This window comes from Beta vulgaris, chromosome 3 (genome assembly GCF_026745355.1).
Source record: "Beta vulgaris subsp. vulgaris cultivar EL10 chromosome 3, EL10.2, whole genome shotgun sequence".
Classification (NCBI taxonomy): domain Eukaryota; kingdom Viridiplantae; phylum Streptophyta; class Magnoliopsida; order Caryophyllales; family Amaranthaceae; genus Beta; species Beta vulgaris.
In genome coordinates, this window is record NC_079204.1 from 35,998,497 (window position 1) to 36,142,675 (window position 144,179).

Below are 144,179 nucleotides of genomic sequence, written 5' to 3' on the forward strand. Positions count from 1 at the left end.
ATTGGTTGTGACGTCTTATTTGAGATGTTGTATTGCAAGTCAATAGAGACTTAATATTGTTCGCAACAACTTGTTATATCTGCACTGTGTAATGGTTCAGTGAGTAAAAGATTATTGTGTGCGTCACTGAGATAGTTGTTATGTTATTTTCAGCGCAGAATGGTTCGGTCGGGAGGCACACCTGAAACCTCTCTGAATGTCGAGCAATCGATACGTGGCCTTGTGCAAATTACAGCCAACCTAGCCCAAGGTCATAACCGTGATGGGGATTTGTCTGAAAAGTTACCCGTAGGAACCCACCAATATCGAATGGGAAAGGGGGACCCGAGGAATTGGAGAATTGGGTTGGGGAGTTCGATAAGCTTTTCTTCACCCTATCCTGCCCAGATGACAAGACTGTGCCCTTAGCTAGCTATTACCTACAGGGAGATGTCCATTTCTAGAGGACCCAAGGTAAGGACAACCTCCTAAATCAACCTGGTTTTGGGTGGAAAACTTTCAAGAAGGCCTTAAGGGACAAGTATTACCCCCCATACCTCAAAAAGCAGAAATCCCAAGAGTTTATGATGTTAGAGCAAGGGAGCATGTCTATTGAGGAGTACTACCCAAATTTATTGAACTGATGAGATTTTCCCCTGAAATTTCCCCTACTAAGGAAGCTAAGGCCTCACGTTTCGAACTAGGATTTACCCTTGACCTACAAGGAAGACCAGGGGGGATATCTTCACCTCTTTAGACCATGTGTTTGGCAAAGCTGCTCATCTATATGCCATAAGAAAACGAGAGGAAGGGGGTAAGCAGGGTGATAAACGGGAGGAGAATCCAAACCATGAGGTTCAGAGGTTTGAAAAGAAACATCATGGGAACCAAAACCACCAAAACTCCCAAATAAACTTCGGTAAGGGACCCAATAACAACAACACTCATCCCAACAATAATAACTGCAACAATTACACCAACAACCGCAGACCTAAGCTTGTGTATAGGTGTAGAAAGTACCCAAACAATCATCTTGGGAGAGATTGTGAGGGTAATAAGGTGGAGTGTCGTGAATGCGGGAAATTGGGACATAGAGCATATGAATGTTACTCCAAGAATAAAGTTAACCCCAATGGCAAAAAGAAAGGGAATTACGGGGACAAGCTTCGGAATGGAAATGGAAATGGGAATGGGAATGGAAATGGTGGAAGTACATACAATGGGAACTCCAATTACTCCAAGCCTCCAACCAACACCAACAATCAAGCACCCAATGGGAACCATGTGACCAATAACCATGATAATAAGGGCAAGGGGAAGCTATATATGATGATGACTAGTTAAGAGGAGGCTCGTAGGGATGTTGTCACGAGTATTTTTTCTATCAACTCTACTCCTATTAAAGTATTGTTCGATTCTCGAGCATCATTTTCTTTTATTGCCCATACAATTGTTAGAACTCTAGCATTAGTCGAGTCCGAGTAAATTTCTATGCCTATAGTTATTCCGTTTAGGGAGACTGTTAATTGCTCTAAGAGATTCCTAAAAGTGTCGCTGAAAATAGGGGAGGGTTTCATTCCTTTTGATCTAATAGAGTTTAATTGATCAAAGCTAGATATCATTTTAGGGATGGATTGGCTTGGGAAGTACATTACTAAGATAGATTGTAATGCACAAAAGGTGGAACTGAGAGATCCTTCGGGAAAAAAGGTGTCATATAGAAGAGTACCTCGAGAACCTAGGATTAAAGTGATCAATGCCTTGCAACTTAAGAGCTATGTAGACGAAGGATGACCTTATTTATGTGTTCGGTGAGAAGGGTTGAGGATGATCCATTGAGACCTGAGGATCTGCCTATAGTCAGAGAGTTCCAGGATGTTTTTCCTGAAGAAATACCTAGTATGCCTCCAAGGAGAGATGTAGAGTTCACTGCCGACCTAGTACCTAGAACTGGACCTATCTCAAACGCCCCATACCGAATGGCTCCAACAGAAATGAACGAGTTGAAAAACCAATTGGAAGAACTACTCGAAAAGGGGTATATTAGACCTAGTATATATGTCACCATGGGGAGCTCCCGTCTTATTTGTGAAGAAGAAGGATGGTAGTTTGAGGTTGTGTATAGACTATCGCGAGTTGAACAATGTCACTGTGAAAAACAAATATCCATTACCTAGGATTGATGACTTGTTTGACCAACTTCAGGTTGCAGGGATGTTCTCCAAAATAAACTTAAGGTCAGGTTACCATCAATTGAGGATTGCTGATCAAGATATACCCAAGACTGGCTTCAGGACTAGATATGGACACTATGAGTTTACAATCATGCCTTTTGGGTTAACTAATGCACCTGCTGTTTTCATGGACCTCATGAATAGGATTTTTCGACCCCACCTCGATAAATTTATCGTTGTGTAAGACGATATATTGTTCTATTTTAGGATTAAGGAGGAACATGAGGGTCATCTAAGGGTTATTTTACAGGCACTTAGTGATACATATTGATTAAGATAACAAGAGCATTCAAAGGATTAAACAAGAACAAAGAAAGAGAACATAAAATGTTTGTATCAAACCGGTTCAATTAGATTGAACAACCACCACTTTCACTAACCCAATTACCACCAATCAAAGACTAAGCTATAACAATAAGCTTCTAGCTTGAGTCTACTTTGTGATTCAATCACTAAATCAACGTTTAAGTGAAAGAAATTAGCAAAGATTTGATAAAGGTCTAAACTGACCCGGTAGAACACTTAGCACACAGCTGAGTATTTTGAGCATAAAACTCTCAATTTTCATTCAAATGACTTAATTCCAAAAGGAGTACAAAGCTAACTTATATGGCTACAACATGTCCAAAAATCAGCTCATTTGGACGAATTTAGCTATGCCAACTAGGCTAATAAAATAGAAGAAACAAAAATTACAACCATTACAGCACACTTCTAATAATTAGCTTAGCTACCCTATTGGACGAGTAAAACAGAAGAACTACCAATTGGACATTAAAATAAATATCATAAAGTAAATATCCTCAAAAGCTCAAGCCAATTGGAGAAGGAATGATCATTGCCCAAAACAGAAGAAAATGATGTTGTTGAACGTGAGATGCTGGGCAGATTGCTTTCCTTGCAATGAAGTCTCTTCTTCTCATTTGCTATGGCTTCTTTAGCCCATGTGAACTTCATGTGGCCTTCTACTCTTCCCTAAGTCTTCAATTCAGCTTGAGGTGGCATCCAAAAGGCAGCAAAAACATCTCCTAAAGCTTGCTTAGAAACCGGATTACAAGGGGCTAAACTAGCTTAACTCTTAAACATGATTAGCTTAGCTTAAACATGTAATTAGGCTACTTAATCACTTACTAAACTTGATTACCAATACATAATGATGATTAAGGTGTCATTAGTATTAGTTAATCTTGCTTAAGTAGAGATTAACAAAAGATTAACCTAATTAAGATGCTTAAGTAGAGTTTTAGGACAAACCGAGCTAGTTAAGCTTGTTATCACCTTGATTAGGACAATTTAAGCCCTTAAAGACCTTAATAATCCTCAATATTAACCAAACCCAGAAATTAAACAAACTTATGATTAATTTCAAGATCAGGTCAAATGCATATGCTTCACTTAGGGACAACCAACTGTATGCAAAGTTTTCGAAGTGTGAATTTTGGTTGGAAAGAGTGTTATTTTTGGGTCATTTCGTCTCCAAGGAGGGTGTGTCAGTAGATCCTGCAAAGATCAAAGTCGTGAGTGAATGGCCTACTCCAAAGAATGTCACAGATATAAGGAGTTTCTTGGTTTATCCGGTTACTATATGAGGTTTGTGAAAGACTTTTTCAAAATAGCAAAACCCATGACCAACTTAATGAAGAAGGATTGTAGGTTTAACGTGTGAGATGAAGAGGGAAGTAGCTGAGTTTGTTTCCCAATGTCTAACGTGTGAGAAAGTCAAAAGTGAACACAAGAGACCTCAAGCAAAAATTTAACCTCTAGATATTCCAATGTGGAAGTGGGATTCAATATCCATGGACTTTGTTGTAGCCTTACCTAGGAGTCGTGGAGGCAATAATACCATATGGGTAATAGTGGACAAACTAACCAAGACCGCGAGGTTCATACCTATGAAAAACACGTGGAGTATGGAAGCCCAAGCCAAAGCTTATGTTAAAAATGTCATTCGATTGCATGGAGTATCCACGAGTATAATATCAGATAGAGATTCGCGATTCCTTTCAAATTTTTGGAAAAAGGTACAGGAAGCATTTTGTAGTGAGCTATTGATGAGTACAACCTTTCACCCAGCTACAGACGGTCAAACAGAAAGAACTATTCAGACCTTGGAAGACATGTTGCGAGCTTGTGCCTTAGAATACCAGGGATCATTGGAAGACCATTTGGACCTCATATAATTCTCATACAACAACAAGTATCAGGCTAGTATTAAAATGACCCAATTCGAAGCATTGTATGGGCGAAAGTCGTAGTCCCTTGTGTTGGAACGACATTAGTGAGACTGTGGTGTTAGGTCCTGAGATGATTCAGGAGACAATGGATCAGGGACGAGTCATTCAAGAAAAGATTAAGGCTGCACAGGACAGGTAAGAAATCCTATGCGGATCAGAAGCGAAGGGAAGAGAATTACAAAGTTGTGGAAAAGGTATTGCTTAAGGTGTCTCTAATGAAAGGAGTGATGCGATTTGGGAAAAAGGGGAAGCTAAGCCCTAAGTTCATAGGGCCATATGAGATTTTGGCAAGAGTAGGCAAAGTCGCTTATCCCCTGGAATTGCCCAACGAGTTAGAAAGGGTCCATAACGTGTTTCACGTATCCCAACTCCGGAGATACGTACCTGATGAGTTACATGTCCTAGAGCCTGAAAACGCCAAGTTAGATGAAACCTTGTCCTATGAGGAGAAACCTATCAAGATCCTAGACCGTAAGGTGCGTAGTACGAGGAATAAGGACGTCATAATTCTCAAGGTGTTGTGGAGAAATCAAAATACTGAGGAAGCCACCTGGAAAAGATGCGATGCATCTGAAATATCCTGAACTTTTTCAAGAGGTCGGTGAGTTACGAGGACGTAATTTTTCTTTTAAGGGGGGAAGAATGCGATAGAATTTCGCGCTTCCACCCTAAAGTTTGTTAAGTATGTTAATTATGTGTTTTTATTGCTTATATGACGTGCGAAAGTTGGAAAACGCTTGTGAAATATTAGGACTTAGAAGTGCAAAAGATCGTCGTTAAGACTGGCTACCTCAAAGTTTCAGGACGAAACTTCCTTTAAGGGGGGAAGCCTGTAATACTCCGTATTTTTGGAGTTATTCTTTATAAATAAGAAAATATAAAGAATAGAATCGAAAGGTATTTTAGTATTATGTACAAAAAATATTAATATAGTAATAATAAAGTTTAGGTACGCTTACAACTATAACGTAATTATATTATAGTTCAATTTATTTTAATTTCGGAATAACAAAATTACCAAGTCCTATTAGACTTAGGATGGCCGCACTATAAATAAGAAAGGAGAAAAAAATAGGAATAAAAAAATCATAAAAACCCTAATCCTTCTCTCTCTCCCTCTCAAATTTTCCTCTCTCAGTCGTTTCTTCTCCCTCTCTCAAATTCTCTCTCCTCTCTCTCCTTTCTGCCTCGTCAATCTCCTCGGAATCTCGTCGCTTTTGACAAGGTTGGGCGTGCGAAGGTTGTGCGAGAAAGCTGTGCAGCGAGTGCTCGGGTGTGCGTTCGATGTTCGAGCAGAAGTTCGCGTTTCCAGTGCGAGCGAGTGTGGTCATGGTTCGAGGGTTTGTGCGATTGATCTGTGCGACGAGGTTTGGGGGTGCGAAGCAGTGCCTGTGAACTAAGGAGTGTTTTGAGCGTGCTGTGCGACGATCGAGGTTGTGGCTCGAGTGTGGTACGAGAAGGCGAGGGCAAGACATTGAGTGGAGTGTGCGAGTGTGGTGTGCGCGTCGCGCGAGGGACGAGGCTCGTGGTGCGTGCGTGCGAGCAGTACGCGAGTGTGGTGGTGCGTGTTTAGTCGTCGCCGGAGTTCAGTTGCCAGTTTTTGATGCCGGCAAGACTAAATGGTATAAAAAAATATATGCATATAATATGATTTTATTTTGGTACCTAATATTGTATAACCTAATTTCTATTATATTAAGTTGTATTGTAAGTTAATTAATTTGTAATTCAAGTACATTATTAATTGATTAAATTTGTAAAATTGATTTAAGTTGTAAATCTGATTTAGGATTTTGTAAGTAAGTAAGGTGTAAAGTTAAGAAATCAGATTATTGGTTATATTTAGAATGTTATAATGGTCTTGTTATTCAAATTTGATTTTAATAGTATTGGACATAAGGATTTAAAATGGAGTTGGTAAAGGTACTATATTATAAAACTGACTAAAACCAGCTTTGCTTACAGTTTTTGGCTCTTAAAAGACGTCAAGTTCAATAGAGTTATGAAAGAAAAGAAAGTTAATAAACCACGAGAAAGTTTATATAAATATTCACGTGTTATATGTTAATAATATCAAGGACGTAGCACTGAAGTACTTCCTTACTCGTTTAAGTCCCAATTTCATAAGCGGAACATTTGATTAGGCAGCGAAAATTCTTCGTTACAAGATATGTACGCGTACCAGTTCAGTTGCAATTACTAGTATCATGTTAGGTTGTGATTTATTCTATCGGAACCTAGAATCATGATAGGGAACGATTGTGATTGCTAAGATTGTTTGGTAACATGATTGTGATTGGAAATTGATATGTAGCATTGTAATGTGTAATTCTATTTTATCATAAGCATGATTATTGGATTTGTATTCTTTGATCCAAGGAGTAACAAGGATGTTACAAGAAGTAAAGATTTAGGTATTGTATTTAAGAAGGAATGTTACATGATTATATGTTTAATGTAGTCAGAATGGACAATACAAAGAAAGGATTTTTGGCAATAAACTTGTGGTTGGACTCCCTACAAGTGATGAACAATGGGGAGAGTGTGGGACTTGTTCTACACTCCTATGCAGGCCTACTGTGACGACAGTAGTGTCCTTATAAATTTTGATAACTCAAGTAGGCGGAAGTTTCCGTATGAACTTGGGGGTATGCATACTAAGGTGATGGATGTGGGACGAAAGAAAACCGTATTTGCATTTCATCTAATAGACCAAGTTGTCTATTAAGGATTAAGTAGCCCGTATGATTCTAGTAAGATGACGGTTCCCGTTCGCTGCCAACTAAATAAAAAGTAAAGAATGTAATGCTATTGTAGTATCATGTCTAGGAATGATCCGTATTGCTTTATTTATGCTTAGTATGTACTCAATGCTTTACTATGTACTCAACATAGCTGATTGTGTGTCATTGTGTTGTTTGTTGACTTGTGATGAACCATTGATGCTACAATGGGAGCAGACCAGGTGTGCCGGTGCTGCCGCATGATGTTGAGCATGCGGGGGATAGTTCTTAGTCTTAAAAATTTGAAGCATTTTAATCAAGGGGTCGTTGATGATTCCCGAGTTGTAGTTACATCTTTATTTCCCTTGCAGTTCAGTTTTCGTGACAATGATTTAAATTAACATTTCTTTTCATAAGCCTTGCATTTCACTGCAGTGGTAACACTCCCAAAGTCGATGCGACGTAGTCGTAGACGTGTATGGATTTTGGGGTGTTACACTAAAAGACTCCTCTTAAAGCTTACAATTCGATTTTAGCTAAGGAAGTGAATCTCCACTCTCGACCTTAACTAAGTGTTTTAATTAACAAAATAAGTGAATCACTCTCAAATCTTGTAATTGAATTGACCACTTCTAGTTTTACCTCCCAAGTAATTTCGTGCAAGTAGAATAAAAACACCAGGTTTTTAGTCTTTAAACACAACAGTTTTTCTATGCTTGTTTTTGTGACTTCAAATTATGATTTTCATTGATGCTTAAGTTACATATATATAGACATGGACTAAGAGACATAATACAAAAGGAAATAAGTCTAATAACCTAAGGAGTTTAAACAAAGCAAGAAATTACAAAATATCTCCTAAATTAGCTGAAATCAGCATACTCTAGTTTCCTAGCTTTCTACTCCTATTGTATGCTTTAAAAAGGTTGCACGCCAATGGAAAGAAAACCTACACTTGAAGTAGCTTCCATTTATGTGTGAATCATCCTCAATGGAGTATGACATGCTGCTGCCCAAATCAGAAGAAAAGAGGGGTAGAAAAACGTTGCATAGCAGCCATCTTTTCTTTCCTCCATTCATGTTCTTTGCTTCTAGCTTATGAAAGGTTGTAATTGGACCCTTTGCTGCAGGCATCTTAGTAAGCGTCGATAAGCAATATGGTTCGCCTACTAGCTTCATTAGATCATCCATTACATCACAAAAGCACTAATGAAAATCGTAGCTTCATTCGAACACAAAAGTGACTGATTTTTCTTTCTTTGGTGCTAAGTAATTTCGGAGCATGTTTAGTGTGAGTTAAGCATGTTTAAGACGAATCTGACACTACTTAATATTAAGCACCTCAAGCACACACCTCACCAACACCCATAGGTAGCTGCTTGCTTTCCTACTTAGCTTCTCCTCCTTCGTTACTTAGCATGATTACATTAGCACTAATCTTTAAACCATGAATCTCTCTTTTGTTGTAATTAAGATTAGTACTTAGTAGTACCTCTTGATTTTGTATCTGATTTCGCATCATCCTCCCCTTTTTCAAAAGGAATTATCCTCAATTCTTGCACATCTTTATCTTCTAAGTATGAGGATAAGTCATCAACATTGAATGTTACTGCCACGCCATATTCTCCATGAAGGTCTATCTTGTATGTATTTTCTCCATAAAGTTCAGGAACCTTGAAAGGCCCATCAGCTCTAGGCATGAGTTTATGCTTTATTTTGCTTGGAAATCTCTCCTTCCTTAAGTGAATCCACACCAAATTTCCAAGAGCAAACACCCTTGGTTTTCGGCTTTTGTTTGCTTTCTTCTTTTACATCTCATTTGCTCTCTCTATGTTGGCGCGTATCTCCTTGTGAACTTTTACCATAGCTTCAGCTTGTTGCTTAGCATCTCCATGGACATAAGAGTCTTTAGGAAAAGAAATAATATCAATAGGTACATAAGGATTTACCCCATATACCACTTCGAATGTCGAGTGCTTTATCGCAAAAGTTGGAGTTTCATTGTATATATGCAAACTCCACATGGCATAGCTTGACGTCCCAATCCTTTCAAATATTGCTCACTAAGCCCCTTAATAAGGTCCATAGAGTTTGATTGGTCATTTCTGTTCGACCATCAGTTTGAGGGTGATGTGAAGCACTAAACAACAACTTAGTACCCATCATTCTCCGTAGGGATCTCCAAAAGCGACTCAAAAACTTACCATCTCGATCCGAGATGATAGTTCCTGGTACTCCATGTGAATGTACAATTTCCCTGAAATATAAGCATGAAACATTAATAACATCTTCTGTTATATGGCAAGGCACGAAGTGTGCCATTTTAGAGAATGAGCATCCTTGTTAGAATTGTAAACAAGAATTCATCCATATAGACAACCACGAACTTTCCCAAAAATGGCCTAAGTACTTCATTCATCAATCTCATGAACGTACTAGGGGTATTTGTTAGACCAAATGGCATAACCAACCACTCATAGAACCCATACTTCGTTTTGAAAGCCGTCTTCCACTCATCTCCTTCTCTCATGCATATTTGGTGATATCCACTCCTCAAATCAACTTTCAAAAACACTTTGGAACCACTCTCATCTAGCATGTCATCTAATCTAGGGATAGGAAATCTGTATTTTATGGTTATGTTATTCACAGCACGTCTATCAATACATATCCTCCATAATCCGTCTTTTTTTGGCACAAGTAGTGCCAGAACAGCACATGCACTCTTACTCTGTCTCACGCAGCCTTTCTCCATCAACTCACTGATTTGGATTTGTTAATTCTTCACTTTCTTTGGGATTACATCTATAGGAAGGCTTATTTGAATTGGTGCTCCGGGAATGACATGAGCAAAGCATAAAATAAACAAGATTAGAGTTGTTCTGGGCCAATTCTCTCCTAAAACCACTCAAAGCGCTCGATAAGGGTTTAGGCTATCGTGCACCCTCGAGGTGTAATGGGGAGGAGGAAGAAGGCGACGGTGCCGAAAAATGATTCTCTGATATTGGGATCTTCTAAGAATTCGAGTGGAGCAGCGACTTCGATGAAAGCGGTAGTAGTGAAAAGTCTAGCTAATGAAACAGTAACGGTGAATGAATAGGGTGGACAGGAGGCTAATGCGACGACAATTACTCCTACTTAGAGACATGTGGAAGTTACGACATAGAAATGGCAGAAATTTACTGGGGAAAATCGAATCACAGACAAAGGTATGGGCCTCATGTTTGTAGCTCCTACTTTAGTAGAGGAGAAACCCACTGCCAAACTTGATAAGAATGAAATTGATCGGATGAATTCCACCTGGAAAATGCTTTAATCATTTATGTTGTAGGATAAAACCCAACTATGACTGCTATTACAACCTATGTTAAGACTCAATGGGGGTTGTCCTCTGAATCAGTGGTGTATAAACATCTCTGAAATTGAGTCCTCCTCCTCTTTGACAGGAACTTCAACATTCTACTGAACCAGCTGTGGTTTTGATTCAGGGACAATCAGCTTCTCATTACTTGCAGGCACTTTTGAGCATAATCACACTCAAAAAACAAGTGTTTATGTGATTCCTTCCCAGAGCAAAATACACAGTTATCATCCACATAGATACCAGCTAGCTTCAATCTATCTGTTGTTCTCAGTCTTTCCAACATGATTAACCATGTAATGAATCTGTGTTTAGGCTCAACAAGCCTATTCCAAATATATCTATCCCAGTGAACCTTTTCATTCTCCCCAGCCAGCTTCTGATAGCATTTTTTAATAGAGAATTTTGCTATATGTTTCAAGTCATTCTCACTGTATATACTTTTAGATTCCTCCTTCATTTTGCAGATCTGTTTCCAATACCAACTACTACCTGAGTTGGGAGTGTAATCCCACCAATTGTCTGTCTTAATATACACCCCATTCACCCATTTTATCCACAGGGTATCTTGTTTGGCTGTAATAGCCCATACATACTTCATCATTGCAGCCTTATTCCATAACTTGATGTTTCTAGTCCCTAGACCACCTGCCTTCTTCTCCACACAAACTCTTTCCCAAGCAACATTCCCAGCTTTCATACTAAAATAAGCTCCATGCCACAAATATGCTCTACAAACCTGTTCTATCTTTTCAAGCACACTTCTATGCATAACATAAGTGGTGTATAAACATGAAAAAGGATTTTTTATGATTTAAATGAAATCTAAAGAAGAGAGAAACTTTGTTCTATATTCTAGTAGAATTGGGTGAGATTGCCTAATTCACCATTAAACCGGTGAGAATTCTTTGAGTAGAATTGGAAGTTTGATCAGTGTGCCAATATATGCTGATGAGTGTACAACAAAGACACTTAGAATTTCCTTTGCACGAATTTTGATTGAGATGGATGTAACTAAGGAAATTCTATATGAAGTTCCAATTGAAGATCCTAGTAGTAATACTTTAAACAAAATCATTTATGATTGGTTGCCAGCTTTTCGTAAGAGAAGTGTCAAACTTAAGGACATAATTGTGAGGCTAAAGCTAAACTGCTTGCTAAAGTGGTGAAAAAATGGGTACCCAAGATTAACCCTGTTTAAGAGGAGATACAAGGAGGTCAAAATACGAAAATGATGCTATTGAGGTTGAAGATACTCAGGAGGGTACTAGCACTGAGATTCACATTGTTGCTCCTACTTAGGGGTGTGCTCCGGTCCAGGACAGAACCGGAATCGGCTGGACCGGTGAACCGAAATCTGCCTTTTCCTTGGATCAGGACCGGACTGAAAAAAGTCTGGACTTGAATTTTCCGATCTGGTCCGGTCTTGGACCGGAATCTTTTTTTTCAAAAAAAAAATCTTTTTTATTTTATTTATATATATTTATAAATTAGATATATTAAAAATTAATGTTTTTAATAACAATAATCCTAAAGTAATATTTTTAAATTTCTAATTTTCTACCTTTTTTAAACTTTTTTTTTAACATATAAACTTTTGTTTACTAAAATAATATAAATTTTGGTCCAACCGGTTCGGACCAGGATTTTCCGGATTTGGACCAGGCTCCAAACCCAAAATCAGGATTTTTTGTGGATCGGGACCGCACGTGACCGGAATCTCTGGTGATTCCGGTCCAGACCGGTATGTGCACACTCCTACTCTAGTTGTTGATCCTTGTTCAATTTTAACTCATTTCATTCTCAATTGAAGGCGGGCCTGGGGGTGCTAGGGGACCAAACCCTTGTTTGTCCTAATGTGTTTGATGTCTTGGAATGTGCGGAGTTTTAATGACCCTATCAAAATAAAGGAGGTGAGGTTGTTTCTTCAGCAACAATCAGTAAGCTATTGTGCTCTTTTTGAAACTAGGGTGAGATTGCCTAATTGTGTCAAAATTCAGAACAAACTTGGTAAACAATGGTAGTAGGAAAGTAACTATGATTTCTCCCCTAGAGGGAGAATTTGGTTTGATTGGAAACTAGGAGAGATGTAAGGAACTATGGTGTTTAAATTTGAACAATGTATAGGGGTTCAAATTAGATTGTCAATAAAGCTTTCTTGCTAGTGGTGGTGTATGGACTACACACTATTGCTGATAGGAAGACACTATGGAGTGAGCTACAGGATGTAGCAGGAAACTCTACTGAGCCTATAATGTATATACGATATTTCAATGTTGTGTTAAATGTGCACGATAGAATCAATGGAGTTGACATTAGTGAGCAAGAAACCCATGATTTCTCCGAGTTCATGATGGTAACACACATGTTGGAAGCTCCAAATTGTGGTGTGTTTTACTCTTGGTCTAACAAAGGGTCTGGTCCTTTGTGAATATGCAACAGGATTAATAGAGCAATAATAAGTGAGAGTATATTGGATTTGTAACCTAGTCTGATGGTGATATATCATCCATGTGGTGTTTCAGACCACACACCTTTGGTTGTTAATTTCCAATGAGAGGTCCAGGAGAAGGGAAAGCCTTTTAAATTTCTAAATATTCTCATTGAGGATGCAAAGTTCCATGACATTGTTTCTGAAGCATGGGAATCTGTTACTAAATTCGTTCATATGAAGAGGGTGTATGGTGTAGATTACAAGCTGTAAAAAATGCTATGAAAGTGCTTAAGGCTAGCAGTTACTCAAATGCTCCCAGTAAATTGGAGAAATGTCGAGTCCAACTGTAGAACATTCAAAATAATGCAGTTGTTAACCGTGATACCCAAGTGCAACAGGAGGAGAAAAGTTTACTTGAAAGTCTTAGGCACTGGTATAAGGTTGAAGAGAGTATAATTTGCCAAAAGGCAAGGATTAACTGGCTGTCGAAAGGGAATGCTAATACCAAATTCTTTTTTACAACAATTAAAATCAGGAACGCTAGAAATAAAATTGCTCTTCTTCAGAATGCTCAAGGTTTGGTGCTTACCTCCCCCGAGGCAATTCAAGAAGAAATTGTAAGTTTTTATAAAAGCTTACTTGGCTCTTGTGCCATAAACTTGCCTGCTATTGATCTAGTTACAGTCAGATCTGGTGTTTCTCTTAATTGGGATGTTGGGGCTTCTCTTATTCAACCAATTTCTCATGGTGAAATTGATAGAGCTTTATTTGCAATTGATGATACAAAAGCCCCTGGCATTGATGGGTTAAATGCAGTATTGTTTGAGTATTTTGATGTGTATAGAGGTGTGTTTGAGTATTTTGAGAAAATTTGCAATTGATGTTGGGGCCTCTCTTATTCAACCATAAACTTGGCTCTTGTGCCATAAACTTGCCTGCTATTGATCAAGCATGATGTGTATAGAGGTGTGTTTGAGTATTTTGAGAAAATTTACTTACATAAACATGTCAATAATATTGTAATCACTCTGGTGCCCAAATTAGCCCAAACAATGCGTGCCAATGATTTTAGGCCTATTGCTTATTGTACTATCTCTTGTACAAGATAATCTTTAAGATTATCACTCACAGTGTGGATGCAGTATATTATCCATGAGGTGGTGAATGTTTCAGAAGCAGGGTTCATTCCTGATAACATACTCCTTGCAACTAAATTGATAGGAGGTTATGCTTGAAAGCATATTTCTCCAAGATGAGTTATTAAAGTTGATATCAAAAAAGCATATGATTCAGTTGAATGGCCATTTCTTGAGAGTATGCTTATGAATCTTGGGTTTCCTTATTTGTTTGTGGGGTGGATTATGGGGTGTGTTAGGAGTGTCTCCTACATACTATTGAATGGTGTGCCTTCTCCCCCTTTTGCTGTAAAAAAGGGTTAAGATAAGGATATCCCTTGTCTCCCTTCCTTTTTGCTCTTTGCGTGGAGTATCTAAGTAAGTGTTTGAAGGAGCCTAAGGATGATCCTGCCTTCAATTACCATCCTAAATGTGAGAGGATTCACCTTAATCACCTCATGTTTGGTGATGATTTGCTTCTCTTTGCTAGAGTAGACATTAGTTCAGTTGCTAAAGTTTTCTGAAGCTTCAGGTTTGGAAGCTAGTGTGGAGAAAAAGTAACATTTACATTGCTGGAATTTCTGAGACTGAGGCTCATATGATTGTTGAGACTGTTCGTCTTCGTATTGGATCCCTTTCTTTTAAATACCTTGGAGTGCCCTTGTCCTCTAAGAAGCTTAATTTTTCTCAATGTAAGATATTGGTTGAGAAAATCACTGAAAGAGCACAGAGTTGGATGACTAAGACTCTTAGCTATGCTGGAAGATTACAACTTGTTAGGAATATTTTGATTAGTATGTAAAATTATTAGGCTCACATATTCCCTTTGTCTAAGAAAATCATCAAAGTTGTTGAAGGGGTTTATAGAAAATTCTTATGGAAAGGGAAAGTGCTTGACTCTAGAAAAGCCCTTGTTGCTTGGCATAATTTTTTCAATCCTAAAGCTTCAAGTGGGTGTAATTTGATTAATATGGCCAAATGGAATAAAGCTGCTATGCTCAAACTTCATTGGGCTATTACTTTCAAAGCTGACAAGTTATGGTTTCAGTGGATTGTTGCCTACTATATGAGAAGACATGATGTTTATTCCGTTGTTATTACTAACAATTTTGGATTTTGAGGAAAAATTTTAAATCCAGGGAGCTTCTTAACTTGGTGGGAAATTGGGAAGCAGTGATGCATAATGGCACATTTAGTATCAAAAAAGCTTACAAGTTGATTCAGGGGAATGTATAGAAAGTGGAATGGAGAAGGTTGATTTGCAATAATAAAGCAAGTCGTAAGAGTAAATTCACGGTGTGGTTAGCAGCTCAAAATCGCATTCCTACTACTAATAGAATTAGTAGATGGAATGTTAATTGCAACTTACAGTGCTGCTTGTGTAATGAAGATAATGAAACTCTATAGCACCTCTTTTTCTAGTGTAGATATTTAGCTGAAATATGACAATGTTTACTGCAACACATTGGCATAAACAGAAGTTCAGCTTCTTTTGAGATTGAAAGCAGATTGAAAGTTTGAAAGCTTATGGTAGGAGTGTTAGATCAACAATATATGTTATGATGTTCTCTGAAGCTCTTCATGCTATCTGGTGTTAGAGAAATAGTAAAATATTCTCTAATTCTTTATGTAATCCTCGGATTATGATGAGTTAAATTCTCTTTCATGTGGCGTGCAACTGTAATGAGAAGGAGAGAGGCCTTTTAGCTTACTAGTGTTGTGTTAGGCTCTCCTAGTGTAGTTCTGTTGTGTTTTGTTGCTGTTGAGCTGTTTGCTCCTGTTTATCTTGAGCTGATTGCAACTACACCACCATTTTTTTAGGTTACCAATAACAATTTTGAATTGCAAAAGAAAAAACACAAGATTAAAGATAGAAGAAATGAAATAATAAGAAATTACCAACTTTTAATCTTGAATAAAATCTGAAATCAAGTTCAAAATTTTCAAGCTCAACTTTCTCTCTCATAGGGAATTTGAAATGCTAAACAAAAAATAATTATCACTTAGTAATAATGTAGTCGAAATATACTCTAATATGTCTAAAACTTGTCTTATATAGTGCTACAATAAGGTAGGTAAAATTACAAATAAACTCCTTGTATAAAAGTGGATTAGGAGAGGAAATTTTCCTGAAAGATCAGTCGACTTGGCTGGGTTGACCCGATTCAAGCGCTCAAGTGGAACTCGACCTGACCCGAGCGCTCGAGTGGGACTATATCTGGGCGAGTGAACACGATAGACACAATGTTGAAAACTTTTTAAAACTGACCCGAGCAGGCCAACCAGCCCGAGCCCTCGGTCATAGGTGATCTAGACACGTCAGCTTGCCCGGGACCTTGAGTAAGGTAAAATCCACTTGATTGCTTCTTCTGAGCTCCTTTCTTGCTTATTTGGTGATCGTTGATGCTTCCTCTTCGATTCCCCTGTGTCTGGGGTTGTACAAACACTCTCCAAACATGCTTTTAAGCCATGAAATGAGACAAGGCATGAAATGAAAGAGCATACAAGGAAGAGAAATACACGATTTAAGGAAACTAGCTAACAAAGCTACACTACTCAAAAAAAACCCTAAAATATTTACTAATAACCACTAAATAGTAACAAAAAACAAGGTATCAAGTGTAGACAAAGATAGAGAGAATGTGAGAAATAGGTTGTTAACTGTACGGATCTACATCACATGAGTTGTGTTGGTGTGGCCTATGGGATGGAATAAGTTTTCCATTTAAGGTAACAAGACAATTATCTAACAATTGACCAAAATAGTATACAAAATAATAATTTGCGGACAGAGGGATCAAAATATTAAAGTATATAGAGTGTCACCTTAAAATGCTATGTTATAAATACATACCTCCTCCATTTTTTACTACTTGCAACAAGAAAGTTGGAAACATTGTTTAAGAAAGAGATTGGAGATGGTAAAGGGAAAATTCGTTTTATAAATCTTGGTAACCCAAAATTTCTCATTAACCGATGTTTAAGATACTCTTTCATAAATTTGTCCATTTACTATCTCTAATCTTTTTCTTAAACCATGTGTTTAACTTTAACAATGCAAACTAACCAGTGTATTTTAAATAATGAAATTTAAATAATATTCCTAAACTAACTAATAAATGACATATCATTAGGTTTGGTATCTATTAGAGATTTAATACATGACATATTACTATTCTAATAAAGGCCACCGTATAATTTTTCTAAGATAAAGATTTTACGCTTGATTAAAAACATTGGAACCTCAAATATATTCCAATAGGGTTGCATGCCTTTACACCATGTTCAAGATATTTTTCTTTAATTATTTCTCATGCTTTATAAGACGAGGTTAATTCTAAACTGGAGCAATTATGCAAAGGCACTTGTAAACAAGAACCAATTGATTTAGTTATGGAACGTATGGGGTTCAAAACCAAGCCAAGAAGCCAAGTGTTGGTGATTGTTTTAACATGGCTCGTGGAAGAAGAAGAGTGACAGAAATGGTATGCTCGAAGAAATGAGCCTTATGCTCATTAGGACTTTTCTAGTTCTGTTTGGAGTCTTCTATAATAAAAAATTTAATTTGCTTTAAAAGTATTTTGCTTGTAAGTTTTTATTCTTCTACTTAGAGGAGGTTTCTCTTATTTTAAACACCATTAAGAGTCTTGTTATGCAGGGAAAAAGATAAAGGCGTGTCGGTTGGAGGCTTGTCGTGTACAAGGGGAGGTTGTTAGGAATGTTTATCCTTTCATCTTGTTCTTATCTTGTTTTTTTCCTTTCCTGTTCTAGTAAGATTTTTGTATTGCATATCGAAGGCTTTCTCACACGGTTAATACAAGTTAATTACGTTTTGTTTAAATATTGAATATTGATTATTGATTATTGTTTTTACATGCTTGCTTAACTTAGTCGAACCATTAAAGACTTTTCAGGAGTGATAAGTGTTTAGTGTTAAACATCTTAATTCCAAAAGTGGTATTGAGAGTGTTTGGATTCTTGTTTAGAGTTCAAGATTGATATTTAAATAAGGAAATATCTAGTTTGTTCTTGTTTTTTCGAGTGTTCTTAGTTCTTGAATTCAATAAGATCCGAGATTGGACCAGAAGTTTGATTGTTAGGATTTATTGGCCTAGTAATCACATCAAGTGGTATTAGATTTTCCAAGGGGTGAGAATAAAAAGGATTATTCTTTTCTATACAAAGAATTGTGGAGGTGCAACATATATATTAATTCTTTTCTTCCAAGATTCGATCTTTTCCTACAAGGATCCAATCTTTAAAATACAAGGCATGAGAGGGAAGTGTTGTAAACTCATCTTGAAGTACTAGTCGTGGAGATGGAGTCCGATATGGAGAAACTAGCTAAAGCTATGTAAGAACTTACTAAGTTTTCAATTTGATTCTCCATTAAAGCATAATGAAAGATTCTACATCATCAATAGCAACATAAATATATTGGAGACGAGGATGGATGCTATTGCCTCGATTTTACAGAAGAAGCTTGATCCAAATAGTGAATCTTTCATAAAAGCACATTCGGATGAAGATCGTTGCTTAAAGTTGGAGGGTTATACTGGAGATTGCAGCCCTAAAGATTTGTTGGAGTGTATTCGACAATTGGAGAAGGTTTGTGATTATAGGGGATTCGATTGACAAGAAGAGATTCAATATAGCCTCGATAAGACTCGTCAAATATGTTAATATTTGGCTCGAAAGTTTGAAGGCTAAGCGTGCCAAGAAGGGTAAGGAGAAGCTTAGTAGTTGGGTGAAATTGACGAAAAAATTTAAAGAAAACTTCTTGCCGAATGATTATGAACAAAAGAAGTACTTATAGCTCACAAGTTTGAGTCAAGATATGCTTAGTGCGCATGAGTACACAATGGAGTTCAACAAATTATACCTTGTATGTGATTTGGAGGAGAAAGAACCCATGAAGATATCTAGGTATGTCAAAGGATTGAATCGGTAGATTGCAAAGAAAGTGGAGGTTTCCACATATCATACCTTTGAGGATTTCACGAAGTTGGCATTGAGATTTGAGGCTCATGAGAAAGAGGATATATCTAGGTTCTCTTATAACAACAAGTATGTAGCAAATGCTTTGAAACCTTCTTCTTCCTTTTTCTTCTTATTCGAAGGGTTTTGATGGAGCAAAGAAGGATAATACATCCAAGGAGGAGAAAAAGGGGGGGAAAGCCGAAAGTTTTTGTGCCAAAAGAGAAGTATGAAGAGATGAGGAAGTGTTTTAAGTGCCAAAGGTGTGTGCTCATAACTAGCAATTGTCCTACAAGGAAGACTCTCACCATAAGACAATACTTGTCTTTGCGTGAAGAAGAGGAACTATATGAGTTTGTTCCGAAGGAGATGAATATAGTAGAAGATGAGGAGTAGGAGGATGCCTTTACAAAGGATGATTTGAGGCTTAAAGGAGTAGTTAGATGAATACTTCATGTAGATCATACACCTAACAAGGAGAAAAGAGAGAACTTGTTTCATAGGTTTAAGGTAGGGTACAATACGTGCAATGCCATCAATGATAGTAGATCATGCACGAATGTAATGGCATCTGATGTAGTGCAAAATCTTAATTTAGCTACGAGAAATCACCCAAAGCCATAAAAGCTTACTTGGTTGGATGATAGCACTAATATAAGAGTAAAGAAGTAAGCTTTAATTACGTTTTCTATTGGGGGTTATAAGAATTGTGGCGTGATGTATTACCTATGAGTGTGTGCCATCTCTTGCTTGGGAGGCCATGACAATATGATAGAAAGGTGATCCATGAAGGAGACTCTAATGTCTATAAGTGATGGTTGGTACGAAGAGGATACATTTACACCATTTGGCTTCTAGTTCAGTGGCGCAAAAGCAGGTAACAAACAAACCTTTTCTTTTCATCCAAGAAGTTTGAGAGATAAGTTGAGGTGGAGGGTTATGGTTATGCTTTGTTTGTAAGACACGCAACCAAGAGCAATAAAACACCTGGGGACGAGAGATTAGAGATCTTAATGAAGGATTTTAGTGATGTTTTTTCGAAAGACTTACCACAAGGATTACCACCTTTGAGGGGATTGAACATGCTATAGACTTGGTTCTAGGAGCTCCATTACCAAACAAGCCTGCATATGGATGTAATCCCGTGGCATCTAGGGAATTACAACGACGAATAAAGAAATTGATTGAGAAGGGTTATGTGAATTGATTGAGAAGGGTTATGTGAGAGAAAGTATGAGTCCGAGTGTTGTGCCAGCCTTGCTAGTTCCTAAGAAAAATGGAACATGGAGAATGTGTATAGATATAGTAGGAAAGTGAACAATATAACTGTGAAGTATAGGTTTCCTATGCCTAGATTGGAGGATATGTTGGATGAGTTGTATGGAGCCTCGGTATTTTCTATAATTGATCATAGAAGTGGGTACCATTAAATGAGGATTCGAGAAGTTGCATTCAAGACTAAAAAAGGGTTGTACGAGTGGATGCTGATGACATTTGGGTTATACAATGCACCAAGTTTCTTCATGAGATTGATGAATGAGGTATTTCAACCTTTTCTTAATAAGTTTGTTGTTGTTTATTTAGATGACATACTTTATTTATAGCAAGAGTGTAGAAGATCATCTATTACATTTGCGTAGCCTCTTTGAGAAACTTATGGAGCAGCAGTCGTTGTATGGGAAGATAAAGAAGTATGAATTCTTAGTTTCTGGTGTTGCGTTCTTGGGGTATATTGTTTCACAAGAGGGAGTTCATGTTGATCCTAAGAAGGTGAAAAGCTATTTCTTCTTGGCTAGCACCTAGGAATGCTTCGGAGTGTAGGAATTTTCATGGTTTGGCTTTGTTCTATAGGAGGTTCATCCAAAACTTTTCATCTATCATGACATCTATTATTGAGTTGTTGAAGAATGGGGAGTTTAGCTTGACACCTTTAGCACATAAGGGTTTGAAGAGGTGAGAGGGAAACTTTAGTGCTCCCATCTTAGCTCTACTAAAATTTAGCAAATTTTTTGAAGTGGAGTGTCATGCAAGTGGAGTAGGCATTGGCATAGTGTTATTGCAAGTAAAATGTCCTATCTCTTTAGTGAGAAGTTGAGTGGTGCCAAGTTGAATTACCTTAATTATCATAGGGAGTTTATGCTATTGTCTGTGCATTGGATCATTGGTCACACTACTTAAGGACAAAACCTTTTTTTCTTCACTCGGATCATGAAGTTGTTAATACATCCATGGTCAATAAAAGCTCAACCATAAATATGCTAAATGGATGGAGTTTCTTTAATCCTTCACATTTTTATCCAAGTATAAAGAGGGGAAGAGTAATGTGGTTGTGTATGCTTTATCTCGTCGTGCTTATTTTTTGCCAGTAAGGGATGCACAAGTGCTACGCTTTGAGCATTTGAGTGAGTTATGTAAAGATGATGCTGATTTTGGTGAGAAATTGGAGAAATCAGATGGCGCATTTGTGGTTCAAGAGGGTTTCTTGTTCAAGGGAAACAAATTGTGTCTGCCTAAATGTGGAGTGAGGATCTTGTCAGTAATTGAGGTGCATAGTGGGGGAGTGGCTGGACATTTTGGAGTGCAAAAGACTCTTGAAACACTTCAAGAGAACTTCTATTGGCCGAAGATAATTAAGGGTGTTCTTGGTGATTAGTAGATGTGTTACTTGTCAAAAATTTAAGAGTACCGTTCATAAGAGTCTTTACACACCTTTACCTGTGCCTGGTCACCCGTGAGATAGTGTTAGCATGTATTCATAGTAGGGTTGTGTAATAGCCTTGTTTTTAAGAACCTTTATATAAAAGCTAAAAGTGGATAAAACCATCATTCGTAATGGTTAAGAAAGCTTGTGGATAAGCATCATCATTCTTAATGGTTAAGAAAGCTTGTGGATAAGCATTATCATTCTTAATGGTTAAGAAAGCTTGTGGATAAGACTAACATTCTTAGTGGTTAAGAAAGTTGTGGATAAGACTATCATTCTTAATGGTTAAGAAAGTTGTGGATAAGCACTAACATTCTTAGTGGTTAAGAAAGCTTGTGGATAAGACTATCTTTCTTAATGGTTAAGAAAGGTCAAAGAGGATAAGAACCATCATTCTTATTGGACTAAGAAGGCTTTGGAAACCAATAGATAAGTTAGAAAGTCCTTGAGAGCCTTAAACATTAAGATTATGAAAATCGTTTGGAGATTGTTTTATCGGGTAAGATGAACTTCAGTTAAAGAGCCTTTCGGGGTTGAATCCGAGCTCAGAACCTAACCAAACTTGATATATGACATGCTTGGGATGTCTTAAGGTTAAAATGGTCATTTATCCCAAGAATTACGTGGCTCAATAGGTAAATTGCTTACATAGTAAAACCTGGCCAGCTGAAATTACAGCTCAGACCTATCCTCAAAGAAAGCTGCTTAGCAGCTACAAGTGTCGATCTCTCAAAGCCTTTTATGCATGAAAGCCAACACCTTAGGCTAACACCTCAAGCAAGAATCCCAAAAACTCCAAGAAACCGACCTTGCCCAGAAGAGGTTTCCCTCCCCGGGGTACCGCCAGAACAGACTATAAAAGCCTGTTCTGGTTTTCGTCTCTTTCTCTTTTTCTCCTCTTGGACACCCACTTTTCTTACATAGAACTCTTCTAAACATCCATACAAAGTAGTTCAAGCTTTGGTTCCAACTTTAGACCATAAATCATATAGAAAACCTTGCTGAAAGATCACATAAGTTGTTGTAAGTTCAACAATTTACACCTCTTGTATTTAAGCTTAGTTTTTCATATCTATAAGCTTGTTGAAACTAATCTTTAGCATTTTATACATTCAGGGGAAGCTGTAGGAGTAGTTAACCAAGTGGATTAAGGAATTTCGTGGCTTTAAGCATCCTTAGTTAAGGTACACACTTAGTTTGGTTTTACCCTAGAGATTTCCATACCTATAGTTAGGTGATTGTTTCTTTCTAGTGTAAAGCATGTTTATGAAATGAATTTACTTATGATGTGTTTTTATTATGTGTATATTGAGTATGTAACATGATATAACATGCTAAGGTTCATTAGAGATGTTTATTTGACCTAAACAACACTTATACACTAAGTAATACGATTATGCTTCTTAATGGAATGTGTTTAGTACATGGACTTGTGGAGTAATTGTGATGATTGAGGTGGAGTTGTTATGTTATTGTTGTTGTGGAGTTGTTGTGGTGGTTGTGGTGAAGTTGTTGTGGAGTTGCTATTGTTGTTGTTGTTGTTCTGTTGTAGTAGTGTTGTTGGGTTATTGTTGTTCTGTCATTGTGGTTGTGGTGGAGTTGCTGTGAAGTTGTTGCCTATTGTTGTTGTTGTTGCGTCATTGTTATGGTTGTTGTTGTTGTAGTTGTGGTGGCTATTGTGGAGTAGTTGTGATGGTTGTGGTAGATTTATTAGTTGTTGTTTCTGTTGTTGTGGTGATGTATAGTTAAAATAGTTTACTAGTTTGGAAGATGAATTAGTTTGGATATGATTAAAAAGGTTACGATGATGTGTCCAGAGCTAGTATCATGTGGTTTATAGTTTAAGTATATATATCCAAAGTATTCAGTAGAACAATATGGTTCATCTTGTTATTATGATTCAAGAAGTTGGAGTGATAAATTTGGGAATATGATTTACTTAGGTTTGTTATGAACATAGTAGGTGGTGGTTTCTGTTGTTGGTTGTGCTGTGTATTGTGGTTGTGTTGTTCTGTTATTGTGCTTAATGTTGTGTTATTGGTGTTGGTGTTATTGTTGGTGGTGGAGGTGGTATTATTGTGTTGTTGTTGTTGTTATTATGTTGTTGTTGTTGTATCGTTCTTATTGGATAGTCGTTGTTGATGATGCGAGGGAAGTCATAATCTTAGAATTGGGAGACTGTTATAATTATTGTAGTTGGAGTTGATATGTATGAAGTCGAGTTATGAGTTATGGGAATGACTTCGTTAATTTCTATTTCGGGATTCAGTTTGATTAGCATAATGGTTGCGTTAGAAGAAGATAATTAGAATATTAGTAAGATTGGTTGTTGATTATTGTTATTGTTATGAGGTGATTATTGGAGGATGACTAGGAATGGAGTTCATTCGGAATTATGAAGGAGATTGTATTATTGGAATTGTTCGAAAATACTATGTTTCTTAAAATATGATTTGGTATGATAATGAGGAAATGATTCGGATATGAGTTAAGACCAGATAAGGTCGAGTATGGTATTATGTTATGAGTATTGAGGATTCAAGTATGAATCATTAAATATTTTATTTTATAAATATGAAAGTGAGGCATGAACATGCACCCCGAGTTAGGGCGGGTAGAGTCCCTAACTGTTGCCTTCCAGGAAGGGCGAATTCCTGGCGTTATAGGACATGTCCGGTTAAGTCTTGCAAGCAGAACAATAAAAGGCGGGGTGACAACCCTCAATAGTTTGGAGACAGCTGGTACTGCGTGGTACTCCTCTCCACTCGCATTCATGCCAAACGATTTGATTTTATGAAACTATAATAATTGAGTTAAATGTGATTATCTGTTATTATAACTATGTGTTAATTAGTTTTCAAAATACACCTTAACTTATATTTTCTATTAAACAGTGTGTACTCAGCTTTGCTGATAGTGTTGTCATTTCTGTGGCCTGTCACTTGGTGGGTGGCAGAGTCAAACATTGTTGCAGGTTTGGTGTTGTGAGCTCAGGATTTTGAAGTGAAGCAAGATAAAGATGTCGTCGTAGCTTATGGATTGAGTTAGTATTTTAGATACTCAATTATGGAATAGTTTTTAATATACTTCGTTGTATACAATATTTGGGAATATTAGTCGAGATATTGGTGTAATTGAAGTCTTATATAAAGGATTTTGTTTTGTGGGCCAATGACCCACAGGTCCAAGATCGTTTTCTAAGTTATGTTTCTGCTGCGAGTAAATATTTAATTCGAGGCTTATTAAGCGTGTATTGTGATTAGTGAATCTTAAGTGTGTTTACCTAGCAGCTCGGAAAATCGGGCTGTTACAAGTTGCCTCAGACACAAAGGGGGAAAGACGTAATAATGGTGATGGTAGATAGGTACTCTTAAATGGCGCATTTTATTCCTATGCATAAAATTGATGATGCTTCTCATATGGTGGATTTGTATTTAGGTAGATCATAAAGTTACATGGTGTGCCTAGGAGCATTGTATCTCATAGGGACTCTAAGTTCCTAAGTCATTTTTGGAGTTGTCTTTGGCACATGATTGGAACAAAGTTGTTTAGTACGAGACATCATCCTCAAACTAATGATCTAACAGAGGTTACTAATAGAACTCTTGGTTCTTTGTTGCGTGGTTTGGTAAGTAAGATACAAAAGGATTGGGATATCAAGTTGGCTCATGCAGAATTTGCATACAATGAGGCACATTCTTCTACTACTTCTCGTTCTCCTTTTGAGGTAGTGTATGACTTAAATCCTTTGTTACCTATTGATTTTGTTTCTTTGCCCAAACATGAAATACATATGGATGCAAAGAAAAGGTTGGAACCATTTCCAATACTTTTGAGCATGTGAAGGAAGGATAGGAAAGATGAACGACCAATAAATGGAACAATCTAATAAGGGGCGCAAGCAACCAGTTTTCATAGTAGGGGATCTAGTGTGGGTATATTTGAGGAAGGAAAGGTTCCCTAGCAAAAGAAAGAACAAGCTTATGCCTCGAGCAGATGGTCCTTTTGAGGTGATTGGAGTCATTGGGGATAGTGCTTATAAGGTGTACTTATCAGATGAGTTTGGTAGTGTAAGTGCAACATTCAATGTACGTTATTTGTCTCCTTACTATGATAATGAAAATTAGAGGGCAAATAATTTTGTGGAGGGCGAGAATGATACAGATGTAAAGGTACTTGTGACACAAGAACCAATTGATTTGGTTATGGAACATATGGGGTTCAAGCTCAAGCCAAGTAGGCAAGTGTTGGTGACAGATTTAACATGGCTCGTGGAAGAACAAGAAGAGTGACAAACAAGGGAGGCTCGAAGAAATGAGTCTGTTATTTCCCTAGGAACACTACAAGAGGGGGGGTGAATTGTAGGTGTAGAAATAAACGTAACTTTTTGCGGAAATTAAAACTTAAACGAATAAACAAGCTAAAGGAACACAAGGGATTTTTACGAGGAAAAACTTCTTGGGCCCAACAAGAAGAAACAACCTCGACCACTAGGGATTTTAAACTCAACACTTTCACTAATTAGGCCAAACAACTCTGTTACAACCTAATTCTAACTCGAGCCCTACCTTGAGTTCCTAAACTCAAGTTCCTGAACCACTGTTCCCTTAACAGCAGTTCCTCTCAACTTCACTCGAAGTTTTCTCACACATACAAGCTTCACTCAAAGCCTTTCTCTTACAGAACTTCACTCAAAGTTCCCTTACCCCAAAAACCAAAATACAATTGATCGAAATAAGCTTAGTGGAATTAGAGTAAGAAGGCAAAGAACAAATGGCTATTATGAGAGAATGAAGGCACTGACACTTAATAAGTTAAACTCACTTAATTACTTAGTCAGACACAATTTGGAACTTATCTAGACTTCTATATTTATAGTGTAATCATGAAGAACGTGGGATTAATGTTAGAGTACACGTTTTAATCCATTTACCCATGATGTTCCTTCCCCTAAGGAACACGTTTTACATCATGTCCCATGATCCCATGAACTATAAATGAACGTGGATAAAATGCAGCCATTACTCCTAAATAATAGGAGTTCCTTCAACATTATCCGAAAATCAGTTTTTATAAACTCTTTTTATCTTTAAATCTGAATTTCTAATCTTTAAGAAAATAATATCTTTGAAATAAAATCTTTCTAACAACCGGATATTTATTTTCTTATTTTCCGAAAAATAATATCTTTTCCAAAACAGATTTTCTTTTTAAAACTGATTTTATCATTTGAAATTAGAAATAACTAATTTCCTATAATCTAGGCATGACTTACTCCATTATCTTTTAACCGTTACATTAAGTACACGCCTAAGTCTAGTTCCTTATATAGTTCAGTTCCTTTAACATATTTACTAAGTGCCACTGAGTTTGTTCCTTACAGAGGAACAAACGCTTCATTCTCAAATATTCTGCCACAGTTCCTTACCATTCTTTCTTTGTTCCTTTACATTGGAACTAGAAAATAAAACGCCTAGCTTCTATTATTCTTGATCCAATGCTTGCTCCAGTATCAACATAGAAACTTCTTTACTTAGCCTTTGAAATCCTCTCTTGACTTCTTCATTGACTTTGTATTCTCCCAGTTCCTTGCATTGATACCTTAGACACCATACACTTAAATAATTCATTAGTTCACTACTTAGTTTGTTCCTTTGTTTCTTTGTCATTATCAAAACTAGGGTTCAACAATTTCCCCCTTTTTGATGATGACAACAAAGGTACAAACTAAGGAAAATAACAAATAATATAAGTGAATGAAAATAAAAACATAAAGAAGAAAATGAAAAATAAAACACAATTATATGAGTAACTGAAGTTTTGATTTTTCATTTACCTTAACCTATTTTTGATTTTTCATTTACCTTATCCAATTTTTAATTTTTTAATTTATTATTTTTTGTTTTTTTATGTACAGTTTGTTCCTTAAATCCTTTTCCCCCTTTGTCATCCTCAAAAAGAATAGACTCTGCATGAATTGATGAATTGATTTAACACCTTAAGACCAATATGCAAGCACCATTAGTGGTTAAGTTAGAAAATCAAAGAGTAAACTTGCTCAAACATCAATCACATAATACTAGCCATTCCAAGGAAGAAATTATGCAAAGCATTTAGAAACATAGACAATATAGCAAAAGTCATTGATTATATAGCACTTGTTCCATAACAAAACAAAGAAAGAAAAGAAAAAGGAAGAAACAAAAGTTGTTTCCTTATGAAAGAAACAGGAACAACAAAAACAATAAAAGAAACTAAGAAAGGGAAGGGGAATGGTGTTCCTCTACAACTTCTTCTTCAACCACATCCTCCAACTTTTTCATCACCCCCCATGATGTAGTCAACCTGTTCCTTCAGCTCCTCCAAGTACGAGCCATAGATCCATCTTTTTTGCTGCGCAACCACGGTATCACTCAATTTCTTCATAAGACTTATCATAGTATCAGTTTTGGCATCCAAAGTCCAATGAAGATGATTGTAAAATTTTATCATATGTTGTGCAGGAAGGCAGACTTCATTAACCCAGTTAGTGTCATCCGGATTTTCCTGTTCCTTACCCTTGGAACTAGAGGCAGATGGGGGATTTGTGAAGGAACTGGGGAGGTTTGAGTGGAAGGCTCATCTGTTCCAGGAATGGAAACAGAAGGTGAAGGGTGATAAATGGGAGGAAGAAATGGTGGTGTGGTGGAAGAGTTGTGGAGGTGGAAGCAAAAGGATTTGGTCCTTTTATTTCATCCTTCAACTGCTCAAAACTGAAGGAACAGAGAAGGACGAAGGTGAAATGGAGGGTATTTTTGTGAAGGAACAGAGAGTTTGGGAGATGGTGGGAGGTAGTGGTTCCTTGAGAGTAGAGGGTACCTGTTCCTCATTATCCGAAAGGACTAAAGGAGAGTCCTCATTGGAAGGAACAGGAACAGGAGCAATTTTTCGACGAGTGCTCTTTCTCACTCTCAAAGGAACAGAGGGTTTAGGCTTAGTGGCAATGTGTTTGCGCCTCTTAGGTTTATGTTCTCCGGTGTTAGGACAGGAACAGGATTATCCAAAATTACATCATTGTCCTCTTCTAATCTAGTTGAGGCAGTTTTCTTTTTCCTGAGGAACTGGAACCATTTTCCTTGAATGAGAACACCTTCTTGGACAGACAAGCCAAGTCCATTTAGGTCTTCTCATTCAAGATGTTCCCTTGTTTGATCCTATGGTGGTCCAACCGAAAGTCTTACTTCAAAGTGATGAAGTAAAGAAGTTATTAAGGCACCGTACCAATCACACAATGTTCTCAATACAGTGAGTTAAATGTTGAATGAAGAGGGAAGGGAAGTTGATTTGTATGTGGTGGTCTAAGCAAAACATGTAACACATATCCAAGAGACCCACTTCATTCCTCTTTTCAGTTCGAGGAATGAGTGCTCTCCAAACCAAGTTAAACAAGTACTTTGTGAAGGGGAGAGAGTAGGTTATGGTTAATTTGTTTTGGCCAGCTGTTCCTCCAAAATATTCTAAGATTTTGTCTTGAGGAAAATTCGGAAAGGAAACAGTTCCTTTCCTTTTAAAATACAAATCAGTTCCTTTGCAAGGAACTTCCCATACTTTGCTTAAAGTTGCTTGATTAAACCTTATTTTCTTGCCTCTAACTTCAGTTGTGCAAGTTCCATTAGTATTAACAAAATTTGCACAAAACTCGTCCATAGCTAGAGGAACAAGAGCATTATTAAAGGCGAATTCAAACAAGAATTCCATGCCTTGTTCCTTTAGAAGGTGTTAATTCTAGAAATTAAATTTATTTGCCCATTCTAAATCGACGCAAAAGCCCAAGACATACCTAGATTCACTTCGTTCGACCCTTTTCTTGGAAGACGAAGAAACAGTTCCTTTGGAAGGAACAGGTGCAGTTTCTTCTTCTTCCCCCTGAGATTGTTCCGGGGTTTCTTCTTCATCATCTTCCCCAATCAATTTTCTTCTTCTCATGCTCCTTCTAGGAGATTCTAATTGCTGTTCCTCTATGGGGTTTTCTTGAATTATGTCGGTTTCAAGGGTTTTAGTTGGAGATGAAGAAATTTCCATTTTTGAAGTGTCGGTTGTTTTTGGTGTTGGAAAAGGTGAGTTTCTTGAAGTTTTTGCCATGATTTATGAAGGTTTGGAGGTTTTTATGGAGTATCAAAGGGTGTGATGAGGTTTCGGATTTGGTGAAGATGAAGCGTTTGAGAGGAACACGGTTTCCTTAGATGAATTGAAGAAGGAAGTTTTGCATGTAATAGTAATTATGACACGCGGGAAAGAAATAAAGCAAAAGAAATAAAAAATAAAAATAAAAGAAAGAAAACGAAAAGATAAAAAGAACCAAGATTTGATTAAACTGGTTCCCCTTAATTTTTGGGATTTTATCGGATTTTTCGGATTTTTATGAATTTTAATTTTTGAAAGAAAATAAATGCTAAGGAACTTGTGCTATAGGAACAACTAATGCTACATTTCAATATCCTTCATACTATGCATGTTTCTTGACCTTAAGAACAGTAAGGGGAGTATTATGTGACATTTGTGAGTTGTTTAGTTTCTTTGACTTCATGGTTAGTTTTCAACATTCCAATTTGCAATGGTCTTAGGCAATTAAACACAATTATTTTTAGCACACAAAGTCACTCAAATTGATTCAAACATGGGGGAATTGACATAGGAACAATCACTTAATTTTTATTAAGCCTAACTCAAGCCTTAATTTCTCATATCTATCTCTTTGCAAAGGCTTAGTTAGGATATCAGCAATCTGATAATCAGTTTGACAAAACTCAAGTTTGATCAAACCTTTTTCGACATTTTCTCTTAAAAAGTGATGTCTAATATGTATATGCTTTACTCTAGAATGATGCACTGGATCTTTAGATATACTTATAGCACTTGTATTGTCACAATAAATAGGAACACATTCAAAGTTTATTCCATAGTCACTAAGTTGTTGTTTTATCCAAAGCATTTGAGAGCAACATGCAGCAGCAGCTACATATTCTGCTTCAGCAGTGGATAAAGCAACTGTGTTTTGTTTCTTGGTACTCCAAGAAACTAAACTATGACCAAGGAATTGTGCCATACCTGAGGTGCTTTTCCTATTAACAAGATCTCCAGCATAATCTGCATCTGCATATCCTTTTAGTTCGAATGTATCACTTCTTGGATAGTAGAGTCCAAGATCATCTGTTCCTTTAAGGTATCTAAGAATTCTCTTCACAGCAGTGAGGTGAGACTCCTTTGGATTTGCTTGAAATCTAGCACACAAACCAACACTGAAAGCTATGTCTGGACGACTAGCAGTTAGATATAAAAGTGAACCAATCATTCCTCTAAATTTTGTTTGATCAACACTTGTTCCTATGGAGTCTTCATCTAATCTAGTTGAAGTTCCCATAGGAGTGTGATTTATCTTTGAATTTTCGAGGCCATATTTCTTTAATAGTTCCTTTATGTATTTTTGTTGGTGAACAATTATACCTTTTTCAGTTTGTTTGATTTGTAGTCCAAGAAAGAAATTTAACTCTCCCATCATACTCATTTCAAATTCATTGCTCATGAGATTTGAGAATTCTTTGCACAATGTTTCATTAGTAGCTCCGAATATGATGTCATCAACATATATTTGAACAAGCAAAATATCAGTTCCTTTAGATTTTAGGAACAAGGTTTTATCAACCTTTCCTCTTTTAAAGTTATTTCTAAAAGGAACTTAGATAATCTCTCATACCATGATCTAGGTGCTTGTTTTAACCCATAAAGAGCTTTATCAAGCTTGTAGACATGATTTGGGAGATTGTTATTTTCGAAACCAGGGGGTTGTTCAACATATACATCTTCGTTTAGATAGCCATTTAAAAATGCACACTTAACATCCATTTGATATAATTTAAATCCCATGTAAGCAGCAAATGCAATTAAGATTCTAATGGCTTCTAATCTAGCTACAGGAGCAAAGGTTTCTTCATAATCAATTCCTTCTTGTTGGTTATAACCTTTTACTACAAGTCTAGCTTTGTTTCTTACAATGGTTCCATATTCATCTAGTTTGTTTCTAAACACCCATTTTAAGCCAATTACTTTTTGTTGTTTAGATGAAGGAACTAGATGCCATACCTTGTTTCTTTCAAACTCATTTAATTCAGCTTGCATTGCAATAATCCAATCAGAGTCAGTTAAGGCTTCTTCATGATTTCTTGGTTCCATCATTGATAGGAACGCATGAAATGCACAAAAGTTCCTTAACTGAGATCTAGTTTGCGTACCTTTGGATATGTCGCTGATTATGAGTTCCACAGGATGTGACTTTTGTAATCTCCAAGGTTTTGGTTGAAACTCTCTTATAGGAACATGTTGTTCCTCATGAGTTCCTTGAGTGGATGAGGAACTCTGCTCAGTTGTTCCTCTGTTAGCCTCGGTGGACTCAGTTCCTCCATTTAGAGGAACAGGAGTATCTTCTCCTCCTTGAGGAACAGGAATATCATTGATCTCATTATTTTCGAATTCCTCGTTCCTTTCCTCTTTCACTTCTTCTTCTTCTTGTGAATCTGTGTTCCTTAAACTAGGTTGCGCTAACCCTATCTCATAGTCATCAACCTGTATGCTTGGATTATTTTTGTCAGATTCATCAAAGATTACATGAATACTTTCTTCAACACACATAGTTCTCTTGTTATATACTCTATAAGCTTTACTATGTGAGGAGTATCCTAAAAATGTTGCTTCATCACTCCTTGCATCAAATTTTCCAAGATTATCTTTTCCATTATTATGCACATAACATTTGCATCCAAATGTTCTAAATAGGTGATGTTTGGTTTCTTTCCAAAGTAAAGTTCATAAGGAGTTTTATTAATGATAGGTCTCATCATGGCACGATTAATTATGTGACAAGCAGTATTAACAGCTTCAGCCCAAAAGTTCCTTGGAAGTTCACTAGCAATTAACATGGTTCTAGACATTTCCTCCAAAGTTCTATTTTTCCTTTCTACAACACCATTTTGTTGTGGTGTTCTAGGGGCAGAAAAATTATGATCTAGGCCATTATCTCTGCTTAGGTCATCAAATTTATAATTTTCGAATTCCTTGCCATGATCTGATCTAATGTGCATTATTTTATGTCCACTTAGGTTTTGAACTCTTTTAGCAAAGACAAGGAACTCATCATAAGTTTCATCTTTACTAGAGAGAAAAATAACCCAAGTGTACCTAGAGTAGTCATCTACAATCACAAGTACATACTCTTTCCACTTCTGCTTTGAATTCTCATGGGTCCACATAAGTCCATATGAATTAACTCTAATGGTTTAGTGGTACTTACAATCGTTTTAGATTTGAAAGAGGATCTTACTTGTTTACCTCGTGCACATGCATCACAAACTTGATCAATATGAAATTTTATGATGGTAATCCTAAAACAAGGTCTTTTGATCTAAGTTTCTCAAGTAATGAAAAGCTAGCATGTCCTAGACGCTTGTGCCATAGAAGTGAATCATCTTCAATAACACTAAGACAAGTTAAATTGATTTGAGGAACAAGGTCTAGATCCACAATGTATGTGTTCCCTTTCCTTGTTCCTTCCAACATAACCTTCTTAGTTTTAATGTTGATGATTAAGCATTTTTCTTATCAAATTTTACAGTATTTCCTTTGTCACAGAATTGAGAAATGCTTAATAGATTATGTTTTAGACCTTCAACTAAAAATACATTTTCAATGGAGTGTAATGGTGACTTACCGACCTTACCCATAGCAACAATGTTACCTTTCTTATTATCACCAAATGTTACACTGCCACCTTCATAGGTTGTGAGTGAGAGAAACTTCGTTTTGTCTCCTGTCATGTGCTTGGAACAACCACTATCGAGATACCAAGTGTTGTTCCCCCTCACTCCAACCTGCAAAAATCAACTAGTTGTTAGTTGAAGGAACCCCATCTTTCGTGGGTTCCTGTTCTTGACTAGGATTTGTTTTGACAACCCATTTTTCTTACTTATTGTCACATTTTTCCCAATCATCTCAGATTTTAGTTGACATTGATTTATGTAATGACCTACCTTGCCACAATACATACAGAACTTATCACTAGGTAGATCAACATATTTCTTTGTCTTGTTCCTTTTCTTGTAGTTTTCAAAACCAAGACCTTCCTTCCTTTTGGTCTGTGGTTTCTCAATCCACTTAGGAACTTTCATGATTTTGCCTCTGTTCCTTGCGACAACCAGTTCCTTTTTAAGATTACAGATCTGTTCCTTTAAAATATTTTTCTCTTTATTTATTTTTTCAATCTCAGATCTGTATCCTTTCAAAGGGGTTGATCTTATATCAAAGGAACTCAGAACAGGGACAAATTCCTTCAAGTGTGAAATCTCTAAATTAATTAGATAATTTTCATTTTTCAAACTCTCATAACATTCTTTGATTTTTAAGTTTTATCAAACAAATCAAAAAATCTAGTTTCGACATCAGTTCTCATTTTCTTAAGCCATTCTATGTGTTCCTTGCAAACCTTTAAGGCTTGTTCCGTTTGTTCACGTTTTTCACGTTCATCTCTACATTCAAGAATTGCATCATAAAGAAGATCATATATTTCAGTCCTAGTTTTACCATCTAGTTCTGACTCAAGTCCATGTTGACTTACCTCAATTTTTCTTCATCTTCTTTTTCGTCATGTTTGCCATAGGCAAAGGTTTGCTGTTTCTTCAGTTGGTTGTTCCTCTTCTTCTTCCGTCTCTGAATCTCCCCAAGCAGCTATCATAGCTTTGCGCACATTTGCCTTAGAGAAAGGTGCTTTTGATTCTTTGTTCCTTTCAGCAAAGCGTTCCTTGTTCCTTTCTTTGGTTTTGTCGTTTTCCCAAAGAGGACATTCTTTGATGAAGTGATCTGTACTTCCACATTTATGACAAGCAGCTTTGTTAGAAAATTTCTTAGTTTTACCTTTGAAGTTTCCATTCTTCATGTTCCTGTACATCTTTCGAAATTTTCGAACCATGAGGGCTGCTTCTTCTTCTTCAGAGTCCGAATCATCTTCATCATCTGCTTTGAGAGCAATTGATTTTGATTTGGAGCTTTCACCATATTCAGTATCAAGGTGAAGCTCATGAGTCATAAGTGACCCTGCCAGCTGTTCTAAGTTGAACTTAGTGAAGTCTTTTGTTTCTTGAAGAGCCGTGACTTTAGCCATCCATCTGTCCTTAGGAAGACTCCTAAGAACTTTCGAACCTGTTCCTCAGATGAAATAAACTTTCCAAGAGAAGCCAACTCATTTATAATGTTAGTAAAACGAGTAAACATGTCTCGGATGCTTTCTTTGGATTTCATGCAGAACAGTTCATATTGATTCATAAGTAAATCAATTTTCGATCTTTTAACTTCATTAGTTCCTTCGTGGGTTACTTCTAGTAAATCCCATATTTGCTTTGCGGATTTGCATCCCATGATCCTATTATGTTCATGGGGTCCAAGTCCACAATGCAATAGTTTAATAGCCATGGCATTTACTTCCATTTTTTCAAAATCAGATTTTCATAATCAGAGAGGGGTTTAAGAGTTACCTCATTTTTGTCATTTGTAGTTGTGACTTCGAAATCACCAACTTCAATGACTCTCCATACCTGATAGTTTTCAGCCTTGATGAATATCTCCATGCGGTTCTTCCAATAGTTGTAGTACTTCCCATTGAACATAGGAGGCCTTTGAGTGGAATAACCTTCTTCAAGTTTCTCGGTGGTATTCATTGTTCCTTGGATCTTTTCCTCAATAGGGTTTCCTATCTTACGTGAGTTCTAGCTCTGATACCAATTGTTATTTCCCTAGGAACACTACAAGAGGGGGGTGAATTGTAGGTGTAGAAATAAACGTAAATTTTTGCGGAAATTAAAACTTAAACGAATAAACAAGCTAAAGGAACACAAGGGATTTTTACGAGGAAAAACTTCTTGGGCCCAACAAGAAGAAACAACCTCGACCACTAGGGATTTTAAACTCAACACTTTCACTAATTAGGCCAAACAACTCTGTTACAACCTAATTCTAACTCGAGCCCTACCTTGAGTTCCTAAACTCAAGTTCCTGAACCACTGTTCCCTTAACAGCAGTTCCTCTCAACTTCACTCGAAGTTTTCTCACACATACAAGCTTCACTCAAAGCCTTTCTCTTACAGAACTTCACTCAAAGTTCCCTTACCCCAAAAACCAAAATACAATTGATCGAAATAAGCTTAGTGGAATTAGAGTAAGAAGGCAAAGAACAAATGGCTATTATGAGAGAATGAAGGCACTGACACTTAATAAGTTAAACTCACTTAATTACTTAGTCAGACACATTTGGAACTTATCTAGACTTCTATATTTATAGTGTAATCATGAAGAACGTGGGATTAATGTTAGAGTACACGTTTTAATCCATTTACCCATGATGTTCCTTCCCCTAAGGAACACGTTTTACATCATGTCCCATGATCCCATGAACTATAAATGAACGTGGATAAAATGCAGCCATTACTCCTAAATAATAGGAGTTCCTTCAACATTATCCGAAAATCAGTTTTTATAAACTCTTTTTATCTTTAAATCTGAATTTCTAATCTTTAAGAAAATAATATCTTTGAAATAAAATCTTTCTAACAACCGGATTTTATTTTCTTATTTTCCGAAAAATAATATCTTTCCAAAACAGATTTTCTTTTTTAAAACTGATTTTATCATTTGAAATTAGAAATAACTAATTTCCTATAATCTAGGCATGACTTACTCCATTATCTTTTAACCGTTACACTAAGTACACGCCTAAGTCTAGTTCCTTATATTAGTTCAGTTCCTTTAACATATTTACTAAGTGCCACTGAGTTTGTTCCTTACAGAGGAACAAACGCTTCATTCTCAAATATTCTGCCACAGTTCCTTACCATTCTTTCTTTGTTCCTTTACATTGGAACTAGAAAATAAAACGCCTAGCTTCTATTATTCTTGATCCAATGCTTGCTCCAGTATCAACATAGAAACTTCTTTACTTAGCCTTTGAAATCCTCTCTTGACTTCTTCATTGACTTTGTATTCTCCCAGTTCCTTGCATTGATACCTTAGACACCATACACTTAAATAATTCATTAGTTCACTACTTAGTTTGTTCCTTTGTTTCTTTGTCATTATCAAAACTAGGGTTCAACAGAGTCCTACGCTCATTTGGACTTGTTTGTTACATAGATTTCTAGTTTTTTAGGAGTCTTAATAGTAGTTAACTTAATTTGCTTTAAAAGTATTTTTGCTTGTAAGTTTTAACTTAATTTGCTTTTAAAAAGTTTTTTTTTCTTACTTTAAGCACCATTAGGAGTCTTGTTATGCAAGGAGAAAGATAAAGACGTGTGATTTAGAGGCTTCCCGTGTGCGAGAGAGGTTGTTAGGAACGTTTATCATTTCTTCTTGTTTATATCTTGTTTATTTTCCTTTCCTAGTTCTAGTAGGAGTTTTGTATTGCCTCTTTAAGGCTTTTTTACACGGTTAATACAAGTTAGTTGTGTTTTGTTTTAAACATTGAATATTGATTATTGTTTTGCATGTTTGCTTAATTTAGTCGAACCATTAAAGACTTTTCAGGAGTGGTAAATATTTAGTGTTGAGCATCTTAATTCCATGAGTGGTATTGAGAATATTCATTTAGAGTATATGAGTGATCTTTAAATCGAGAAATATCCGGTATGTTCTTGGTTGTTCGAGACTTCTTAGTTCTTTGGATTCAAGAAGATCCAAGATTGTAGTAGAAGTTGATTGTTAGCCTTTCTTGGCTTAGTAATCACATGAGGGAAACATCATAATCTCTTAGGAATTAGAAAAAGGTTCACAAAATGCTAAAGAATCTGATATTGAAAAAGTAGCCCATATTGTAAGATATAACAATTCACAAGCTGCAAGCTGCGAGAAATGTACTTTAATTAGTAGTATCATCTATTTACAAATATGCATATTTACCATGGACAGTAAGTACATGGAATCCGTGATCAACGTGTAATGGAGGAAAAAAATTAAGCTACTACTTTTTTGGAGTGATGCTTGCTGTTCTAATCAGCAGCATCTTCAACTCGTTCCAGGAACTCTAAAAGACTTGAAGCCTTTCTCTTAGCCCTGTCTGTTCCATTCTCTGAAAGTTCTTTGAGTACTTGCTCAGCATTCAGCTCCTTTGCCAGTTTCAAATGTTTTACATCGCCCATGCAAAGTGACCAAAGTACCGCAGCGGCATTCTCTCTGTTACGAGGAGATCCAGTTCGTATGAACTCAACCAAAAGAGAGATAGGCTCAGCCTGCCCAATTGAAATTTTACCCTCAGGATGGCTTGCAAGTATTGCCAAGATTGCTAGTGCCTCATCAACCATGCCACCATCAACTTCCTTCAGAAATCTCATTAGAGGGCCCACAATTCCTTCCCTCACAGCTCTCACCTTGTTTCCTTGGTAAATTGAAAGGTTGAAAATTGCAGTAGCGGCATCTTTCTTTCCTCTTGGGGTACCCTGAATAAGTAAATTAATAAGAGCTGGGATTGCCCCTGATGCTCCTATTGCCACTTTGTTCTCATCCACCACAGATAAGCTGAACAGTGTTGCAGCAGCATTTTCTCTCGCCTCCATGCTACCATTCTTCAGGACTTCTACTATATCTTGTATTGCCCCAGCATTTACTATAATGCTTTTGTTCATGTCATTAATGGAAAGATTAAGCAGTGCTGTGACAGCGTGCTCCTGAGTCCGAGAATCAGGAGAAGATAGCAGTTCTACTAGCAGTGGTATGGCTCCTGCCTCAGCAATACATACCCTGTTGTCTGCATTTCTTTTTCCAAGCAACCGAAACTCCCCAGCAGCAGCCCGTTTCTCTTCTATGTTTCCATTGGCTAGCTTCTTTAGCAAGGCACCAATAGCCGCTTTGTCACAGTTGGAAGTGGAGTTGCTAGTTCTCCTGTTTCTACAAGCTCCTTGTGTCCTTGGCAATTCCACTCCATTACTTTCACACCATAAAGTAATCAGACTCTTCAAAACATAATTTGGTGTCAACGCTGTATGCAACAGAGTCTGTTGTGTCTTAGGACATGTCTTGTGACCTGCATCAAGCCATTTCTGGATGCATGATCTCTCATACGTCTGCATCAAAAGAATAACAGCATGAAAACAGAAAGCAGACATATTCAACACCAGGATTGAAAAGGTCTCGACATGCTGCTGCTTAATTAGCAGAAACTTGGAGGCCTTCCAGTCAAGAAATTACATTGTCTACAATAATCAAAATATGCTAATGGAGCATTGACGAGTCTTTCACATGACTAAAATGGAAATGGATGTAAAGTAGAAATATATGTTGAAACAAAGGAGGTCTGACCTGGCCAGTAGATACTATAACAGGATCTTTCATTAGCTCAAGTGAGATAGGGCAACGGAAGTCATCTGGTATAACAGGAGATCGGTGCTTTATCATGCTTTTGTCAACAGCAGACATGTCAACTTCTGGGTTAACAGTCAGCAGATAGTCATTAAGCTTCTTAAATAGGGAGGACATCATCTCAAATGAATCACCAAGATCACTACTGCTTGTTATGACCATCTCATGGAAGGCACGTGATTCTTTCCTCAGATCATCCATAGTCAAAAGGTGAAGGTTCTGTGATAATCTCATGAGAACTGCAGCATCAGGATCTGCTTCGTCCTGCACTTTTGTTATGTCCATCTCTAATTGTAGATCAGTGGATTCTGTTCTAGCTTTTGCTCGTTGAAAATGAGCATGGACAAGTCCAATCTAATGACATATAAACCACAGCATGCCACTTATTAGCATCTTATCTTCGCATGTATGATACTTTGTATTGAGAGTGCCTTAAAACCTTTTACATCACAGTTGCATCCAGATTAGCAGAATTACCTGTTCTTGAACTTCCTCGGATATATCAAGTTTATTATAAGAAACTTTACTCAGTGCTTCTTCAATTTGCTCTGCTATATGAAGAAACTCTGATGAGATTTTGTCTCTTTGCACAGCCTGTCACATGAAACAAGTTGTTTACTCGATTAACATTAAAATCGGTTGTCGTATGCACTTAGAGGACGAATCAAATGTACAAAATGAGCTTGCAAATTTGAACAAGGCATCGGTTGTCGTATGCACAAAATGAAAGACGAGATCTTCTACCTTGAAGGAGACTTTTAACTGGGTATGCACAATTTTTGAGGCATTCCTACATTAAGAAGTTTAAGTTCCGCAACGATATCCTACATTCCTACTGTCTATTCCTGTCTGCTTCAAAATCTTTTAGTAATTAAATTTAGTCTTCGATACACAAGTTTACTAATATTCTCCACTACGTATCCTTCTTAATCCACGCATGAGGAGACAGAAAGGCTGAGTGGTGTCAACAAGATCTGACCTAACTCTCCAAAACTATTACCAACTAAGGCTACTTGTCTAGGTCACACTCTTTACAACCCAACACACTAAAGTGGGGAGATAATCCATAATCGACACTTGACCTTACTATTGGATAGTTTATGCCCTAGTGAACCACAATTAGATATGAGAGAAGGGACAAAATATTTAGGAGAATGCAATCAACCTACATGGAAAAGATGTACTTAGGCAGTAATGTATCTAAATGGTTGGATCTAAAAGTTGATAGGTTTGAATCCCTAAATTTCTAATTAGATTGGCTTCATGTTTTTATAGCTAGATTAATCTTGATAAACTCTGGATTCAGATATATAATATATCCCCCCCCCCCCCCAATGTCCGAATTTCGGACAGTCTTGGCAACTGAATTTCTTGTGAGGATTACGTATATTGGAAGATATAAGCATACAGTTTAGTTAAGTGCATTGACAACTAGATTTCAACAGAAGCAAATATGATCAAGATATGCATAATACATATGCAAATATGATGAGTTTTGACTGTCAGAATAACATTGGTGTAATACTTAATACCAGTACACCTGAAATGAAAATGGAAGTCAATGCACCAATTCAATGGAGCCAAATGAAGAGTATGATGAGTTGGCAAATGCTAAAGAAAAGAATATTGAGCTGGAGAAGGAGTGCTGAGGTAAAGCTCATTGAAACAGAATTGACAGACATTATTTTTGGGGAATGAATGTAGATTCCTTGCAATCAGCTAGTTGGCCGTGTAGCTTAATTTCTCCTGTAGTTAATTCTGTTATTTTCCTTTCCTTGAAGGTTATTTTGAAGGCCAGTAGGTGTAAGAATGATGGCATGATTTTGCAATATAAAAGTTCTCCCCTCTCTCTAAACTTTAGTCACTCACTAATTCCTTAGAATTAGTAGGAGTTATCCAGATTATTGTCCTCAAAATTACCCTTCTTACCTGGTTGATTATCTAGCATAATCTAGCTGAGTGTCCACCTCTTTGGGGGGTCAGATTCAGGAAAGCAATCTGAGCTTACAGATTGCACCATTAGTATCAGAGCAGCACGGTTCTTGGAATAAAAATGGTGCAAACCAGAAATGCTGACATTGAAATTACAAATACTGAGCTGCAGAGATTGGAGGTAAATCTCAGAAATCTCTTAGAACAGCAACGCAAGCAAGTAACTGAAACTTCTAATAGTATTAGTTCTAACATTGCAAAAAATGTTCAAGCTATTGCGAATTTTAAATGATCTTATAGATAGGATTATCACTGCAAGTTAATCAGTTAGTGACTGAGGATCGTAAATCACTAGAGCACTCAAACCACCATTATTTTGCTAGATTAACTAATGTGATGGTAATGATCTAAAATCCTGGTTATACAAATGTAATCAGTTTTTTGAGCTAGATAAGGTGAGTGATGGAGTTAGAGTAAAGGCAAGGCTTTGCCGTGACACCAAACTTACATGAAGAGACTACAAAACATCCCTCCTATTCGGACTAGGTATACTGAGGATATAAACGTGAGGTTTGGGAAATTGTATGATGATCCCATGGCAGAACTTAAGGCTCTAGAACAAACAGATACTGTTCAAGAGTACCATGACACCTTTAATGCCCTTGTAAGTAGGTTAGATTTGACTGAGGAACACCAGTTAAGCTGCTACTTGGGGGGTTAGAGAAGGATATACAGCTTGCTGTGAGAATGTTTGCACCAGAATCTGTTCAGCAGGCACTTTGCCTAGCTAAATTAAATGAAGCATTCCAGAAGTCTAAGACAGAAAACGTGTTACCCAATTCCACCAGCCATAAAAATACAGCCACCACCAGAACATATACTAAGCCTACCCCCTTCAAACCCTACCAAAACACACACAACCCTAACCCAAACAAAAGAACCTTAACCCCTGCTGAATTCAATGAGAAAAGAGCCAAAAATATGTGTTTTTGGTAAGATGATAAATATGAACCAGGGCACAAATGCAAGGGCAAGAAACCCCAAGTCATCTAGAAGTAGAAGGTAGTGGTAAAGAAGAAATAGATGAGGTAGAAGAGGAACCCTTGACTCAATGTGCGCAAATTTCATTACAAGACTTGGATGGTGTGTCCACCTTTCAGACTATGAGGGTTAATGGTTATCATGGTGAGAAAGCCCTATAGACAGTGGGAGTACCCACAATTTCATCGACATTTCTATAGCTCTCAAGCTAGATTGCAAGGTCGAAGGAATAACACCCTTATGGGTCAAGGTTGCAGATGGTGGCCAGCTGCAATTTAACACCATGATCATGGAGTTTAGGTGGAAGATGCAGGGAATAGAGTCTGCCACTGATGTGTTGCTTTTACACTTGAGTGGAAGTGATTTGGTATTTGGGTTCCAATGGTTTTCTCTCCTTGGGCCCAATTTATAGGACTTCATGAACTTGACTATGGAGTTTACTCACCTCAGAATAAGGGTGAAGCTAAGGGGGCTACTAGCAAGAGATTGAAGAGCATGAAGTGCAGTAAATTGAGGAAAGTGATGCAACTCAGGAGAGTTGTCAATGATGAAGATTGCAGATAGTACCACTAGAGGTGGGAGGTTCACCTCAGCTACAGGTCTTGAAGCACATACTCTAACTGACCTTTCCTTGTCATTGCATAAACTATTACAGGAACTTGATAAGGTTTTTGAGGTACCTAAGGGTTACCACCACCGAGAGGAGGATTCTCACAAGAAACCCTTGAAAGAGGGAAATGAGGCCATCAATGTAAGGCCATATAGACACACTACAATACAGAAGGATATGATTGAGGAAATTATCCAAGAGTTATTAGACCAGGGGATCATAAGGCATAGCAACAACTCTTTTGGAGCTCATATTGTGTTAGTGAAAAAGAAGAATGGAGGATGAAGGATGTGTGTTGATTATAGAAGCTTGAATAAAGCAACTACCAAGGATAAGTTTCCCATACCTGTGATAGAAAAGCTTCTAGATGAACTCCAAGGCACGAAATATTTCTCCAAAATTGACCTTAAATCTGGCTACCATTAAATAAGAGTATACCCATCTGACATCCACAAAAACTGCAGTTAAAACCCATTTTTGCCACTTTGAGTACTTAGTGATGCCATTTGGCCTCGCCAATGCACCTTCCAATCCCTCATGAACCACATTTTTAAGCCTTACATGAGAAAGTTTGTTCTTGTTTTTTTTTTAATGAGATGATCTACAACCTTTCATGGGAGGAACATCTGACTCATTTATAGGCAGTACTAGAGTCAATGATGACAGCTCATTCTCTTAGTGCTAACTTAAAGAAATGCTCTTTTGGGGCTACCTCCATTCGCTACCTGGAACATATCATTACCTAAGAGAGAGTGCAAACTGAGCCAGAAAAAAAAATACAAGTTGTACTGGATTGGCCTGCCCTTAAGAATCTCAAGCGACTAAGGGGATTTCTTGGCATCACTGGTTATAACAGAAGATTGATTAAGGACTATGGGATTCAATAAGGACTATGGGAAAATATGCAAACCCCCTCACTAGCCTACTGAAGAAAGATGCTTTTTATATGGTATGAAGCAACTGCAGAAGCTTTTACCCTACTCAAGCAAATCATGACCACTCCACCAGTCCTAGCACTCCCTTATTTCCACAAACCCTTTCTCATTAAGACTGATGCCTCATGCATGGGGGAGGTTATGGGCATGAGGGTGGTTATGATGAAAGATTAGCAAAGCACATTCAAATTCTCATCTCATCTGTCAGCATATGAGAGTGTTGTTGCCAATTATTTTTTGGAGTCCAAAAATGGCAGCATTACCTAATGATGCAACCATTCATCAGTAGGACTGACCAACAAAGTGTCAAATATTTAGTGGATCATAAGTTGGCTACCCCGACCCAGCAGCAGTAGTTGTCTAAACCTGGGCTTTGATTACTCAGTGGAATACAAGGTGGGTGTTGAAAACAAGACCACAGAAGCTCTTTCTAGAGCTTATGGATATCGGCTAACTCACGATCGTTGTGTCTGCTATTCATTCATCATTGCTCGAAGAATTGCAAAGTTCTGGGAGGAAGATCCAAACCTACATCAACTTGTTAAGGAACTCAAGCTCAATCCTGCACTACATCTGTACTACACTAGCAAGATAATATCTTGAAGAGGAAGAGCGAGATTGTAGTGGGTCCAAACCTTCCTGCTCAACAAATGATTCTTACTTGGATGCATGACTCCCCCCATGGAGGTCACTCTTGAAGCCACCCTCTAGAAGGTTAAAACACTCTTCTTTTGGTCAGGCATGAAGCACTCCATTGCTGAATATATGAGGCAATTTATCACTTGCCAAAAATGCAAAGCTGACAACAATGCCTATCCAGGGTTACTCCAGCCCTTGCCTCCCTACTGCCGTATGGGATGAAATTACCATGGATTTCATTGAAGGCTTACCCAAATCACATGACAAGGAGGTGATTATGGTAGTCATTGACAGATTGAGCAAGTATGCTCATTTTTGTGCTCTATCCCACCCTTTCAATCCTTTGAAAGTGGAAAGTGGCCCAGTGTTTCCTAGGCAACATCTCTAAACTGTACGGGTTTCCTCATAGCATTGTATCTGATAAAGACAAGGTGTTTAATAGCACATTTTGGTCTGAATTTATAAAATTGCACGGAGTACAACATAAGCTCTCTACTACTGCTTACCACATGGGCAAAATGAGGTGTTGAATAGGTGTTTAGTATCAAACTTAAGATGTATGTGCCATGACTCTCCTCACAACTGGGCTTGATGGCTAGCTCTAGCAGAATATTGGTATAACACCAATTACCACACTGCCATCAAGATTACTCAAGCATATTCGCGTAAGAGGGAAACAATTTTCTTTTGAGAAAATTTGAAAATTATTGAATAACAGCTTTAAATGGAACAAAAAAATTGAAGAAGAATGACTGGTGTACCAACACTGAAACACCATTGATGCCAATGAAAGAAAAAGTGAAAAGGAAGAAAGATGGAGAAGAGAGAGAAAGAAAGTGAAAAGAGAAACAGAAGAGAAGTCAATTTTATTTAAAAAAAAGAGCTCAACCCATTAAGTACCATGTGCCTTGCACATGTGGTCTGCTGTCAGGTAACCAGGTCCAAAACTATCAAATATGAGTAGTAGTTGGGAGTTTGGGACTGCTCTGGGAGAATCAGTTGTTGGGACCGATTATAGAAGACTGGCCATAGTTTGGCCTGTTTACATCAATTTTTCCTAATCAATAATGGAAGATGAAACTTGTTTGTGCTATATTGCTAGTGGTTCCTCGTTCATCCATCCATGACCAATGCCAATGGCTAATAGATTCATGGTGAAATCTTCTCTATCAAATGGAGTGTGATGCAAGAGCAAGAGGACAAATCGATTTATAGAACACTTTAGGAAAACTATTGTAGATGAATTCTGCAAGGCAGCGGGACATAAAATTATTTCACGGTAGGAAGCAGACAAGATGTGAAATCATGGTACCCACCAGACAAGATGTGAAATAACATTGCACCCATGAAATTGATCACTACATATATAGGTTGTATCAGGGAAAAAAAAACGCGGTCGCGGTCGCGGTCGCGGGAACGGTCACGTTGTCGCGGGAACGGCTTGTAACGTGCAAATAGAATGTTTCGCGACCGACGCAGCGTGATTTTTTTTAAAAAATTCACATAAATATGTTTCAACTTTATTTGTATTTTTTAGTTTATGAAGCATTATTACAACATAATATAATCAAATCTAATAGAATATCACGTTTCATCAACTATATAATTAAATCATACAAAGAATTTGGCCAATGTTTGAAAAAAAACAGATGTAACGGAGATAAAAGCTTCTAACGCGGCGAGTTCGTGTTACGGAACGGACAACGCGGCGAGAAGTATGTGAATTTTATTATGGCGTTCCGTAACAGGATTTCGCAGAACGGCAAATCCAAAATCCGTTAGAGAACGGCAGTTTTAATTCACTGGGTTGTATGGACAAAGACAATTATGTTTCCTAAGTTTCAGAGACATCACTCCACTTTTTCGTAATGGAAAAAACCTCCCCCTTTTCTTAAATATGAATATAACTTATCACTTGCTACCATTTGCTAGTAAAGGAATACTTCCTATATGCTAGGATATAACTATTCATCCACTAACGATGGCGCTAACAGTAGTAGGTCTCCCCTCAAACGATCCTAGTCAAACTAAATAAACTCTTACATACTAAACTTCCTTACATCCTAGATGGTTTATTCTTCATAAACCTGGCACAATTCTGCTCAACCATTGCATTTCCACTCGATTGGACGGCATAACTCTTGCAAATGTTGTAATTGGCTCATTTTCAAATGAAAAATCTAACCTTTCCCGAACTGATTCTGCCCAAAAGAAAAGCGTCTTCGTAAAATCGGATTAATATGGAAGACACCCAAAACTCGGGATCTAGGACGTCTATTCGACGAAGTACACACAAGAAACAAAGCGATCTGTATAACTTGGACTACCTCCAAAGTGTAAACATGATCATTGCTCAATTGCAATGAAACCCACCTCCAATTTGAAATCACTCAATAGAAAAGTAACTAGAACCATGATCAAAACATTAAAAAAAAATTCAACAAAATAACATATGAAAAAAGAGATACCTGGTAAAGTTTGCTGGATTCCTGAACCCATTTGAGCAGGTCTTTGGCAGAAATCAAAGCGATTTTAAGTGATTCAAAGGCGTGGAGCTGGTCAACAGGGAGAAATTTCATTTCATCATCTTCTTTATCAACCAATTCCTCAAAAAGAGGGCTCAACAACTTGACTCTACGCACCAAATTCGAGTAAATTCGTTTAGAGGAGTTTTTGCATTCAGACATTGAAGAAATTTCTTTGATTATCTGGATGAGCTGGGTTACTATTGTACCACACTTGGATGAATTTTCATTTGGACCCATTTCTGGGTCGAAAAGGAAATGAGAGAATTTTTGGAGATCTGAAGAGAGGGAAATTGGAGTTGAATTTTGCAGAGAAGAAAACAGCTGAATGATCGTACTTCATAAGCATTCGTGATTCGTCGGTCAACAAAGAGCTGCAACCAGTGACCGGCTTTCTCCATGCCTTTTTTTCTTTTAAGCTGTTTCAATGGGCACTTGGTGAGGACCAACTACCAAGTGACTAACCTCACAAAACTGATCCTACTCAAATGACCTGATCATAACATACAGACCCGACTAGGGCTGGCAATGAGTTGAGACAGCTCGTGAGCTACTCGAACTCGACTCGATCAAAGCTCGGTCAAAGCTCGACTCGAGTGAGCTCGACTCGAACTCAAACTCGACTCGACAGGTTAACGAGTCGAGTCGAGCAACTCAATACTCGACTCGAGAAACCCCGTGAGATACTCGATAAATTTATACATATATACTTTTAATTTTTTAAGAAATTTTAACTTTATTTTTCTATAAAAAATACTTGTACTTTTCTTTTTTAAAAAAATGAAAAAAAAAGTATATAAAATGACCAAAGAGCAAAGTAAAGAATTTCTTCTATAAAAAATAGAACTATATCAAATGACCAAAAAGCTTGAAACGAGTTCGAGTTCGAGCTTGAAACGAGTTCGAGTTCGAGCTTGAAACGAGTTCGAGTTCGAGTTTAGGTTTCGAGTTCGAGTTCGAGCTTGAAATTTTGAAACTCGCGAGTTTTCGAGTCGAGTCGAGTTTGAGTATGAGTTTTCGAGTTCGAGTCGAGTTTAGTCAAACTCGAGCTCGACTCGCATCATTGCCAGCCCTAGACCCGACCACAATCGCGAACATAACTACATTTGACCTGATTCTAAATTATCTAACCTGAAACAAGCTGAGCTACATTATTAACTATACTTTCCATTATAGACTAATTGAAACTTTATCTTTTTGTTATTTTTATACTCTACTTTATCTCTTTCATAAAGATCTCAAGACTTGTTGGGACACGTATGTTAAGGTTATAAGTTATAGTGTAGTTATATAATGTTATTTCATTCAAAAAATAGATGTGATAGGAGTTTCTGGGTAGTTTTTATTGGAAGAGAAATAAAGTTAAGTAACTTTTTATTAATAAAGATAATAATTGCAAAAACCCTAAACCCTCTGCTGGCGTAGGCTAAGGTGATTGTCTATCGTTCACCGACTTAGTCTATGAGCCGAAAAAAAGAAGGTTGTCAGGTGACATGTCACTTTTATATATGGTTTTTAGATGCATTTTGATTGTATTTAGAACTCCTTTTAGAGCATTTAGGTGCATAATGGCATGAATTACGTAAGTTGTGCTCTACTACTCCCCATTTGCGCGTTTCAATGATTTTCAGGTTATTTTGATGCAAATTGATTATGATTATCTAAGATCAAGCACATTAATCATTGAAGATGAATATATGTTGCACAAGGATCACAATGCATCCGTTTGGGACAATTTCGAGTTAGAATGAAGCAAAGATTTAGTGAAAGAAGTGCCAAAACATACACATATTCATTATTTTGATCATAACTTTTGATATAAAAATTTATAATCAAGAAATTCTAGTTGGGTTGGAAACTAGACTTCAAGGGCTTTCCAATGATAGGTCACATGCCCCAATCGGACTTCTGGTTTGAGAGATACATCCTTCGCAAGTTGACGAGAAATCGTAGTTTTTCCGCCCGGTCGACCGGGCGAAATGAAATATTCATCAGAATCCAAGGCATGTTAGCCCGGTCAACCGAGCGAGAAAGGAGCCGAAATCGCTTGCTTGCCCGGTTGATCGGTTGGAATAATTTCTTTGTCGTAGTTTGAGAATCACCGTCGCTCGACCGGGTGAATGCCTCCCAGTCGACCGGGCGGTTTTTCGGGACGGTTAAATTTGCCTTTTTTAGCCGGTTTTGTAAAAAGTACAAATAGATTTTTCGTATTTTCGATTAGACTATCTTAATTTCTGCGTTTTCAGGTCTAAACACTTAGTTTTCTCTATATAGCTTTGTATTAACTCTTGATTTTGAAGATTATAGAGATCGTTGATTCCATTTTCATTGTTCTTCAATCATTCGGTATTCCTCTTTACTTTGTTTATTTTGATGAATTCTTCTATTTCCATTATTTTTATTGAGTTTATTATTATCATGAGTGAGTAGTCTTTTCTAGGACTTAGAGAGGGAAGCCATGTTTGTACCTTTTTTATTGTGGTTTGAAGCTCTTCGATATTTGGATAGGATTAGAATAATGCATATTGATTTGTCATGCTTGTTTAATTCATGTAATTGCGCAATAACATGAGTTATGTTTAGCTAGTAGGAGTTAGAATCAAAAGATCATATTCTTTAGAGGCTTGTTACAATAGGTAGGTTTGATTAGGTTGAGCGACCGTACTGGCATATGTTAATCTAAGAGTTGTTAATGCCCGGTCGTAGGATTAACGAAATACTCTAGTTATTCGAACCTCAATCCAAGTATTGTTGAACTATATTGTAGTGAATAAATTGGTAGAAGCATCGTGGACTACTCGATTTCCCTAGGTTTTTAATTATTTGATAAACTTCCATCTTTTTGTGTTCAAGATTATTCTAGTGTAGTTATTAATTATTCAATCTTATAGAACTCCTCTCCTTATGGATTGACCCGTATTTGTCAGTTTCTGCTAAACAGACACCATTGCGGTATATATTTTAAAACCCATCAAATTTTTGGCGCCGTTGCCGGGGAGATGGCTAGTTTCTTAGCTTTTTGATTGATTATTTGAACTATTTTTGTTGTCTCATTGGAAATTCAAGTTCCAATTGAGGCAATCTCACCGCACATTTTTCTTTGTTTCTTTTATGCCCAGGTCTAAAAGAACAGGTACTCCAGTTCCAACTGATCCTGATCTTGAGAAAACCCATCGGCAAATCAAGAAGAAACAAAAGAAGAAGAAGCAGTCTGCTAATCAGGGAAAATCCAGGGAAGAACCAACAGAACCAATCATGCCTCCTAAGTCATTGAAGTCTTATGGAGTACCTTCTCCTGGCAACGTTCCCACAGACCCTACTATACCTGACATACAGGCAGCCAACTTCGAAATCAAGCCTTCTCTCATTAATATGATCCAACAGAACCAATTTGACGGGCAGCCATCTAAGGACCCTGCAAATCATTTACAACGGTTTCAACAACTTTGTCGTACCGTTAAGCATTAAGGGGTCACTCTTGATCAGTTGAAGGTCATGATATTTGAGTTTTCTTTGAATGATAAAGCTAAAAAATGGTTGAATGATGTTACATCAACTAAATGGAGTGCTATTTTTGAAGCATTCCTGAAAGAGTATTGTCTTCCTACCAAGACTGCAGAAATAAGACATAAACTTGCTATCTTTCAACAAGAACCCGATGAAACACTAAAAGAAGCATGGAATAGGTTCAAGGACCTGCAGAGAGAATGCCCACACCACAATCTTGACAAGTGGTTCATCACCCAAGCATTTTACAATGGTCTACAACCCCATATGAAGAGTATAATTGATTCATCTGCAGGGGGGTGTCTTCCTAGATAAGGAGGTGGATGAAGGGTATAATTTCCTAGCCAACTTAGCAGCGAATGATCATAGTTCCTCCAGGACTACTATAAAGAAAAAGTTGGATGCTGATGCATATGCCTTATTGTCTTCACAAGTTACCCCAGTTGAGCATGAATATGGATTCACTTAAATCATCACAGTCTAATACTCCTCCTATGAGTACTAATGCGATGACTTCCATGACTCTTATTACCTCTTCTTACTGTGAGGTGTGTGGTGTTCAAGGCCACTTTGGTCATGATTGTTGCTACAATCAACATGACTCGAATCAGATGGAGCATGCAAATGCTTTTTAACAGAGACCTCCACACAACCCATATTCTAACACATTCAACCTAGGTTGGAGGGATCACCCCAATTTTTCTTACAAAAACAACAATATTCAGAATTCTCAACCTCCACCACAATCTTCCTACCAAGCACCTCATCAAAACCCACCACAACATGTTGCTAGAAAACTATATTATCAAGGGGCTCCTCAGAACCCCCTCTTGGTTTCAATAAGCCTTCGCACCAAGGCTATCAACAACAATCTTCTCAGAATGCCAGCTCTCAAGAGCCTACCATGTCTGATCTGATGAAGATGATGGTTCCTATGCAAAAGAGTCATGAAGAGAGCATAAAGGAGTTGAAGAACACTACTAAACACTTGGAGACTCAACTTGCTCAGGTGGTCGAAAATAATGCACAGAGACAACCAGGTCATCTGTCGGGGAAACCCATCCCCAAGGAGACTGTCAATGTCGTTACACTTCGTAGCGGCACTATTTATGATGCTCCTCCCATGCTCATTGATGATGCTTCTCCTAGCAAGGAGAAGGAGGTGATAAAGTAAAAAGCGGAGAAGAGTTCGATCACTAGTAGAGAACGAACGGTTTGCATCTAACCTGGGACCACCATTTGCGTCGGACTTACGTCCCACGACACAAGTCTCGACGCAAATTTGTGAGACATCATATGCGTTGGATAGGGTCTGACACAGTTGAGGAGCTATTTGCATTGGACGGGGCTTGAGGTGCTACGCACATGAACTACTATCTGCGTCGCAGATGGGACGCCAAGTCATACCACCAGCAAGCCTGGCCCGCCGTTTGAGTCGCACGTTGTACCATGTGCGACGCAAATCACGCATTTTTTAATTAAAAAAGAGGAATTTGCATCGGATTTTAACCAACATCCGACGCAAATGGCAGATTATACATTAAAAATAATAAAACCAAGCCAACCCAACTGCAACAAGCACAAAATAGTTCTGCACGTACGGAACTATTGAACATGATTCTTTATTCTCTACAATAGTTCTGTAATCAGAAAACATGAATGAAAATCTAAAATGATAAACTTAAAAAATGGTACAAAATAAAATGGAATTAAACAAACTTAAACAACGAAAATCCGCAATTCTCTATATCCTAAATTAGTAAATTCTTCTCTTCCTCCACCAGATTTGCAAATCAATAAATTTCATGTTAAAGTTAAAAAACTGAAAAAATACAAGAAATTTCATTTTTGATAGGTTCATTATAACTATGACAAAACGAAGAAATTCATAATAAAATGTGAATTAAAAAATACTTGTAAATCGTGAATTCAGAGAAGATGAACCCAAAAACTTCTGAATTCGTGTCTTTCTCCTCTTTGTCTTCGTGCTCTTCGGCGAGATCCGAAAACCATATCGTAGCACTCGCCCGCAAGATTCGGAAACACCGCAAACACATGAAGATGCAAAGATTCTTTAAGATTCGAAATTCAGAGGAGAGAGAAAATACCCAGAAAAAATGGCGAAAAAGAGGAAATATATTGCGACGAACCTCGATGAGGTGGATCGAACCATCAAATAGTCTCTTTTCAAGCCGGTGAACGTGATAGACTTGTATATATATCTCACTTTTTGCTTTTGATTTCTTTTTTGTTGTTTTAATTTGCCAGAATTTGTGTTTTTTGAGGGTTTTGTAGTGTTTTCTGATTTAGATTTTTATTAATTTTTGAAGAAATTTTATGGTTATGATGTTTTGAGTGATGAGGGTTTCATTTGATGATGAATTTTTCCTTGTTTGATTGTTGTTTGAGTGAGTGAGAGAGAATGAGGTGAGAGAGAATGTGGTGAGAGAGAGAATGCGGTGAAAAAGTGTGTGGCGATTCGAAATGAAGTTAGGGTTTGGGGAAATGAAGTTAGGGACGACTGGGAGAGTTTAAAAGTCACGTGTAATCTGCGTCGCGTGTCATGGGTCATGCGACGCACATGACTTAATAGGCCTCTAAGTCATTAGCTTTTAGACAAAAACGATTTGGCGTCGCATCCCCCAAGCATGCAACGCAAATCATGAGATACAACCATCTATGTCGCACTATAGCTGTGTTTGACGCAAATCAAATTCGTTATTTGCGTCGCGTTCTCAACTCCGTGCGACGCAAATGACCTTACCACCCACATGCTTTTATTTTGTGCGTCGCACGTTCTTTAATGTGCAACGCAAATAGGTTATTTACGTTAGTGCTTCTAGCGTGCGACGCACATAGACTGACGCAACTTTGCATTTTTCTACTAGTGGATGTCGAAGGTCAAACTAGCCAAGGAAGATCAGACAGAAAGCGGAAGGAAAAGGTTTTTGAAACGCCTATTTCACCAAGGATACCTTTTCCGCATAGGATACTGAAGTCGAAGGTCGATCAGCAATTTTGGTAGTTCTTGACTATGGTAAGAACTTTGAGGTAACAATTCCTTTTACTGAACTTATTTCTCAAGTGCCTGTTTATGCTAAGTTTTTGAAAGACATGATTACTAAAAAGAAAGACTTTGCTGGGGTAGGGTGAGTCGCTCTAACGGAAGAGTGTAGTGTTGTTTACAAACTAAAACCACACCTAAGTTGAAGGATCCTGGTAGTTTTTCCATCCCTTGTCATGTAGGTGCATTATTTATAGATAAGGCATTGTGTGATTTAGGTGCATCTGTATCTGTCATGCCTTTGTCCGTTTGTAAGAAACTGAATATGGGAGCACTTAAGTGCACTCTAATTACTTTGCAAATGGACGATCGTTCTATAAAATACCCTCTAGATGTCAAGTCTGGGTCTTTAACTTTGAGTGTTGGTGATGATATTGTCACTTTCAAACTACCCAATGATGTTAAGTCTCTTATGCTTGAGCAAACTTGCTGCAGGATGGATATTCTTGAGGAGAATGTTCTATCTGCACTCCCGCATATGCTTTCTGCTGACCCTCTAGAGGTTGCACTTAATATGGATGCTTCCCCAGGCATCGATGCTGAAGTAGGTGCCTGCATTATCGATTTGGAGGGACCTCAGTTTGAAAAGGGAAAAAGATCGGTGGTTATGGAAAATGTGCATTCTACCTATGCACCTGAGGTAACATGCCTGACTGCAAGCTTGAGTGGCCGTCTTATAAGGAGGAAAATGTTTGATGAGGGGGGAACTCATTGCCATTCCCCTCCGATTTGAGATTGAGGAGGTAATATGATCATGCGGGACCTTTTATAAACCAGCGCTGTGCGGGAGGCAACCTATAGTTTTTTTTTCATTTTTTCCCTTTTAGAGAGTGAGAGAGAAGGAGAGTACTAAAGTTAATTTATCCTCTAAGCATCGCCCTATAGTTCATCTTGCGACACTGAGGACATTGCCACGTTCAGCTTAGGGGAGGATTTTTGTATGTATTTTCTCTTTCTTTTACTGCCTTTTAGTGTAGATTTTTTTTTGTCTTAAGCTAGATTTATTTGCTTTCAAAAAACAAGTTGCTCAAAAAATACAAATACACGATATTCATGACTGGTTTGATTGCCTCCCTGTGCCCTATGTTGTATTTTGATTGAAAAATGATTTGACTTTGTTTTCTGGATAGCTGGGCATTTGTGATTTTGAGGCTATGCTGTGATGTTTGATTGCTATGACTCTGAGCATATCATGATTATTATACACTACATTTAACTGCATGCCTGAAATGGTTAGACTGTGAGGTTTATCTTCTACCTATTGGATTCATGTCATTATCCAGTCTATTTCTTGTGTGTTAGTTCCTCATTAGCTGACCGATCTTGACTTTGACAACGTACTTATTGATATCTGATGACTTGTGGCAATTGTTATGATAGAGGCGTTCTTTTTTCTGATTCTCGAGCCTCGAAGTGATTGTTTTTGATATACTATTATCCTCCTTAGCCCCGTTGAGCCTAATGACTATTTCATGTATTTACTAACCCTCATCACACGCCCAGGGCCCTTATTCTGATATTATTCCCAAGCCTAGCTTGGAGGAGCATTTGTATAAGCTAGTTTTTGTGATGGTTTTTTTTTTAGTTACTTAGGATGGAGACGATTGTACTTTGTAAGGTTCGAAGTTTGAGAAAAAGAAAAGAATAAGCAAAGTGAGAAATAATGTGATTGTTGGATCGAAAAAATGCAAAGAAAAAGAAAAGAGTTCCTTCTTTCACATTGCTTGCAAAGAAAAATCCATTACATTGCTTCAAGGATGGGTTTATTGAAGATTTTATTGATTCATAGAGTTGGGACATTGTTATTAGTTTTGTGTTTTGGTTGATGCATAGGACTCACTTGACCTTATTTTTAGTGACTTTTGCTCCCTCATTCTTGGTTTTTCCAGCACATTTCCTATACATATTTCCTACCCTTACCTAAGCCCCATTATAACCCTGAAAAAGTCCTCTTGACATTAGTAGAATAATTGCTTATTGCTGCGGTGGTATTGTTGCGGTTTTACCCATACGCAGCAATATATCATCTAAAAAGAAAAGGTAAAATATAAAATAACATATTGTTGTGGTTTCTAATAAAAACCGCAGCAATATGGTTTCAACGGAAAATTTTAGAAAAAAAACTTGACTTTTTTTTTATATTGCTGTGGTTTTTGACGGAAACCGCAGCAATATATTAAAATAATATTAAAAAAATATATTCTAATATATTGCTGCGGTTTTTTCTAAAAAACCGCAGCAATATCAGACGTTTATTTCATATAAGAGGCGCTAGGGTTTGGGAACTTGCCTTCACCATTCTCAGCCCATCGACCTTTCTTCGTCGGCCATTCACCAGAAGAATTCGACCGTTCAATTAGCCGCAAGGAGAGAGAGAGAGAGAGGAGTTTGAGAGTGTCATCGAGGGTTTTGGTTGGAAGTTTTGGACTTTCGGGCTTTCTTGGTGCGTTTGCCGGCAAAGCTTTTGACATTCCGGTAAGTTCATCACATTTCTTTTTCGTTTTTTGTTCCTGCTTCAATTTTCCGGCGAGCCTTGACTGTTTTTTTCTTTGATTTCTGGCGAGTTGTTCTCGAGACTAGATCTGGTTTTGCTCGTTTATTTTTCATCTCGCCATCGTCGAATTCTGCTTTTCGTCGCCATCGTCGTCAACAACAAACATCCTTCGAAGTTCGCCTCTTGCCGGAGACGTCGGTGCTCGAGTTTCAGATCTCGACGCCGGCGGATGCTTATTAGTCTGTATATTTCTATTTTTTTTGTTTTTTTTTAAAATTTTCCTTATTAGTCTGTTTTATTTTTTTATATATTTTGTAATTAGGGTTTGTAAAATATTATTTTTATTGAATATATGATAGTTTGGGTTAATTACTTTTGTGTTGTTATTGTACTCCTTGAATATATAAAAATGTTTATATTATAAGTGTATTATAACTACCAAAAATTTACACTTTAAGTAATGAAAAAAAAAAAATTTTTTTACCTGCCTGCATATATTGCTGCGGTTTTGGGAAGAAACCGCAGCAATATACCTGTATTTTTAATATTGAAAAAACACATATTGCTGCGGTTTTGCTTAGAAACCGCAGCAATATTTGAACATATTGCTGCGATTTTAAACCGCAGCAATATAATAATTACCTATTGATGCCCCCTTAATTGCTGCGCAGCCAAAATCGCAGCAATAGGCCACTTTTTTACTGCAGCAATAAGCGTTTATTCTACTAGTGTGAGCTTGTGTTTACATTATTTATTGGATTGATGTGGAGTCAGTTTGTCAAAGTTAAAGAGTATGTCTGCTAATCGAGTCGACTGGATTAGGATGAGCGACATTATACCTTCTTAAACACATGAGAGTGTGAGTGGGAAGTGATATTTATGGGTCGGGTCGGTGAGTGTTCAGGCACATTTTTTGCCTGCCACAAGATTGAGAGGAGTAACACCTTGGTGAGCGTCATTTCAGGATGTGCATGTCATGTAAGGCAGTTGAGTTTGACCATTTGCTTGGGTGATTGTGTAACACCCCGATAATTCTCTCTTTTCAGAAATACCATTACAATATAAAACTTAGAAAATTACCCAGGCATTATCGCCCGTGTGATAACGTATCGGCTTATTCAGAATTTTGCAGCGGAAAACAATTTAATAAAAACCAACTTTATTAAAACTTACTAAATATATGACAAGTGTTTGAAACTTAAACAGACTAACTTAAATAAACAACAATATGAAATAAATATGTTCCTACGAAAGCATAAGTTAAACTACACTAGATATATAGTCTCTCCACTCCAGATTCCCAATGCGATGCACATCTGCGAACCTGGAATGTCAATGCAAAATCGACTCTGCTCACCAGAAGGATCATCACAGGATCAATAAGCAAAGCCATGATCACACACACAAGTAAAGCACGTAATCAGCAAAGCTGAGTACTACATATCAAATATAAATATTGCTAAACATGATACTAAACAATAACGTATAGGAATAAATAATAAATAATCATATAATAAACTGCAGGCAACTTTTACTGAACTAAACTCAAAACGTCTTTTTAATACCTAAATGGAATAGTTATTGGGACGAGTTGTCTTGCCTACTAATGTGAAATGCGGGCGCGACTCCGCATTTCAGAGTGACCTGTGATATCGAGGAACCTTTGAAATAAAAGAGGGATGGTGATCAATCCATTCCTAGAAAAGCTATGGCACGCTCACCATAACCCCAACCCTTATGTCCAACTCCAGACGTGCACAAGTCTAAAGTCTATAACTTATTCTCGTTACACTTTACGTTAATTACATCTTATTACTTGTGTTGACACACATAGACAAGTAACACATAATTAAAATCAAACAGTCATAACAGAACTTCTTTTATCTTTGGATTAACAAGTGATCACAACTTACAATCCAAGACTACTTAATTCCTTTTTATTCTTTACTCACTTACTTGTTGAACCTAGCCAACAATAAACTTACCTTTATATAGGTATAACTTGTAACTTACCAAATAAGGTCCACGACCCTCATAAGATAATAAAATGATACTTCTCAAGAATACATGCATTACATGATTCACTTAACATATACTAATTCTTATATGAATTAATAAATAAACTAACTTAACATGCTTGCATCAATCATTCCATACAAACATTATAATTTGAATAATCATCATGAATTCTAGATCACATGTTGCACACAGGCATATAACATGTAAAGTAACTCCAGAAATCACATATATGAACAATCAGGTTCCTATACATGATACTAAGAATTTAAACCTTCCTTAAACATGGTACTAAGCCACATAGCACGTAAATAATGTACGTACCTCGTATATACTAGCCTGTAGGCCACTTTTAAATCATTAAAAGTCTCCTACAACGTATTCTCCGCCTAGAAAATAAAGTAACTAAAATTAATAACTTGAACCAAAAATTACAGCAGCTTTAAATAGATTAAAACCCCTTAAAACATGTTTTAAAATCGTTTTTAAGTGTCAAACTTAAGTTATTTTTAATTTCTAGTATAGTACTACTATTCTAGCAATTAAAATCCTTAAAAACTCCATAAATACTTCTTTTCTGAAATTACAGCACTTTTAAAATCTAATAACTCTTCTGAAAATATGTACAACGTATTTAAAATTACGTACTAAACAAAACTCATAGTTCATAATATATCTCTTTAGTTTCTAGCAAACAAAAACCCTAAAAACTCTTATTTCCATGATTAAAACTAAAAATAAACTCAATATAATAAATCTGAAATTTATTATAATATAAACTATGATAACCGAAAATATATATATAAAAGAAACAGTAATTTAATTAGTAAACATGATAAATAATAATAAAATAACATAAAAACCTAGTCTTTTAATGGAATCTTAAGAAGGAAGAAAGAAAACAACCGACAACAATGGAGGAAAAGTAGCGTCGGCCAGCAACAACACACGGTAGCACACAGCAGCAGCAACTTTCGGTTTTTGAGAGAGATGTGTGACGTTTCTTGTTGAACAAGAAACGTTACTTGAAGAAGAAGAAACGAGTTTTTGAGAGAGAACCGAGAACGACGCACAAGAAGGAGAGAGAAAAAGTCGAAGGAAGAGGAGAGAGAGAGTGACGTGATTTTTGAGAGAAAAATAATTGTGTAGGGTGAAATAATTGGGTTTTAGGATATTTATATAAAGGCTTCCTTTTATGGGCTTAGGAAAAGAGAGAATGTTTAATGAAATTTGATGACTAATAAGAAGGACAATTTAAGACTTTAGTCATCAACATGACTCTTTTTCTTTATATCCTTTTAGGATTTTCGATTTCATTAAACTTCTTGTAACACCCCCACGACTCCTCCTTTTATAAACTAGGAGAAATTGCGGGAGTTGTTATGCCACGCATGATAATACGTAAGGCTAATCAGATAATACAGCGGAAGTCTTTTAAAATAAACTGAAAATACTTTAATACAACGGAAATAAGAAAGTATGTAAATGAATTACAAACTCCGAGACTATCCCATACTAGTCCCACTTCAAAAGTCAAACCTTGACCCCATTGGTCAAGTAAAGTCAAATATAAAATTCAAGATAACTTAAATAAAAAGTACTCGTGTACGAAAACTCCCATCCGGATGCTTATGATTTCCATGCACATCAAGAACTTGTACCTGCAACTTCTTCTCTAAACTCTGCTCACCAAATGGATCATCACAGGGTTGTTGAGGAAAAACAACAACCAAAAAAAACAAAGAAACACATACATCAGCAACGCTGAGTACATAACACAACTAACTAATGCGAATAATAATGCATGCAATCCTCAATCACTTCGGCTTGCTCTTCTTACGACTCTACATGCGACAAGCATATAACTGGACTTACTAATCTTTTATTATTATTTGGCAATGAACGGGCACCGTCCTCTTCTCGGAGTCATACGGGCTACTATTCTTGTGTAAGAGATCCCACACCTCTTACTAAAGTTCCATGAACTTTAAATAACTTGACTCGAGAATTTTAAGCTTGTTAGTAATGAACGAGGGTGAGAGTGAGCCTCTAGACTCAACATCTCAGAGATAAAGAATACGAGTGACACCTAGTCCACTCAAAGATCTTGATAATTGGAATTCCATAAACTTGCTTGATAAAATAAAAGCATTAACATCGTCATGCTAAGCTATATGCAGGAGTATAGTTTCACACTAACTCCCCCTTATGTTCAATACTCATGGGGGATCCATCCCAAGAGTTTTATTGCCAAAGCCCATTATGTGAGACACATCACAATAATACATCTAGCAAATAAATTAATTTCTTATCTTTCTTTAACAAGTGAATGCAACAAACACCATAATTAACTCAATTCTAAATTCTTTGAGACCTTGCTCATCTTATTACTTTAATGACTCCATGAGTCCTTTTTCTTACTTTCTTAAGGATCCATGATCCAATCAATTGAGTCATTGCTCAATGATTCAACTACTTGTGATTCCTTGCTCAATAACTTTAACTTGTGAGACCTTGCTCAATAACTTGAAACTTGTGAGACCTTGCTCAATAATTAAATTTGAGACCTTGCTCAATAATATATAACTTCTAATGAGACCATGCTCAATAAAATATACAACCTCAAATGAGACCATGCTCAATAAGATATATAACCTCAAATGAGACCATGCTCAATAAATATTCATAGGCAAGCCATAACTTCAAGAGTAACTTTAATAACTTTAATCATGCTCAAAAGCAATAATCATCAATCACATGCTTTTCAAATATAGGAATAACTCAAAAGTTCCATTCCTAATCTCCTTTCTAAGTTCTCAACATACTCAAACAATTTCAAGGCATAAGCCTCTCCTTACTCCTCATGCTCAATAAATATATATATCCTTTGAAACTACTAAAGTCAAGGTCAAAGTGTATGTACCTTGATTACACAAAAATCAACAGTCAAAAGTTTGACTGGCTTTAATTATTCTTGAAACCTACCAACAATAAAGTACTACCAATTAGTACTTCCAACAACAATTCAAAGCTACTAATAAATAAAAATCAGCATTTTAAATATAATAATAAAGCTGATTTTTCCTTACAAATGCTTTAAAACTATTTTTAAGTCATAAACTTGAAAACCTTTACTAGTAGGCAAAACCCACTACAAACTAATACTTAAAACTTCATAAAAACACTAATTTACTTAATAAATTACTGCTGTAAATTATTAAAAATAATAAAATTTCTTTTTTTTTTTTTTTACAAGTGGTTCAAAAACCACAAATCTAAAAACTAACCCAACCGGCGCCACACAAGCACCAGCACCACCACTGACGCGACGGTGGAGCGGCGCTCGTGCCCAGTCGCCGGTCACCTACTGCTGGCCGGCAGTGGCCGCTCCCGACGGAGCTCGCCGGCGAACCACCACCGTGGTGGCCGGAATTCGCAACAAAGAGAGGGCGAGAGAGAGAGAGAAAAATATGGAAGAAACCCCAAAAATTTCAGAAAAATCATTACCTCTTTGCTTCCCTTTGATATTTGCAAGATCTTCCTATAATTTAAAAACAAAACTAGATTAGAACTGAATTTTGAAGAATGCTTGAAGAAAACTTACTTGAGGAAGAACAAGGTTTGAGAGAAAACCCACTTACTCTTTTTTTTTGAGAAATGGTGGCTAGTGAACAAGATTGAAAATGATGGGGAACTTTAGGTTTTCCCCCTTTTAATAGTAGTAGTCATTTTGGGTAAAAGACCAAAATGCCCTTACTCATCAAATTGCCAAAATACATTTGATGAGAAATTTCCAAAATAATCTTCCTACTAATATTAACAAAATACTTTCTTGAAAATACTAAAATACTTCTTTGTGGAATACTCAAATACTCTTTTGGTAAAATGACCAAAATACCCTTCTGCTCTTAAATACTGAAATTAAATAGCTTTAATAATTAAAATGATTAAAACTATTTAATTAAATATCTTAAAAATATGGGGGATTACACTTCTTTTTCAATATACTTTAATATTTAAAACCTTTATCTAAACATGCTTAATTAAAATATTTCTAATTTTATTAAGCTATGAAAAATAATTCCATTTGACTTTTAAAATAGTCAACCCTTTTTAAGTAGTCAAATTTTTTTCCAAACTCATTTGGATTTAAATATAACTATATAAATACCTGAATATATTTATAAAAATTCTTTAAAATTGTGGGGGATTACAGATTGGTAGTTAGATTAATCTGAACAGCTGAACTTAAATTTTGCCTGCTTGAATGGTTCTTAGTCATAAAAATATTTTGAACTGTGATTTTCTTATCTGAGGTGTGAGGCAATTATTTCCATGTTCATGTCTTGTTTGCTTAAGGACAAGCAAATGTCTAACTTGGGGGTGTTTGATAGGTCACTTTTATATATAATATTTAGATGCATTTTGATTGTATTTAGAACTCCTTTTAGAGCATTTAGGTGCATAATGGCATGAATTACGTAAGTTGTACTATACTACTCCGTGTGTGCGTGTTTCTATGATTTTCAGGTTATTTTGATGCAAATTGATTATGATTATCTAATTTCAAGCCTATTAATCATTTAAAATGAAGATATCTTGCACAAGGATCACAATGCATTCGTTTGGGACAATTTCGAGTTAGAATGAAGTAAAGAGTTAGCGAAAGAAGTGCCAAAACTTACACATATTCATTATTTTGATCATAACATTTGATAGAAAATTGATAATCAAGAAATTCTAGCTGTGTTGGAAACTATACTTCAAGGACTTTTCAATGATAGGTCACACGCCCCAATTGGACTTCTGGTTTAAGAGATACAACCTTCACAAGTTGACGCAAAATCGCAGTTTTCCCGCCCGGTCGACCGAGCGAAATGAAATTTTCATCAGAATCCAAGGCATGTTAGCCTGGTCAACCGGGCGAGAAGGGAGCCAAAATCGCTTGCGCACCCGACCGGGCAGAATTGTTTCTTTGTCATAGTTTGAGAATCACCGTTACCCGACCGGGCAGTTTTTTGGGACGGTTTAATTTGCTTTTTTTAGCCGGTTTTGTAAAAAGTTCAAATAGATTTTTAGTATTATCGACTGGACTATCTTAATTTCTGCGTTTTTAGGTCTAAACACTTAGCTTTCTCTCTCTAATTTTGTATTAACTCTTGATTTTGAAGATTATAGAGATCGTTGAATCCATTTTCATTATTCTTCAATCACTCGGTATTCCTCTTTGCTTTGTTTATTTTGATGAATTCTTTTATTTCCATTAGGTTTATGGAGTTTATTATTATCATGAGTGAGTAGTCTTTTCAAGGGCTTAGAGAGGGAAGCCATGTTTATACCTTTTTTATTGTAGTTTGAAGTTCTTCCATATTTGGATTGGATTAGAATAATGCCTATTGATTTGTTACGCTTGTTTAATTCATGTAATTGTGCAATACCATGAGTTATGTTTAGCTAATAGGAGTATAATCGAAAGATCGTATTCTTTAGAAGCTTGTTACAATAGGTAGGTTTGATTATGTTGAGCGATTGTACTGGCATATGTTAATTTAAGAGTTGTTAATGCCCGACTGTAGGATTAACGAAATACTCTAATTATTCGAACCCCAATCCAAGTATTGTTGAACTATATTATAGTGACTAAATTGGTATAAGCATGGTGGACCAATCGACTTCCCTAGGTTTTTAATTATTTGATAAACTTCCATCTTTTGTGTTCAAGATTATTCTAGTGTAGTTATTAATTATTCAATCAAATTTCTCTCTTGAAGTAGTTAAATAATTGAGCATAAATCTATATAACTCCTCTCCCTGTGGATCGACCCGTATTTTCCAGTTTCTGCTAAATAGACACCGTGCATTTGCGGTATATAATTTAAAACCCATCATTGCGACTAGCTTAACAGCAACGGGTGAACCTTGTTAATTAGTCAAGACATAAAAAATTCAGACTTTCGAGACACAATGTTGATGTTTTCAATGTAATAATAACTTAGGAAGAAGACTCGAGAGTGAATGCTGAAGATCCAACGAGAGAATAGATTGTGCTTAGTCCAATAGCAGATAAATAGGATCACATTGAGATAGCAAGGCAGAAATGGAAGGGTTTTACAACACAAAGTCGCATATCAGACAAAGGTATGGGATTGAAATTTGTTTCTAATATTTTTTTAATGTTAGTCCAACTGCTAGACTAGATAAGATTAAAGTGGAGCGTATGAGTGAATGTTGGTTGAATGATGTGGTTGTTTATGTGGCTGGGCAAAATCTGACATTAACAACTATTAATCAATATGTAAAAACATAGTGAAACCTTAAAGATGAGCCTCAAGTGTATAAACATAATGAAGGATATTCCATTATTAGGCTAAAAATTAGAGAAGAAAGGTATCTAGTGTTACATTCATGGCGTTGTTTGTTTTTTGGCAAACCAATGATTGTTAAACACTAGAGTTTTAGTTTTAACTTTCATGAAGAAGTGCTGAAAGTGATTGTTGTTTGAGTTAAATTTCCTAACCTTTCTTTGAACTGTTGGAGTGAAGATTGCCTAAGTAGGATAGGAAATGTTATTGGAGTACCTTTGTATAATGAAGAATATACAAGTAAAGGACTGAGAGTCTTATATGCAAGACTGCTTATTAAAATGGATGTCACTCTAAACATTCCAAAGGAGGTTGTTGTTGAGGAAAGTAATGAAACTATTTTCAAGCAGATCGTTCTATTTGATTGGCTTCCACCTCTATGTTGAAAACGTCAAGTAGTTGGACATGTTTGTATGAGTAAAGTCAAGCCATCAATGCATGCTAAAGTTACTCAGAATTGGGTACTAAAGCAAATAATTGAAAATATGGATTGTAATAATCAGGAAGTTGGGCCTACTATCACTATGGTGCTGGATAATGACGAGGAAGATAATGATGTGGAAGAGGTTGTAATCGAAGGAGTAGCATATGTGATTACGCCTGTTATAACAAGAATACAGAGATAGAGGAAGCAGCTTTGAAAGTGGTTAATAGAAAATCAAAAGATAAAGGTAAGAAAATAGCTTATCATAGTGGAATTCATTTGCAGTTGTGAATGTGAGGAAACCTAGGAACAAAATAATTATTCTTCATAATGTTCGGGGGGAGATTTAACATATGATAAGGATATTAAAGAGGAGATTGGTGAATTTTATAGAAGTTTGTTGGGGACTAGCTCTGATAACTTGGATGAATTGATAAAAGTCCAATAAGAGCAGAGCCTAGGCTTAGTAATTAGAGTAGGCCCTAGACTTAGTAATGAAGCAAGGAAAGGCCTAAGGAAAGGAGACCCTCTATCTCCTTTCCTTTTTGCTTTGAGTATGGAGTATTTAAGCAGATGTATAGGAGAAATGAGTAAAAAAATCTGATTTTAACTATCATCCAAAGTGTGAGAGAATTCCACTTACTCACTTAATGTTTGCAGATGATCTGCTCAGTTTGTTAGAGAAGATCATAGTTCCATTACCAATATAATGGATGCATTTCAGAATTTTTCAAAAGCTTTAGAGCTTGAAGATATCATTAAGAAGAGTTGTATTTACTTTTTTGGGGTGAGTCAAAGTGAAGTTGCTCAGCTTGCTAACAGTATTCATATAACTGTTTGTGCATTGCTGTAATCCCCCGTAAATGTATGAATTATATAAATATATTTTAGTATATTTATATTTATATTCAAATATAATTTAGTATTAAAATAATTTATTTCTTTAAAGGTTGATTATTTGAAAGTCAAAGGAATTATTTTAAGGCTTCAAAGAAGTTAAAATATTTTGTTTAGGCATGCTTTGAAAAACATTTGAAATACTATTTGGATTTGAAAAAAGAATTTAAATGGGATTGAGGAACCCAAATACTAATTAGATTAGGAAAATGACTTCTTAGTTCTTAGTAATGTTAGCAGTTTCAATCATCAATCATATTCATCATTGCCCAATTACCTTTTCCTAAGCCCAAAAGGAAAATACACATATAAATACACTAAACCCAAATTTCCCACACAAAATATTTTCTCTCTCCTTACTCAAGAAATCTGGCTCTCTCTCTCTCCTATTTTTTCTTCTCTCTCTTCGGTTTTCGTTCTAGCTCTTCTTCGGCCTTCACTTCTTTGTTTCGCCGGCCTGCCGTCCCGTTGACCATTCACCGACCGCCTGAAGCTGTCGCTGATTCCCGTTGGTGTGCCTTCCTGTTTTTTTTTCCTTTGCTTCGGTTAATTTCTTCCTCCTCGATCAAGTTTTTTTAAATGCAAAGTTTATGTTTTTAAGATTCGTTTTAATATGATTATATTCAAAGATCATGGTTTGATGATTTATTTATAAATCTAAGTTTAGATAATTTATGTATTGAAGAAATAAAATTCAGATTTACTATTATATTTAGATTGGATTTTTAATTATCAAAGCATGAATTTTTAGGGTGTTAAAGATTGGAAAATTATAGTAGTATGCTATAAATTATGGAATTGATTAATCTTATAAATTAAAGTATGTTTAAGCATGTTTACAAGGAGTTTTAATTTATGACTAGTATAGTAGTACTATGCTAGGGAGTATTAGTAATTGAAGTTTTAGTGATGGAAACAACTATTAAATATTTTTAAAGGAAGTTTAAAGTATTTTAAAGTTGCTGGAAATTATTTGAGTATTGATTATGCATTTTTATTGGTTGTTTTAGGCGGAGAATTTTCTCTAGGCAACTTTTAAGATTGTTAAAGTGGCCTATCAGTTTGTTGACACAAGGTACGTACATACCTATTTGTTGTTTGATGCAGTATCATGATTTTAGGAATGAAAGTTACGTAGTATCATGTATGTGAGTTCATATATGATTGCTATTATGATTGAACTTTACATGTTTTATGCCTGTGTGCAAACATGTTAAGTATGATATTTAATTATGAGATTTATATCATAATTGTATGGAAGATTGATGCAAGCATGTTGGTTGGGAACTTTATTTATTAATTCACATGGGGGAATAAAAATATTTATTGGTTTGGCTCATGATTGAATCATGTGTTCCCTTATATTATTATTTTCACTACTCTATGAGGACTGTAGACCTTATTTGGTAAGTTGAAGAAGAAAAATGGGAGTATGAGGTTCTATATTGACTATAGGGAACTGAACAATGTAACCATCCAGAACAAGTATCCTTTGCATAGGACAGATGACCTATTCGACCAATTAAATGGAGCGAGTGAGTTGAAGATGCAATTGTAGGAGTTGCTAGATAAAGTTTATATTAGGCCTAGTGCATCACCTTGGGGAGATCCTGAATCGTTTGTGAAGAAGAAAAATGGGAGTATGAGGTTCTATATTGACTATAGGGAACTGAACAATGTAACCATCCAGAACAAGTATCCTTTGCATAGGACAAATGACCTATTCGACCAATTAAATGGAGCGAGTGTGTTGTCGAAGATCGATCTACGTTCGGGGTATCACCAGTTGAGGGTAGCCGATAAAGATGTACCTAAGACTGCATTTAGGACATGTTATGGTCACTATGAGTTCACTGTAATGCCGTTTGGGTTAACCAATGTTCCTTCATATTTATGAATTTGATGAATAGGATTTTTCATGAGTTCTTAAACAAGTTCGTGATGGTTTTCATTAATGATATACTGATATATTCCAGGAACGAAATAGAGCATGATGAGCACTTGAGAATTATTTTGGAGACGCTTAGGAAAAATAAATTATATGCCAAGATTCTCTAAGTGTGAGTTCTGTTTGGAGAAAGTAGCGTTTTTGGCTCACTATTTGTCTAAGGAAGGAGTCTCTGTAGATCCTGCTAAGATTTAAGCTGTGAATGAGTGCCCAACTCCAAATAATGTGTCAGATATTATAAGTTTTTTGGGTCTAGCTAGCTGGCAATTATAGGAGATTTGTGAAAGATTTCTCGAAGATAGTGAGACCCATGACTAATTTGATGAAAAAGGAGTCAAAGATTGAGTGGAGTGAAAAGTGTGAAGAAGCCTTTCAAATTTTGAAGGAACGTTTAACCTCCTCACTTGTTTTGACCCACCTTGCCTGATGGGAATGAGGGATTTGAGGTGTATAGCTATGCTTCAAAGAATGGTTTGGGTTGTGTGTTAAAGTAGAATGGAAAGGTAATCGCATATGCGTCGCGTCAATTGAAACTTTATGAGGCTCATTATCCTACCCATGACCTAGAGTTAGCCGCCATAGTGTTTGCATTGAAGATTTGGAGACATTGCCTCTATGGGGAAACCTGTAAAATATTTAACGACCATAAGAGCTTGAAGTATATTTTCACCTAAAAATACCTTAATATGAGGCAAATTTATTACTATTTAATTAGGTGTTGCGTTTTTCTTAAATATTATTTCATTAGGCCGTGAGATTACCCATGAAATAATTTTTAGACCTTCGAGTTATCCTTAAATATAATCAATCTTTATTTCATCCTATAGTTTATACCATTACTATCCAACAACTCGTTAATTCCTAAATAAGCTTAGTTTGATCATAAAACTTGAATTATTATTATCATCAATCTAATGACCACTAATATATTATAATTCGAACTCCTAATATGCTTTAGAAACTAAAATCAATTATAAAAGCTTACCAAATTACTCATCCATGATTGACCAACAATTTTCGCATGATCACTAAATTAAGTTGGTTTTATTAACATTATTCTAGTTATCTAAAATATTAACATTAACCTTCTACATTAGTAGTTAATAGACTTATGAAGTTACTTATACAAGTTAAGTGTTCTTAATATTATCTTACAAAAATTCAGATTATAAGGACTAGTAATTAATTAGTTCAATTAACCTCACCTTTTTAATTGATTCTTAGTATAATTATCAACCCAGCTAGTTAAAGGTTTAATCTAAACCAAGTGATTTAATTAAATCCGGTAAACCAAGTGATTTAATTAAATCCGGCAAAATAGTCCACTTAAACCCAATATATCAAAGCAACAAAATTAACTTAAGTGACTTAACTAAGTAAATCAGATTATAAGCCTAACATTTTGTTTAACTTAATAAATGAAACTAACATAACATAATAAAGTACTAAATCAGCTTTAGTTTAACTCAACTAGCCCATCTAATATTAAGTAGCTCAACGAATACTATAAAAAGTCAGATATGAGCCTAATTAATGTACATGCAACACTTGAATTGAGTTGGTTTAACTAATGCAAATCAGTTTTTTTGGGCCCAATTACACTAATTAGCAATGGGTAACAAGTGGGCTATCATTATAATACTTGGAAATTAGTTTGAGAGGGAAGAATAAATAAAAAGAGGTATACCCCTGCTCACTTGGAGCAGGGACGAAAACATAGGGTAGAGCCCTCGGGCGAACTCCGGCGAGCAGCGCAGGCGACGACACGGGATGTCGTCGATGTTTGTCGGTGCAATACGCAAGTCGAAGCCACGACAGCAACAGGGCACAGCAGCGAGCACGACCGAAGCAGGGGAGCGTCGAGCGAGAGTGGTGCTGGTGGCGCCACGTGCGGCGCTTCTCCGGCGAGGGATGAAGTGGCTTCGTCGGTGAAAGGGTGGTGGTGCGCAGAAGGTGGTGCACAAAGTGGTGGTGGCTCGATAGTGCCGAGAAGAGGAAGAGTGAGAGGAGAAGAGTTTTGCGATTTTTGTGGTCTGAGTTTGTGATTCAAGGCTCATTTCTTCTGTGCATTTATAGACAATTTTCTGGAGACATAATGGAGGTGGAAAGATGATGAATGGTGGTTCACCATAGGGGAGGTTACTGTAGGGAACAAAGAGGAGAGTAGGGGGAGGTGGTGGTCGGTTTTGAGGGAGGGGAGGTTTCCTCCTATTTTTTTTTTCAATTTGGTTGGTTTCCTTTTTGTTGTAATATAAGTTACTAACATAGTTGTTATTAGAACTCTTATTCCTTATTTCCAATATCTCATAGAATTTGTTAGTTTATTTAAAAGCTCAAAAATAAATAATTCATAGTTAGACTTACTTAACTAAAATAATTGTTTAGTGAACGATTTAACTTTCTTAATTATTTTATTAAACATGCTTAAAATTTTGGGATATTACAAAAGCAAATGTAGTTGCCGATGCCTTGAGTAGCAAGTCGAGCCATACCGTGAGTGGCCTGGTAGTCCCTTAGGAGTTGTGTAGAGATATGAAAAGGCTGAGCCTAGAAATTTTAAATCCTTAGGAAAGTGAGGCAAGACTGGGCGCTTTATCTTTAGGGTTGTCAGTTTTGACGAGAGCAAAGAGGGTCATGTTGGGGATGAGCACCTAGTTAAGATTAAGGAGAAAATGAAGCAAGGTAAGAAAGCCGACTTTAAGATCCATGATGATGGAAGTTTGAGGTTTAAGGGAGGTGGTGTGTACCACAAAAAAAATGTGACGATCTTAAGAGGCGTCTTATGGATGAAGGGCATAACACTCCATATTCTATGCACCCTGAGGGTGATAAGTTGTACAAAGACCTTAAGGGTATCTATTGGTGGCCAACATGAAGTGTGAGTAGCCGAATATGTGTCTAAGTGCCTAACCTGTCAGAAAGTGAAGATAGATCATAAGAGACCCATGGGTAAGTTTCAATCCTTAGAGGTTCCTGGATGAATGTGGGATTCCATTTCAATGGATTTTGTGACTCCTTTGCCAAGGACGAGGAGTGTCAATGATACTATTTGGGTTATTGTGGACCGACTGACAAAGTCCGCCGTGTTCATACCTATTCAGGAGACATGGAAAAAGAAACAACTTGCAAAGACGTGCATTAGGCATGTAGTGAGATTGCATGGGGTTCCAAATTTAAGGCTATTATTTCTAATCGTGATTCGAGTTTCCTCTCGAAATTTTGTAAAAAAGTCCAATTAAATCTTGGGACAACATTAAAGAAGAGTACAACCTTTCACCCTGCGACTGATGGTCAGACTGAGAGGACTAACCAAACCATGGAGGATATGTTGAGAGTGTGCGCTATTGATTTTCAAGGTAGTTGGGAGGACCAATTAGACCTTATTGTATTTTCATATAACAATAGTTATCATGCAAGCGTTTAGATGTCACCTTTTGAGGCACTAGATGAACAAAAGTGTAGAAGTCCCATTTGTTGGAATGGTTTTAGTGATAATATAGTTTTCGGGACAGAGTTTATTGAGGGAACTGTAAAAAATGTCAAATTGATTCAGGCTAGAATTCAAGTTGCTCAAAATAGGAAAAAGAGTTATGCTTATTTAAAACGACGAGAAGATGAGTTCGTAGTTGGTGATAAAATATTTTTGAAATTATCACCCACTAAGAGCGCCATGAGATTTAGGAAAAAGGGTAAGTTAAGTGCCAAATATGTAGGCCCAAATGAAATTTTGGAGAGAATCGAGAAAGTAGCCTATAGGTTGGCGTTGCCAATGGAGTTTGAGAAGATAATGCATGATGTGTTCCACATTTCCCAACTCAAGCATTATATCCCTGATGAGCGTCATGTTCTGGAGCCTGAGAGAATATAGATTGATAGTAGCTTCACATACGAGGAAAGGCCTATGAAAATTCTTGACAACAAGGAGTGTAGTACACGCAATAAGGATGTCAATATCGCGAAAGTAATTTGGTCTAACCACGATTCTGAAGATGTCAATATCCTATTTCTTTTATCTCTTCTTGGTTTACTTTCTAGCTCTTCTTAGGCCTTCACTTCTTTGCTTCGTCGGCCTGCCGTCTTGTTGACCATTCATCGACCGCCTGAAGCCGTCGCTAATTCCCGTCGGCGTGCCTTCCTTTTTTTTCCTTTGCTTCGGTTAATTTCTTCCTCCTCGATCAAGTTATTTTAAATGCAACGTTTATGTTTTAAAGATTCGTTTTAATATGATTTTGTTTAAATATTAGAGTTTGATGATTTATTTATGAATCTAAGTTTAGATTATATATGTATTGAAGAAATAAAATTCAGATTTACTTATTATATTTAGATTGGATTTTTCATTATCAAAGCATGAATTTTTAGGGTGTTAAAGATTAGAAAATCATAGTAGTATGCTATAAACTATGGAATTGATTAATCTTATAAATTTAAGTATGTTTAAGCATGTTTAAAGGGAGTTTTAATCAATTATATGTTGCTGGAATTTTAAAAAAGGATGTTATTAATGGAGTTTGATGGATTTTAATGACTAGTATAGTAGTACTATGCTAGGGAGTATAGTAGTACTATGCTAAGGAGTATTAGTAATTGAAGTTTTAGTGATGGAAATAAATTTTAAATATTTTTAAAGGAGGTTTAAAGTATTTTAAAGTTGCTGGAATTATTTGAGTATTGATTATGAATTTTTATTGGTTGTTTTAGGCGGAGCATTTTCTCCATACGACTTTTAAGACTGTTAAAGTGGCCTATCAGTTTGTTTACACAAGGTACATACATACCTATGTGTTGTTTGATGCAGTATCATGATTTTAGGAAGGAAAGTTATGTGGTATCATATATAGGAACTTTGTGAGTTCATATATGATTACTATTATGATTGAATTTTACATGTTTTATGCCTGTGTGCAAACATGTTAAGTATGAGATTTAATTATGAGTTTTGTATCATGGTTGTATGGAAGATTGATGCAAGCATGTTGGTTGAGAACTTTATTTATTAATTTGATCACATGGGGGAATAAATATATTTATTGGTTTGGCTCATGATTGAATCATGTGTTTCCTTATACTATTATTTTCACTACTCTATGAGGACTGTGGATCTTATTTGGTAAGTTGATAATTTATACCTTTGAAAGATAAGTTGGTTGTTGGCTAGGTTCAAGAAATAAAAAGGATTGGATTAAAGAAGGAATCTTATAAGTTGTATGGCCACTTATTTAATCCTAAGATAAATAGGAATAAGTTGTGGATGTTTGATTATAGTAGTTGCATTGCTTGTGTGTCATAACAAGTAATAATTGATAAATCAATGTAAAGTGAAACTAGGATAGTAATAAATTTTAGATTAGTGCACGTCAGGAGTTGGACAATCAGGAGTTGGGTTATGGTGAGCGGGCCATAGCTTTTTCTGGGAATCAGATTGATCACCGTTCCTTTTTTTATTTTAAAAGGTTCCTCGATATCGTAGGTCATTTGGAATACAGAGTCACGCCCGTATTTCGTCTTCCTAGGTGAAGGCTGGTTTGTAGTTAGACAACTCGGTCAAATGACTATTCCATTAAAGTAATATAAATGTTGTTAAAGTTTAGTTCAGTAAATGTTATCTGCAAATTGTTATGTTGTTATTTATCCCTGCTTATTATTTATTAGTATCATGTTAGGAATGTTTATTTATTATTATGTAGTACACAGCTTTGGTAATTACGTGTTTGATTTGTATGTGTTGATCATGGGTTTGAATTATTGATCCTGTGATGATCCATTCTTGCTAAGAACTTTCTCTAGTGCATTGTCATCTACAGGCGTGTAGATGATGCATCATGGGGTTCGGGAATGGAGAGCTTGTGTAGCATATTGATTTATTTATCGTTCTATAGATAATACATTTATATTTAAGTTTGGTTGAAGTTAACGTTAACATTATTGTTTGGTTTTAAAGTTGACTTTGTTATTTATTAAAATTTAATTCTAAAGATTAGTTATATGTTTTCCGCTGCAAAATTCTGAATAAGCCGATACGTTATCACACGGGCGATAAATACTTTGATGATTATCTAGTTTTATATTTGAAAAGTATATTTGGAAAAGAGAGAATTATCGGGGTGTTACAATTGCCATACAAGTATCTTGAAGTGCCTCTAGCAGCAAAGATGCTATTGACAAGATCACAACAAGGACTGGGTGGCTCATTTTATCTCTTATAACAGCAGATTGCAATTAGTGAATAAAATCCTTGGAAACATGCAGAATATTAGGCTCAATCTTTCCTTTGCCTAAAAAATTAATCAAAGCTGTGGAAATCATTTATAGGAAGTTTCTATAGATTGGTGCAACTGATAATAGGAGAAAAGTACATGTTGCTTGGTCTTACATTCAACAACCTAAAACTACAGGAGGTTGAAATGTAATTGATACGGTTATGTGTCTAATAAATTTGCAATTTTAATGCTTTTATGGGCTCTAGGTTTGAAATAAGATAAGGTTTAGGTTAGATGGGTTCATGCTTACTACATTAAAAGGAGTGATGTTGCGAATGTTATTGTGAGCAGTATGTCTTTGGCTTATGAGGAAGATTATAGATTCCAAAGAATTGCATGTGATGGTTGGAGGTTGGAACAACATAAGTTCTCAGCACAAATTCTAACATTATGAAAACGTCTAAGCTTCTGCATGTGTCTTATGAAATAGTGGATTGGAGGAGATTAATTTACAATAATAAGGCAATTCCAAAGAGCAAGTTTTTTCTTTAGTTAGCCTTACTCAATAAAATGGCTACAACTGATAAAATTAGCCAATGGAATAGTGATTTCCATCCTATTTGCTAACTTTATAAGATTTATCTAGATGATGTACACGTAATGTTTGTATGCTATATACCTCCAAAGGAATTGTAAAGTGTTTAGGAATCCTCTCATGCTTCCTGAACATCTTGTTAAACATATAATATTTAGAGTTACTTGCAATTGTAATGATAGAGAAAGAGCTATACCTATTCTGTTTTAGATTATTTTAGCTATTATAGATTGGGTGTGATAGTACTTAGGAGTAGCTTGTTGCTTTAGTACCTTTAAGTTGTAAGTTTCTTTTTTGTTTGTTCTCAATAATAATTTTGAATTGTAAAATTTTTTGTTTTATTAATAAAGGTAAAGTATGGGCCTAACAAGTGTACAAAAAATAATGTAATAATAGTGGGGTCGCGTCAAAAATGAAAGTGTTCAAACTAATCTAGGACAAATATAAGGATAATGTGACTATTATGGGACGGGTAAAGTATTATTTACTTTTATATTATCTGTTATATGTTATTTGTAAGTATATTGATTTCAAATATTTTATTTTTGTTTATTTTATTTATCAATAATATATTTATTTCAATATTGACTTGATCTGAAACAGACCCAGGTAGGTTCCGACTAGATAGACTCGAAACAAACCGAATAGAAAACAAGGATCCCTTAAACAGACCCGATGAGACATGACCCGACCCGGACGACCTGTTTGCAGGTCTAAGCAGGACCATGATGGTTAGAGTATGAATGGGTTCGATCGTCTGATCGAATTTTTCGTACTCCACATCCGATTCACCCATCTTGAATCTGGATATTAAATTTTTTTTTTAGATTTCGATGGATTATTTTTCCCCATAAACTATAATGGGTTGAATTTGTGTCATATTCAATCATTTTGTCCATCAATATTACAAAAAAAAAAAAAGACTTTGGAAACTATTAGACAATAGTTTACTTATTTTAATAATGCAAACGTAATTATTATAGGAAAGTTTCACATTATGAGTCCAATTTTGGACATCTTCTCATATTAATCCCAAGTATGCTAAGTTCGATTCTTCCCGAATCAGTCCTAACATAAGATAGACCGCTCTAGCCGGTAAAGGTAGCCATGTTGCACAATTTTATTTTTCAATAGATTTTTACTTTAAAATTTGACCCTTCTTCCTTACTCTGCCACTTGCCAACCACTGACGAGCCCTCTTCATCCTCAAGCACCACTTTCCTCCATCATCACTTATCTCTCATCCCCTACCATTCTACCAATCCCCAAGCTAAAGTTAGTTTTAGAGAAGAAATAAAGAGAATAATGCAAGGAAGCTTGAAAAAAGAAACTTAAACTCATAACACAATATATTCTCCATCACAAGAAAAAACTGAAAACACAAGCTACTTAAATAAACTAACAAACAATGCATAACTACTTCCTAACTTCAAGCACAACTAAACCCACTAACCCACTATAAAACGTGATATACTCCACTACTACTAACAATAACAAACACATTTGACTCCTTATACTTAGCCACTAACAGCGACTACTAACTATAAAATAGATAGGTACATAAACTATCCTTTAAAGCATACTCCAACACACCCCCTTGCTTCAAAGGCATTACAACTGAACCTTTTGCTGCACTTGGACCTTGACTTAGACAATGTTGCTCCTATAGTCCTACGAACGCGCTGCAAACATTGATCTCTTTGCTACAAATTACACTTCAAACCATGAGCACAACACAACCATCAAACTGCAATATTAGGCCATGCACACACTGATGATACCGCTGCTTGCTGCGAACTACAAACAACCAACAATTAAGCAACCACGAACACGAACACTCAATCACGACTTACACACGACAATGGATTGACTCACGACTTTAATCACGACATCGAAATAGTAAATTAGCCAAACATCATGGTTAATGCTCCCACGAACACTACACAACAACAAACTCATATTTAAGAGGAGCTTGCTCTCCTCCTTTGACACTTTGAGCAAAAAAATTATTTGCTCAACATGTCGTCCACATTCTTGATCACGACTGCGACCACGACCACTACGACCTCGACCATAACCACGACTTTCACAACACACGACTTTAGAAGAGTCAATCCTCTTCTTCTCCAATCTTTTGAGCATAACTTGCTTACTCAACACATCCTCCATATTCTGGATCACAACTACGACCACATTTACTATGATCTCGATTTTCTTCACGACCTCGACCTTCTTCCTAACCGCGACCACTACTTCAAGCATAACTTCAACCATTTGCATACCCGCGACCTCGACAACCATTAAATGGGAACCCATCGACTCATTAAACGAACAAGCACACCCATTTCTTTTTTGTTTACAAGCACATAATAAAACACTCTCAAACATTTTCACTCAATTTTGCAAAAACTGGCGACAATTTTTTTACGACTCACAACTCAGGACTATCTATGATTATTTTTTTAGGCTTAGGATCGAACCATCGGCTCTGATACCAAGTTAGTTTTAGAGAAGAAATAAAGAGAATAATGCAAGGAAGCTTGAAAACAAAAACTTTAACTCTTAACACAATATATTCTCCATCACAAAAAACTGAAAACATAAGCTACTTAAACAAACTAGCAAACAATGCATAACTACTTCCTAACTTCAAGCACAACTAAACCCACTAACCCACTATAAAACGTGATATACTCCACTACTACTAACAATAACAAACACATTTGACTCCTTATACTTAGCCACTAACATGGACTACTAACTACAAAATAGGTAACATAAACTATCATTTGAAGCATACACCAACACCCCCTTGCTTCAAAGGCATTACAACTGAACCTTTTGCTGCACTTGGACCTTGACTTAGACAATGCTGCTCCCATAGTCCTACGAACGCGCTGCAAACATTGATCTCTTTGCTACAAATTAAACTTGAAACCATGAGCACAACACAACCATCAAACTGCAATATTAGGCCATGCACACACTAATGATACTACTGATTACTGCAAACTACTAACAACCAACAATCAAGCAACCACCAACCCGAACACTTAATCACGACTTACACACGACAATGGACTAACTCACGACTTTAATCACGACATCGAAATAGTAAATTAGCCAAACATCATGGCTAATGCTCCCACGAGCACTACACAATAGCAAACTCATATTTAAGAGGAGCTTGCTCTCCTCCTTCGACACTTTGAGCAAAAACATTGTTTGCTCAACAAGCCCTCCACATTCTTGATCATGACTGCGACCATGACCACTACGACCTCGACCATAACCATGACTTTCACAACGCACAACTTTAGAAGACTCAATCCTCTTCTTCTTCAATATTTTGAGCATAATTTGCTTACTCAACACGTCCTCTATTATTGATCACAACTACGACCACATTTACTACGATCTCGATTTTCTTCATGAACTCGACCTCGACCTTCTTCCTAACCGCGACCACTACCTCAACCATAACTACGACCACTTGCATACCCACGACCTCGACAACCCATTTAGTGGGAACCCAACGACACATTAAACGAACAAGCACACCCATTTCTTTTTTGTTTACACGCACATAACAAAACACTCTCAAATATTTTCACTCAAATTTGGAACAACTAACGACATTTTTTTTACGACTCACAGCTCACGACTATCGATGATTATTTTTCTAGGCTTAGGAACCATCGGCTCTGATACTAAGTTAGTTTTAGAGAACAAATAAAGAGAATTATGCAAGGAAGCTTGAAAACAGAAACTTAAACTCATAACACAATGTTTCTCCATCACAAAAAACTGAAAAACACAAGCTACTTAAATAAACTAACAAACAATGCATAACTACTTCCTAACTTCAAGAACAACTAAACCCACTAACCCACTATAAAACGTGATATACTTCACTACGACTAACAATAACAAAGACATTTGACTCCTTATACTTAGCCACTAACAACGACTACTAACTAGAAAATAGGTAACAGAAAACTATCCTTTGAAGCACAGCAACAACTAAGAGATCCATCGTAGTAAATTTTTTTTTTTTTACACTAAACTAATTAGTCACCCCAAGTAATGTTCGTCGTCTACTGTTAATTCTTGACAATCTCTCCTACTCCTCACTTTCCTCCATTTTTGTTACTTTGATTCTTTTGAATTAGGCAAAAATTCTTATGGTATATGTAATATTTGTGCATGAGTAAATTAGTTTTGTATATGTAAATTTGAGGAAAAAAATTGAATAAAGTTCTTTCAATTGATATTGTGAATTTTATTCACCTGTTATGATTAGAGTATTGTTTAATTTTTTTATTAAACTGTTGATTGTGGCACTCACATGAAACTCGCTTGGAAAATTATATTGTTGCCATATGTGGTATTCAATTTTTGACTGTCTTAATTAACAATTTGAATCACACAAAAGTCTCTCATTGGACTATGAGTTTTAGAAAACTTTAAAATTGCCACCATATTAATATTTGAATAGGGACAAATTTATTTAATAAATTATTTTAAAATAAATTTCAAGAAATTGATTACTTTAAAATGGAAAATAAAGCATTTTGGGACGAGACTGGATTAAATGCAATTCAAGCCTGCTCAGATGTCGAACAAAGGTTGTATTATACTAGTATTAATTTTATGTGATTTTCTTTCTTTTAATAGCTATGATTACTTTAAAATGGAAAATAAAGCATTTTGGGACGAGACTGGATTAAATGCAATTTAAGCCTGCTCAGATGTCGAACAAAGGTTGTATTATACTAGTATTAATTTTAAAATCTCTAAAAAACTCAAGTCTGACATTTATATAATATTTTCGAGAAGTGATTTTCTTTAAAACAAAAATGAATTCGTCTGGAATCTTCTCGCTACTTCCTTCATCTTTTTCAAACTCAGTGTCACTCTCATAGGGATATCTATAACCATATGAGAAGTTAGAAGTTAAATCAAGGCAGAGTCAAGTAGCTGCTTTGTTTTAAGATCTTTTATGTCAGTTTTAATGGTTTTCACTTTAGCATGAAGGTCTTGCTTGGTTATTTCAAGTTTCTTTTTGAAATTTCTTGTTTCTAAAAATTTAAGTGAGGTTGTAAGGTTCAGTGCTTGAGGAAGGGGGGATAAGGTTTTTTTCTCTACGACTTTCCTCAAGTGATTCTCGAAGGCGCTCAAGGTACTGTTTTTATAAATCTGGGTTGTTAATATCCTGGAGTATATCTAAGATGAGGCTTTGTTCTTTGGTGAGTATGTTCAAGGTATTTGGTTTATCTTATGCAGAAGATGATGAATCTATTTCATCAACCTGGGGGCCATGGCTCTCAGCAGAATTATAGGATTCAGTTTCCTCATGATAAGAATCTATTTGAAGGGCTGAAATTCATTCTAAAGTTTTATCATCCAAGTCAAGGTTTTAGATTATATTAGACATCCTATACTATCTTGTTGTGTGTCCTTTTTGCCACATTTAAACCAATTTATGTTTTCGAAGTCAGACTTTGTGGTAGTTTACTGGTGCCTTTTATGTGTCTTTCATTTTTGTTGTTTAAAGTTTTTTCATGAAAGACTTTTTCTGTTTTTCTATATAACCTTCGGCCTTGATAAGGTTTTTGGTAGGGGCCCGATTTACTACAACTCCATTTACATGTGTTTGTTTGAGGGAAGGAGTTATCAATTTGTTGGTGGAAGGAATCTAACTCCTTTTTAGCTACTTTTACCTCCCTTATTAAGTGATTTTGAAGCTTCAAATCTTGACATATTTGAAGGCTATGTTTAGAAGTTAGGCTCACTAACTCACCGTATATTAGTCTATCGTAAGGGATAATATGCTCACCAAAATCTTTTCGGATTATGTCTCTAACTTTTTCTCTTGGGATGGTTGGAAGGTCTGCTAGAAATTTTTCTTTCTAGAAGGGTTGGTTTAAATCTTCCATAAGAATTACCCTATTTAGGAAAGTGGTTTTTATACCATTGAAAATCACTTAATTTCTTACATCAAAGATTAGACAAAAGATTTGCATTTTTGTCTCTTAGATGGGAGAAATCTCCAATAAAATGGAGTGAGAATGGGAACGACATCTTCTGTTGTTTGGATAGCATTTGAGATATTCAACTGTTGTTGTTTAGTAAGATAATAATCTCCACCATCCTTTAAGCTGACTATAGAAGCCTGCAATAAAGAGTTCTGCTATCGTCCTATCTGACATACCAGATTGGGTTTTGTTAGCATTTGATGCCATCGTCATTTGTTGTAAAAGATTTAATATTTGGTGTTGACTCATACCATCTATATTACATTCTTATAGATGGAAGAGGCATTATATTTTAGTTGAAAAATTGTGTTAGGTTGACTCCCAACTTGGAATTAACAAAACCTTATAGGAATGATATCAAGAGGTCTAGTATAAGAGAGTCTAGCTAATTCAAGTGTTTTATCTTGGTTGGGGATAGTTTCAGTACTGATATTGTCACTTAAAATTTACGATGATGATGCTATTATTTTGGACTGTTTCTTCTTCAACTATTTTTGGGTTTGAAGTAGTTAGTTCCATCCTACTTATTTGATCTTTAATAGCTCGAAGAAATTCAGTATTTTTTTTTGAGCAATATGTATTGATAAGGAGAGTTTAAAAAAAAATAGATGTTTCCTCCATGTTTTCCTCTAGGTTTTCCTTAGGAGGGTTTTCTAGGGTTTCTTCCTAGTTTTCATCCTTTTCGAAGGATTCTCTTGAGTTTCGCCCAAGATTTGGACATGGATCCCATTAAAATTAGTGAACTCTAACGAAGTTGAAGTAACCGAGAACGAAATTGAGCCGGTGGACAAAGTGAGTGAGGGCGAATAATTAAAGGAGGAGGAGAATGATGAGGCAGACTTGGTGGAATAGGAGGAAGATGGTGAAGAGGACGAAAAGGCTAGATTTAAACTCGGTGTGGTGGGAAAGATATGGACAACCAGAAACATCAACGTGAATGCTTTCATGACCACGATTAAAAATGTGTGGCAGCTGAAGCATGGAATGGACATAAGCAACGTGGGGAAGAATATGTACGTGTTCCAATTTTACCATTGGAAAGACAAAGCAAGGATTCTTGAGGGCCAACCATGGCATTTCGACAGCCATGCTTTGGTTCTCGGAGACATTCAAGGTAATACCTAACCCTCTGATATAGAATTGTATGGTCTTCCATTTGGGTGAGGGTCTATAATCTACCATTCAAGGGGCGCCTAAGCCCAAATAATATTCAAGCAGCGGGGAAGAAAATAGGTGTTATCATCAATGTTGATCAGTCAGGCTCGAGGGGTATAGACAAATCCATTCGAATACGAGTAATGGTAGATATTCGAAAACCGTTGCGAAAACATGTGAAACTAAAACTGAGAGGAAGTATTGAAGAACAATTTGCAGTAAAGCATGAAAAATTACCTCTTTATTGTTTTTCCTGTGGTATGATTGGCCATGGAACGAAAGATTGTGACAATTGCAAAGATATCGATTCCCCTGACATAAAATATGGGCCTGATCTAAAAGCTTCACCTTGGAAAGTTTTTAGAGATGATAATCATGGGGAAAAGAGAGAGGAAGCTCCTCGTTCTTGTGCTAATAAGTTGTTCACAACAAAGCCGAAGAGTGTAAAATAGGTGGAGGTTCGTAAAAATGTTCATGAAGTCATCTCGAAAATGAAAAGAGTGGAGTTACAAGATGAAGGTGCTGGGAAGATAAATGGTGTGGAGGGTATAAACAATGTTGCAGTTGAGAAGGATTCAGATAAGGAAGCAAATGAAGGAATCCTTGATGAAATTGGGAGTAATGTTAGCAATGGAGAGGTGGCGAGTTCAGATGGGGGGAAATAAGTAGGCTGGTGAAACAGAAGAAGTGGAGTACGGTGTCCAGAAAAGGAAATGGGGTGAAAGGCACATTTGTAGGGTGTACAGCGAAGAAAAGAACATCAAGGGAGAAATGGGAAAACTATGAAGAGTCTCTGGAGATTTAATCTTTGCATATTCGTAAGAAGATAGGAGTGGACTTGTCGTTGGTGCAAGCATGTGGATAGTTGCAGGCAAACCCAGAAGTGGTGGGCCCCACACAATGAGCCCTTGCTGATCAATGAAGCACATCCTTAGCTGGAACTGTAGAGGATTGGGGACTCCTCATGCAGTTAATGCGCTACATCGCATAGTGATAACTGAAACTCCCCAAATGGTTTTTTTTATCGGAAACTAGATCAAAAAGGCATGAGATGGAACGAGTGAAGCAAATTTTCAGGTTTAAAAATATGTTAGTTGTGGAGTGCCATGGAGAGGGGCGTAGAAGGAGTGGAGGTTTAGTGTTGTTGTGGAATGATTCCAAAGTGGATATTTAATCTTTCTCCTTAAATCACATCGATCAAAGGTGGAGGATATCGTTATGGGGACCTGGAGGTTTACTGGAATCTATGGATTTTCGGAGGATGAAAATAAGCATAAGACGGGGCAGCTACTACATCATTTGAAGAATACGAAGAACCATCCTTGGGTTTGCGGAGGTGATTTCAATTTGATGGCAATCTTAACGGAGAAAAAAGGAGGAAATGTTTTTAATGAAAACGAAGCAAAAATGTTTAGGGAAGCTCTGAGATGGTGTGATTTGATGGACCTGAGATACATAGGCTACGACGTCACCTGGTCAAATAATATGGGGGGCGATAAAATGTGCAGGAAATACTTGATAGGTATGTGGTTAATGAATCATGGAGAACGTGTGTTCCGGGCTCCTTCGTTTCACACTTGGAAAAGAGGAGATCTTACCATTTACTCCTCCTATTATGTGTGAATAAAGGGCTCCAAAATGCCAATGATCGAAGGCATAGGAAACTCTACAGATTGAAGAAATATGGACTCATGATGAAGGGTGCAACGAGGTGATTGTAGAGGGGTGGAGTCATGGAGAAGACTTAAGCTCAAAGCTGGCAGCTATGACAAGTAAGCTGCGACAATGGAGTAGAGAGAAGTTTGGTAACTTCGCCAAAGAGATGAGAGGTTGCAAACTCAGGGTGACACAATTAATGGAGGAAGCACAAACGGAAGATGTTATAGCTGAAATGAGGGCCATTGATAACCGTATGGATGAACTGGAAGTGCGTGAGGAAGTGTACTGGAAATAACGAAGTCGGCAAAGTTGGTTGAAACACGGTGATAAAAATTCAAAATTCTTTCATGCCAAAGCCAAGCAACGCATGACCAGAAACCACATTGAGGAAATCAATGATGTTGCGGGGAATAAGTACGATGATGAGAATCAAATCTCATAAGTTTTTGTGAGCTACATCGAGAACCTTTTCAAGGCTGAAGAGCAGGTAGATCGCTCGGTGGTAACCCCCTGGTTCAAAATCGTATTACTCCAGAATTGTCGGAGCAATTGTCAGATAGTTTTCAGGGTGATGAAGTGCGGGAAGCGATTGACCAGATGCACCCAACGAAGTCCCCTGGACCTAATGGGGTGTGCGCCCTTTTCTGCCAAAAATATTGGCATGTGGTGGGAGGAGCAGTGGTGGATAAGGTCCTGAAGATTCTGAACTTTGAAGGGGATATTGATCGTTTTAATCAGACTCATATTGTCCTTATTCCTAAGAAAAAGAAATTTGAAACTCCGGAGGATTTCAGACCTATCAGCTTATGTAACGTGATATATAAAATTGTGGCAAAAGTCCTTGCAAACAGATTAAAGAAAGTTCTCTCTATTGTCGTTCATGAATCCTAGAGTGGCTTTGTGCTTAGAAGACTCATTACAGATAACATTCTGGTGGCCTACGAATGCTTTCACTATCAACGCAAGAAGAAAAAAGGTAAAATGGGCTATCTGGGTTTAAAACTAGACATGAGCTAAGCGTATGATAGAGTAGAATGGCAGTTCCTTGAAAAGCTGATGCTACAGTTGGGGTTCCCGGTGTGTTTTACAAAGCAAATTATGAGGTGTGTCTCTACTGCTACGTTCTCTGTCTTAGTTAATGGGCAGCCCTCACAGGAGTTCACACCTAGCAGAGGCCTCAGACAAGGGGACCCCCTTTCCCCGTTCTTGTTTATATTATGTGTGGAAGGCTTGTCGGCTTTGTTACGTGATGCGGAACAAAAGAAAAGCGTCCATGGGGTTAAGGTGGGGAGAAAAGTGGACCCAATTACTCACTTGTTTTTTTGCAGATAATAGCCTTCTCTTTGTTCGAGCAACTGATGTGGAAGTGGAAAATGTGAAAGAATTGCAACCTAAGAAGTGGCCTCCGGATATAAACTGGATATGGATAAGTCAGAAGTGTCGTTTAGCCAAAACATTGATCCAGATAAAAAAAAAAAAAAAAAAACTTCAGATGAAGTTAACGTTTAAGGTTATTGACGAACATGATAAATATCTAGGGCTCCCAACTTATGTTGGTAGCTTAAAAAAGAGAATTTTCCATACTATTCAGGATCGCATATGGAAGAAACTCAAAGGGTGGAAGGAAAAATATTTGTCTCAAGCAGGGTGAGAGATTTTGATCAAATCAGTGGTTCAGGCAATTCCTACTTTCGCGATGCAATGTTTCTCCCTCCCAATCCAGATCCTAAAAGAGGTTAAAAAAAATGTTTCGTAGCTATTTTTGGGGTCAACAAGGGGAAAAGCGAAAGACATCTTGGGTGTCTTGGGAAAAATTATACCAGCCGAAGAAGAAAGGTGGCCTGGGTTTCGGGATCTCCAAGTCTTCAACAAGGCGTTGTTGGCAAAACAAGCCTAGCGCATCCTCACCAACCTGGAGTCTTTAATGGCAAAAGTGTTGTAAGGGTGAATATTTTCGGAAGACAAGTTTCATGGAGGCGAAGTTGAACACAAACTGTAGTTATACTTGGAAATCTATTATGCAAGCAAGGAACCTGATGAAGAAAGGAGCTCTAAAGGTGGTAGGGGATGGAATTTCTATAGATATCTGGAAGGACCCCTGGGTTCAAAACCTACTAGGCTTTCGTGTTATTTCAAGATCTCGGAATGTTGATGATGGCTCTAAGGTGGTAAGTGATCTCATCACTGATGGAAGATGGAATAAACCTTTGGTTGATGTTTTGTTCACTTCGTGGGAAGTCTTGAATATTATGAAAATCCCTATTTATTTTTTGGGGGGTGACGATGAGTGGACTTGGCAGCTCAATAAAGATGGTAATTTCAGTGTTAAAAACGCCTATTATGCTGGGCTGGAGGAGAAAAATGTTGGTCATGGTTCAGCCAGTTCTGATGCATTCAAGAGTGTGTAGGAGAAGCTTTGGAAGGCACAAGCTCCACAAAAAATAAAAAATTTCAGGTGGAAAGCCATCCATAATGGGCTGCTAATGAGAGTGAATCTCAAGCATAGAGGAGTCTTAGTGGAGGAGTTTTTCCCGATTTGCGGTGAGGAGGAAACAGTTATGCACTTATTAACTAGGTGCGCAGATTCAGAGAAAATTTGGTACATGTCCCCCCCTCAGGTTGCAAGTAAGAGAGGTGCAGTGCAGAACTTTTAAGGATTGGTGTTGCGAGTTGGCGTTGCATTATATAGACCATGATTGGTGGCATTTAATCTGGAGCATTATTTGGGGCTTATGGATTAAAAGAAACCAGTGGACTTTTGAAGGAAAAAAGAAAGGGCTTATGGAGGTGATTCACAAAGCAATAGGGTTGCTAGGGGAATTCAAAAAAAGCAAATGAAATGGAGCCTCGCCCATGTGCTATACCTCCTTGTGTGCAGAAATGGAAACCTCTGGAAGATGGCATCAACAAAATTAATGTAGATGCAATAATTTTTGCTGATGAATCAGTGGGACTGGGTGCAGTGATGCGTGACCATCATGGTGATGTAATGGCGGCTACGTGCAAGAAATGCCCATGTAGTTTTGAAGTGGATATTGCTGAAGCTATGTCAGCCAGACATGGGATTAGAATTGCATTAGACGCTGGATTGAGCAAGGTAATCTTATAGACTGACTGCTTCAAGCTATTTCATCAGTTGAAGCAACGTAAATATGAGAAATTTGCGTTTGGAGTTGTATTGAGGGGCATTTTGTTAATTGCTAATCAATGTACCTTTATTAAATTTTCACATGTAGAAATACATGGAAACTGTGTGGCCCATTCTCTAGCAAAAATGTGCTCCTCCTACGCTAAGAAGCGAGTTTGGCGGGAAGAGCTACCACATGAGGCTTTTCCCCTTGTATTGCACGATGTGTTTTTTTTTTGGCAAATGAAGGATTATATTACCAAAAGAAAGGTGATTACAAAAGCTAATCACACTAGCTAGCAAAGCTACATACCACCCTATATCAAACAAGTTTACATAATCATACTATGTCTATCTTCATCAGAGCATCTAACAACAATTCTAAATAACACATCTCTGATTAGATTAGATACTGGATGAAGATTATGAGTGAAAATTTGACTGTTACGTTGCCTCCATATTGCATAAAAGCATTCAGTAACAGCCATAACAAATAGCTTCCCATGCTTCTGCCTTGCTTTCCTTTTTGCTGCTTCCAATATGTTGTGGAAACTGCTGCTCACATTTGTAAATCTCAGAGTATTACACACTCCCTACCACACTTTATTAGCATAATCACATAGAAAGAATAGGTGCTGCACAAACTCATCAGCTCTCCTACATAAACTACAGGTAGTATTGCAATTTACCCCCCACAAGATTAACCTATCTGTGGTAGCCAGCCTATTATGTAACCCAAGCCATAAGATAAACTTACTCTTTGGAGCAGCATCATTGTTACAAATTACTCTTCTCCAATGCACCCTATCAAACTACCCCAAAAGGATCTTATAAGTTTTCCTTATTGAAAACTTGTTACCATTACACACAGCTTGCCATCCCCCTATATTCTGCAGCCATTCCCTAGTACCAACGATTTTCCTCAGCATCCAGGAGCATTGAGTACTAATTCTTACTGTGTCATAGGAGGCCCTCTTAATATAGTAAGCATGGACCCACTTGACCCACAGCTTGTCTCTTTTAAAAGCAATTGTCTACAACAGCTTGAGCATAGCTGCTTTGTTCCATGTCTCCATATTAATTATATTCCACCCCCTACACTCTTTGGCATTTGTAGAGTACTCCAAGCCACAGGAGCTTTTTGTGACTCTCCAGTTTTCGCTGTCCACAAAAACCTCTTGCACACACTCTCAACCGCTCTAATAATTTTCTTAGACAAGGGGAATATGTGAGCCTAGTAGTTTTGCATACTACTCAGCACAGACTTCACTAGTTGCACCCTCCCTGCATAAGACAAAACTTGAGCCATCCAGGTCTGGGCTCTCTGGGTAATCTTCTCCACCAGGGGTTTACTTTCAGCATATGTCAACTTCTTAGAGGATAATGGAACCCCTAAGTATTTGAATGGCAACTCCCTAATTAGATGTGAACTATTGCAGCTAGCTCTTGAGTTACCTCTATACTCACTCCACTCACATAGAGATTGCTTTTCTCAATACTTGCAGCTAACCCATAAGCTTCAGAGAACTTCGAAAAAGCTTTGAACATCAAATCAATTGAGCTTACATCAGCCCTACAAAACATTAATAGATCGTCTGCAAACATAAGATGTGTAATCTTAAGTTTCTCACATTTAGGATGATAATTAAAGTTAGGATCCTTTTGCAAATCATCCAAACATCTGCTAAGATACTCTATACTCAAAGCAAAAAGGAAAGGGGAGAGAGGATCCCCTTACCTTAATCCCTTCTTTGCACTAAAAGGTTTAGAAGGAACCCCATTTATAAGGATAGAATAGGAGACAGTTCTCACACACTCCATAATCCACCCAATAAACTGCCCAGGGAAGCCCAACTCATGCAACAACTTTTCTAAATAGTCCCACTGTACAGAATCATAAGCTTTCCTGACGTCAACTTTCATTAAACATCTAGGGGACATATGAGCTCTTGATGTCAACCCCATGTATTGCACGATGTTGCTCTGATGAATGAGTAAGTTTCATGATTTCTCCCGTCAAAAAAAAAAGAAATTCAATTTTTGAAATTCATAACTTCTTTTTGAGCTTTCTACGAAATCTAAAATGGTTTGAAAATGTTATTTCGGAGGATATTTTTCCATAAGTAGAAAGTAAGCTGGTCTCTGTTTTGGGGTTTTATTTCTCAATTCTAGAAAGTTACTTTCCTAAAGTGTTAAGGCTAATGTTTGTAAAATTATTTTATAGGACAATATTTTTGAAGTTTGTGGTGGTTTCATCCTGAGGTTTCTTTAGAGGAGAAGCCTCTACCTTGTTCTCACCTATGTAGAAGGTAATTTATCGTAAAAGGGGGATGGCCAGCTTGAATAGTGCCATTTGGAGTCTCCCAACCGGGTGTTCTTCTGTTGGTATTGACAGGTTCTATGGAATTAAAAGGGTATTCAATGTTATGATCAGATGTATGGAGTTCAAACCAGTCAAAGAATAAAATAGGGGAACTATGTTCTATTATAAAGTTGTAATAGTTTTCTTGGATCTTTTCTCGAATATCTAAAAAGTGCTTGAAACCCACGTTTTCTTCGAGAGGTTATGTGGGGCATAAAAGTATTCATGTACTATTTTTTTATTAATCTCAAAATCCTTTTTGATGTTTAGCTCATTAGCAATATTTTCTGTTAAACTTGAGGCTAAGGGTGAGTCTGGAGGAGACTGTCGTTCAACGTAGACTAGGTAGGGTACTTGGGTACCATAATCTACATTTTGGATGGATGGTGAAGGCATATATGAGGTAGAATATCTTGGCCTTTCGTGCTATTGTTTCTAGGACAACTAATTTGTTGTTTATAATTCATGTTGTTCATAGAAGGAACGTTAGAGACCCGTTCTAGGCTTTCTACAGAGAAATGGTTTGAATATCTAGAGTTAGAGCTCCTTTTAAATCTAAGTTTTACATCACCATCAGAGTATTGTATAACTTGTTGTAAGTGGGTATTAGGTTTTGGAAGAGCTAAGGATTGTTCTTCAGGTTCAGCAGCTCCTTCGAGAAACCAATCCTCGGGAAGACTAACATCATCCATTGTATTGGCTTGTGAATTGTTGTGTTTGATATAGAAAGGTCGATTTAAAGAAGGAATGTTTCTCCTTTCTTACTATGTTGTATATTTTTAGTATTAAAAGCAGACATCATACGTTTGGAATGGAGTTTATAGATCAATGCTATTGGAATAAAACCATCAAATATTTTGTAATTATCAGTTTTAATTTGCAGGAGGATAAGATATTCTTATCACTTAAAGAGACATTTAAATTTGGGTAACAATCAGAAGAGATTGACCCATGCATATACTTGATTCGATAGTTTTTTTTTTTTTTTTTTGGTAAAATGTAAGTTTTATTACCAATAACCCAATAAGCACCAACAAAAACATTCATCCAAGCTTACTCAGTACAGTACACTGATAAGCTAATAACACCCCTATAGTTTATACATTTTCATCTATGACTATATTAGATAGCCAGTTTCTATCTTCCCTAGTCCACTTCATTGTTACACATCCCTGTAGTCTATGCCTAATCTCAGACTTAATTTCTTGCATAATGTTTTCAGGACTTCTCACAGCATCGCACCAAAATGCATGGTTCCTGTACATCCATAGGTGATACACCATTGCAGTCAATACTGCATAGTATGACTTCTGTCTATTTCTTGATCTGCATTGTATTCCCCACTTCCTCCATGAAGTATAAATTGTTTCATGTGTTCCCATTCTGATTCCCATCCATTGCATGATTTTTTTACACACAATTTTGCTCCAGTGACAATTGAAGAATAGGTGTTGACTCGTTTCAACTTCATCATAGCATAACACACATCTATCTTCTGACACTACTTCAGCAGCTTTTAACCTTTCTCGAGTTTTCAACTTACCTAGCATCAACATCCAAGCAATGAATGAGTGCTTTGGCACATTATAACTATTCCATACCCAATGATACCAATCCACCTTCAAAAGAGGACCTTTTAGCCAGTTATATCCTTCTTTCACAGTATAAGGCTTAACTAAGTTCAGCCATTTATTTTGATGATATGCAGTCTTGAACAGCTCCTTCATTCTACAGATTGCCTTCCAAACCCAGTTAGCATATGTAGGAGCTTCATACTCGCACCAATTGGTCTATTTTAAGTACACATTATGCACCCATTTGATCCACATAACATCTTTCTTTTGGGATACTTGCCATATATACTTCCCAATGGCTGCATTGTTCCAAGTAAAGCAATCCATAAGTCCTATAGCTCCATACATTTTAGGTCTACAAACCCATTCCCAAGCTACTGGGGGACTCTTAGTCAGGATCACTTTACCTTCCCACAAGAATGCTCTACAAATTTGGACAATTTTTTTCAGTACACTCTTGGGCATTAAAAAGACTTGTGCCCAGTAAGTATGAATACTCATTAGCACTGAGTGTACTAGCACTGATCTCCCTGCATATGTAATAGCCCTGTTTTTAAGAACCTTTATTTAAAAGCTAAAAGTGGATAAGACCATCATTCTTATTAGCTAAGAAGGCTTTGAAAACTAATAGATAAGTTAGAAAGTCCTTGAGAGCCTTAAACATTAAGATTGTGAAAATCGTTTGGAGATTGTTTTATCGGTAACGATGAACTTCCAGTTAAAGAGCCATTTGGGATTGAATCCGAGCTCGGAACCCAACCAAACTTGATATATGACATGCTTGGGATGTCTTAAGGTTAAAATGGTCATTTATCCCCAAGAATTACGTGGCTTAATAAGGTAAATTGCTTACATAGTAAAACCTGGTCAGCTGAAATTACAGCTCAGACCTATCCTCAAAGAAAGCTGCTTATCAGCTACTTAAGTGTCGATCTCTCAAAGAACTTTTTATGCATGAAAGCCAACACCTTAGGCTACCACCTCAAGCAAGAATCACCCAAAAACTCCAAGAAACCGACCTTGCCCAGAAGAGGTTTCCCTCCCTGGGGGTACCGCCAGAACAGACTATAAAAGCCTGTTCTGGATTTTCGTCTCTTTTCTCTTATTTCTTCCTCTTGGACACCCACTTTCTTTACATAGAACTCTTCTAGACATCCATACAAAGTAGTTCAAGCTTTGGTTCCAATCTTTAGACCTTAAACTCATATAGAAAACCTTGCTGAAAGATCACATAAGTTGCTGTAAGTTCAACAGTTTACACCTCTTGTATTTAAGCTTAGTTTTTCATATCTATAAGCTTGTTGAAACTAATCTTTAGCATTTTATACATTCAGGGGGATTAGGAGTAGTTAACCAAGTGGATTAAGATTTCGTGGCTTTAAGCATCCTTAGTTAAGGTACACACTTAGTTTGGTTTTACCCAGAGATTTACCATACCTATAGTTAGGTGATTGTTTCTTTCTAGTGTAAAGCATGTATGAATTTACTTATGATGTGTATTTTATTATGTGTATATTGAGTATATTACATGAGTATAACATGCTAAGGTTCATTAGAGATGTTTCATTTGACCTAAACAACACTTATACACTAAGTATTACGATTATATTCTTAATGGAATGTGTTTAGTACATGGACTTGTGGAGTAATTATGATGATTAAGGTGGAGTTGTTATGTTATTGTTTTTGTGGTGGTTGTGGTGAAGTTGTTGTGGAGTTGCTATTGTTGTTGTTGCTCTGTTGTAGTAGTGTTGTTGGGTTATTGTTGTTCTGTCATTGTGGTTGTGGTGGAGTTGCTGTGAAGCTGTTGCCTATTGTTGTTGTTGTATCGTTCTTATTGGATAGTCGTTGTTGATGATGCGAGGGAAGTCCTAATCTTAGAATTGGGAAACTGTTATAATTATTGTAGTTGGAGTTGATATGTATGAAGTCGAGTTATGAGTTATGGGAATGACTTCATTAATTTCTATTTGCGGGATTCAGTTTTATTAGCATAATGGTTGCGTTAGAAGAAGATAATTAGAATAGTTAAGATTGGTTGTTGATTATTGTTATTGTTATGAGGTGATTATTGGAGGATGATTTTGGAATGGAGTATCATTCGGAATTATGAAGGAGATTATAATGTTGGAATTGATATATTGGTTAAGGATTTGAGTGCAACATAGAAATCAGTTTATTGAGGTTTATTTACGAGTCGAGCTAGCTTTATATTCTCAATATAATTGTTGGTAGCACAATTAGGTGCTTGATTTAGGTACAGTTGTGAGTTATGTTTAGTTTGTTTAGTTATATAATTTGGAATTATGATTATGAATTGGGATGCAAGTCGATGTAGCTAATATCATCGAAGTTATAGATATTAATTAAGGATTAAGGAAATTAGAATGTTAAAGGTTGATAATTTGTGAATTGGGAATTAGTTTAAGTTTGGTTATTGATTATTGATGTTATCGTGAGATGGTTGTTGGAGAATGGCTATGTAGACGTATATAATTCAAGATGATATGGGAAATCAAGTTATGATGCTTGGAGGTTTCGTATAATTGTTATAGAGTTGAGGTAACCTTTTGGTTCAGCAAAATATATTTAAACTCCCTGGGTTATATTGAATTTTATATCATATATTGTTAATGGCCATGATTATAGATACATCTCTGTGAGTTAGTTGTGAATTGCTATTGGATTGTTATAAAAGTATCATTTTGTTCAATTATCGAAATCGTTCGAAAATACTATATTTCTCAAAATATGATTTGGTATGATAATGAGGAAATGATTCAGATATGAGTTAAGACCAGATAAGGTCGAATATGGTGTTATGTTATGAGTATTGAGGATTCAAGTATGAATCATTAAATATCTTATTTTATAAATATGAAAGTGAGGCATGAATAGGCACCCCGAGTTAGGGCGGGTAGAGTCCCTAGCTGTTGCCTTCCAGGAGGGGCGAATTCCTGGCGTTATAGGACATGTCCGGGTAAGTCTTGCAAGCATAACAATAAAAGGCTGGGTGACGACCCTCACTAGTTTGGAGACAGCTGGTACTGCGTGGTACCCTCTCCACTCGCGTTCATGCCAAACGATCTGATTTTGTGAAAATATATCAACTAAGTTGAGTGTGATTATCTGTTACTATAACTATGTGTTAGTTTTCAAAATACACCTAAACTTGTATTTTCTATTACACAGTGTGTACTCAGCTTTGCTGATGGTGTTGTCATTTCTGTGGCCTGTCACTTGGTGGGTGGCAGAGTCAAACATTGTTGCAGGTTTGGTGTTGTGAGCTCAGGATTCTGAAGTGAAGCAAGATAAAGATGTCGTCGTAGCTTATGGATTGAGTTTGTATTTTAGATAGTCAATTAAGGAATAGTTTCTGATATATTTTCGTGTATAATATTTGGGAATAGTTAGATATTGTGTTAATTTTAAGGATTTTTTTGTGGGCCAATAACCCACAGGTCCAGGATCGTTTTCTAGGTTATGTTTCCCTCGAGTAAAGTGTTTAATTCAGGCTTATTAAGCATTGATTGTGATTATGAATCTTAAGTGTGTTACCTAGCAGCTCGGGAAAACGGGCTGTTACAAATGGTATCAGAGCAACCTTGCGACCGTATGCCTAGTTACTAGCGAGGGTAAAAGATCGTTGGGAATGTGTCTGTTACTTGGTAATTAGAGTTCAAGTTTTGAGCTAAGAATAAGAATAAGAGTCTAGATTTCTGTAAAATTTGGGAATAAGAGTATGGATGAAGTTGTAATTTGAGGATATTTAAATCTATTTATGGAGAATATTGAGAACTTTTTCATAGAAATTTAATAAGGACTATTGGAGGCTGTAGTATTTGATATATGGACACTTAAGGTTGATCTATGAGTTTGAGTTTTGAAGTTTCGAGGACGAAACTTATTTTAAGGGTGGTAGTATGTAATAGCCCTGTTTTTAACAGAGCAACAACAACAATAGCAACTCCACAACAACTTCACCACAACCACCACAACAACAATAACATAACAACTCCACCTTAATCATCATAATTACTCCACAAGTCCATGTACTAAACACATTCCATTAAGAAGCATAATCGTAATACTGTATAAGTGTTGTTTAGGTCAAATGAAACATCTCTAATGAACCTTAGCATGTTATACTCATGAATATACTCAATATACACATAATAAATACAACATAAGTAAATTCATTTCATAGACATGCTTTACACTAGAAAGAAACAATCACCAAACTATAGGTATGGTTTCTCTAGGGTAAAACCAAACTAAGTGTGTACCTTAACTAAGGATGCTTAAAGCCACGAAATTCCACTTGGTTAACTACTCCTATAGCTCCCCCTGAATGTATAAAATGCTAAAGATTAGTTTCAACAAGCTTATAGATATGAAAACTAAGCTCAAATACAAGGTGTAAACTGTTGAACTTACAGCAACTTAGTGATCTTTCAGCAAGGTTTTCTATATGAGTTTAAGGTCTAAAGATTGGAACCAAAGCTTGAACTACTTTGTATGGATGTTTAGGAGAGTTCTATGTAAAGAAAAGTGGGTGTCCAAAGAAGAAATAAGAGAAAAGAGACGAAAATCCAGAACAGTCTTTTATAGGCTGTTCTGGCGGTACCCCCAGAGGAGGGAAACCTCTTCTGGGCAAGGTCGGTTTCTTGGAGTTTTTGGGTGATTCTTGCTTGAGGTGGTAGCCTAAGGTGTTGGCTTTCATGCATAAAAAGTTCTTTGAGAGATCGACACTTAAGTAGCTGATAAGCAGCTTTCTTTGAGGATAGGTCTGAGCTGTAATTTCAGCTGACCAGGTTTTACTATGTAAGCAATTTACCTTATTAAGCCACGTAATTCTTGGGGATAAATGACCATTTTAACCTTAAGACATCCCAAGCATGTCATATATCAAGTTTGGTTGGGTTCCGAGCTCGGATTCAATCCCAAATGGCTCTTTAACTGGAAGTTCATCGTTACCCGATAAAACAATCTCCAAACGATTTTCACAATCTTAATGTTTAAGGCTCTCAAGGACTTTCTAACTTATCTATTAGTTTTCAAAGCCTTCTTAGCTAATAAGAATGATGGTCTTATCCACTTTTAGCTTTTAAATAAATACCACTAGAAGAGGATGGAGCTCCTCTACTCCATATAAAACTCATGGTTTTGAAAGAAAACTTAATCTAGTTTTAAAACTTGAAACAAGCTCTAATTCCTACCTGTCGCTGAAAAGGTGTAACTAACCAATGGTTTGCTTGCCTCTTGCAGGACTTACGGCCTCTATAAACTTTAAAATAGCAGAATAAAAATAGGACAAAAACAAATATTAAGACGGGTAAGGGATAAATTCAAAATACTAAAGTTTTATAAGGAACAACATAGCTACAACCCTATAGGGCTTACAATAGCTTTTGCTAATAGGCACTGCAATAGCTTTTGCTAATGGGCGTTGTAATAGCTTTTGCTAATGGGCGTTGCAATAGCTTTTGCTAATGGGTGTTGCAATAGCCTAACCGTCGCATAATCTACACGAAACCAATGACTCCCACAATGTTGCATACAAAATTGGTCTAGAGCAATGGTTCATCAAGTCGTTGCAATAGGTCTCAAAAGTCGTTGCACTGATCCTATTGCAAGGCCACCAAGTGCGACAGTTCAAACTTGTTGCAATAGCTAATGCAATGACTCGTGGGCCTATTGCAACGATTTTCATATGTTGTCGTTGCCCTTTAATGTAGTAATGCTTATAATATCTCTAACTTTGATTTACTATTTTGGAGGGTGCGAAGTAATGGCTTTTAGTCTTAGTTTGGGCATAAAATCTTTTAATAAATGAAAATTATAGCAGATTTCAGCATTAATACATAATAAGAAGATGATTTGCTTAAGATAACATGTTCTTGTTATAAACTAGAATCGTTTCTATGTTCGATCATTATGGAGAATTGGAGATATTATTATTGGAGTTTCCCATTGTTAAAGTTGTATTTGTTCCTTAAGACATATGTAATCGTATATAAAAAGGTTTATTGGTTGATTGACCACGAGCCAAAAACTATTCACTAATCATGATTTAAATTGTATACCTACATAATATACACCTAATTTACTACATACGGTTATAACATTAAAGAATTTACTCTCAACTAAATACATGAACCTTATTCAAAGCTTATCATTACGATATTTTGGAGTGTCGAGTGTAGCAAACGATTCAACAACTAATTAAATCAAAAGTTCCATACGTCATTTATTTGTTTAGTTTTAGTTGAACACTTCCCTTTTGATATTTTAAATTGGTTGCAAATTGAAAACAATTTCCTTCACATGTTACATACACTCTTTATCTATGCCCGCTTTACACGAGTCCTTTTTATATTTCTCTCTCTCTTTTCTCGATGTTACCCTGTCCAATCATCAACTCACAGCTATTGCATGTGGCATTTGTTGATTAGGCAAGATTTGAGCCAAAAACTTCAAGGATCATCCAAGGTTTGAGTCTTGCCAAGTGACCAATACTACTAGATATAAGTGTAATGAATGTGGATGTACATATATTACCTTCTATCTATAAATCAAACCTCGTACTTGGCTGGCGATTGTATAAGTGAAAATTCTAAGATATATATCTTTCAAAAATAACCATGAAAATTGTTGGGCCACATTAAATGTGTGAGCCACAAGCTTTACTTTTTGTTTTTCCTTTTCTTTTATTTTCTAATGTAATACAGAATTAAAAATTATTTTATATAACGATTGAAAGTTATTTATATAATTTTCGAAAAAACCAAAACAAAACGGAATTTTTTAAAATTTGATATAAAATTTCGATGATAAAAGATTTATAGAATTTTTCCCTCTCTCCTCCACTCTTTCCCTTTTTCCCTCCTTAATAGAGCTTTTCCTCTCCTCTCTTTATGTAAGACTCTCCTTTCTATACCATGAAATGGTAATAATTTATAAAGAAAGTATGAATTTGTGAAAAAAGATAGTGCAAGATTGGAAATTGAATGTTCGATTTTGAGAGGAACTTTCGAGTTCATGAAGAAGCCATGAAACAAAGAGTCATCGGTCGACCATTAATGCCAAACAAACCATGGAATTCAAGATATGATTATGAACATAAACAAACTCAAATTCAAATTCAAAATTATAGGTCATTATGAATTCCACAAAAGCATGATTTGGATTGTTGTAAAATGTTGAAAATTCTTTTTTTGTGCCACCATGGACAAATTTGCTCTTTCTTTGAGTATTGATGACCAAAGGTAGAATAATTTTGATGTAGAGGAAGATTTTTAGAGGAAAGAGAAAAATCAAAAAGTTGAAGAAGATCAAAAAAGAAGATGACGGATTAGAGAATTTAGATGATTAATAATAATAAGTTTAGGTAATTACCTCAACCTTTCAAAAACTAAAAAAGATTCAAAACCTGCACATTCAAAATGTATTAAAAAAGAAACATTTCAAATCAATAATCCAAAGCACAAATAACAAATCAATATGAATGTAGGTGATGTGTTTATACCTCATGAAATTGTATAAAAAAACTATCTAATTTAGGAATAAGAATACTACATATGACTCTTTTTAAGTGAAAAAAGGTTACATCTTGGGTGTTATGTAGCTGAAAGATTGTAACTTTATATGGTTAAACTAGGGATATTACTATATTGTTCCCACTAACCTCAATTAGAAAATGTACACAAACCTTAATTAATTTGTTTTGGCTAAGCAAATCGGTTCAATGCTTAATTGCACTCGAAAATCTTTAATCAAAATCAATCAAACCTCTTTTATTAATTTAAAGGAGAATATGCTATGAACTCTAGCTGTATGTTGATTTTGCTTGCTCTCGCAATCCAATCTGTATTTTTTTTTTTGTAATGAGGAAAGATATGGATACAATGTGTCTGTTGGTGCATTCTTGAACCTGTAGGAAAGATATTTTTTTTTGTCTTGTATTTTTTGCTCTTGAAACTTATAAAATACATATTTATACTAATTCTAATTATAATTATGTGAAATTATTTTGTAGTACTTTTCAGGGATTCCTAGCACTTTTCCCAAGAGATAATTGACGAGCTAAGAGATATGTGGGTGAATTATTTAAACAATCAATCATAAGACGATGGAGATTGAAGACGACGATCAAGTTTGAATTGTACATATTATTTGATTATTTTAGAATTTTAGTTTTAGTAGCTAGCATTTAGATTATAGAAACTTTTCTACGACATTATTAAAGAAATTGATGCTTTGAATGAGATTGGTTTGGTATATAAATTAAATGTAGCAAATATATTTTTTGACATGATGAATAAAGCAAGCAAGAATTTATGTTTCATAATATTATTGTGGCTATTTATAAATTGTTATACAAACCTGTCAAAATATATATATATATATATATATATATATATATATATATATATATATTGTTTTATTAGAAAAAAAAATGCATATACAAGGAGCCGCAAATACAGGATAATGTACGTATATTGTAACATTTTACTTAAAAAAAACATATAATAAACCTAAGAAACCGGTTGTGGTCAATAAATGATATCAAAGGGTAAGGCAAGGAGACTGGTTTTTAATGTTAAATGGTCTCCTAACCTCTTTACATATTATATATACACTTATCTAAGAAACTGGTTTAACCTGTCGACTGGTCTCCTAAATAAACAAAGAAACCAGACATTATGACCGGTCTCTTAACCTAGGACACCTGTGAGATGGAGATGTGTTATAGTCCGGTTTCCTAGGTCATTTTCAACCGGTTTCCTAGACCTTTTTTGTAGTAGTGTAGTTCATATCAAAAGATCTATTTTTGATCTCTTAACTTCACTCGTACCTTCATGAGTGACTTCAAGGAGATCCCAAATTTGTTTTGCGGTCCATGACACGATTATGTTCATGAGGTCCAAGACCACAATGAAGCAGTTTTATAGCATCAAGAGCATTAATTTCCATTTTTTCGAAATCTTCTTTATCGAAATCAGACATGGATTTAGGAATTACCTCATTCTTGTCATTTGTGGTATTGACTTCAAAATCACCTACCTCTATGACTCTCCATACCTGGTAATTGTTGGCTTTGATGAAGATCTCCATTATGTTCTTCCAGTAGGTGTAGAACTTACCATTGAACATTGGTGGCCTCTGCGTAAAGTACCCTTCTTCCAGTTTCTCTCTAGTATTCATAGTTTCTAAGATCTCGAACTCAACAGGGTTTCCTGAATTTTAGAGTTCCCGCTCTGATACCAATTGTTGTATAATATGAGCACTATAAGAGGGGGGGTGAATTATAGTGAGAGAATAAGTTATACTTTTTACAGAATTAAAAGCAAACTTGGGAACAAACAATGGGAACACGAGAGATTTTAGCGAGGAAAAACTTCCTAGGCCTAGTAGGAAGTAGGAAGAAACAACCTCGACCACAAGGGATTTTAACACAACTTTCCACTATAATAGGCCAAAACAACTATGTTTACAATCCTATTACTTTTCTCTCGAGCCACAACTTAAGTTACTCAACTCAAGTTCCCAACGACAGTTCCCACAACTGTCGTTCCTCTCAAACTTCACAAGAAGTTACTTTCTCTTGCTTCACTCAAAGCTTCTCACACTTACAAGAGTTCACTCAAACCCTTAACTCAAAAATACAATTTGTAAGACAATGGAAGAGTAATAACTCGAATAAAGTAAGTATGAATTCTCTTAGGAAAGGCGCTGACTCTTTTAGACAATTAAGAATAATTAGCTAAGTCAGACACAATTTGTTCTAAGGTTTTAGGCGCCTATTTATAGACAATTAAGGCAAGACATAAACTTATCCACTACTTAATCCATTATCCCATGATGTCTATGACTTTAATTAATTAAATAGTTTAAATTAAATATTCCTTGAGAAGTAATTAATCCACTAACCCACTACTTAACTTAAAAGGAGAAGCAGTAATGTATTATGTGGTTTTAAATACTTGAGGAATAATTAAACTATTTAAATTAATTAATACTTGGGAAATAATTAACCAAGCCAACTAACCACTAACTACAAAACGTGTATTTGTAGTTTAGGCGTGATAGCAGGTTTTTAGGGAGTAAATAAAATATTTACTTTAACTAGATTTTAGGAAAATATCTTTAAAAATAAGTTTGATTAAAACGAAATTCAGTTTTATATTTAAAACGAAAATCCTTTAAAAACCGGAAAGTATATTTTATTTTGAAAACAAATCTTTTAGTTTAAATAAAATATAAAAGATAAGATTAAAATTGGTTAGATATTTATCTTAATAAAATCAGAAAATCAATTTAAATCTTTTCCTAACAAACTAATAACAAATTCCCTAAAATAGTGGATCTAGTCAAAACTTCCCTAAAAACTCTAACTAACTTATTAGGCGCACACCATGAGTTAGGCGCACCACTTATAAGTTATTTAGGTGTTCCTAAACCAGTTTATAAGTCTTGTTCTTTAACCTTGTTCCTAACTGTGCCGGGTCTGTTCCTCACTTCCTGTCATGGGAACAGAACCAAGTTCATTTGAGAATTCACAACAAACTAAATTGAGCTTTCACTCAACCTTAACATGAAGATAATAAATAAACTCTAATTTATTCTAATCTTCACTCCATGCTTGATACTTCATCACTCGAACATCTTCACTTCGATCTTTGATTAATTCTCCGTTTTAATCTTCAATTAAGTATTCTATTTGCTCGAGAATGAATTACCTAGCAACAACATAAATAAAATACATATGTCTTTTGTGGTTAAGTCATCTTCAAAACTCAAGGGTCAACATTGTAAAACTTTGGTCACACTAAAAGGTTTAGTTGAGGGAGGAAAGTAGGAATAAGGTGAGATTTTTTTAAAAAAAATCAATTTTAAGTCATTGGGTCTCGCTAAAATAAGACCCCTAAAGTTGAGACCTACACGGGTTAATCTATAGTTCAAAATATAAAATTGAGTACGAAATGTACCAACTTACTAACTTTAAAAATAAATAATTTAATAAATAATATTTCAGTAATTTAGGAGTATTACTGCCACGTGACAAATGCACTTTTGGCAATCAACTACTAATTAACGAAATAGCTTGCAGAGAAAGACTTTAACCAAAAAAACAACAACTCTTTTATTGTTAAAAGTAGATATCATCTCAAACTCAATATAAATAAAACATCCTCACTAGTTGAAGATTCCCTTCCTAATATGCTCTCATGCACATCCAAAAATCACTTTCAAAACTGCTTAGTAAAAGGTAAACAGGGCAAAGTCAAATAGGAAAAAAAAAACACGCTTCAATATGAAACTAGGTACGAAATGTAATAAGTAAGTAACACATTTTCTAGTTCATAATAATTTATATTTCGAAAACTTTATCACTAATAATTCAGAATAACTTTTTAAGAATAAACTTTTCCCAACACTTTAATAATAAATCGAAAACAACCTTTAAGAACAATCTATTTTCAAATAACTTGGATTAACAATATTAAGAAACAATTCCTCTTCTTATATCCCATTCCTTTTCTAGTGTGCACACCCCCAAGCTACTCATTTTATCAAGGATCTATATCAAGGGGTAACAATAATTGCAAACAAGTGGACTCAGAAGCATGAACCCTTCTTGAAACTAATCAAGCGATAATAGTAATAATATGACTTTATAAGTCATGAATAAATCTCCTTTTCTTACAAATAATTTTTTGAACATTCAAAGTTCATCAAAACCAATCAAACCATTCATTGTAAAAGTAATTTATTTTTTCAAAACAGATAACAAAACTTTCATAAAAAAATAATTGATAAAATCAATTTTTCTTTTCACTTACAAGAGTGAATAATAAAATATTGTAAACCCTTTAAAACTTAATTTCTAAATTAATTTAAAATTTTAATTAATAAACAACGTTAACACATAAAAACACATTTCAAAAGACTAGCTACGTAACTGACCTTGATCATGCAAAAAGAGTATACCAGTATCTTCACTTAGTCTTATGCTTGAACGATCTCCTAACCAACCAATAATATACAAATGGAAAAATTGAAAATAGATGTCTCAACTTTAGGTGATAATATTTAAAAGGTCTAAACTATTGATTAACCTATGTACGTTCCAACTTTAGGGGGTCTTAACTTTTAGCGAGCCTTAGTAATTTGAATCTGGCTTAATAGGTCATAACTTGTAAATCTTTGGTCACACCAGAAGGGTTAATTGAGGGAGAAAAGTAGGAATTAGGTGAGATTTATAAAAATTACAGTTTTAAGTCACTGAGGCCCGCTAAAAGTTAAGACCCCTAAAGTTGGAACCTACACAGGTTAATCAATAGTTCAAAATATAAAACTGTGTACGAAATGTACCAACTTACTCACTTTAAAAATAAATAATTTAATAAATAATATATGAGTAATTTAGGGTCGGAGTATTACTGGTACATGAAAAAACACGCTTTTGGCAACCAACTACTAACTAACCAAATAGCTTGCAGAGAAAGACTTTAACCAAAAAAATAACTCTTTTTTTATTAAAAAGTAAATACCGTCTCAAACTCAAAATAAATAAAACATTCTAAACTAGTTGAAGATTTCATTCCTAATATGCTCTCATGCACATCCAAAGATTGCCTGCAAAACTGCTTAATACAAGGTAAACAGGGTAAAATCAAATAGAAAAAAAACGCGTCAGTGTGAAACTGAGTAAGAAATGTAATACATAAATAACACATTTGCTAGTTCAAACAATTTATATTTAGAAAACTCCATCAATATTAGTTCAGAATAATTTTTTAAGAACAAACTCTTCTTAACACTTTAATAATAAATCAAAAATAACCTTTAAGAACAATCTATATTCAAATAACTTGGATTAACAATATTATGAAACATCCCTCTTCATGTATCCCTTTCCTTTTATAGTATGCACACCCCCAAGCTACCATCCCATCACGGATCTATATCAAGGGGTAACAATAATTGCAAATAAGTGGACTTAGAAGCATGAACCCTTCTTGAAACTAATCAAGCGGTAATAGTAATAATATGACTTTATAAGTCATGAATAAATGTCCTTTTCTTACAATTAACTTTTTGAACCTTCAAAGTTCATCAAAACCAATCAAACCATTCGTTGTAAAAGTAATTTAATTTTTCAAAAAAGATCATAAAACTTTCATAAAAAAATAATTGATAAAATAAATTTTTCTTTTCACTTACAAGAGTGAATAATAAAATATTGTAAACCCTTTAAAACTAAATTTCTAAATTAATTTAAAATTTTAATTATTAAACAAGGTTAACACATAAAAACACATTTCAAAAGACTAGCTACATAACTCACCTTGGTCTTGCAAAAAGAGTATAACAATATCTTCACTTAGTCTTATGCGTGAACGATCTCCTAACCAACCAATAATATACAAATGGAAAAATTGACAATAGATGTCTCAACTTTAGGTGATAATGTTTAAAAGGTCTGAACTATTGATTAACCTATGTATGTCCCAACTTTAGGGGGTCTTAACTTTTATGAGCCTTACTAATTTGAAACTGGTTTAATAGGTCATAACTTGTAAAACTTTGGTCACACCAGAAGGGTTAATTGAGGGAGAGAAGTAGGAATTATGTGAAAATTTTTTAAAAATTACAGTTTTCAGTCACTGAGGCCCGCTAAGACCCCCTAAAGTTGGAACCTACACGGGTTAATCGATCAATAGTTCAAAATATAAAACTGAGTACGAAATGTACCAACTTACCCACTTTAAAAATAAATAATTTAATAAATAATATTTGAGTAATTTGGGAGTATTACTACCACGTGACAAACACAGTTTTGGCAACCAACTACTAACTAACCAAATAGCTTGCAACGAAGACTTTAACTAAAAGAACAACAACTCTTTTATTATTAAAAGTAGATATCGTCTCAAACTCAATATAAACATAACATCCTACACTAGTTGAAGATTCCCTTCCTAATATGCTCTCATGCATATCCGAAGATCGCCTACAAAACTGCTTACCAACAGGGCAAAACCAAATAGGAAAAAAAAAAACGCTTCAATATGAAACTGAGTACGAAATGTAATAGATAAGTAACACATTTTCTAGTTCATAACAATTTATATTTCGAAAACTATATAACTAATAATTCAGAATAACTTTTTAAGAATAAACTCTTCCCAACACTTTAATAATAAATCAAAAATAATCTTTAAGATCATCTGTTTTCAAATAACTTGGATTAACAATATTATGAAACAATTCCTCTTCTTATATCCCCTTCCTTTTCTAATGTGCACACCCCCAAGCTAGTCATCCCATCATAAAATTTATATCAAGGGGTAACAATAATTGCAAACAAGTGGACTTAGAAGCATGAACCCTTTTTGAAATTAATCAAGCGGTAATAGCAATAATAGATGTCAATGGGATAATTTTCAAATTTGGTTGACTACTTTGACCAGCTTTATTGTTGCATTTTTTAAAAAAGAAACGTGGCAATAGATTAAAATATTAATATTTTAATCTATTGTCGCGGTTTCTTTAAAAAAACAACAGCAATAGAAAGACCCAATATTATATAATAGAATTTAAAAAACCGCACCTCTCTCACTAAACTCCAAATGTAACCCTTACCCGGCCCGCACCTCCCTCACATCTCTCACTCTCCTCCTACGCCTCTCTCTCTCCTCTCACTCTCAATTTTTTGCCTCTCCTCTCCTCTTAATTCCTCGCATGAATCACATCTCCTCTCATTCTCAACATCAAAGAATATCGTCAACGCATCAATTCATCTCTCATCAGATCGAACACATCAATTCATCTCTCATCAAATTTCATGTATCGTTTTTTATTTTTCTTTATTAGATCTGCTTAAACTTTTTAGATCTATTTTGTTTATGAGTTTCCTTTTTACGTTTTATTTTTGTTCTTAGTTCTGTTTTCATTTTTTTATTTATTTTTGTAATTAGAATTTGTAAAATATAGCTTCTTCTCCTCCTCGAGATTTCTTCTTCGTCGGCCGATCTTCTTCGTCGGTCGAAGTCATTCCTGTTCCTCAAGAACTCACTAGAGGAAGACGAAAATCGTTTCATTCTCGTTCTTCATCGCTTCACATCACCAGACGAAAACTCCTTCGTCGAATCCCCCAGCCTCAACCGCAACAAAACCTCGCGCCAATCCCACTCCTCGGTTGTCGTTCAACCATGGTCAACCTTGTCATCGTCGTCAATCTCAGTCTTCGTTGGTGAATCTCCAGATCTTGTTTTCATTTTTTTTTGTTTTCTTTCTTCATTCGGTTTATGATTTTTAGTTATTTTTTTAATATTTTTCTTTTGAATCTCTTTTCTTATATGTGTTGGATTTTTTTGTATAATTATTATTTGTCATTATTTTGAATCAGTAGTGTTTTATTTTGTTCCTACATTATTTTATTTTGAATCAATAGGTCTACATAAGGATTGTATTTTGTAATAGAATAAACTTTGAAAACTATTGTTCCTACACTACAATTTTTTGCCCATCAACAAAAAAAAAAATATCACTCTGGCCCCGTACTGTACTAGATTTTTCCTTACTGTACTGTACTGTTTGGATTTTTCCCTCATCATCCGAAGGATGTTTTAGGCTGGCCCCCAAATTAAAGAGTTAGTCTAAATTTGTTCTCCTTATATATTAAAAAAAATATCAGCCTGCCCGACTCGACTCGCCTCCTTTAAAAGAGAACACTAATCAGTAATCACTCGCAACAGTCGCAAGTCGCAACATATCCCCAAAGGCGGGAAGGCATATTTCACGAACAAATGGCGGGAACTTTTTCACCACCCTTTCTTTTATCCTTCGACCTTTATCACACACGATTAATATTACCCTCTCCTATATATAGAAAAAAAGACCCCCCTTAAATGATTTTCTAACTTGTCCATCCCTAAACCAAAAAATCACTCTCTTTCCCTAAAACACTACTACCTCCACCCAAACCCTCCCCCCTTTAATGGCGAAACCTTCGAAACAGCGGTTTTCTTCCGACGACGCTTCCAATTCATCGGAGGAAGAAGAGCAAGTCAATGAGCCGATCGACGAAGAAGACGATGAAGAACTTGAAGCTGTTGCCAGAACTGTCGATTCCGACGAAGATGATGCGGACGATGATGTTCCTGCCGATGATGACCGAGAAGAAGAATTTGAGGTTCTTCTTCGTATTTTTTCTCTTTCATTGCTTCTTATTTCTGATTTTCTAGGGTTTTTTTCCATATCGAATGATTTTAGATCCAGTACAATTTGGTTTGTTTTCGTTGCTGTTAGCTAGGGTTATATATTTAAATGTTGTATTTTTACTTTTCTGTCACATAATTTAGAAACACGATTTTTTATGGCATTTCAAGTTAGCCTGAGTCCATATCATTTTGGGAATAAGGCTTTGTTGTTGTAGTAGTAGTAGTAGTTGCATATAAATTTGAAGAATGATTTTTTCGGATTTTAGTTGAGGAATTCACTTTCAAGTAGAGTTTTTTTCGTTTCTTAGGCTTTATAGTATAATTTTAATATCTTGTGTTTATTTGGGTATGTGGGTTTTTATGAGCTTTATTCTTTTTTTTTTTTCCTCACATGTGATTTTGATTTTATGGCATATAATTGGTAGGATGGGAACGCTGTCAGTAATAATGTTACAAAGCGGGAAAGGGCCAGGTTGAAAGAAATGCAAAAGCTGAAGAAGCAGAAGATTCAGGAAATATTGGACAAGCAAAATGCTGTTGTTGATGCTGATATGGTGTGTTTTACATGATAGTATTATTTTTCTATGATTCTTTGCGTTCCCGTGCATTTATGAATATGTCATGACTTGTAATTTCTGAACTGTGTGGCAGAATAACAAGGGGAAAGGGCGTTTGAAGTACCTTCTACAGCAAACGGAAATATTTGCCCATTTTGCTAAGGGTGAACATTCTGCCTCCCAGAAGGCAAAGGGCAGGTGTGCTTATATGTATAAATATATGTATTTATATCTTGCTTTTGTTTGAAAATGTTCAAAGTTGTGGAACAACGAGATTTAACATGGTAAATTACTTAACTTTATGAGATGGGGGGAAGACAATGGGTGAAGTAGGATATGGAAGTGTAAAGTTGTTATCCTGCTAATACTTCTTGCAACTAATATAAATATACAATGCATAATAGAGTAGGACGCCTTTGATTAGCACAAGTCGGTGATTTTCCCTTTTATTTAGAATATTTATTACCTTGCAAATGATGCCCATTCAATATTTTTAATCTTAATATGGTATCTGGTGTCCTCTTGATTTGCTAAGTTCTTTGGTCAATGTTAGTAAAAGGGGCTTTGCCTTGGAGACCTATATAGAGTGCTGGATTTAGTGCTGATTGGAAACTGATATTAACTTGGTTGATTTTTTTTGGAATGTCAAGTGTGCTGGATTGTTTTCGGCGTTTTATAGCAGTCCATAGTATAGTGTGTCTAGTTCACCCTTATGATGCATGCTAAAAATATCTTCTTATTGGTAACTATTTTTTGGTTTTCTACGAGGCGAACCAGATTGTCTGTTCCTTTTATATCTGTCTCTGAACTGCTCTTTCTGTCCCTATTTTAGGGGCCGACATGCATCAAAGGTGACCGAAGAAGAGGAAGATGAGGAATACCTGAAAGAGGAAGAAGCAGGAGCTTCCAGTACAAGGCTGGTCACACAGCCTTCTTGTGAGTTCTGCTCTTCCGTGTGCAAATACCTATTTTAAGTTTTCAAGCTGTCTGAACTTTTCTTCCACCTGACTCTACTACTGGATTGTTTTGTGGGAAAGTGTTATATTAAATTTAGATATATCTCTAGTGGATGGTTATTAGATCTTCTTATGTCAACATGTTCTTTTGGAAATCCCAACATTCAATTTATTTACTAGAATAATATGAAACTTATGTATTGCCATCGTAATGAGTTTAAGACCAGTATCTATACCAGTTGGGATATAAAGTTTTAAAATGGTTCTCCAATTATTTCATTTTTAGGCCAAATAGCCAAATGGGTAGAAAACTTAACACCTCTTTGCCACATTGGTATGAAAGTTGTCAATTATGATAAATGAGTATATAACTTAGCTTTGTGTGACAAATGAGTATAAAATTTAGCTTTGTCCGGACATTTAACTTTTATTTTTCGTTGAAGGGGGTGTCTATGGTAAAACTTTACTTTTTACTCTATATGTTGCGTCATTTATTATATTAACTCTTTCACTCTTTTTTCCCCTATATTCTCACCTTACTAGCATTTTTTGCATGCTATGTGTGCGTGTTAGTAATGTTTTTTTTGTTTTTCTTAACAATTCATTCATCAGTGTTATAAAAAAATTGATTTGAAAATACACTTATAGTTATTGTTAATTTTTTACTATATTTTTCTTAAATTAATGTTTCATTGGTTTTATTAGTTATTTGTTCATCATTATTCAAATATATTATCAAGAGAAAGAAGTACATTAGAAGAAAGTCTGTGCTCAAATAAAGTGGAAGAATTTATGTATCAGGTTCAATTGTCGAAAAGAGTTTGATTTATATAATAGAGATAATCGAAGAATAATCAACATTTAGGTTTTAAAATTTTATGAGTATAATTATTAATATGAAATTCAAGTTTTAATTTTTTTTCTAATCATGTCAATCAAGTTATATTATCAATTTAATTTTTGAATAATTTTTTTCCACATGTAGGTAATAAGAGGAAATCATTCTCCTTAATTTAATATTTAATTGAAATTTCAAATTCAATTCCATTATTAATTTGTTCAATACATATGGCAAGTAGGAAGAAGAAAAGATTCATATGACAATTTAATTTCATTAAGGGTATATTAGATTTTTTATGAGAGGATACCATCTTCCTCCCCCCTTCACTTATATAATAGAGATTGACGATGGAATGTAATATAAAATGGAAATAAAATAAACCCAAATATCTTTCCTCTATATATATGAAGCTACAACCTACTAGAACACTCATGATTAATGTTGGTTATGATTAATGGACGAAAATGAAGAATGTACATGAGTGTACAACACACAATAATTGCAAATATAGAATAGGGTTAAATAACACACCCCAGTATATCTCCATCGTTTTATTCTATTCCATTGCTAATTAGGTGAGAGCATAAGGAATAAAAGTAAAAGGGCAATAATATAATAAGTGAAGTAACAACAAATGAAGTGAAAATAATATTGTACTATATGCGACCCTCTGATGAGAAACAAGGGTTAAGTGTTGGAATATCATAATCTTATTCTCATCTGTCACATGAAGCTAAGTTCTAATAATCAATGTGGCAAAGAGGTGTAAAGTTTTATACCAATCCAATTAATTGGCCTTTTTTACATGTATTTTTTTGGTCATATTCAGATAGCACATATTATGTCAGAATCAATTAGGAGGATCCTAAATATGATACAGAGATATAGTTCTCATCAGATAATGGAGAACTTGATTTACAAGTGACCATTTATATGAAGTACGAAAGAAATCTAAGACCTTTCCCTGACCGGTTCATTTACTTTGAGGGAGAGAACTATCCCTACAGCTTTTTTTAAGAATACAATGCAGAGCTTGAGCCTATCAATAAGCTTGATGCAAAGATATTTTTCTATGTTATGCTTTCTAGGAAGAAGTCCTAAAATCCTTTACAGTGACGGAAGAAAGACAAATCTTTGTACATTCCACATCAAACTCATCGTACTGAGAGTTCCATCCCAACCATCATATTTAGCATGTGTTGTATTGCCCAGTTCTGCATTTTGATGTAATATAATGTGTTTATCACATCTGAAGATAGCAGAAACAAGGTCTATTTTGAGAATTGTTTGTTTAAACTAATGGTTCCAGTTAGATTTTGGGTTGATGATTCCATATGTTGAACAGTGACAAGATTAATGTGGCTTTTATCAATAACTTACATTCATTCTTTTCTACAGGTATTCAGGGAAAGATGAGGGACTACCAGCTTGCTGGATTGAACTGGCTCATACGGCTCTATGAGAATGGTATCAATGGAATCCTTGCTGATGAAATGGTATGCAGTACATGTTTGTCGTTTATAATCTTTGGATGTTTGCACTCTTGTCTCAAGTGTTTGTATTCTAACAATCATAGTGCCCAAAAGGATATTGATGTAGTGTCTTTATTTCTTATTTCTTATCATTAGGGTCTCGGTAAAACTTTGCAAACAATCTCCCTGTTGGGCTATCTTCATGAATTTAGAGGAATTCCTGGGCCTCACATGGTTGTTGCTCCTAAATCGACCCTCGGCAACTGGATGAATGAAATTAAACGCTTTTGTCCAATTCTGCGTGCTGTGAAATTTCTAGGAAATCCTGAGGAAAGGGTACGTTAAGATCCTATTTATGAAATGTTTATGCTTTTGATCTTTCTGTGATTGATGTTTGCAAATGATTGTTGCTGATTGTATCTGATTTTCTTGTAGAGACATATACGCGAGGATTTGTTGGTTGCCGGAAAGTTTGATGTCTGTGTCACTAGTTTTGAAATGGCAATAAAAGAAAAGTCTTCTTTACGCCGCTTTAGCTGGCGATATATTATCATTGATGAAGCACACCGAATCAAAAATGAAAATTCTCTGCTTTCGAAGACTATGAGGCTCTATAGCACCAACTACCGTTTGCTCATCACTGGAACCCCTCTTCAGGTAATTTTGTGTTGTAGGAATATTTTGGTGTGTAGCAAACATAGAAAAAAAACGCGGTCGCGGTCGCGTTCGCGGGAACGGTCGCGTTATCGCGGGAACGGCTTGTAACGGGGAAATAGAACGTTTCGCGGCCGTCGCGGCGTGAATTTTAAAAAAAAAATCACACAAGTGACATTTAAACTTTGTTTTTCTTCTATTTTACTTTCTATATCATATTATGTCCAGAACTCTTATAAATACAATATTTGAGGTACTATGATGATATTTGAACATACTTATGTGTAAGAATTTATTAAAAAAAATTAAAAAAAGGATGAAAATTGGGTGATTCCACGTGAGGGAATAAAAACTAAAAGGGAAAGAAAAAATAAAAAGGGATGAAAAGAAGAGAGAGAAAGAGTTCCTATATGAGTTGCAATTATCACGTGACTGGCAGTCACAAAATAAAAAAAAAAAGAGAAGAGAGAAAAGAAGAGAGAGAAAAGAAGAAGATGATCGGTATAAAAGAAAGAAAACCAGCAAGCACTAACCTGCAAACAAGCCAACCACAGGAAGCTACAGTGCTAGAAGCCGCCGAAGATGACTCGTCGACCTTCTCTGCCATGACCGAAGAAGCAGCGTTGCATCCCAATGCATATTAGGGTTTTTTCGAAATTAGGGTTTGCAATTTAGTGTTCGATTAGCAGTAACCTAATGAAATTAAAGGAGGGGTTTTACTCGAATTTGAGTTCTACATCCTCGGTAAGCTTTAATTTTAATAAAAAAACATGTTTTACTTTCAAATTTTAACTCAGATCTATAGATCTTGCGTTGGCTCTTCTTCTTCCTCGACCAAAAGAACTGGTCTTCTTCAAATAACGGACGTTACGTGATTGTAACGGTTCTGGAACGCCGTTACACCGTTACGTAACGCCATCGCGCGGAGTTTGGTGTGAATTCCAAATCACCGTTCTAGAACGGTATTTAACGGAACGGCCTCTCTGAAATCCGTTACAAAGCGGCCGTTCCAGAACGGAACGGCCGAGTTTTTGTTCCCTGGTAGCAAATGATTCTAAGGTGGGTTTCATGAAAAATGACAGGGGCAGAACCCTCTTTTCTTGCATTCCAGGCACACTCTTTTGTGCAATTTGCTATATTTCTAGAGTATGTATAAGTTAAGATCCAGCGAGATAAATGTAAGTGCAGTATATGAAGTTGCTATGGCAGTGTATATGAAATGCTAATGAACTACCTCTGCTTATAATAGGGTTGCTAAGTTTTTATTGTGTTGTGATGTAAAACTTCATTATAGATTTATTTTAAAAGGACGTGCATACACTAGATTTATTGTATTGTTAATTTTAGTATTAGGTAATGACGGAAAAATAAATGGTCAAAGTTGATAAGGTTTGATATTAGAAGTCAAACTTGAGCTATTGCCGTTCACTGAGCTTTTAGAACCTTTCCTTGTTTATGGTGCTGAGACTGCTGTCTATTTCTGGGCTAATACATCATGAAAGAAAAGAAATGGATAATTTATGCTTGAACAGCAAACGGATAATTTGGTGGAACAATGTACGTATAATGTATTGTATTCTTTATTTATAAGATAAATCATCTTCCATGCATTACATGTTTCTTGTTAATTTGTCTTCTTTTTCCATATTTTTGCCGTTTTTGAGATATATTTTTATATTGTTTGGTTCAAAGTATTTTCTTGTTACTTTTAGTAATACTTATATTGTACTTGAGCTTTTATTTTAATGTCACGCTATTCGCCGCCAGTATTTACTAATCACCTCCCATGTTTATACATTATTTCTCTTCTTTCTCCCTATACTTCTTCCTCTTTTCTAACCTTACCACCACGGGCACCGTCACCACTGCTACTACCAGCCCCACAGCCACCCGCAACCACCCCCGCTGCCCCTCCTCCTTCCTTGCCGTTCGCCGGAGCCCAACCCACTCAACCACCGTGTCCAACTATTACATCTCTCCTTTCCATCTTCTCCAATTCTCTCTTTTCCCCAAGTCTACTCCTTTCTGAAAAACCCTAACCATAGTTTCCCACAGAATTTCGATTCAGCAATCAAAATGCTTCTCTCTTTCATCTGTCCTCCCCATTTCCTTCCCTCTTCTTCTTCCTCGAAGAAACCCCCAAATAAATCTCCCATAGTTTCTCGACGAAGACAGCTATGTTGCAGGAAAAAATTCACTATTTACGGAACTAAACCATTTTTTCAGTTCCACCATGGTGAAACTGAGAAAATGGGTAGGTTCCATGTCAAGAAATTCATACATTTTTATATTTCTGAGATAAAATAATGCATAATACGTAGAAAAATACGGGAGGTTTTAAGTAAACATGGGCGGTAAATAGCAAGACCTAATGGAATAGATGTCTGTGCGTCTATGAAAAATTCACATTTACAATCTAATGACCTTTTTTTATTTATCTTAACTGTAATAATGTGCATCTACTGTTTTTTTCCGAACTCCAGAACAACCTCCATGAACTGTGGTCGCTTCTCAACTTCTTATTGCCGGAAATTTTTAGCTCGGCAGAAACATTTGATGAGTGGTTTCAGATATCTGGGGAGAATGACCAGCAGGAGGTTGTTCAACAACTTCATAAGGTAAGTTGAAGGTTAGGAGATTATCTGTTAATCATTTTACTCTATCTTTACTTTTGTTACTTGACATATGTGGTTCTGCATCCTTTAGGTCCTTCGACCCTTCCTTCTTCGTAGGCTGAAGTCAGATGTTGAGAAAGGCTTACCTCCAAAGAAGGAAACGATTCTTAAAGTTGGCATGTCTCAAATGCAAAAGCAGTTCTATAGGGCTTTACTGCAGAAGGATCTTGAAGTTGTTAATGCTGGTGGAGAGCGTAAGCGCCTTCTAAACATTGCGATGCAGCTGCGAAAATGTTGTAATCACCCATATCTATTCCAGGGTGCTGAACCTGGTCCACCCTACACCACGGGAGACCATTTAGTAACTAATGCAGGTAAATCTCGGTGACCAAAGGTTACATATGGTGGTGTTTGGTTCTTTTAAATGAGGCATCAGTGACTGAGGAATCTTTATACTTGTTGTAGGGAAAATGGTTTTGCTGGATAAGTTGCTTCCAAAGCTGAAGGAGCGTGGCTCTAGGGTTTTAATATTCTCACAGGTCCTTTTAGAAAATTTTGAAGTCTTCTGTTGCATATTCAGTACAAAACTTGATCATAATTAAGAATCATTTATGTGCCATACTGCCATTTGAACACTTAAGTTTTGCAACTAATGTCAGATGACAAGGCTGCTTGATATTTTGGAGGACTATCTTATGTTTCGCGGTCACCAATACTGTCGGATTGATGGTAATACTGGAGGAGATGATCGTGACGCTTCAATTGAAGCTTTCAACAAGCCAGGAAGTGAAAAGTTTGTCTTCTTATTGTCGACACGAGCTGGAGGTCTTGGCATCAATCTTGCAACTGCGGACATTGTCATTCTTTATGACAGTGACTGGTGAGGTTTTCTTTTCAGTATAATCACTCCCCTTTCTTTTGGTGCTGCTGGCTTTATGAGTTAGCTTGCTTGGTTTTTTTTATTGATTATTGCTTCTCATGATAGGAATCCACAAGTTGATTTGCAAGCACAGGACAGGGCCCATAGGATTGGTCAAAAGAAGGAGGTTCAAGTATTTCGTTTCTGCACGGAGGTTTGTTCATATCGTGTAGTACTTAATCTTTTGGATAAGCATATTTCAAAGCTGGTAAAAGTGTTTTTATCTGTGTTTTGATTTTCTATGAATAGTATACTATCGAGGAAAAAGTGATTGAAAGAGCTTATAAGAAACTCGCGCTTGATGCTTTGGTCATTCAACAAGGACGACTAGCTGAACAAAAAAGTATGTTTCCTTGTCTCAAAGCTCATAATAAATTTACTTTTATTGATAATTTGTCAACTCAAACTTGTGATATTTGTCCAGCTGTTAACAAGGATGAGCTGCTACAAATGGTGAGATTTGGTGCTGAAATGGTTTTTAGTTCTGGGGATAGCACAATTACAGATGAAGATATAGATCGAATCATTGCCAAGGGAGAAGAGGCAACTGCTGAGCTTGATGCAAAAATGAAAAAGTTCACTGAAGACGCCATTAAATTTAAGATGGATGACAGTATGCGACTTTCTTGAATCTCTTACATAAAGCATTGCCTGTACCTTTTGTATTTATATATATAGGTGGCCTGGACTGATATGTGCATCTTTTGTTCTCATTAGCGGCTGATCTGTATGATTTTGATGACGAAAAGGTAGGAGCCCCAGATGCCTAATTTTTTGAAGTTAATCTTTAGGATATCTGCTTACTTCTTTTCTGTGCTTGTGAAGGATGAGAGCAAGGTGGACTTTAAGAAACTCGTCAGTGACAACTGGATTGAACCACCAAAACGAGAGAGAAAGCGCAAGTAAGCATAATACCCTGCCAGCAGCTTGTGATTTGTGTTTCCTATGCCTGATCTTGTTATCTACATTCTTTTGGCTTGTACAGTTATTCCGAATCAGAATATTTTAAGCAAACTATGCGTCAAAGTGGTCCTGCTAGGCCAAAGGAGCCTCGCATACCTCGCATGCCTCAATTGTAAGCACCTTGCTGACCTGCTTGTATCTTAGTTTCTATATCCTCTTGCTATAATTTCTGTTAGTTGGGGTCAATAGTCTCATTTGTATTATGTGTACTCAACTCTAGGCATGACTTCCAGTTTTTCAACACTCAAAGGCTAAATGAACTCTATGAGAAGGAAGTACGCCATCTCATGGTGGGTGGTATTTTTTTGGTCACACTTTTTCCTTTTTGTTACTCAAGCATGAACTAACTTTTGCCCAATCTGTTCAGCAAACACATCAAAAAAATCAGATGAAAGATTCAATTGAAGTGGATGAGCCAGATGGTATTTGTACTCCTTTTTTAGCCTGTTGAAATCCAATCTTTTTCTGTATCTAATGAAAATTTTGAATTATAGAAATGACAGATCCCCCGTTGACCTCTGAAGAACAAGAAGAGAAGGAGCGTTTATTGGAAGAGGTAATCTTATTTTCACAGCCCCCTCCTGGAAAAAGAAGAGAAAAAGGAAAAGTGACTAGTGATGCCTGTTATTTGAATGATAAGGGGTTTGAATTGTGTTCTGTTTGCCACAGGGTTTCTCAACGTGGACAAGGAGAGATTTCAATACCTTCATCAGGGCTTGTGAGAAGTATGGTAGGAATGATATAAAAGGCATTGCTGCTGAAATGGAAGGAAAAACGTATGAGGAAGTTGAAAGATATGCCAAAGTTTTCAAAGAAAGATACAAGGAGTTGAATGGTATTTTTTTTTAAAAAAAAATTTATTTAGAAGTATTATTGTAGAAATCAAAATTCAGCATTGAGTATCAGAATAGCTACAATGATCATTAATAGATACACTAGTGTGGCTTGAGCGGTACTCTTGGCTGTTCCATGATGATATATCGTCTAGACTCTATTGAAAGGTAACTATTGTATTAGTAACTATACGGATTTGATTATATCTGAAATATCTACAGTGATGAAAATAGCTAAAGTTGATAGAATATTTAAAAATAATTAGGGTAGGGGAAATTATAACAGTTTTTACTATTATCATAAAGCAGTGCATTTGAAATAATGCTTGATTGTCTTTTGTTTTGGAATATAAAGCTGTGATACTGTGTTAGATTAATGGTTGAACATTTGAACTTTTCTGAATCAGAGCTTGTGTGTTCGAGACTTGAAATGATAAATGTTTTTTGAGGGGCTGGCATGAAGAATGAGGCCTTTGTTATGAGAGAAGAGTTTCATGTATCAGATTAATTTATTTGAGAACGCCTTTAAGTACATATGTATTTATAAAACCATTAGTAGCTTTGAGTGATGCCAGTTCAACATTTTTCTCTTCGAACTTTACCTCTTTTCAAAATTGCTTCCTGTGAATTGTGATTGCAATAGAATGTTCAGTTCAAGTTTGTTGTCAGCAAAACCTGTAATGTCTGCTGAAGTCATAGATAAATGGCAAGTATATCCTTGTATGTTTCAGGAGCTGACCAAGCTAGATTAAATATTGACCAACTTCCCTTCAAGAAAATATTGACCAACTTTTACTGTTTTGCTGCTGTATACTCCTGGATTTACATTTTTGTATCTGCTATGCTGATTTGATGTGCGTCATAATTCAGATTATGATAGGATCATCAAGAATATTGAACGAGGGGAGGCTAGAATTTCCAGGAAAGATGAGATTATGAAAGCAATTGGGAAGAAGTTGGATCGCTACAAGAATCCGTGGTTGGAGCTGAAGATCCAGTATGGTCAGAACAAAGGGAAGCTATACAATGAAGAATGCGATCGCTTCATGGTGCAGTTCTGTTCATTTCATTGATTTCCTTGGCTGTAAAATTCTGCAAATTTTGTTCCGCCTAAAAAATGTTGAAAATATGGACAGATTTGTATGGTTCACAAACTTGGGTATGGAAATTGGGATGAGTTGAAGGCTGCTTTCCGGACGTCCCCGTTGTTCCGTTTCGATTGGTTTGTTAAATCGCGGACCACTCAGGAACTTGCGAGAAGATGTGACACACTTATTCGTCTGGTTGAGAGAGAGAATCAGGAGTATGATGAGAGAGAGAGGCAGGCACGTAAGGAAAAGAAGCTTGCCAAGGTTTGTGATGCTATAATTTCTCAATCTCTGCCTTATGAGTGATATTATTTTCTCAGTTAATTCTTCATCTTTTCTCCTTGATAGTGCTCTAAAATTGTGCCTGGCGCATTGAATTTTTCAATGGACTGACTCCACTGCCTTTGATCTTATATTGAGTCATGTTGTTTATAATTGTGCAGAATATGACACCCTCTAAGCGTGGTACAGCTCGTCAGCAAGTGGAAAGCCCCACTTCTTCCTTGAAGAAAAGGAAGCAACTAACAATGGATGACTACGCTGCTGCATCTGTATGTTCTCACATCAAGACTAGCTTCTTCCAATAACAGTTTTAGGGGGTACCTTTTTCTTTTCTTAATAGGCAAGGGGCACTATTGATTGATAATTGATAATTTTTGCAGGGGAAGAGGCGGAAATAACAGTATGGTGTGACACCAATTTTTGCCACCAATTATATTGGCCATTGTCTTGTCACTGGAGCACTGTATATTTGCTCCACTCTCGATGCTAGTAAACATCGCTACTCCAGAATAGCTGCCTAGTTTTATTTATTTCTATTTCGGTGGGGGGGGGGGGAAGGGGTGAAGATGGGGTTGTACTTTTAGGACTAATGATAACAGTGTACAGTGAAAGCGGAGGGCATAGTTGAGAACCATCTTCAATGTATCACTTGTGAGTTGATCAGACGACTCTAGCTCAACCACAATTAATGGTTCTCATTACTTTTAATATGAAAAGTATTTTTAGGTTTTAACGTGTTCTCTGGTAAACATCTGCCATCTTAATGAGCCCGTTTCTGATGACTTAGTTGGAGCAGGTATATATTAACCCGGCGTGATAAATCTCACCTAATTTGGGATAGAGCTATGCTCACTATGTCTATTATACTAGCTTGGTTGAAGGCTGATAAAATGGGGCAACATCAGTTATTTCCCTGTTATTCTTTTGAATCAATATATATTTAATCTTTGTAAAGAATGTACTAATGTTAATGCTCATGGTAAGATGTTTCACCTCATGTTTTTTACTAGGCAAAATTTTGATTTCAATAAATTCTACTTAAAAAGTCGTAAAGGATTATATGAAAATTTACTTTTACTTGTGAGGATGAACAAAACGTTGCCAGCTTATAAGTTTATAAGTTTACTTGTGAGGAAAATTTGTTAAATTTATAAGTTTGTTATTAGTGCTGGAGATGACAATGAATTTTGGACCTGTTTTTTTTAGGATATGGATCTAGATCATATGGCTAGAATATGGATCTTGATCTGCATTTAATTCCAAGACTCAACTTGGGTTAGATCTTTTTTATGTATAAAAAGGTTGGGCTAAGTATTGTACTCCATGTCACTACTCACTAGTGGGTACTTGCCAAAATCTAGAGCTGGCAAAATGGATCTTTATTCGATATCCGACCTCAAAATACCAGATCAAGATCTAATTTTCATCTGAAAACAATAAGTTGAAATTGAATTGAAACTCGAAATAATCTGACCCGACCATGACAAAAAGACATATGCGAAACAACCCAAAGCGAACCTAATCGACTTGAAATTGGTCCGAGACATTCTCCCTCTCTTCTTCTCTCTTCCTCTAATTATGACATGAATCCAACATATACTCGATTTGAATCATTCAGAAAGGTCAAAATAGACTTTTCACTTTCAAATGGAAGGGCAAACAAAAGTTCTTGTTCTAGAAGTTAAAGATCACTTTGGAAGGTGAGTGAACTATCTTTCATTTTATATTTATCATGATAAATGGTTGTATTTTTAATCCTATTTTCTAAAATCTTAATTTATTATTCTTGAAAATTAATTGTATTCTCAATAAATATTAGTTATCTTAATAATTAATAAATATTTTTAAATTCAAAAATACTATGAAAAATCACATTTAAGGAATTGGTATAGAATGATTGGAGGCATCTAATCAACTGAATCTAATTCGATCTTTTCTTAAAACGAAAGGGATAGGGACAGGCAAGTAAAGAAGTAAGGATGCACTAGAATGCACGAATCCTATGTCTTAAGCATAGTGAGAGTAGGAATGCTTAGTAACATGCAGTCAGTCCAAGCAGTACTTTCAACAGATAAATTTTCATCAAAGATGAGAAGAAATTTTAAAACAAACGAAAACCGCTCAAATCTGTGTTGCGACAAGCACACCAGGATGCGTGGACGCAACACATGATTACAAAAGCCTGGAACGCACAAAGGACTTGTGTTGACACAAGGCTTTTGGGCCAAGTGCAAACCCCAGCCATGCGCCAAAGGTATGGTGATGCGTTGAGCGCATAGGACATGTGTGAGACGCATAAGTCACACGCTAGACGCAAGCCCGATTCTTACCATCCGTGTTGTTTTCGGCTTTTTTTCTCCTATAAATAGGCTTGTTTTCGACGGATGTTTTTCATACTTTGAAATACACTTTACAGCATACTTACATCACTCCAAATTATATACTTGCTCATACTATTTAGATACATATTCAAACACATTAAAACTCCATCGATTTCCATTCAAACTCAATTGAAGTTTCAAGATTGCTCTTCCCACATATCGTTATATAAGACCCATACGACAAAGATATTATTTCTAATGGTCAATTTCAATTTTGATTCCCTTTTTACTAACATTTATTTGTCATGATGTAGATCGTTAACGGAATTAATGCTCTCTTATATTCTTCTATAATATCTCCTTTTTTACATTTCTTTTGTCATATGCGTGCATGTATGCTAATGCTTTCATCACCGCGCATTCTTATTTTTGCTAATTACAAGACCTACATATATATTTTAACGCTATATTCACATAATTTGGACAATTAGATTATGTTCCTTGTAATTTGATTGCATAAAACATGTCACCAAAAATTAGTCTTTTGCGTGTTTAACAAACCGACAAAGATTAATTTTATATTACATCAACATATTACTTGGTTGTTAATTGCATAACACTCGAACATGAATCATATTAAGTAGACGCCATCAATGGGAGAATTTGATTCCTGATCATATTGGTGTCCTCACCCCTAAACGCAATCTTTCGTTAATTTGACCAATTATGGAGTTATGACGAGAAAATCTACAATGGATAAGTCTCTAACTTGTCCATATGATTTTGCGGTATCCCAATTAGGTTTTTGAGTCTTCAAGGACTTGTTGGCGACTTCTTCATTTCTAAACAAAACCTCTACAATGAAGTAGTCATAAACAAGCTCTTTCCTCGCAAGTAATAAAAACACGCCTACAATTTGGCGACGTCACTGACGAGGATATAAAATTAATTTTTATGAGTGGTTGAAATTCAAAAAATACGATTCATACTTGTTTTATGCTTTTGAAAAATATTATTGTAACACCCTGTAATTTTCACTCTTTATGTTGGCGTTGTTCACATTAAAATGATATTTTCTGTTAAAACAAAATAATTTATTATCAAAAACTATTTTGAAAGTGTATAATTATTTAATTATTGTATTATGTTGTTGTGATTATTAATTTAAACTATATATATATATATATTTATGTAGTAATTTCAGTAGTTATATATATAATGTCAGTATTTATTTTATCACATGGTTAGTAATTCTATAAATTTAAGTAGCGTGTGATTTTATTTTAAGTGTTAAATATATTTTGGACCGACCAACGTAACGAAATTTCAAGCCCATTCTATACACCATATGGTCCAAAATTTTTGGTGTAAAAACATGGATGAACATCTCCATTTCAACTTTGTAACGACCAAGAGATGAGGAGTCAAGCCTTCATAAACCCCCATTTAAAATTTAAATATATGGGGCATATTTTTTAGATAAAAAAAAAGTTTGAAAATAAAAATACATATATTAAAAATATAGATTTTCACTTTTTTTAACCGGTACATCTCGCGCAGATGCCGGCATAATTTAGAGAGTTCTTTTAAATCATTTTTTTAATGTAGCATTTTATCACATCATGTGTTTTGTTTGTTGGAGGCTGCGTTTAATACCGAGACCACCAAGATCTCTATGGTCTCTAGACCACCTTCATATTTGCGCCCAAAAGCTGGAAATAGTCAGGAAAAAACGTGCTTCACAACTCTTCTTCTCTCTTTCGCATTTTCGGCCATTTCTGCACACACATTTTGTTTCTTATAAGAATTGGGCGTGTGAATAGTCGAAATTCATCTACTCGGAGAGATATTACTCATGCTGTCATCATTTTTTGAAGATACTAGAAGAATTGCTCACAGTTTGCGTTTTAAGAAGACGAGTCATCCGATTTTCTTGGAGTTTTCGGGAGCAATGATATTCTCATCTTTCTCCGCCTTTATCTAGTATTATTTTCCACCAAAAATCAAGGTAACTAATGGAGAACCTTGCATGAGTACTATTCGTTTAGAAATTATTTAGTTTCAATATCTAAGATGGGTAGTTCTTATGCTAAGTTTAAGGGGTGGGTAAAATTTCATGTTATGGAATTATATGAATCTATATGAGTTTGTTGTTATTGTTGTATAAATTGCTAATTTTTATTACTGTGTTTTTGGTATCAAAAAAACATGTAAGTAGATATTCATGATAATTCATGTCAGGGAAATAGTTAGGAAACCTTTATATCATGGATTTATTTTTAATAATTATATTTAAGCATGATTTTAGTGAAGATCATAGCAAGTTAGTGGTGGAATCTTGTTTCATGGTGTTGGGTAATGATAAGATGCAGTTTGGTTAGTTGTATGCTTGGGGTTGCTTCATGAAACATGGTTGCAGCAACTTGGATGCTTGGTGTGTGCTATTTTGTAGGTTATATGTGATGTGTGTTGTACGTATTGGTGCTTGTTGTCACTGTATGATGTTGCTTGATATTTATTTTAATTTCCCTTGTTGGTGAGTTGTACTTGATTACTTAATGGCATATATTATTCGTGAGAGTTTCAGTTCATGTATTGCTTATATTGTAGCAGGTGTTTGGCTGCACACAGTATGTTAGATGTCCTTAATACTTTTCTCTTTGTGATGAATTCCTTGGTCTGTACTATTTACTCATTGAACTTTCTTGAAATATAATTAGGCAGATTATTTGTGGTGAGAATTACTCCTACTTATTTTAATTATAATAGATATAACACACCTTTGTTCTACAGTAGTTAAATTCTAGTATAATGGTCAGATGATTTGTTTGAGGGAATTACTTCCACCTTTGTTAATTAGTAAATTAATATATTACTATCGTTATGTGTTTATATGAGTTGAATGATATATTTACTTATAGTTATATATATTGTGAGTATCTTATATACATTTATGATGGTCTGGTTTGTTTGTATTAAATTGGGAGTATAATAATGTTGTACTTTTATAAATCAATATCTAAGCTGTTGACGTTACAGTACTCGAGGTGGTTTACATAGAAGAATTGGAGAAACCGATTTTGAGAGCTTCTCGAACAAGTCAAAGAGTTCGAAACATGAAAGTATTAAACTCTCCTTCTCTTGTGCATGGTACGGATGAAAGTATTGATGATGATGAAGTTCGAGTGATTGCGAAAAAAGTCTATGATGCTTGCTTTCCTCCATCTAGGGAACAATCTCCTTTTCTTATGGACACCATTCCTCCTACCATTTCATCGCCACCTAAAACTGCATCTCCACCTCCTTCAACATCACAAAACACTCCAATCCCTCCTCCTTCTAAATCACCTCCATCTCCTGTCCCCAAAGGACAAAAACCTACACCTGTTCCCATCTCAAAGGAACAACCTGCTGTTCCTAATCCTAAGGAACACCCCGCCGAAACCAACCCACATAGTACCTTCCCTTCTTCATCCCAAAACCCTACCATTGGTGCTCCTTACACTTAGCTCATGCCCGAAGGTTGGATTACTTGTTTACATTGGTGATGGGTCACTGGGAAGCAATTATGGAATTCGCAAATGAAGCAAAGGGTGTGAATGGGTTAGTGCAAGGATTGATGAACAAGTTTGACAATGCTTTGGATGGTCAAAAGTTGATTATGGAGCAACTTGGAGATATGACCAAATCCCTCCAAAAGATGAACAAGAAATTGATGATGGAGGATATCGTGCTCAAGTTTGATAAAACCGTTGAAGGCAATCATAAGGAAGTGATGACTAAGTTGGATGATATGGTGGAAGAAGTGGTCGAACAACCTTCCTCTCCTAACCCTTAAACACTCGTCTTAGTTTAGTTTTCGTATTATGGGAACAAACTTTTTGTTTTGTGTCTTTTCTTTCTTTCCTTTGCATGCTACAACGGAACTATGTTAATTTGATAATTCTAAGTTGAATCTTTTTGCATGTGTGCGTCTCTTGAATGGCTAATATTCTTGCATTGCGGTTTTTGAGAGTTGAATGCTTTATTTGTTTATACTAATCAAATTATTTCTCACAAAGTTTGGTGGTGTGATGTGTTTTGATAGATAAATTTCATCTTTTCGAAATCGCGGAAAAATGTTTTTTAAGATGCCAAAGGGGGAAAGGGAAAGGCAATAAGAGTAAATAATTCTCTAGTCATGTTTCATGTGCTCAAGTTCATTTCAAATCGTTTTTTCTCTTAGTTACAAAATAAAATAAAAAGTTCATTAGAATTTAGCTTAGTTGAATTACTTTGTTAAAAGAGTTTATATGACTTATTTAAATTATATATTATATTGTATATGTCTTTTGTTGCCATCTTCAAAAAGGGGGAAATTGTTGACCCTTGAGTTTTGAATATGACTTAACCACAAAAGACATATTGTATTTTATTTCTGTTATTGCTAGGTAATTCGTTCTCGAGCAAAGAGAATACTTGATCGAAGATTAAAATGGAGAATTAATCAAAGATCGAAGTGAATATATTCGAATGATAAAGTATCAAGCTTGGAGTGAAGATTAGAATACAAACAGAACTTGGTTCTGTTCCCATGTAACGAACAGACATTGGCATAATTAGGAATAAGGTTAAGGAACAAACTTAGAAAAACCTTAAGGAACCCCTAATACTTCCTAAGTGATGCGCCTAACATAATGTGTGCGCCCAACTGATTAGTTAGGAGTCCTAGGTTAGTTTTGACTAGATCCACTATTTTAAGGAGTTTGTTAGGAATAGATTTAAATTGATTTTTTGATTTAATTAGAATAAATATCAAACCGCTTTAAATTTTATCTTTTATATTTTAATTAAACCAAAAGATTTTATTTTCAAAATCAAATATAATTTACGGTTATAAAAAGATTTTCTTTCTAAATAAAAAAATGATTTTTCAGTTTTAATTAACTTATTGATAAAAATATTTTCCTAAATACTATTTAAAGTAAATATTTTATTTAATCTGCAAGAAATCAGTTATCACACCTAAACACTACTGCTACACATTTGTAGTTAGTGGTTAGTGGGCTTAGTTAATTATTTTCCAAGTCTTAATTAATTTAATTAGCTTAATTATTCCCTAATTGTTTAAAATCACGTAATACTTACTGCTTATTATTCTTAAGTTAAGTAGTGGGGTGAGTGGTTAATTACTACTCAAGAAATATTTAATATAAACTAATTAATTAATTAAAGTCATGGACATCATGGGACAATAGATTAAGTAGTGGATAAATTATGTCTTGCCTAAGTTCTCTATAAATAGGCGTCTAAACCTTAAAACAAAGTGTGTCTGACTTCGCTAAACATACTTAGTTGTCTTAAGAGTCAGTGCCGTTCCTAATAGAATTCATACTTACTTTATTCGAGTTATTACTCTTCCATTGTCTTACAAATTGTATTTTTGGGTAAAGGGTTTGAGTGATCTCTTGTAAGTGTGAGAAGCTTTGAGTGAAACAAGAGAAAGAGAAAGAGAAAAGAACTTTGAGAGGAACGACAGTTGTGAGAACTGTTGTTGGAAACTTGAGTTTAGTAACTTAATTTGTGGCTCGAGAGAAAAGTAATAGGACTGTAAACAGAGTTATTTTGGCCTATTATAGTGGAAAGTTTGAGTTAAAATCCCTTGTGGTCGAGGTTGTTTCTTCCTATTGGGCCTAAGAAGTTTTTCCTCGCTAAAATCTCTCATGTTCCCATTTTGTGTTCCCAAGTTAACTTTTAATTAATTCCGCAAAAAGTATAGCTTATTCTCTCACTGTGATTCACCCCGCCTCTTATAGTGCTCATATTATACAACAATATCAAACATAGATCTTGATTTTAGTGGAACTACATACTTTTCTTGTTAATTTAACATTATTGATTGATTGTTTACTATATTCAACATGCTTTCCCCTCAAATTAGGTTAGAAATATCGAAAAACGACCAATAAACCGACAAAACGAAAAAACCGCTCCGCGAAAATGATGCACCAAACACATGAAGCTTGTGTCACATGCAAGTAGTGTACGCCTAACGCACCAAGTTGCATGGCGCGCAAGATGCATATGCTAGACACACATTGCTTGCGTTGCACGTAACTCATTTGCGTGTGGCGCAAGCTGGCCAACTTCATGACGGTTCAATTTCGTCTGTTTATTTGCCAGATTTCATCTATCTTCGCATTATCGTTCATGATCACTTTCAGGTCATCTTTTCCAAACAAAACTCACCTAACTCAAACACAAAAATCAATCTTTTCATACATATCATCTAAGGTCGAGTCTATCCTAAAAGTGCATCTAGATAAATGGTCATGATAGAGTTCGAGTCGTCATGCATCTCGTCCCATCCCATCTTATCCATTCTATCAAACTAATATTCTCTAACTTATCTATCCAACTATGTTTCATCCATTTCAAAAATATATTTTTTCAAAATCAATCCTACCACACCTCTTCAATTCTATCTTATTCGACAACATTTATTTTCAAAAACAGTATTCTGAGATTAATCTATCATTAATCACCATCAACTTTTCCAATAAAAGATAAAAACAAAGGGGTCCTCTTCAAAAAATGAATTTTGAAAATTATAAGCCTAATCTAATCCTATCAACTCCAATCCAATCAATAATCCAATCCAATACCAAAATTGCATTCATCTTAGCCCATATACATTAGAGTCATTTCTTTCATCTTAGGGCCATTCAAGTTTGATTCCATGCATTCATATTAGGCCCACTAGGATTAGAGTCCATCTTAGGCCCATATAAGTCTAGCACATATCAACATTTGGACCCATTTGCATCTCTATGTGAATCCTACTCAATGTCAAGTTCCATAGGTCTAATCAAGTCTAATTCTAGTCCATTCCAAAGGCAAGTTCATGTGTGCTCCCAACCAAGTCCAAAGTTTAAGTCCATAAAGGCCCAATACATATCCTCAGTCTAGTGTGCCTCTTTATGTAAGCCATAGTCAAGTCCAATTTCAAGCCCATATAGGATGAAGTCCAAACTCTAAAACCCCTCAATCCTTATTGTCTAGTCTGCTTACTCTAAATTAGATGTGTTTGATGGGTCGGAGGCCATTTTCAGCCTTGATTTGACCCATTTGTATAATGGCCTTAGACGGTCGGACCCAAAGAGGGTCGGGCTGAAAACGAGTTGTTGGGAAAATATAGTGGTGGGGTGAAAACGGGCATAAAGAGGGATGAAGAGAGGGCTTTGTCTCATCTTACTCTCTCTCCTATGACTCTCTCTCTAGAATTTCATTTTTTTGCAGCCATTTTTCCTCCATAACGAAAACCCTCACTTTCTCTCTCTTTCTCTCTTGAATTTCATCTTCAAATCACTTTCTTCTTATGAGCCTCTTCATCTTCACTGTTGCAAGGGATTCTGAAACCATGGTTGTGGATTTTGTAACCAACGCCTAAGGTTCTGCAACCATTACTGCTTACGCCATTTTTTATTCTTCTTACTTTTTATCTCTTTGTTATCTCTCTAAATCTCTTTCTTTTCTCTTTCTTCCCTTGTCTCTCTTCAAGAATGCTAATGCTTGGTTATGAGCAAATTTTAGAAATGATTGATGATTGACGTTGCTGGAAATCCATACATGCGGTTCTCTATATATATAGAGATTCCTGGAATAGGGAAACCAGAATATGACTAGACACGTGTTGTTGTGCTAAACTGAAATAGGACTGGGTTTGTCGTGCAGGGCTGTGCTTGAAGGACCTTAATCCAACTAGTCCCATATAGCTTATGTATATGGCCCGACCCGATAAAGTTAGTCCCCGTCCCGTTGAGAACATCTACCCTAAACGTAAGCTCAAAATCTAGTCACCTTTTAGTCCAGCAAAGCTACTCACCCTTAATACCATAATGACACCCTAGCGAAGCTAGTCATCCTTAATACCATCATGATAACCTTTGAGTTTAGTAAAGCTATTCATCCTTAAGACCATAATGATAACCTAGAAAAGCTAGTCATCCTAAAGACCATAACGACAACCTTTGAGTTTAGCGAAGTTACTCATCCTTAAGATCATAACAACACCCTTTATACATAGCAAAACTATTCATCCTTAAGACCATAACAAAACCCTTTGAGTTTAGCGAAGCTACTCACCCTTAGGACCATAACGGCACCCTTAGTGAAACTAGTCATCCTTAAGACCATAATGGTAACCTTTCAGTTTAGCGAAGCTACTCACCCTTAAGATCATAACAGCACCCTAGCAAAGCTAGTCATCCTTAAGACCATATAGGTACCCTCCGAGTTTAGCGATGCTACTCATACCTTGAATCCATAACAACCCAAGTCCTCTAGTGTAACGAAGCTAGTCCACTATAAGTCCATAACGACCCAATCCTCGAGTTTAGCCAAGCTACTCCTCTCCAAGTCCATAAAATCTCAAATCATCGAGTCTAGCAAAGCTAGTCTACCCTAAGTCCATAATGGCCCAAAAACTTTGAGTCTAGCGAAGGTAACCTCTCTAAGTTCATAATGGCCCAATCTTCGAGTTTAGCGAAGCTAGTCCTCCCTTAATCCATAACAACCCAAATCGAGTCTGGTGAAGTCAATCACCCTTGAGTCCATGAAGGTAACCCTTAAGTCTAGTGAAACTAGCATTCCTTTATGATCATAAAGGCCTAGTCATTAATTCCTGCCTGCTTACATTAGTCCAGTCCATGTATGCATATTCTTATATTAAAGCCTATGTCTCCATCATAGTTAAGCCTATGCTATTCCAAAACCCATATCCATTTCAAATCTTCCATCTCAAAAGCATTTATCTTTTTCGTTCTCATTTCCATTTCTCGTTTTAAAATTCATTTCTAAAAACTTAAAAGTCAGGTCCATTCAATTTATGTTCAACAGAAGTCGTGAGGTTACAACTTTGGAAGACCCATCAAGAAGAAAAAGTGAGCCCACTCTAAGACTCATCAAGCGCATTATCACCACCCCGATTTCCTTAGAGTCATGACGTTGCTTTTGACCATGTTCTCAATAGAGTCGAGATCATTTTTATCGGGTCTACTCCAAACCCTGCACCTAAAAAATCTAAAAGGTTTAATAATCTAAACTTCTAGTGGAAATTCCATTTGATATCAAGTGTTGGATCCTATAAATGCACTACAAAACATGGTCGATGACAATATACTTTTAATACCTCCCACAACAAGAATCAACAACACCATTATGCAGTGTATCCCCAACTCAATAGGCTTAGTTATTTATTTTCGGATATCTTGGTTAAGTCAAAGATTCCTTGCCTAAGCTATTTATGTCTTTTTCCATCAAAACTATGTCAATCTAGGAACTTCATTTATTATAGCTTTCTATTTTCATAAATATCATTATATTTTCTTTTGAATTTCATTAGCCTTCCATCATTTTATGTATTCTTCTAATTCAATGATTAAATTTAAATTAACTAAATGACCTTGATAAAGATAAAAAAGGTTAAAAAAATAAATTAAAAAAGGACATACTTTGGATTATTAGTTATTTCTCTCCCTCCATCATTCCAAAAAATAAACCATCATCCATAAACCATCTCCATGCAACCCGAAATAAAAAATAACATACATAAGCCATCATCTTCCTAATTCTTAACCAGAAATAACCCTTTAGTTCAAAGCTCCACAAAAAGGCTTGCACACATATAAAAAAGATCAATGCCAGTCAAAATGAAAAAGAAAGAAAAATGTAAAAGAATATTCAAAGTGCACAAAAAGAAAAAGGCAAAGGCTAAAAAGTTAAGCTAGGGGGCCTGCACACATGTTCTAGCCCTCATTTCAAACCCCTTCAATCCATCAAAACACCTTAAAACCATAAACCTTACCTTGACATAAAAAGGAATCGTAATCCTTACCTTTCCCATCCAATTAAACCTTCATCCAAATCCCTAAACCTTAAACCCTTTCAGCCCTCATATCAATCCTAACTCCTGCTTAAGGTATGTCCAAGCCTAGACAAAAGTTACGGTACAAAAAAATCAGGTCAAGAACTACGAATGATCTTATTCTTCATGAATACGTAGGAATCCTCATCTCAAGGTTCAACCGCTTTAATAAAATAAATTAATTCAAGGTCTTATGATTTGACTTTCTAGAATTCAAAAACATACTATTTTTAGACCTCGACATAGACTCGAGTCTGAACCTAGCCAAGTCTAAGCCTTTTCCCACCTATATCTTTTCATCCTTCTAAAAATTTTCAATCCTAACTCTCCTTGTCCTGAAAGGACTCTATGATAATTCCATGGTCTCAGGCCATATCCAACTTTGCCTACATTAACGCCCAGTGAATAAACTTCGTATGCTCCTCTGAATGCTCAGTTCAAGACAAGTAGCTTCTAGTATATGCTCAGAGTGCCTAATTCAAGATAAGCTTACCAAATTGGGGGCTATTTATGTATGTGGTGGTTCCTCCAAATCAAACTCCCAAAGAATTGTAATATGCTGAACTCACTTGCGGTCCCCGATTATTTATCAAAACGGTTCTCGATAATCAACCTATAAATTTCTATCAATCTAGACCTCATATCTTTGTAAAACCTCGATCTTGCATACACGTTCTCTCCTTACCAGCTTTGCATAGCCATGAACTTGCATAATATTTTATGCATCCTTAGAGAGTATAAGATTGCATTACTAGATCATTATATGCATTATTATCCGAGTTGTTTGCACCTATCTGCTAACATCTTCTCCAGCAGATAAGCCAATTGCTTGTAGTTATGTTTTGCAGACTAAGTTTATTTCATAGAAACTGGCGATACATAATCCAATTCTAGACAGTAGAGTGTTTAGAATTGCTCTTCGGCCCGACACAAATTCTTTAACTTTCAGTTTAATGAACCTTAGTCAAAGTAGGGGCTTCAATAGACACAAAATTGTGTTTTTCCATTGAGTATCCAATGATGAAACATACCGTCGTCCTAATTCGTCTGATCCAGAGGAAGAACAATCTGAAAAGCTTAGCATAAAAACATTTTAAGAAGCTCTATTTATTTGTTTATAACAACTTCGAGCCCACTTTTAAGAGCCCGATTGTTCGGGATAATTAATTGTATTTTTAGTGCCGTTTTCCAAAATTCCAATTATTTATTGCTGATAAGTAATTATATTTTCAATAAATATTAGTTATTCTTGATAATTAAGAAAATTTCCTAAATTCAAAGATATTATGAAAAATCAGGTTTTTATATGTAAAGATAGCTGATTTCAGATTTCAAAAGATAAAATTTCATCAAAGATAAGAAGGAATGTTTAAACGAACCAAAAACCACTCAGATTTGCGTTGCACCAAGCGCACGACGATACTTCGACGCAATACAGTGGCAGTTAAAAAAGGCAGAACACTGTAAGGACTTGTGTTGATGCGTCGAGCGCATGGACCATGCAGGGGACGCATGAGCCTTGGGCCGGATGCAAGCTCTGTTCTTATCCTCCGTGTTGTTTTTAGCTTTCTTTCTTCTGTAAATAATCTTATTCTCAACAAACGTTTTTCATACTTCGACATACACTTTCCAACACACTTACATCACTCCAAATACTCTCTCATATACATATTCAAACTTTTATTCAAACACATTAACTCGATCAATTTGCATTTAAACTCGAAAGAGCTTCAAAAATTGCTCCTTCCGTGGATCATTACACAAAACCCAGGGGACAAAGGTATTATCTTGAGGGTCAATTGCAGTTTAATTCCTTTTTTTTTCACTAACAATTTACTTGTCATGATGTAGATCATTAAAGAAATTCACGTTCTCTTCTACATTCTTTTCTAATCTCTCCTTTTTTTTTTTTTTTGATATTTTGTAACATATTTCTTTATATTAGTCATATGCATTCTTGTATGCTTTCATCATGCACATGCTTATTTTGCTAATCACAAGACCTAAATGTTCTAGCCCATAATTTAGATGATTTGGACATTGCATAATAGCATGCCATCAAAAATTAGTCTTTTACGTGTTTAATGAACGAACACAGATTAATGATACATTAACATATTACTTGGTTGTTTAATTGCATAACACTCGAATATGAATCATATTAAGTTGAGGCCATCAATAGACGAATTTGATTCCTGATCATATTCGTACTTTCACTCCGGATGTAATACTCCATATTTTTGGGAGTTAGTTTTTATAAATAAGAAAATTTAAATAATAAAGCGAAAGTCTTTTAATACTATTTAAAGAAAAAAATAGTTTAGGTAAGCCTACAATTATAATTTAACTATACAACCTACTTTTTGTACCTAATCATATTTTAATTTGGTTTTGTTTTATCTTCCAAATAAATAAAATAAGAAATAGGAATTTGAGTTGGAAACAAATCCTATTACACCTAGGTTAGTAGTTACTCATGCTATAAATAGGAGATAAGAAAGAAAAAAATAAATAAAAAAATAATAAAACCCTAACTTTTTCCTATCAACCGTTTTCCTCCCTTCTTCCGTCAAATATTTTCTCTCTCCTCTCTTCTTCTTTCTCGTAAGTCTTCTCCTCCCATCCCCTGAATTTTGTTGGCCTTTGAGAAGGTCGTGCTGTGTGTGTGTGTGTGGTGTGCGACGCAAAGAGTGCTAGCGGGTCAAGAAGTACGAATCCCCGCTGCTGTCGTGCGAGCGAAGTGTGTGCGCGAGTCATTGCTCGAGGGTTGTGCTAGCGAAGTGCATGGTGTATGTGTTGTGCATCGAGTGCTACTGTGTGTGCTGGGCGGTTGAGGCGAGTGTGTGTGCAAAGCCTTCGAAGGTGTGAGGGCGAGAGTTCGAGTGTGAGGAGTCGAGGGTGTGTGTGCATTGTGTGAGTCGTCGGTGCAGAGGAACGAGAGGGTCGAGGGTGAAGGTGCGACGATGTGTATGAAGGTACGAGGTTCGAGTGTGGGTGGCTCGAGTGTTATGTGCGAGTCGCGCGAGTGCGTCGAAGCTCATGGTGTGTGCGAGCGTTGTGTGCCATGCGTGCGAGTGGTGTGCGAGTGCGGTGGTGCGTGGCTAGTGTGCTGCCAGAATTCCATCGCCGGTAATTGTCGCCGGCGAGTCACTTCGGTATAAAGAAAATAAAATTCTTCTTTAATACGTTAGTTAAATTGTAAAATCTGATTTATGTAATTCATACATGTATATCTTGGATTAAGTTGTAATTATAAGAAAAGTATGAGTTAAGTAAAAGAAATCAGATTTATAATTGTATTTGTAGTTCTTATAATAATTCTATTATTCAAATCTGATTTTTGGTAATACTTGTGCATAATGGTTTAAGTTGGGTTGGTAAATAAAGTATAGTAAAAGTTAAAGGAATTCAGATTCTTGATTATACTAGTAGTTCTTAGAATGATTTTATTTCGTAATTCTGATTTTAGTACACCCATGTATATTTGTGTAAGTTACCAAAAATCAGATTTGCAAACATATTATTCAGTCTCAAATATGTTAGTTTCAATAAAGTTTATGAAAAGAATGTTTAAATAACAAGAATGTGTATTTTATTATTCAAAACACCAAGTTTTACATAGTTAGTTAAGCTGATTTTTATGTTATTAATATCAAGGACTTATCACTGAAATACTTTTATTATTTCCATTAGGTCCCAATTTCATAAGCGGAACATTTAAGTAGTCAGCAAAGATTCTTCGTTACAAGGTACGTACGCGTACTAGTTTAGTTGGATATGTTAGTATCATGTTAGGTTATGAATTCTTTCATTGGAACCTAGAATCATGATAGTGAACAATTCTATGATTATGATTGATGAGATTGTTTGGTAACATGAAATCGATTGGAAATCTGTATGTATTACTTGGTTGTATAACTTGTAAATTTGATTGCATTATTATTGGAATGCGTAATTCTTTTGTATCACAAGCATGAAATGTATTGGATTGGAATCCTATGATTTAATGTTGTAACAAGCTAAGGATGTTATAAGAACTAAAGAATTGAGTAGTGTATCTAAGAAGGAAAATTAATTGATTATATATTTAATTAATGTTTTGTGATTGAATAACACTAAGAAGGATATTTAGCGATAAACTTGTAGTTGGAATCCCTACAAGTAATGAACAATGGGGGGGGGGGGAGTGTGGGACTTGTTCTACACTCCTATGCAAGCCTACTCTGTCGACATTAGTGTCCTTATAAATTTTGATAACTCAAGTAGGCGAAAGGTTCTGTACGATCTTGGGGGTATGCATACTAAGATGACGGATGTGGGACAAAATGAAGCAATATTTACATTCCATCTAATAGACCAAGCTGTCTATTAAGGATTAAGTAGCCCTTATGATTCTAGAAAGATGACGGTGCCCACTCGTTTGCAACTAAATTATAAAATAATAAAATGTAATACTCCCGTAATATCATGTCTAGGAATGTTTCTTATTGTTCTGATTATGCTTAGTATATTATTTCACTATTTAAGTACGTACTCAACATAATTAATTGTTTGTTATTTGTGTTTGTTTGTTGACATGTGATGAACCATTGATACTTCAATGGGAAGTAGATTAGGTATGATGGTGTTGCTGCATGAGTTCAGGCATACAATGGATATTCTTTAGTTATAAACTTTTAAATGTTTTTGTTGAACTTATAGTATTATTATAATCTACTTAGTTAATGGTTTGAATAAAAAGGGGTCAATGATTCCCGAGTTGTAAGTAATTTATTATTCCCGCTGTAGTTTAGTTTTCATAATAAGGATTAAGTTAATTTCTTCAATTCAATTAGCCTTGCGTTCCACCGTGGCGGTAACACTCACAAAGTCAATGCGACGTAGTTTAGACGTTTATGGATTTTGGGGGTGTTACATCGGATCTCAATCATTCACTCATTGACCAATTATGGAGGCATAACGGGGTAATCTATGTTGGATAATTTCCTAAGTTGTCCCTATGATTTTTCAATATCCAGCACTAGTAGAATAAATGCTTATTGCTGCGGTGATATTGCTGTGGTTTTACCTATACACATCAATATATCACGTAAAAAGAAAAGTAAAAATAGAAAATAACAATATTGCTGCGGTTCCCGCCCAAAACCGCAACAATATTGTTCCACGGATACTTTTTGAAAAAATGTGGGAACCTAGAGACAGCAAATATTGCTACGGTTTTGGGCGAAAAACCGCAACAATATATTAAAAAAATATTTTAAAGATATATTGCTGCGGTTTTCCGCCCAAAACCGCATCAATATCTGCTGCTCCTCTCACTTACCAAAAAAAACGCACGCGGGATTCCTTAAACAATCTCTCAAAAAATTCGATATTCTCCAAGTCTCTCTCTCTCTCCTCTCACACTCTCTCACACTCCGGCGAGTTTGTTACCAACGACGTTTGGTTCTGGCGATTGCTGCCGACTGTTTTCCGACGAGGGTTTTTATAATTCGCTACTCTTCCTTCGTTTTGGGTCGTCCGTTTCTCCTCACTTCTCCACCGCATTTCCTCATGCGGCGCCACTCATTCACCTCCGGCGCCACTCCTTCACCTCCAGTGCCACTCATTCACCGCCGTCGCCACTCCTCGAATTTCCGACGAGGGTTTGTCATTTTAGGTTAGTTTTTTTTAAATTTTTCTTAATTAGTGTTTTAATGAAAATTTTAGCTTAAATTGTAGTTTAAAATGCTTAGTATGAAGTATATATATGAATACTTATAAGATTTGAGTATTAAAAACTGATTTTGCGATGATTTTGCTTAAGTTTTTGTATGCCCTAAAATGTATACGAGATTGTTTATGCTTAAGTTCTTGTGATGTTTTTACAATTCTTTGTTTAAAGTGATATGCAATGCCTTTTATATTGATAGACTCACCAATGGGAGGGGAAGGGAAATCTAAGGAATGGTTTGGTACTTGTTGTTTGGTGATAACTTGAAATCGCTTGAATGCGATTATTGTTTGGTGAATACTTGGAATTGCTTGAATGCGATTGTTTTTATGTACATCATATTTCCTAGATATCCGTTCAAGACTTACTCATTAGGAGTAAGTCTTGAATAGTCCTCGTTTTGGAAATGTTCTTAAACGTCATATCTCACTTATGTGGTGAATGTGTGTTGATTCTTTGATTCTAAGTGAAATACGGTTAGTCATTTCCCTAATTTTTTCTCCGGGTACATATAAGATAAACAATTATCTTTATCGTGTACTTGGAGAACTGAAGGGAAATGCTGCCGAATTTTACTTAAAATCAAAGATGATACATGCATTCACTAGCGGGATTGGACGTTTAAGGATGGGTTAGGTTAGAGTGATAAGGACCCAATGGAAGCGTGCATTGAATATTAGTTTGTTGTGTTGGTGTTATGTGAATTTTTTAATTGATAATAATTTGTATGTATGTATGTATGTGTTGGGGTTTTTAGAAATGGATCGAAGTTGCATATATGGAAAGTGGAATACGTTGGAGTTCGTAGAAGGTGTGAATGAGTTTTGTGAACGTGATGTAAAACATCAACAACTTACTTGCGAGGCTGAGATTTATTGTCCATGTGTTGATTGCTACAATGTGAATATGATTTCTGATATTAGGACCATAAGGGATCATATAATTCGTCGTGGATTTAGGGTTGAGTATTATATTTGGTTATGGCATGGTGAGAAGTGAAAATATACTCAGAATAGGGTTAATGTTGATGTTGGCACTAGTAATTCATTAGAGATTGATATGTCGAATTTTGGGTTGAGAATGAAGTTGTGATTGAAGATCATGTTAGGATTGAAGGTGATGATGTAGTAGGTGATGAAAATGACAACGGAGATAATAGTGACACTGAGGATGAAGAGTTTGGTGATGATTAGGTGAGATGTTGAAGGGGTTCGTGACCATTTAATGAGCGGCCACGAGTGTTTGACAGTTTGTCTGAAGCTGCTGGGAAACCCCTTTATCAGGGTGTACAAAATACACTCAATTGAGTGGGGTTTTAACTCTTTTCAACATAAAAGCGAAACATAATTTACTGATGTAGGCTTCACAGAACTCTTAGAAGCTTTACAAGATATGTTTCCTGAGGTTAATTTGTTACCAAAATCTACCTGCTATGCCAAAAAATTAATGTCTCCTTTGGGTTTGGAATATGAGAGGATCGATGCATGTCCGAATGATTGCATGTTATATCTAAATGAGTATGCGGACCTTTATGAATGCCCGAGGTGTGGTAAGTCCCGCTACAAATTGCCGGATGGGGTTGAGCCCGGACCGGATAATACGGGTCCTTTTGCAAAAGTGTTGTGGTATCTTCCAGTTGTGCCAAGGTTCAGGAGGCTCTTTTCTATCAAAGAAGATGCACAAAACCTAAGATGACATGCTGATCGAGAAAGAAAGATGGGATGCTTAGGCATCCAGCAGATTCTCCTCAATGGAAAGCTATCGATTCCAGATATAGAGAATTTGGTAGGAAGCTAGGAACTTGAGACTTGCATTGTGTACGGAGGAATGAACCTTACGTACTTTGAGTAGTCAACATAGTACTTGGCCTGTTCTTTTAGTGATATACATCTTCCTCCATGGTTGTGCATGAAGCGAAATATATATGTTGTCTCTTTTAATTTCTGGGCCTAAGCACCGGGAAATGATATAGACATATATCTTGCACCTCTCATCGAAGATCTCAAAAAATGTGGGACGAAGGTGTTATGGTGTTTGATGCGTATTCTAATGAAGATTTCAGGCTTCGTGCTATGCTATTCTGTACTATAAATGATTTTCCTGCTTATGGGAATTTATCGGGGTATAAGGTCAAAGGAAAAAAGGCATGTCCCTTTGTGAGAATGGTATGGAGGCTACACATTTGCCACATTGTGGAAAACATGTCTATATCATTAATAGGCAATTCCTACATAGTTCTTATCCATATCGAAAGAAAAAAGCACCATTTAGCGGGTTTGTTGAATATGCTCCAGCTCCTAGACCGTTAACCGGAAAAGAAGTTTATAATCGTGCTAAGGGGATAGGAACATATTTGGTAAGGGGTTAAACCTTCGGAAGATGATGGTGTCATTTGGAAAAAAGAGTCTATATTCTGAGACTTCTTTATTGGAAATACTTACCAGTTAGACATTGTCTCGACGTAATGCATATTGAAAAAAATGTTTGTGATGCAATTATCGTACTCTGTTGAATATGCGAGGAAAGACTAAGGATGGTCTTAAGTTCGTAGAGATATGGAGAAATTGAAGATCCGGCCTAATTTATGGCCAAAGGTTAAGGAAAAAGCTAAGAAAGGAAAGGGAACAACAACGTATTTGCCTCTATCTTGTTATACATTGTCTAGGAAAGAGAAACAATTGTTATGTGAGTGTTTAATCGGTATTAAGGTTCCCACTGGATACTCATCTAACATGAGAAGACTTGTTTTCATGACTGATCTAAATTAATTGGTTGAAGTCCATGACTGTCATGTGATGATGCAAGTGTTTTTGCCGATTGCAATACGCGGGATTCTTCCAAAACATGTCAGGCTTGCTATCACGAGGTTGTGTTCATTTTTCAATACCATATGCAACAAGGTACTTGATCCTGATAAGTTGGATGCTTTGCAAAATGAGGTGGTGATCACATTTGTCAATTTGAGATGTATTTTCCACCTTTTTTTTGACATTATGGTTCACTTAGTCCTTCATTTGGTAAGGGAGATTAACTGTGTGGTCCTTGTTTTTAAGATGGGCATACCCTTTTGAGAGACATATGGTTCTTTGAAAAAGAAAGTGAAGAATCCAGCAAGACCATAGGCGAGTATTATTCAAGGAACAATTGCCGAAGAGGTTGGAGGATATTGTTCTTCTTATTTTGCTAAGGCTGTGACGATAGGTCTTCCAAAGTCCAGACACGAGGGTAAATTAGAAGGCAAAGGTGGGGTCAGAATGTGATATATTTCACCTTCATTGAGTGAGTTGAATAAAGCTCATCTTTTCGTGTTGCACCATGTTACTGAAGTTAATCCATACTTAGAAAGACATATGCGTGAATTGCGTCACAAAAATCCGTCAAAAGTGGAGAGGGCATTGATGAATGAGCATAACAAGTCGTTCATCGACTGGTTTCACAATAAAGTAATTGGTGAACTGTCTGCAAACAACCATCATGTACCTGACACAATTAAGTGGTTGGCATACGGTCCATGTGACAGTTTTAACTCGTATGAAGGGTATGATATCAATGGTTATACCTTTTACACTGAACGTTAGGATAATAAATCAAAGGTGGTCCGGAATTGTGGGGTTTCAATGGTTGCATCATCTAGGGAGTATGTGAGTGCAAAGGATAAAACTTCGATTGATGCTAAACAATCATATTATGTGATCATTCAAGAAATATGGGGGCTCGATTATTGTGACTTCACTATGCCTATTTTTCAATGCAAGTGGGCGGATAATAGACGTGGTTCGCAAACGAATGAGTGCGGTTTTACTCTACTCGATATGAGTCGTCTGCGTGACATTGAAGAACCTTTTATCCTCGCATCACAAGCAAAACAAGTGTTCTATGTATTTGATCTTGTAGACACTCAGTGGTGCATTGTTGTTAATGGTAAAAGGCGAATTTTAGGAGTAGGTGATGTTCACGACGAAGAAGAATATGATAAGTTTGGTGATATCCCCCCTTTCTCAATCCCAAATGATGATATGATGAATGTGTCTGATACTGAAAATGGTTACATGCGAATGGATCACCAAGAAGGTATAACGATCATCGAGCAACCTATTGACAGAAATTAAAGGTAAAAAATGTTCTATGTGAGTAAATTTGAATTATAAATTGATGTACTTATAATAGATTTCGTTACAATAATGTGATGATGTATATTGTTTTAAATTTCGTTAACACTTTTTATTATTTCTATGTATATGCTACAGATATTGCTAGTGACGGTTTGAGCGATCATTCATCGGAGTCCGATGCACCTTTTCACCCAGAAAAGGAGGCTGACAAGGGAGAGGACAGTGATCGTGCTGCAGATGCGTTTGATACTTGGATGGAGAAGATGGAACTAGATGCTGATAGGAATGCTTTACTTGACATTAAGGTGACATATGATCAGCAGCCACCCCCCTCAGGTTCGCATTTATTTGATTATTGTAAATATTGAATATGTAATTTACTTGTCTGTTCTCTAATTTAATTTTCTTATTTCGATTCTTAGATCCACGTTAGACCACTGCATATTATGGTGCACAAGGGAGCGGGAAGAAGTCAAGTGGGAATCCAAAGGCATCTAGAAAGAGTAAAAGAGGTCCCACGGCGAATCTTCATAACACAAGAGATATGGTCTTAGAGTTTGATGATTTGGGAAGACCAACAGGTAAATAGTTATACTTTATCATGCTTATTACAATTTTATGTTTGGATTTCTAATTATTTGCTTTATTAGGTCAATGGTGAGTCAAGTATGGTATTTGGATCGATCTTTCTATACGGAAGCTTAACATAAATTGTTCATGGAGACACATTTCTCATACCTTGTTGGATTTGATGTGGACAGACACTATGGTAAGACAAGTTGGAACCAAAAGAAGCCATTTTAGCCCATTTTGGGCCACTTTCCTTCCAAATGAAGGAATATGAATAGTTTAATGCTAGTTTAAGTTGTAAACACCTCAAACATATCATATATACTTAGTTTCATGTGTTTAATGATAGTTTTTATTGGTAATAGCAGATATAGACAAATTGGAACCAAAATAAGCCATTTTAGCCCATTTTGGTCCATTTTCCTTCCAAATGAATGAATATGAAAAGTTTCATGCTAGTTTAAATTGTAAACACCTCTAACATATCATATATACTTAGTTTCATGTGTTTAATGGTAGTGTTGATTGGTAATACAAGATGTAGACAAGTTGGAACCAAAATAAGCCATTTTATCCCATTTTGGGCCATTTTCCTTCCAAATGAACGAATATGAATAGTTTCATGTTAGTTTAAGTTGTAAACACCTCTAACATATCATATATAAATAGTTTCATGTGTTTTATGGTAGTTTTTATTGGTAATAGAAGATATAGACAAGTTGGAACCAAAATAAGCCATTTTAGCCCATTTCGGGCCACTTTCCTTCCAAATGAATGAATATGAATAGTTTAATGCTAGTTTAAGTTGTAAACACCTCTAATATATCATATATACTTAGTTTCATGTGTTTTATGGTAGTTTTGATTGGTAATACAAGATATAGACAAGTTGGAACCAAAATAAGCCATTTTAGCCCATTTTGGTCCATTTTCCTTCCAAATGAATGAATATGAGTAGTTTCATGCTAGTTTAAGTTGTAAACACCTCAAACATATCATATATAAATAGTTTCATGTGTTTAATGGTAGTTTTGATTGGTAATAGAAGATATAGATAAGTTGGAACCAAAATAAGCCATTTTAGCTCATTTTGGGCCATTTTCCTTCCAAATGAATGAATATGAATAGTTTTATGCTAGTTTAAGTTGTAAACACCTATAACATATCATATATACTTAGTTTAATGTGTTTAATGGTAGTTTTGATTGGTAATACAAGATATAGACAAGTTGGAACCAAAATAAGCCATTTTAGCAGATTTTGGGCCATTTTCCTTCCAAATGAATGAATATGAATAGTTTCATGCTAGTTTAAGTTATAAACACCTCTAACATATCATATACACTTATTTTTATGTGTTTAATGGTATTTTTGATTGGTAATACAAGTTATAGATAAGTTGGAACCAAAATAAGTCATTTTAGCCCATTTTGGGCCATTTTCCTTCCAAATGAATGAATATGAATGGCTTCATGCTAGTTTAAGTTGTAAACACCTCAAAGATATCTTATATACTTAGTTTCATGTGTTTAATGGTAGTTTTGATTGGTAATACAAGATACAGACAAGTTGGAACCAAAATAAGCCATTTTAGCCCATTTTGGGCCATTTTCCTTCCAAATGATTGAATATGAATAGTTTATGCTAGTTTAAGTTGTAAACACCGCAAACATATCATATATACTTATTTTCATGTGTTTAATGGTAGTTTTGATTGGTAATACAAAATATAGACAAGTTAGAACCAAAATAAGCCATTTTAGCCTATTTTGAAAAACAGAATATGTTTCACATTCCCGACAAGGTTCCATATAAGAAGCAGTACTTGTCTGCTGTGTACACTAGATGGAGGGATTTTAAGAGCAAATTGGTATCTAGTTGGATGACAATGACGAGAGTTAGATCAAAGAAAGAGAAGTTAGGTGATAGTCCGCCAGATGTATACAAGCACATCAGGAAGGAGGATTGGGCCACCTTCAAATAAAAGATGACGTCAGATGTGGCTATAGTAAGTTTATAATCTAATTATTAACTTGGTTTTATTAATTTAAATTATATTCTACTAACTTAATGTATTTTTTTTTGTAGAAAAAGCGAGAAAAGGCGCTCGAGAGCGCAAAAAAGAACACACATCATCACCACTTAGGTTAGAGGAGCTATGGGAATACTAGAGAGTTGTGGAAGCAGGAGAACTTCGGTCCACCTAGTTTTGATTCTGGATCTTCATCTAGTACACCATCCTCCTCGGTGTCCTCCACTCTTAACCGGGGTGATGACTGGTGGTGCGCGTTGTATAAGAAAGATCCTGTTACTAAACAACGATTTATATCAGCTAAGGAAATAAGATTGCAGCTGACAAATACGTATGTATATCATTATAATTAACTTTTTGTTTGACATGAATATTTTTTTTCATTTATTAACTACATGATTACTTGTAACTTGCTTTTTGGGCAGTTGGAGTACAAGGAGAAGCAAGCCAAGGATGAGATAATTCCGGTACGTAACAAATACGCCGTTTTTATGGCTCTTGGAGAGAAGCCAGATCATTCGGGTCGTTGTTATGATTTTGGAGGCGTGAATATTGGCTATACGAAAGCTTTTGGTTATGTACCTCGTAGGAACTATTGGAGATCGAGTAAGGAACGAGAGGAAGCACTCATGCGGAAAATGAGTGAAAGGCGGAGGGAGGACATCACCACATATATGCAGAATGTGATGATTTCACAGCCCACTCAGCCACCTACACAGCCATCTACCGGGCCATATGCTTCTTTTCGTTCACCATATGTTGTTCCATCTCCTTCACATGTACATCCACCTACTCAGCCAAATCCTTCTTCTCCTTCACCATATGCTGTTCCATCTCCATCACATGTACAACCACCTACTTAGCCACCTTCTCAGCCACCTGTTGGGCTATATCATTTTTTCCCTCCACCATTTGCTGTGCCATCTCTTACACAACCCACTCAGCCACCTATTCCATCATTTGTTCCACCATCTGCTTCACCATCTCCTACACAACCCACTCAGCCACCTATTCCATCATTTGTTCCACCATCTGCTTCACCATCGCATAGGCCATCTCCTACACAGCCTGCTCAGCTACGTACTCCACTATCTGGATTTTCTGATACTCATTCTCCTCAGCTGAAGGTACATATAATTATTATATATACATGTGCTTTATACAAAAATTTATCTTATATACATGTGCTTCATACAAATAATTATCATATATACATGTGTTTTATTCAAATAATATCTTACATAATAAATTAGAACTTTACGTTGTTGTTAGGACGAGGTTCCATGTCGATTGTATTTGATAGATCCAACTAATGGAGAGACTTGTCTAGTGGCAGATGTATATTCTTATGCTTTTGATGAGACCACTACAGTTCATGGGTCTAGAATGATGAATGATCACCTGAAAGTGAAAATTCATCGAATTGTAGAGAAATATAGTCATTTGCCACTACATGTTCCCGTCCTTGCATATGAGATCGACACTATAACTACTGCTTTGGGTACTTGGGTGCAATGGTAAAAAAAGTTAGTGCAAATGTTAAGTGATGAGGTAATTGTTGATATAGGCCTCCATTTTTGTAAAAATAATAGCTTTCAATTTAAAAATTTCATAATCTTATGCGCGTTTTGAAAAATAATTATTAGGTTAGACCGACACCTAAAAAACAAAAAGGGATTTCGGGGGAGGCTGTTAGATATTCTAGCCAGCTGCTTTCAGCCGGTTTGGCTTCTCGTTTTAGTCCTGTTATCGATGATCGATCGTTCTTGGACTCCCTCACTGAAGACTGCAGGGAGTTAGCAGATATGCTTCCCCTTGCCGTCGCA

The 144,179-nt window shown here is 36.0% G+C and overlaps 5 protein-coding genes, 2 long non-coding RNA genes and 1 other non-coding gene across 8 annotated transcripts; 4 read left to right on the forward strand and 4 right to left on the reverse strand.

The window, feature by feature from the left end:
• The first annotated feature begins 18,529 nt into the window (after positions 1-18,529).
• LOC104883823 (uncharacterized) lies at positions 18,530-21,710 on the forward strand. Its single transcript, XM_010668383.2, has 3 exons — positions 18,530-18,688; positions 20,642-20,827; positions 21,360-21,710. Exons 1-3 carry the CDS (start codon positions 18,530-18,532, stop codon positions 21,708-21,710), a joined length of 696 nt encoding a protein of 231 aa, XP_010666685.1.
• A 15,888-nt stretch (positions 21,711-37,598) lies between these two features.
• On the reverse strand, positions 37,599-47,294 carry LOC104883815 (U-box domain-containing protein 14). The gene is made up of 4 exons (XM_010668377.4): positions 46,811-47,294; positions 39,663-39,779; positions 39,126-39,539; positions 37,599-38,890 (listed from the first exon to the last, which is right to left on the reverse strand). Exons 1-4 carry the CDS (start codon positions 47,105-47,107, stop codon positions 37,820-37,822), a joined length of 1,899 nt encoding a protein of 632 aa, XP_010666679.2. The 5' UTR covers positions 47,108-47,294; the 3' UTR covers positions 37,599-37,819.
• A 3,191-nt stretch (positions 47,295-50,485) lies between these two features.
• On the reverse strand, positions 50,486-50,592 carry LOC125496129 (small nucleolar RNA R71). The gene has a single exon (XR_007272831.1). It is a non-coding gene; the product is annotated as a small nucleolar RNA R71 (small nucleolar RNA).
• An 8,758-nt stretch (positions 50,593-59,350) lies between these two features.
• LOC130590723 (uncharacterized) lies at positions 59,351-61,498 on the reverse strand. Its single transcript, XR_008968571.1, has 3 exons — positions 61,456-61,498; positions 60,872-60,929; positions 59,351-59,630 (listed from the first exon to the last, which is right to left on the reverse strand). It is a non-coding gene; the product is annotated as an uncharacterized LOC130590723 (long non-coding RNA).
• A 28,314-nt stretch (positions 61,499-89,812) lies between these two features.
• Positions 89,813-90,442, reverse strand: LOC125495623 (uncharacterized). The gene has a single exon (XM_048640397.1). The coding sequence runs from the start codon at positions 90,440-90,442 to the stop codon at positions 89,813-89,815; it is 630 nt and encodes a 209-aa protein (XP_048496354.1).
• Positions 90,443-106,203: 15,761 nt separating this feature from the next.
• Positions 106,204-118,434, forward strand: LOC104883817 (ISWI chromatin-remodeling complex ATPase CHR17). The gene is made up of 25 exons (XM_010668378.4): positions 106,204-106,493; positions 106,947-107,075; positions 107,173-107,276; positions 107,911-108,014; positions 110,274-110,371; positions 110,504-110,683; positions 110,783-111,004; positions 113,485-113,619; positions 113,708-113,990; positions 114,082-114,155; positions 114,276-114,496; positions 114,602-114,689; positions 114,785-114,878; positions 114,960-115,148; positions 115,253-115,284; positions 115,361-115,437; positions 115,521-115,610; positions 115,719-115,788; positions 115,866-115,920; positions 115,993-116,054; positions 116,168-116,333; positions 117,202-117,380; positions 117,468-117,683; positions 117,863-117,970; positions 118,082-118,434. The coding sequence occupies exons 1-25, from the start codon at positions 106,299-106,301 to the stop codon at positions 118,097-118,099; spliced, it is 3,189 nt and encodes a 1,062-aa protein (XP_010666680.1). The 5' UTR covers positions 106,204-106,298; the 3' UTR covers positions 118,100-118,434.
• A 4,704-nt stretch (positions 118,435-123,138) lies between these two features.
• On the forward strand, positions 123,139-123,531 carry LOC104883825 (vegetative cell wall protein gp1-like). The gene has a single exon (XM_010668385.1). It carries the CDS (start codon positions 123,139-123,141, stop codon positions 123,529-123,531), a length of 393 nt encoding a protein of 130 aa, XP_010666687.1.
• An 8,812-nt stretch (positions 123,532-132,343) lies between these two features.
• Positions 132,344-134,870, forward strand: LOC130590724 (uncharacterized). The gene is made up of 3 exons (XR_008968572.1): positions 132,344-133,081; positions 133,620-133,675; positions 134,538-134,870. It is a non-coding gene; the product is annotated as an uncharacterized LOC130590724 (long non-coding RNA).
• Positions 134,871-144,179: the final 9,309 nt, after the last annotated feature.

Coding starts and splice junctions, on each gene's coding strand:
- LOC104883823 (XM_010668383.2), top strand. CDS start 18,530: ATGGATGCTATTGCCTCGATTTTACAGAAGAAGCTTGATCCAAATAGT. Junction 18,689..20,641: donor GTATTCGACAATTGGAGAAG/GTTTGTGATTAT, acceptor TTGTTTATTTAG/ATGACATACTTTATTTATAG. Junction 20,828..21,359: donor TTCATGTTGATCCTAAGAAG/GTGAAAAGCTAT, acceptor TTTTTATCCAAG/TATAAAGAGGGGAAGAGTAA.
- LOC104883815 (XM_010668377.4), bottom strand. CDS start 47,107: ATGGGTCCAAATGAAAATTCATCCAAGTGTGGTACAATAGTAACCCAG. Junction 39,780..46,810: donor AATCCAGCAAACTTTACCAG/GTATCTCTTTTT, acceptor TTCATGTGACAG/GCTGTGCAAAGAGACAAAAT. Junction 39,540..39,662: donor CCGAGGAAGTTCAAGAACAG/GTAATTCTGCTA, acceptor ATATGTCATTAG/ATTGGACTTGTCCATGCTCA.
- LOC125495623 (XM_048640397.1), bottom strand. CDS start 90,442: ATGAAGGAGCTGTTCAAGACTGCATATCATCAAAATAAATGGCTGAAC.
- LOC104883817 (XM_010668378.4), top strand. CDS start 106,299: ATGGCGAAACCTTCGAAACAGCGGTTTTCTTCCGACGACGCTTCCAAT. Junction 114,879..114,959: donor ACGACTAGCTGAACAAAAAA/GTATGTTTCCTT, acceptor ATATTTGTCCAG/CTGTTAACAAGGATGAGCTG. Junction 117,684..117,862: donor AGGAAAAGAAGCTTGCCAAG/GTTTGTGATGCT, acceptor ATAATTGTGCAG/AATATGACACCCTCTAAGCG.
- LOC104883825 (XM_010668385.1), top strand. CDS start 123,139: ATGAAAGTATTAAACTCTCCTTCTCTTGTGCATGGTACGGATGAAAGT.